General features: G+C 43.3%; 1 protein-coding gene, 1 non-coding gene and 1 pseudogene across 2 annotated transcripts; all 3 read left to right on the plus strand.

Annotated features, from left to right (window-relative positions):
* Positions 1-11,978: 11,978 nt before the first annotated feature.
* PREP (prolyl endopeptidase) lies at positions 11,979-120,292 on the plus strand. The gene is made up of 15 exons (XM_070418006.1): positions 11,979-12,167; positions 17,811-17,885; positions 34,771-34,904; positions 35,986-36,116; positions 39,187-39,396; positions 44,978-45,099; positions 61,521-61,626; positions 70,237-70,428; positions 75,299-75,496; positions 80,583-80,686; positions 107,683-107,819; positions 111,110-111,204; positions 112,051-112,182; positions 116,106-116,262; positions 119,532-120,292. Exons 1-15 carry the CDS (start codon positions 12,123-12,125, stop codon positions 119,824-119,826), a joined length of 2,133 nt encoding a protein of 710 aa, XP_070274107.1. The 5' UTR covers positions 11,979-12,122; the 3' UTR covers positions 119,827-120,292.
* Positions 43,445-43,633, plus strand: LOC139013417 (U2 spliceosomal RNA). Its single transcript, XR_011472053.1, has one exon. It is a non-coding gene; the product is annotated as a U2 spliceosomal RNA (small nuclear RNA).
* LOC139013100 (phosphatidylinositol N-acetylglucosaminyltransferase subunit Y-like) lies at positions 58,333-58,544 on the plus strand (annotated as a pseudogene).
* Positions 120,293-144,179: the final 23,887 nt, after the last annotated feature.

The following is a 144,179-nucleotide window of genomic DNA, read 5'->3' on the forward strand; positions in this document are numbered from 1 at the left end:
GAGTTGAGGTGAATAATCTAAGGAGACCTATACAGGAATTGAAAGAAGACAAGGACCGGAGGCAAGCAGACAAAGGGCTTTGAGGGGAAAGTGTAAACAGTCGTTCTGATTAACAGCCCACCAGCTCTTCCCTCCATTACTGTAGCTGAGACTGCAGCTCTTCCCCAGATCCTCTTCTTCCTGGCATAGAGTTGGGCTCCATTTTCCAGATGCCTTTCAGCGAATGTAGCCAGGAGACTCCATTCTGACTGATGAGCTGTGAGAGGAAGCACGGTATGCTACTTTCAGGCCTGGCCCATAAAAACCATCTACTCAAATCTGCTTTTCCCCTTCTGTGGTGGGGACATTGGAAGCCATGTGTTAAAGACAGCTCAGCTGCAGCCATCCTGGGTCTGTGCAAGGAGTAGAGTCCACCTTCTCCTTTCCTACCCCTGGTGACTGGCTTGAAACCACTCAGTCCTGTAAAGTGAGAAAGAAACTTCTTTTCTCAGGCACTGAATTTTTAAGATCTTTTTGTTACTGCAGCAAGGCCTACCCTGACTTGTATTGGTTTTTTTCACATCCATGACATTATCTGACACAAAGTATGAAATATATTTATTATAAACCCAGTGCACAATTCTCCTAGTTCCCTACCAACAATGATTATATGAGACCTGGATGATTTGAGCAGTTTTCTTCTCTGGCATGAGTCATCTCTCCTCATTCCCTCATTGCTCCGTGTGTTCCAAGAGAACAGAAGCAACATGATCCCTCAAATGCATCTCTCTCCCTCAGCTCTCAGTATTTCCATAGGATGCTCCATTAAACATTCTTCACCTCCTGCCTCACCCCCATCTCCTGGTCTGTACCTGGTTAATTCCTACTCGTTCTTCTGGTTGTGGCTTAGACATTATTACCGTGAGGAACCCATCTCTATCTCTCCAAGACTGCATTAGGTGACCTCTGTGCTCCCAGGGCACCCTATCCTACAGGTCCTACTACACTAGTCTCCCATCGGAATCTAGGCTCCATGAGAACATGAACTGTGTTTGTGATCTTCATAACTGAATCTCCACCTACTAACTTGGTACTCCCACTCAAAAGATATTAATTAAGTGAAAGACTTACTTCTGAAGTAGCTATCAAAATGCTAATTTAGCCCTAGCTGGTTTGGCTCAGTGGATAGAGCATCAGCCTGTGGACTGAAGGGTCCCAGGTTTGATTCTGGTCAAGGACACATGCCTGGGTTACGAGCTAGGCAATCGATCAATGACTCTCATCATTGATGTTTCTATCTCTCTCTCTCCCTCTCCCGTCCTCTCTGAAAGCAATAAATTTTTTTTAAATGCTAACTTAATAATCTGAGGCAATGTTTGAAAATAACACAATGATCTTATGCCTTTTTATGATTCCACAATTTAATTCAACCCCTTGTACATGGGTGTTACCTATACATATTTGTTAAGTGACAGCTTTCTTTGAGAAAGACTTATGTTTTATTATTTAAGGGAAAACTGGGTGAAGTTTTGATGCCATACCCAAAATGTGCATTTTATCTTAAAAATGATTATTTTATTCATTTTCCTAGTGCATAAGTAAAAATTTTCTTCAGTGATAATTGGGAAAATTCCAGAAAGACTAATGTAACAATTAAATATAGATGAGGAATAAATTTCCTGATAACTAACATAGATGCAAAAGAAATATTTTAGGTAAACAGAGCAACATCAGGTCAAGTTTTGAATTGAGGCTAAGATATTAATCTGAAAGTGCAGAAGATTTTAGTGGGTTGCTAAAACCTGTAGGCCAGGAAACAATAATCTGGTCAAGAGCTCTTAGACTTGTGAGAGCCTTTTGGAGAGAAGCAATTTCAACAATGGAAAGGTGTATATGTATACACACTCACATACACGCACACAAGAACTCTAAGGGAATGGATTCTGAAGAACTAAGTCTAACAAGGTCAAGAGGGGATAGGGAGGAAAGAAAATCTTATTCTTGTTAAGGTTTTGAATTATAATAGCAAATCTTGAATTTCCAGGTAAATTTTTAGTAACACACTTTGTATTGGTACTGTATTATGATGAGAGATTGACTTATAGTAGATCATTAAATTTGTATATTCTTCTGAGCATATTGGAAGCAGACAATCCTGAGCTGTACACACAGGATGAGTGCTCATCACAGTTGTGGGTTCTATACACCCGACTTTTCACAGGAATGGTCTTAATCAGAATAAACTGGAAGCAAATGCTATCACTGCAAACTTCCAGGATATGTGTAGTACCTCAGGGAAGAGATGTCTAATACCACTTTAAGGATTTAGGTAGAGGTTGGACAACATACTTGAGGACTAAGAGGGGATCAGTAGCTTAGAAAGTAGAGCAAGCTTCAGACCTTGGCCTTAGAAGAAAATTTCACTGAAGAGGTTAAGCCATGAGCAGGTGAGCAGCCTTAAGAAGGGAAGTCTTCCTTTCGGAGAGCCTCATACAACATTTGCAGTACCTGTATTGTAGCATAAACATTTGAAAGTTCTCTATGAATTAGAAACTTCACAAGGTAAGTAAAGGGACTCGGGGCAGTGGGAATTGGTCAAGCAGTTGGTGCAGGGTAAAGCTCTCATTAGGAGCCTAGTTCTTAACAACAGTAAGAGCCAGCCCAACTTGGAGTGAAAGCAAAGCTACCAAATCTGAGTCCGGCCAGCAGAGGGCAGACCATTAAACTTCGAAACCCTGATGACTGGGCATAGGAAAGTTTGGCAGGTGTTAGCATGCCCCAGAGCCTGTTAGTGAATAAAAGGTGATGGATTGCCTGTGAACGGTAAGGAAATCAACAGGAGCGAGCCCACACTTCTGATGAGCAGATTTTAGAAGTGTGACACTATGGCAGTGGTTCCCAAACTTATTTGGCCTACCGCCCCCTTTCCAGAAAAAATATTACTCAGCCCCTGGAAATTAATTTTTTTTAAAATTTTAATAGCAGTTACTCATCGCCCCCAAATGCACCTGTGGCCATCACCGCCCCCCCCCCCCGGATCGCTGCAGCGCCCACTGGGGGGCGGTAGCGCCCACTTTGGGAATCACTGCACTATGGTTTTAACTTGCATTTCCCTGATTGCTACTAAAGCCCCTTTCCATGTGTTAATTGGCCATTTGAACATCTTTCATGAACAACCTATTTAAACATTTTGCCCATTTTTAGTGGGCTGATAAATGTTTTCTTACTAATTTCTCAGAATATTTAAAATATTTTCTGCATACTAGATTTTAATATTTATATGTGCTATAGATATTCTCATTCTTAATGTAGACTTTTTACTCTTTCTTGTTAACATAAAATTTTTATTTAATTTTAGTGGCTTATTCATATATTCTAAATTTTCTAATATGTATGTGCAGTTCTTTTGTAATTAAGGGAAAAGTTTCAAAATATATCAAGCAGTTTTTTACCTTCAATGGTAGAAAAAATTCCACATACTAATAGATGCTATTTTATTACATTTGCATATCTCAAAAGATATTAAGTCTCATTCTTATCAGGGAACTAGCTTCAAGAAAACATATTCAGAATTTATCCAATTAAATTATTTGAATGAAGAATAGCTAACATTTTCTCAGACAAAGGTTATACAAATCAGGAACAGCATTTGCTTCTAAGAATATAGTATTTAGACATTTTAATAAATGATGCAATTGTTTTCACCATTTTAAGTCAGAAGCAATTTTTTATAATCAGAAATGTTAGTTTGAGTTAACTTGCTTGGTGCAGTTGTCGATATTTCCTTAGGCTCATTCCCCTTCATGTTCCTCTTATAGACATATTTCTCACTATCCAGGAATATTTAGAAGATTTCAGATTATGCCTTATGGAAATACTTTGAGAAATACTTGCACATTTAAGAAAACTTGGAAATTTAAAACACTTGCGACTATAATAGAAGTCAATCTAAATAAACAAAACCTACTGAGCACCACAAAAGTGCATGATACTATGGTAGTTGCCATTATATTGCATCATGACAAATGCCTTAGAAAATATTTTTCTGTATTCATAAGCTTTACATTCCACATATGTATCTTATATTGGGTTATTAAACTCTTAAAATGCACTCAAGAATCCCAAAGCTTTTTGCTTATGTTTGCTGGAGACAAAGACCAATAAGTAGTTAACATATAAATGTGAGAAGTCCGTCAGAAGGCTGATGGACTTTGATATTCAGCAAGAGCTGACAATCAGCATAGTATTACCCCACTGCTGACTGAAGGCAATCCCCTAACCTAATTATCCTTTTATTGTTTACCAAATCTTACCATTGAAATGACTGTTTGCTTTGCTAAAGGGCAAATGTGTATTCTAGTAAATAAAATGCTATGGGTCCGGAGATTCAGGGAGCCACTCCACTAGAGAGTAGGTCTCCGCCTGGCTCCCCCAATAATTTCTAAATTTATATTTCTTGTCTAGTATATCCGTTTGTGCATCAGCCCCTTCTCCAGGTCCTGAATCCTTGCTGCAAAAGTTTGTGGCATATGTTCCTTAAAAATCATTTTTTAAAATTATTTATTTATTTATTTTTCAATTACAGTTGACATTCAATATTATTTTATATTGGTTTCAGGTGTACAGCATAGTGGTTAGACATTTATATAATTTACAAAGTGATTCCCCCTGATAAGTCTAGTACCCACATGGCACCATACATAATTATTACAATATTATTTACTATATTCCCTATGCTATACTATATACATACTCATGACTATTTGTGACTACCAATCTGTACTTCTTAATCTCTTCACGACTCAGTCCCACAATGCCCCTCTCATCTGACAACCATCAGTTTGTTCTCTGTATGTATTAGTCTGTTTCTGATTTGTTTCTTCATTTGTTTTGTACTTTGGATTCCACATATAAGTTAAATCATACGGTATCTGTCTGACTTGTTTCAGTTAGCATAATACCCTCTAGGACGGTTATCCATGCTGACTCAAATGGTAACATTTCCTTTCTTATGGCTGAGTAATATTCCATTGTATATATGTACCACATCTTTTTTATCCAGTTTTCTACTGATATACACTTAGCTTGCTTCCATAACTTAGATAGTGTAAATTCTGCAGTGAACATAGAGGTGCATATATCTTTTCAAATTAGTGATTTGGATTTCTTTGGATAAATACCCAGAAGTGGAATTGCTGGGCCATAAGGTAGTTCTATTTTTAATTTTTTGATGTAATGCCATACTGTTTTCCATAATGACTGCACCTATCTACATTCCCAACAGTACACGAAGGTTCCTTTTTCTCCACATCCTTGCCAATACTTGTTTGTTGATTTATTGATGATAGCTATTTTGATAGGAGTGAGGTGATATCTCATTGTAGTTTTAATTTTAACTTCTCTGATAATTAGTAATGTTGAGCATCTTTTCATATGTGTATTGGTCATCTATATGTTCTCTTAGGAGAAATGCCTATTCAGGAACTCCGCCCATTTTTCTATTGGATTGTTTTTGGGGATGTTGAGTTGTGTGAATTCTTTATAAATTTTGGATATTAACTCCTAATTGGATGTATCATTGGCTAATATCTTTTGCTATTCAGTAGGTTGTCTTTTCATTCTGTTGACGCTTTCTCTTGCTGTGGAAAAGCTTTTTAGTTTGATGTAGTCCCACTTGTTTATTATTTATTTTGTTTCCCTTGCTTGAAGAGATATATCATAAAAATATTAAGAGCAATGTCAGAGTGATTACTGCCTATGTTTTTGTCTAGGAGTTTTATGACTTCTGGTCTTACATTTAAGTCTTTCATCCATTTTGAGTTTATTCTTGTATATGTTATAAGAAGGTGGTCTAGTTTCATTTTTTTGCATTTATCTGTCCACTTTTCCCAATACCATTTATTGAATAGACTGTCTTTACCCCATTGTATAGTCTTGCCTTTTCTTTTTTTGTCCATAGATTAATTTAATATATAGGTATGGGTTTATTTCTGGGTTCTATATTCTGTTCCATTGATCTATGTATCTGTTTTTATGCCAATACCATGCTTTTTTATTACTATAGGATTATTGTAGGTTAATTTGATATTGGGTAACATGATACCTTCAACTTTCTTCTTTATCAAGATTGCTGTGACTATTGTTTTGTGTGTGTGTGTGTGTGTGTGTGTGTGTGTGTGTTGTTTTGTTTTTTTGTGGTCCCATATAAATTTTAGGATTATTTGTTCTAGTTCTGTGAAAAAAGTCATTGGTATTTTGATAGGGATTGCATTGAATATATAGATTGCTTTGGGTAGTATGAACATCTTAATGATGTTAATTTTTCTTATCCATTAATATGGTATGTGCTTCCATTTATTTGTATCTTCTTCAATTTCTTTCTTCAATGAACTATAATTTTCAGAGTACAGGTCTTTTACTTCCTTGGTTAAATTTATTTCCAAGTATTTTATTTTTTTGGATGCAATCATAAATTTTTTTCTTAATTTCTCTTTCTGTTAGTTCATTATAGATTTATAAAACTGCAACCTATTTCTGAATATCAATTTTGTATCCACTGCTTTACTGAATTCATTTGTCAGTTCTAATAGTTTTTTTGGTAGAATCTTTAGGATTCTTTATACTCAGTGTCATGTCAGCTGCAAATAATGGCAGTTTTACTTCTTCCTTTCCAATTTGAATATCTTTTATTCTTTAGCTTGTCTAATTACTGTGGTTAGGACTTCCAATAGTATCCGATATAATAAAAGAGAAACATGCAAATTAACTGTTCCTCCACTATGCTCAAGCCACACCCACCAGCCACGCCCACCAGCCAATCAGGAGCGAGTAAGCAAATTAACCCAAATAAGATGGTGGCAACCATGGAGCTGGAGCAAGCAGGAGGCTTGGGTTGCCCCCGGCGATGGAGGAAGTCAAGCTTCCCGCCTGCCCTGGCTGGCCCCGGGCTCCACTCAAGGCTACAAAGTTTCAAGTATAGAAGATAAATAACCCAGACTCATATGGGAAGAAACTGGACTGCCTGGCAGTGGGCAGAACTCGGAACTCGAGGGCAGCTTTCTCTCAAAAGTGCTTGCAGCAATTACCAGGACATTGAGATGCGGGGCCCCTTAGGGCAGGGCTGAGGATCGCCATAGCTGCTTACTTCGCCCTGTTGATTCCCTGAGACCCCGCCCCACCCAAGCTGCGGCAGAGGCTTTTGCATATGAATACCCTGGCCATTTGCAATCTGAAAATTACCTAACAAACTGCAGCTGGGCCAGACAGACCCAGAACTTCCAAGAGAAGGCCCAAGGCCCCACAGCAGCTTGCATTGTTTCACAGCTGGGCCTCATTTGGGCACCTCCAAACCCCAAACAAGGAAGGGGAATCTGCAGATCTCCTCGTAGCTCCTGCTGGGTAGCCTCAGGCAGAGGCTAAATTAGCACCTCCTTAGATCCAAGAGCCAGTGTACCAAGTGGTCAGAGTGGGACCATCCAATTACAACTCCTCAGATTCATAAGGGAAACACTCAGGGGGAAGACTCAGTGAGCACCAAAGCTCCACTGAAGCAAGTCTTGCCTCATAAGGGTGTCTTCAGCACAGAAGTTCTCCCACTGCAGACACAGCTGATTCTCACAGCCAATTGGCCTGGAGGTCAATTCCTCCCAGTGATACCTACAAAAATCAAGGCTTAACTACAAGACTGTGCACAAAGCCCACAAAGGGGTGCACCAAGAGTGTCCACCTCAGGTAATTGGGGAGGCTGAGCCACTGGGCCCTATAGGACACCTAGCACACAAAGCCACTCTACCAACACAGGGAAGCATAAAAATGCGGAGACAAAGAAACAGGTCACAAATGACAGAAATGGAGGAAAGCAAATGACTGGATATAGAGTGCAAAACCACACTGTTAAGGTTTTTCAAGAACTTTTTAGAAACCACCGATAAATTTAGTAAGACCCTCAAAAAGACTGGTGAGACCGCCGATAAATGTAGTGAGACCCTCAAGAAATCTAGTGAGATCCTCGAGGTTATGAAAAAGGACCAACTAGAAATTAAGCATACACTGACTGAAATAAAGGATATTATGCAGAGTTCCAACAGCAGACTAGAGGATCGCAAGAATCAAGTCAAAGATTTGAAATACGAAGAAGCAAAAAACACCCAACCGGAAAAGCAAAATGAAAAAAGAATCCAAAAATGCGAAGATAGTGTAAGGAGCCTCTGGGACAGCTTCAAGTTTACCAACATCCAAATGATAGGGGTGCCTGAAGAAGAGAGAGAGCAAGATATTGAAAACCTATTTGAAGAAATAATGACAGAAAACTTCCCCTACCTGGTGAAAGAAATAGACTTCCAAGTCCAGGAAGTGCAGAGAACCCCAAACAAAAGGAATCCAAAGAGGACCACACCAAGACACATCATAATTAAAATGCCAAGAGCAAAAGACAAAGAGAGAATCCTAAAAGCAGCAAGAGAAAGACAGTCAGTTACCTACAAGGGAGTACCCATACGACTGTCAGCTGATTTCTCAACAGAAACTTTGCAGGCCAGAAGGGAGTGGCAAGAAATATTCAAAGTGGTGAATGCCAAGAACCTACAACCAAGATTACTTTATCCAGCAAAGCTATCATTCAGAATTGAAGGTCAGATAAAGAGCTTCACAGATAAGGAAAAGCTAAAGGAGTTCATCACCACCAAACCAGTATTATATGAAATGCTGAAAGGTATCCTTTAAGAAGAGGAAGAAGAAGAAAAAGGTAAAGATACAAATTATGAACAACAAATACACTTCTATCAACAAGTGAATCTAAAAATCAAGTGAATAAATAATCTGATGAACAGAATAAACTGGTGATTATAATAGAATCAGGGGCATAGAAAGGGAGTGGACTGACTATTCTTGGGGGGGAAAGGCGTCTGGGGTATGCGGGAAGAGACTGGACAAAAATCGTGCACCTATGGATGAGGACAGTGGATAGGGAGTGAGGAAGGAGGGTGGGGTGGGAACTGGGTGGAGGGGAGTTATGGGGGGGTGGGGAAGAGGAACAACTGTAATAATCTGAACAATAAAGATTTAATTTTTTAAAAAAAGATAAATAAATCCCAGAGGAAAAAAAAAGAAAAAAGGAGAGGCTGGGAGTTTGGGTCGCCTGGGGGTATGGCCAGCCTGAAAACAGCCATCAGCCCCTCATCCAGGCTGGCCAGGCACCCCAGTGGGACTCCCCCACCCTGAAGTGGCTGTGGGCAGCCTGAAAACGGCCCTCAGCCCCTCACCCAGGCTGGCCATACCCCCATGGGGTGAGGGTCCCTACTGGGGGGATTGACCAACCTGCAAACAGCCATCAGCCTCTCACCTAGGCTGGCCAGGCACCCCAGTGGGGACCCCCACCCTGAAGGGGGTGTGGCCAGCCTGAAAACGGCCCTCAGCCCCTCACCCAGGCTGGCCAGGTACCCAGCAGGACCCCCACCCTGACCCGGGACACCCTTCAGGGCAAATCAGCCAGCCCTCACCTGTGCACCAGCCCTCTATCCTATATAATGAAAGGTTAATTTGCAAATTGACCCTAATAGCAGAACGACTGGGAATGACTGGTCACTATGACACACACTGACCATCAGGGAGCAGTTGCTCAATGCAGGAGCTGCCCCCTGGTGGTCAGTGTGCTCCCACAGTGGGAGCTCTGCTCAGCCACAAGCCAGGCTGCCAGCTGCCAGCACAGCAGTGGTGGCGGGAGCCTCTCCCGCCTCCTCAGCAGTGCTAAGGATGTCTGACTGCAGCTTAGGCCTGCTCCCTGTTGGCAAGTGGACATCCCTCGAGGGCTCCCGGGCTGCCAGAGGGATTTCTGACTGCCAGCTTAGGCCCGATCCCCCAGGGAGCAGGCCTAAGCCAGCAGGTGGACATCCCCCGAGGGATCCCAGACTGTGAGAGGGCACAGGCTGGGCTGGGGGACCCCCTTCCTGAATAAAAGTGATAAAGTGGCCATCCTTATCGTGTTCCTGATCTGAAGGAAAACACTTTTAGCTTTCTGAAGGAGTAAGATGTTAGCATTTTGTCATATAAGGCCTTTATTATGTTAAGGTATGGTCCCTCTATTTTTACTTTGCTGAGATTTTTAAATCATAAATAGATGCTGAATTTTGTCAAATGTTTTTTCTGCACCTATTGATATTATTTATGATTTTTATCCTTCACTTTGTTTATATGGCATATTACTAATATTGAACTAACCTTGCATTCCAGAAATAAATCCCTCTTGATCCTGGTATATAATTTTTTTAAAAATGTATTGCTGAGCCCTAGCCAGTTTGGCTCAGTGGATAGAGGGTAGGCCTGTGGACCTAAGGGTCCCAGTTTTAATTCTGATCAAGGGCAGGTACTTCAGTTGCAGTCTCCTCCATGGCCCCGGCCTTGGTCAGGGCTCATGCAGGCGGCAACCAATCCTGTTTCTCTCACATTGATATTTCTCTCTCTCTCTAAAAAATCAATGGAAAAATATCCCCGGGTGAGGATTTAAAAAAGAAAGAAAAATGTATTACTAAATTCAGTATAGTAATATTTTGTTGAGGATTTTTGCATCTATGTTCATCTGGGATATTGGCCTACAAATTTTTTTTTTTTTTTGTAATGTCTGTCTGGTTTTGAAATCAGGGTAATGATGACCCCATAAAATGATCTTTGGAGCATTCCTTTTTTTAAAAAAAAATAGTTTGAGAAGGATAGCTGTTAATTCTTCTTTAAGTGTTTGGTAAAATTTATCTGTGAAGCCATTCAGTCCAGACCTTTTCCTTGTTGGGAGTGTTTTTATTCTATTTCATTGGTAGAATTTTCTTGATTCAGTGTTGATTCAGTTGTGAATAAGTTATATTAGCCATTATAATTTTCTTTCCTGTTTTCTGTATAGTCAGATTTTTATATCTAGGTTATGTGACCCTAATAAATGAATTGGGGGATAGTCCCCCTTTTTCTATACTCCTGACTACTTTGTATGATATTGTGATTACTTTCTCTTTGGATGTTTGATAGGCTGAAAATCATCTGGGTCTGGATTTTTTTTATTACTAATTCATTTACTAATTATAGGTCAATTTTTTTTCCTTTTTCTTTTTATGTAGTGTTCAAAAGATGCAGTTTTCCAAGAATTTGACCATTATACTAAAATTTTAAAATTTATTGGCATAAAATTGTTCGTATCATCTTTGCCTGCACCATCCATATAATTCTGTCTACTGTCCCATTCTGATTTTTCATCACGATCCATTATCCCTTCCCTTCCAAGGCCAGAGTCAGAACAGGCAATGGAAATTAGGTCACCTCAAGCCTCCTGCTCTCAAGGCTAGGGAGAGGCAGTGTCTCTATGGCCCCTAAGGAGTCCCAAACCAGGAAGATGAAGGAATGGGTTAATAAGCAACCCCTGCAGTTCATTCCCTTAGCGCCTCACCCCCGCCCTCCACCACCCCCCCTTCACGCCTCCCCCAGCACCAGAATGGGGCAAAGGTAGCTGGAAGCGGAGGGACTTCCGGGAGGGCGGGAGGAGGCGGGTTGGCCCCTGCAGGGGTAATCGGACGTGTACCGCTGCGCGGTGGTTAGGGCTGCTGGGTCGGGCGCGTCCCGGGGCGGCGTGTGCCCAACTCCAGCGTGTGCCCTGTGCAGTGCCCCGGGCTGCTGCGTGGGGCGCGTCCCCGGACGGAGTGTGCCCAACTCCAGCGTGTGCCCGGTGCAGTGCCCCGGGCCGCTGTATGGGGCGCGTGCCCGGACGGCGTGCGCTCCGCGCGGTGGCCCGAGGCAGCCGGCTGGTGTGGGCGCGGCACGTCCCCAGCTCCGCGGTCCCCGCGCTAACGCGCCCGGCGCTCCGGCAGAGGGAGCTGTGCGCCCGGCCCGGCGCACGCACGGCGCCGCCCGCTCCCTCTTGCCGCCGCCGCTGGGCCCGCCCGCCCGCCGGGGCGGGGCTCCCGGCCACGGCGACAGCTGCTTCCTGCTTTCCGCACGCCTTCGCCGCCGCGCTGCCGGTCCGGTCGTGCCCGCCGTGGCCGAGAGCTCCCCGCGTGTCGCCGCCCGCTCGGCTCCTGCCCGCGCCCCGGCCTCGCCCCGCAGCCGCCCAGCTCGCTCGCGTCCGCTCCCGGAGCCCGCGCCCCACGCTGCCCCTGCTCGCCCCGGCCATGCTGTCCTTCCAGTACCCCGACGTGTACCGCGACGAGACCGCCGTGAGTACCAACTGCCCGCGCCCACCGCTTCCCCGCCGGGCGTGCCGCGCCGGCCGCCTCCCGCCGCCCGCAGCTCCTGGCCCCGCAGCCCCTCGCCCCCCGCGTCCCTCCCCTCCCCCTCGGCCTTTGTTTGCGAGAAACGGGCCGGGGGCGCGGGCTCCTCCCGAGCCGCGGAGCCTCCGGGGGGGTGGGGGTGGGGGGTGGGCACTCCCAGCCTGCTGGCGGCGCCGCCCGGCATCGGCCGCTGCTGGGAGACTCCCCGAAATCAATGGGGTCAAGGGCAGATGCCCAGGTAGGAGGTGTCACTGCTTTTTGACTGGGGAAGCTCGTGCGTAAACATGGTGGCAGGAGAAAGAGTGTAAGTGTATAGATGATGTAGGATTTAAACACAAAGCAAACTTTCTAAACTTCCAAAGAAGAATTCTTAGAGTTGAAGTTCATTCATTCGGTCTTACAACGTGTACTGAGCGCTTACCCTGCCCCAGGCCGGCTGCTGGGCGTTGGGGATGCAGAGACAGGACTGAGTAACGCGAAGGCGGACAGGGACCCCGCGGTGTAGCCTTGCTGATCCAAGTTTTCCTAAACTCGAAAAGGAGTTGATAGGGGGTGAGAGGAGGACCTAGAAGCGAGAGGGGATGGCCTTTTGTCAGGATGAGTTTAAGTTTTGCTTCGTGGAGGGGTTAGCCACCATGAACCTCAGCTGTAGATGAACTCAGGGTGGCTGTTGAGATCCGGTGGGCGGAATTGGGGGGCAAACAGCTCTTTATGTGTGAGTAAAAATTAATTTGGCATCTTAAGAACTGTAGTGCACCCAAATGTTGTAGGCATGATTCTCTTAGGAGTAGCCAGATTTCTCAGATTACTTAAAATAGAATCAGATTAAAGCTATTTTTGTGCAATACAGTTCTATTTTCTTCTGCTCTCTTGGACCCAGTTTATGCCAGATTGTAGTTTAAAGCACATCTCACTTTAGGTTAAAGGTTACTGCGGCTTTAGCGTAAAGGACGTATTGTTTTAAATTAAGACTTCCAAGTGGCACTGATGCATTCATGGTTTCTTTGACCAGTGGCCATCTGGTAACCATGTTTTCTCAATCTGTTCAGCTGTTTGCTTATTAAATTTATTCTAACAACCCAAGAAGCCCTGTTCCAGTTCAAAAGGTTGTTTCCTTTGTGTTTGGGAGTAAAGTGATCCTGCTGGAATGGGAAGACGCCAGAGCGAGTGGGAAGACCTGAGTGCTAGCTCTGGTTTTGTCACTCACCAGCAGGATGCCCTGTGGCAGGTCATTTACCTGTTACAGGTCTTCTTATAAGTGGAATATTTAGGGCTGGCTTGTTTCTACAGTAAGAATATCATCTTTCATTCATTCACATGACAGTCTAGCCCTGCAGTGTGCTAGACTTTAGTAATGGGAAGACATGGGAATATCTCAGTTCGGGTCTTGAGGATCTTTGAATTTTCAGGATTGATAAAAATGTAAACAATTGCCCATTATGTGGTTTGATTAAGTGCCTTTCAGATCTGTACTGTTTTGTGTGGTGGGGTTTTTTTGGGGAGGGAGGGTTGTTTCTTATTTCATTTTTCCTTATTCATGTTACCAGAATCCTACGGTTTATTTATGTTTAATAGTTCTTGAAAGGGTTAAGTGAGGGTTTCATGAAGACACCAAATAGATTATGAATAATTAATTCAAAAGAGTATGTATACTGTAGCATGGATTTTAATACTCTCCAGTTCCTTCTCACCAAGAAACTCATAACCCTAAGCCTCATGGCCAAGGGAAAGTGGCTGTGGTCCAGCCTGGGCCCATCCCACCGGGTACTCAGCCCAGCCCTGATAGTCTACATGGGGTATCTTTTTCCTGTGACGAGTCCTGAGTACTAAGCTCTAGGCTGGACTTAGCATTTCCCCAAGTTATAGCCTTGACTTCTAGGATGGGTTTATTTCTGTCCGGCAGGTACTAGGGATTGCTGTAGCTCTCTGTCTCTCTCACTTGAGCATCTTTCAGCCACATGCTGGGCAGTGTCCTGCTGCCCTGTGGGTTGGAGTGTGCAGTCCTTTTTGGTGGATTCCTGCTCATGAGCAGAAATGTGGAAACCATGACACTTCCTGGGTAAAGCCATTGCCCAATGCGTGGTACAGGCTTGGTACAGGCGTTAGAGGGGTGTGCAGGGTGAGTGGGGAACACAGGAGGATGGGAGTAATTTCATTAGGAGCAGAAGATAATATGTGAGGTGAGCCTGGAAGTTGGCCAGTTGAATAAGGTAGAAAGGACATTCCTAGCTTTACGACTAAAATAAAGCCATAGTTGTGTGGGGCTGAATGGTCATGAAATGGCATGTTTGTAGGATGGCCGGAAGGCCACTGTGAACAGAGCATCCATGGATGGACGAGCTTGGGTGGGGGTTGAGAAGTAAGAGCGGGGCAGGTTTCATGGGCTCCGCCTGTTGTGTGTACAGGAGTCTACATTTTATCCTGAAGGCAACAGGCACGTTGTTGAACCGTAAGAGCAAAATATTGAATAGTAACAGTGGCCTGTCTGGGCTCTCTTTTTCGAGCTCTTGGGGAGGTGAGGGATGCTTTGCAAACTTAAATGAGGAATTCGATGCTGCATAACTTGAATTCAGGGGCTGTGGCTGTCCACACTATTTAGGATATTGTGTGGTGAAAGAAAAGGGGGGAGGGGGCGCTTGGCTGCTGGGATGGTCGCTGGGATTGTTTTGGGGAGTTCTCTTCCTGGTTGCTAATGTCTGCTCAATAACTGACCTCAGTCTGGTTTAGATGACAACACTGGTTCTGAGTAGATGAGGCTGCTTCCTGGTGGTAAACGCCGTTCAAGAGGCAGCATGCTGTAGGACACACTGGGTTCTGAGTCAAGGTCCAGCTGTCCACCTGCCAGTTTGCACCTGACCCAGCTCATTGGCAAGAGGTTAAGTACACAGGCTTTTGGGTTGGCTCGGAGTGGGTCACAGTCCTACCTGATTAGCCACCTGACCTTAATCAATTGCTGTTGCTCTCTCCAGCTTCCGTTTCCTCACCTGGGAAAATGAGGGGAAATGTGTCCTCACAGTGAGGACAAATGAGATAATGTGGTTGTCGTCTATGGCGCAGTGGTTAGCTCACAGCACATATGTGGCCTTTACTCTTACTAAGCTCTCGGAATTGCATCCCATAATCTGTAAAATAGGAATATTTAAAACATTGGGCACAACAGTGTGGATATCCAGTAAAGGTTTATTGCTTTGGGTTTAGCACGTGGCAGCACCTTCACTTAGTCATAAAACTATCACAGTTTTGAAAACTATCCTTTTGAAAAGTTAAGTCTCTGGATGTGCCAGAGTTTTAGGAACACATTTCACGTGTCTGGTCTGTCCCCTCCGAGGAGTATTTGGGGGAAAGCTGTTGGCAGATTGTTTTTAGTCCCAGCTCTGGTTCTGAACTCGGTATGGCCCTGGGCGTGTCGCCCAACCTTGTTCCTGCCATGCCTCACTCCTAAAAATGTTGAATTGGAAGATCCTCTACAGCAGCGGTCCTCAACCTGTGGGTCTCGACCCCTTTGGGGGTCAAACGACCCTTTCACAGGGGTCGCCTAAGACCATCGTAAAACATATTGTTTTTGTGATTAATCACTATGCTTTAATTATGTTCAATTTGTAACAATGAAATTAGGGGTCACCACAATATGAGGAACTATATTAAAGGGTCGCGGCATTAGGAAGGTTGAGAACCACTGCTCTACAGGCTTCTTTATCTGGTTTCTTATTGTCAGGGAAAGGAAGGTTATTGTTTTTTTTTTTTTTTAATATATTTTATTGATTTTTTACAGAGAGGAAGGGAGAGAGATAGAGAGCTGGAAACATCGATGAGAGAGCCATAGATCAGCTGCCTCCTGCACATCTCCCACCGGGGATGTGACCGCAACCAAGGTACATGCCCTTGACCGGAATCGAACCTGGGACCCCCCAGTCCGCAGGCTGACGCTCTATCCACTGAGCCAAACCGGTTTCGGCAAGGTTGTTGTTTTAAGCATAATTTATAACCACTTCAAGGTGTGTAAAATGTAAAAGACTTGAGGATGAGAAGATTAATAGCTTTCATTCAGTTGTGACAGCTAAAATGCTGAGGCCTTAGGTAAGGATTGAACATTGGTGTGTGTGTTTTCCCCCCGAAAATTGGCAATTTTATGAAGACTCATCAGGAGAGGTTTCAGTCTGGTTTTATGCCCCTCGCACTTGTCAGTCAAGGCTTGATGAGAGCAGGTCCCGGGTGTTCCACCTTACCTGCCCATCCTTCCAGGTGTCATTTCCCCAGGTGTGTTCCCCCTTCCCAGCGGAGGAGAGGTGCAGACTCTTTGCATCCTGGTGGCCTGGGCTTTTATGCTCTGGGATATTCTTCTCAATTGGCAGCAGCCGCACTAGAACTTTGACCAGAAGTAGAAACAGCAGGTTGTTGTCTTCCAGGAGGGTGTCTGCTTTCCTTAGGGCAGTGGTCGGCAAACTGCGGCTCGCGAGCTACATGCGGCTCTTTAGCCCCTTGAGTGTGGCCACGAAGTTTCAATCGCACTGTATGTGCGCGCCCGCACGTGGTATTTTGTGGAAGAGCCACACTCAAGGGGCCGCAGTTTGCCGACCACTGCCTTAGGGAATAGCCCCTACCGTCTGGTGTGATAGAAGGGAGCAAGAAGACCAGTTAAAAATTCATCTGAGATGGTGGGGGTCTTCCTTCTAGGAGAAGCCTTAACTGGAATGTTGGAGTTGTTCAGAGAGACTTAATTGGAAAGACGTTGTCAATGGCGATTCGGTTATCTAGATTAACCAGGATGGTCTGATGTGGGAGGTTTTGTAACGATTTTTACCTTTGCAAAATGTCTTTAGGCATGATCCCCTGAGGAGGGGTGACTCCAGATGGCTGCTCTAGACTCGGACAGTCTCTGAATCCAGGCCCAGAAATCCGGGCTTCGCAGACACCACCCTCAGCCAGGCCGGCTTACACTAAGCAGTTTTATTTCTATCAGGGTAGTTGTGCCTCCTTTTATGAACAGTGAAAGAAAGCATTTCATAACAATACACAAAAGGGAAGAAAGGCTTCAGTTTGGAAGTGCTCCTTCATTGCATTTAAGTCAGCCTTTTCAATGAGAATCAGCTGATGTCAATTAGAGTCATTATAGCTACACATTAGTAAGTTTCTTGTTGGCAGTTGAGACAGCAAAGCAAAACAGATCATATTACATATTGTAGGGGGATTTTCTAACTGTGAGCAGGCTTAGGGAGAACAGGAAAATAGGCACATGGCCGTGCCCTCTGTCATCCCTGCTGCATTGTGTAATTCTGTGCGGTGCCCCTGACAGCACGTTTCGGGTTTCTTTAGCACGGCAGCAGCCTTGGGTTGGTGTTGTACAGACAGAGCTGCTTCCTGTCCTGACCTTTCGTCTTTCTTCCCTCTCCAGTAAAACATTCCTTTCATGAAGGGTGGCTTGACGCCTTTGAGAACGTGCCAACTCTGATTCATGTGGCAATTTGGGCACAGGCAGTTGCCAGTGAGCCAATCAGGGTGTTTTTGTCTATCTCTCCATCACATTCAGAAAATACTAATTTAGTTGGGGATAGACACTAATTATCTACTAACACATTTTGTCTTTTGCAGGTGCAGGATTATCATGGGCATAAAATTTCTGACCCTTATGCTTGGCTTGAAGACCCAGACAGTGAGCAGACAAAGGTAATCGGGGCTTATAATTAAAGTTTCAACAGCCTTAGTGGCTAGCACCAAACTGTAGGCATTGGTAACCACGGCTGTTCCTTCCTGTACTTTCTGCCGTGGTATGGTGGATGGGTGACTATACTTGTAAGTACTACCACTTTGTGTCAAATGATTCATGAGAAAAGTTGAAAGCAATTTTAGCCCCAGAGAAGATCAAGTAACTGTTTTGCATAATGTTTATGGTTTATAGTGACACTGATGAACCAACTATTTGAAATAAAAATATTAGAAAGAAAACTGATTTTAAAAAAAGAAAAGAAAACCTAGAGATAAATAATGTGGAGAAAACAATTGCCTAACACATTTTTTCCCCTAAAGAAAGAAAATCTTATAATTGAACAAGTATCAGGTCTTGAAAACTAAATGCTGGTTTCAGATTATTTACTGATTTTAATGCAACAACAACAAAATGAATGAAATGATAAGTAAAATAGTAAATATCTTCTTATATTTTATAGAAGTAAGGGGTGAAGCAGAGAATTTTCTTCTCTGTCGGAAAACATAAGCTTTCCTATTATTTTGGAGAAACACGTAGTATTTTGAGTTGAAGTCTCATTTCATTAAAAAGCTACGTCTAAGTGCTACGTCCCTCAGGTACTGTTTCTTCCTTGAAGTGCCCAGGACTTGCCCCTTGGGACTCCTCATGTACATATGCCATTCGTGGTTAATTAAGTTCGCCTGGGTGAGGGAAGAGTGTTTCTCAGTCCACTTCAAGTTCTTTGACTCTTATTTATAACTGTATTTACCTATTATTTAATACATAAGAATGTATTTACAGTTTCTAATATGCTCACCACTCAGAAGTTTACTTGAGCTTCTTTAGAATCCCAGAATATTTACCGGTTTTTTCAACAACGACGAAAAATGTTCAGTGCACTCTGAAATTTTGCAGACCAGCTTCTGAAAAGCCTACATCTTCGTACCTCCTGTATTTGTGGTCCCTTGATGCCGTATACACCACTATTCTCTGGAGAACTGAACTCGGATTCCCAAGGCCGTTCAGATTTGCCAGGAAAATACTTTCTCCTGGTGTGGCTCTGGCAGTGGGATCGAGTTCCTCCCCTTGCACAGCTCCTGGCCGGGGAGTAAAAATTCCAGTGTGTCCTTGGAAAAGAGCTTGATGGGGAAAGGAGTGGGGTTAGCTGGGCGAGAGACTGTGGAAGAGGAAAAGTAGAGGCAGGAAGAGGTTGCTCCTACTCGAGTAAATCCCTCGCCATCTCTTTCTTCCTGCATTCCCACGTGCTCTCTCGCCCGCCTCCTTTTTCCCACCCTCACATATTCTTTCTGGCATTTCTTTTCTGGTACAAACGGTGGCAAGAGACCACCAGATACAGGAGGAGCTACCGGTAAGACAGGGCTGCAGAAACGACTACAGCTTCTTCCCTATCCCTTGTCCTTAAAAGTAAGCACTGCACCATTTTTGAGACTTTGCAATGGTTTTTACTTCTATCTATAATCCTCCTCCTCTCCCTTTCCTGGATGAGAATGGTATTTGGACTTTTCCTTTTTCTTTTCATGAAACACAGGGTTATAGAGGTGGGTGGATAGAGATTTCCAGATGAGAAACAGATGGCTATCTTAAAGAGCAGGCAAAGGCTCTACCTTGGCAGGGAAGGCTAGGAGGAGCAGGGAGCAGATGTAGGGCTGCCTCCCCACCTGGAACCTGCCACAGGCCACCTTGATGGTCCAGCATTGGGCCAAGCTGGGACAGGTTGAGCCTGGGAATGGAGAATCACAGGCAGCCGCATAACCGGTGATGGATGGAGGGCACCCGCAAAGGGAGCGGCGAACCTCTTGTGCATCCCCTGGAAAGCCTTCCCCAAGGACCGTCTCTAGGATGAGGTCTCAAGTACAACCTGGATTTCTTCAGTCTTTGATGGTGTGGAGTCATTCAGCAATGTCAGAATAGCCCAGTTTTGGTTTATGTGTTAATGAATGCACACTTTGCTATTCCTTAATTAATAATGGCTGGTCCTGTGGTTAACAAGCCACTCATTAGTAGATGAGACTTGGGTGATTAGCGATTTTACAGTCAACCTTTGATGGAACTAATGCCCATACACTGTTATTTTCGAGGTGTATATTTATCGGATGCTTACCGAGTGCCAGGCACTCCACTGGTAGCTTTGCCTGCTCTATCTCATTTCATTCTCAAACTCTAAAATATATTTTTTTATTTTCCCCATCTTACAAATGAAGAAATTGAGTTACTGAGTGATTATGTAATATGTCCAAGGTCATTCAGCTAGTAAGTGTAGAACTGGTATTGGAACCCAGGTAGCCCAGGTTGTTTTCAACTTTAGATGTAAGAAGAGGACTTGGGGTATAATAGCTTTGGGAATACAAGCGGCAGAAACATATTCATGCCCTGGGACGTGATAGGTCCTCCTGTGTGGGCTCACCTGCCCACACCCACCGGCCTGTTCGGCAGCGAACCTCAGGTGTCAGAGGGCCGTGCAAGCCCATCTTTCCCTCGGTATCCTCCATGCACACCTCTCTCACTTCTCTGTAAACAGGCTTGTTATTGACAGAAGCTGATATGTTATCTGGGATCTGATGAGTTGAGTTTGGGTCTTAGACTGAAAAGGTAGAGTACATTTTTCTAATGAGCAGATGAGCAGCACGAACATTTTCTACTCATAGTTATTTGCGTGTACAAAAAGGTGTGTTAGCCATATATCTTAGGGTAAAAAGGAGAAACTTCACATTGCTTCCAAAATAAAGAAAAAGCTACTTGTTGTATTTATATCATAGCCCTTTACACTAAGCCCTTTACACTAAGATCTGAAGTGCTATCAGTAGTTCTTTGATTTAATCCATCGTTAATATGGGTTATCTAATTCTGACAGTGCCTGGCATGTAAGGCTTTATCCTTTGAAAGGGAATATCAGAGCAGACTTGTACCTTAGAAAATTCTCTAAAGCGAGAGAGGGCGAGTTGAATCTGGATGAATCCTATCAAGCTTTCAAAGCCTATATAAGCATATTTTATAGCAAATGTTCCAGATTGTGGGGGATCCTACACAACTTAATTGATTCTTTGGAATAAATCCAACCTTGATATGAAAACTTATCAGAGATGCTTTGTGAAGAGGAATCAGTAGACCCATGCTGCTCAGTAGATATATAATGCCAGCCACATATAATTACAATTTTTCTTTCTTTCTTTTTTTTTTTTTTTTTATAATTTTATTGATTTCAGAGAGGAAGGGAGAGGGAGAGATAGATAGAAACATTAATGATGAGAGAGAATCATCGATTGGCTGCCTCCTGCACATACCACACTGGGGATTGAGCCCGCAACACGGGCATGTGCCCTTGACCGGAATCGAACCCGGGACCCTTCAGTCCCCAGGCCGATGCTCTATCCATGGAGCCAAACCAGCCAGGGCTATTACAATTTTTCTTATAGCCACATTTTAAAAAGTAACAAGAAACAGGTGCAAATAATTGTAATATATTTATTTAATCTAGTGCAGTTGGCCCTTGAACACTGCAGGAGTTAGTTGCGCCAACCCCTGAGCAGTTCAAAATCTATGAATAACTTTTGATCCTTGGTGGTTGGATCTAGGACCCCCTACCCTCCCAAACTGCAGATTCCAAACTATGCATTGAAAATACTGTTTTCTGTCCTCGGTTGTTTGAATCTGAGAATGCAAAACCCATGGTTCAGAGAGTGACAGTATATTTATTGAAAAAAATTCACATATAAATGGACCCATGCAGTTCAAATTTGTGTTGTCGAAGGGTCAACTGCATATGCAAAATATTAATATGTAGTTAGTAAAAAGTACTAAGCTATTATACATTCCTTTTTCAAACTAAATTTTGAAATCCAGTGTATGTTTTACACTCATACCACCTATCAGTTCAGACCAGCCACCGGTGCTCAGTAGCTACATGTGGCTAAAAAGAAATTTTAAAAAGAAATTAAAGAAAATCTAGCCGAAACCGGTTTGGCTCAGTGGATAGAGCGTCGGCCTGCGGACTGAAGGGTCCCGGGTTCGATTCCGGTCAAGGGCATGTACCTGGGTTGCGGGCACATCCCCAGTGGGAGATGTGCAGGAGGCAGCTGATCGATGTTTCTCTCTCATCGATGTTTCTAACTCTCTCTGTCTCTCTCCCTTCCTCTCTGTAAAAAATCAATAAAATATATTAAAAAAAAAAAAAAAGAAAATCTAAAACCCTAACTTGGAATAATAGTGCCTTAGCAAGATGACATCTCAATCAAAACAACAACCTAAACAGTTGGCTTAACTGTCTCTGTCACCACTATTTTTATGTTTGCAAAGCTCAGACCAGTGCAATAAAAACTGAACCAAAATATGGACAGCAAAAATAAAATGATCATTAATTGTAGATGATGTCATTGTGTATCTAGGCAACCTAAGATTTCCAACTTAAAATTTAGTAGAATTAATTAGTTCAATAGCGTAACTATGTACTAAGTAAATCTAACATCAGTAGCACTCATATATACGGTCAATAATGAAAAATTAGACCTGTCTGATAGCAACAGCAAAAAGCAAATACCAGGGAATGAAGAAGAGATTTCAAGTCTACTGGGAGAGTGCTGTCATGCGTGCTCTATGGCGGTCTAGAAAAGGGCCAGTTGGGGGCATATTTATAGTAGTGAAGCATTGGAAGTGATGTCCATTTCCAGCAATAGGGTAGTGTTTGAGCAGAATGTGGTGAATCTGCTTGGTGAAATCACATGTGCAGTTGTGAAAATGTTGGGTTATACAGGTTGCTAAGATGAAAAAGTGCTTCTGATAGAACAGTAAGTGGGAGGAGGATACAAGATTGCAGTGCTCCGAATGATTACAACTTTAAAAACGATCTTAGTAAAAATGATTCTAGGAGAATTTATGTGGAAATACAAACTAAAGAACAAAACTGAGATAAAGGGAACGCTCTGGTTTCAAAGCACTGTGGGTATCTACTCACTATTACCTATTCTAGAAGTGTCTGAACGTAGAGAGATTTCACTGGTGTGAAGTGGGAAGTTTCAGCGTGAGGGGCCAGTGAAGGAGGATTGCAGTCATTCCAGTGCCTTGAGGACTGGATAGGCAGATCCAACAGGCAGTTAACCCATACTTCTCATTCAACAGGCATTTCCAGCGTGTCCTTTGCAGATTGTCGGAGGAAGTTTGTAGTGTCTTGTTTTACCCCAATATTTTGCCATTGAGATAATTTGAGCCTCCATTCTACTAATAACAAGACTGCCCCATCCCCCATCCGTGATATTAATATGTGGGTGGTTGACTTCCTAGTCTTTAACTTCCTAAAATTCCCTCTAGTTTCCTGTCTCAAACAAGTGAGTGAACCCCAAAGCCCACACTCTGCCTTAGCTCTTTTTTCTTCCCTCAGTCGGTCTCCAGGCGCCTTCAGGTGTGCCCTGTTCAGATCTTATTTCAGATCTTTTCCCGGGCCATCTCCCTCTCTCCCTCTGCCTGTCCACAAGCCACTCTGCATGCCCCTCAGTGTACTCGTAGCTGGAGCCCCCCTCCTCTGTCACCGCTCCCAGTAACATCTCCCATCCATTTAAGTCGTTCTCTTCATGATCAGCAGTGGCCCAGTGGCTGAATGCAGAGACTTTAAAATCGTCCTGTGATCTTCCCAGCGTAGATGATCACAGGTCCAGGGCAACGTAGGGACTTTTGTCTCTGCCCACTCTCCTCTCAGGGCCTTTGGAGCTGCTTACGTTGCTTTCCTCACGGAGGCAGAGGCGGCAGTTCACTGACAGGTCGCAGAGCGTCCTAAACGAGTATGTGTTTTCCTGGCCCCTCTGCCCACTGCCATGTAGTCGGTCCACACTGTACCACCATTTGCTGTCCTTCTTGCCAGTGGTAAATTCTCTTGGCATCACTGGGCTTGTTTTGCAGCCCCAAGGTCCAGCTACCTCTTGTGGAGTCTCCCCATCTTACTATTTTTTTTGTAGTTTCAGTTTCATAGTTGAATCTTCCAGAATTTGTTACTGAGTTACTGAAGGGGAGGGAGATACACAGAGAAGAGAAGAATAATACTTTTCAGAGGATAACTGCCTTAATTGTAACTAATTGCTAAGTCTGATTTTCACAGAAACTGTCCTGGGGCTTTGATGCAGGAGGGAACCAACTGTAGAATATCAGCTGCATATATGGCAGTGGTTCTCAACCTCGGCTGCACATGATTCTCATGGGAATCTTTTAAAAATCCCGATTTCTGGGCCTCGTCCTCCGGAAATTCTGTTTCTTTGTTACTAATGTTGTGGCCTCACCCCATAACAAAGAAACAATTTCCGGAGGATGAGGCCCAGAAATCGGGATTTTAAAAAAAGTTCCCAGGTGATTCTCATGTGCAGCCAAGGTTGAGAACCACTGATATATGGAATGACTAATTGTTTTTTTCTCCCTGAGAACGGCCCTGGGAAGAGTGAGAGTAGCAACAGCTTCATTGCCTTTGTGGGTCATGAGAGAACTGATTTAGGGAATCAGCTAAAAACAAAACATTTGTTTTTGTTTATATTCATTTTTTCTAAAAATGTGAAATTACTATTTGTTTCAGAGAGGGCCAAGGAATACACAATATGGGTCTTCCTTCCTAGGACATTCTTTGCTCTCCCTTCCCAGATCCCATTTTGGCTGACTAGTTTGGGGTAGACCATGACACCTGCCGATAAGGGGCTAGGGCAGTGATGGCGAACCTATGGCGCGCGTGTCAGAGGTGACACACGAACTCATTTTTTTGGTTGATTTTTCTTTGTTAAATGGCATTTAAATATATAAAATAAATATCAAAAATATAAATCTTTGTTTTACTATGGTTGCAAATATCAAAAAATTTCTATATGTGACATGGCACCAGAGTTAAGTTAGGGTTTTTCAAAATGCTGACACGACGAGCTCGAACGGTTCGCCATCACTGGGCTAGGGAGAGGAGAAGTCCTTGTCTTGCAGGGTAGGAAACCTGGAAATTTTTCCTTTCTCTTCCCCTGCCCCCACGCTCTTTCCTTCCTTGGCAGGGAAGGTTTAAATCTTAAAGGACTTCTGATCATCTCTAGGATGTTTAGGTAGCCTCAGATTTCTGTGTAGGTATTTCATGTCACCGTTTAGGGAGGTCAGCAGCTGTTTTTCTGTGTCCTTCCTGACTATTATGAAATTTTGGTTTTTTGTTTGTTTCTTGCTTTTGTTTTCATTCTTTAAGGTCAGCTCTAAAAGTGAGTAGCGTGAGGAGTTTCCGCTCAGTTCTGGCACCAGTGTGGCCTAGCTCTCCCTGCACAGTGTCTTCCCTAAGGGGAACAGAGCCAGTGTGAGCAGAGCTAAGGGGAGTGAGGGGAGCAAGGATTTGTCTGTCCAGTTGCATTTACCCAGGGAGCCACTGTGCTGTCGTCTGTAGAACCAGCCGGAGAAAGCTTGTTCCCAGGACTTCCATTACCGTGAAGTTCTAGTTCAGTGTCTCTAAGCCAGAGACAGCAGATACAGCCTTGGGACTGAGGAATACATTCATTCAAAGTATAAATGGATGGTTCTGTGTATGATGTGCTCTGAAGACTTTCAGACAAGCTGTGAATATCCATTTTGTGAATAGTTCCTTCATCCTGTGAGCTCTGCAGGCATCTGGGATGGTATTTCTGTTGGGAGACAAGGTGAAGGAATAGAGGATTTGCCAGGTGGGACCAGAAGTCAAAACACACAGATCGTAGCCCTTGGTCCTTCATATTCTTGTTCAGTGAGCATAGTAAGCAACGATACCTGGATGCATTTTCTTCATCTATAAAACGCATATAATCATCTAGCTAAGGTGTTAAGGACACCCAGCTGAGTGAATGCATATAAAGATTCCTTTGCTGTACCCAGCGATGATCTGTACAAACAAATAGTGCCGCTTGCTTACATGTATTGGGATATAGACCTTCAGGTTCTAGTCCTCCAATTGCTTCGTGAGAATGTTGAACTTTAAAGACTTAATTTTCATCCATGAAACTAAGCAGGATTTTCCTTTTGAATTCAAGGGCTTTTTACAAAAAGACTTACATTCTGAGTACTGTTTTGTTGTGTGTGTTTTTTTAATGGACCTATGACTTCTGAGTGTCGTTTCATTGTTCCCAGGCATGATGACTAAACTAGGCCAGGAGTACCTTAAAGCTGTGTGGTAGTTACTTTTAATTGCTGCCTTCTGACCCCATTGGCAAGGCTGTGAAACGCCCATTAAGGTTTCATTAAGGACCTGGGTCATCATCCCTTCTCTAGTGGAAGCGGGAAATGCTTTAGGTAAATATGTTACCCTGTATTATTTCAATCTTTAAGATGTCTTGTCTGAGGTCTTAAATGTCTCACCAGCTCCACTGGAAATGTTTGGCCTTATTACGTTTGTAAACAGACATCTCATAAATCCACAGTTGAAATCTGTGTTTAGGGAACAACTTATCTTTTGATCTGTGGATGAGATAATTGTCAAAAGTGTGAGGGAGGGCGTTACTGGTAGTGGGCCAACTTTTTCTAAGCACTGCTTGCTGCTTCCTTTTTCTGTCTCCTTTGCTTGCCTTCTGCAACAAGGTTTTTGATGTAAGCAGTAGACACTGACTGTGGCCAGGTTAGGCTCACAGGGAATTTACGACAAGCAGAGGCCTTGGGACAGACTGACAGGGGCCAGGCATGGGACAGGCAGGGAGCAGGTAGTTTTAGGGCTGCAGGGCAGGAATTTCCACTTTTCACTCAGTACTGCGAATGGCATGAGTGATCTCCAGTCATTCAACCCTCTGCCACTTGTTCAAGTGACTGTGCCCCAGGGAGGGAGTTCCGATCGGCCGAGCTCCAGATGACTGCTCACTCCTTGGCTGTTCTGCTGGGAATAAGAAAAGATTTGGTAGAAGCCACAAGGACCCTCTTTGCGGAGTTACCATCCTGCTAAGAAGGGAGGACACCAGGGAAGGAGAGTGGATGCTGGCCACCCCACATGCCACAGTTCCACTGGTTCATTCTCTCTTCCTTCTCTGTGTGTGCTTGGTCCCTCCCTCTGTTCCCCTGCCCTAAGTTTACCTCTGTGCCCACTGAGAATTCAGATAAATGGGAGAGAGGGCAGAAAAGAAGGAATACACTGTCATAGGCAAGACAGATGTGGCCATTGCTGACATGGTGTTCAATACCAGCCTAGGAGGACCAGATGGGAGACAGGCAAGCCACTTAACCTTTGAGCTGCCAGAGGTCAGTGCCGCAAGGAGGCAGAGCCACATCTTAGCTAGAAGCTAGGTACCTGGCCTTGTTTGCTCACCATCATTTTAGGAAAGCAGACCCTAAACCACCGACTTAATGCTGAAATGCTGGTGTACATGTAGCATTGATATTTTCCCTGTAGGCAGCTTTGGTTTCAGTCACGTACCGTTTCTGAGAAATGCTGGTATCAGGTATGCATCTTTGGGAAGAGCTAACAATTAAAGAGCTGAGATAACTCTGACTTCTCCCAGGCTTTCTTTTCTGTTCTTCCTCTATACTTAGGTCCCTGCAATCCACTCACCACCCCATTCCACCATGTCCAGGGGAGAAAGCACTCGGGCCTAGAAATCACCTGGCTACTGTTAGCATTTCCCAGCTCTACTCCTAGAGCATTTAATTTCGGTGGGAATCTCTGTTTCCCAAGCACCTCACCAGGTGATTCTTAAGGTCCAGAAAGCTTGGGAAACCTGCTCTAGAGAATGCTTAGACATGATCAGGGCCAGATAATAACACCTTTGATTATTACGAGGCCCACTTTCAAGGAGCTGAAGTTTTAGTAGACGCCTCAGTGTTTACAGCATCTTTGTAAATTAGGGGGCAGTGTTTGTGGCTCTTAATTTTTCTTCTTGGGGGAAACCAAGGCTTATGCCATAATAAAGGCATCCTGGACTCTTCTGTTATAATATCGGTGCTCTGACCATTGGAATCGGATCTCTATCTAATCATACACAAGATTCTTTGGCGTGCCAGTTCTGACTGTAAAATCTACCTCTCTCTTTGGTTTTATCTCCTTTGACATTGTCCCTGTTTCGCATGCATTGCCACTGAGCTAGATGTTCAGTAGCTTCCTGAATTGTCTCCCTGCTTCCAGAATTTCCTTTCTACCCGTTCCCCCCAGCAACTAATGAGAACCCTTGGATATCGTGGAACCTGTTTATCATGGGAAGGCAATGGTGTATAGTTATTAGATGAGCAGCTTTTAGCTATAGAAAGACAGGTTTGAGTCTTAGCTCTAGAATTTACTAGATGTGTGACGTTGGTCATGGTGTTCAACCTCTCTAGGTTTCAGTTTTCTGATTTATAATTTGGAGAAAACTGTGTGATTGTGGTAAAAATTAAGTGATAGTGTTTTTGAACGATGCAGCTCAGTGGTAGATACAAGTAAGTGCTTGCCATTGCATTTATTATTGAACAGTTCAAATAGCATGGGCATTTTCTGTTGAATAATTGAGAGGCCTCATCTGTTGAGCTATCTGAGGAAAATTCTTTTATTGCAATTTTGGGCTCTTTTCCTCTACTCTCTTTCCTGGTTACTGCTCTATTCAGATCTTCTTTCTTTTTGGATCAGTTTAGTCATTTGTATTTCCTAGAAAATGGTCTGTGTCATTGGGATTTTAAAATTTACTAGCACCTGTTATGCGTGGTATTCTTTAATTATAGAAACTTGACTCTCTCCCTGTCTGTAGCTATAGTCTTTATTGTCTCTAATTTTGAGTTACCTGTCATGTCTATCCCCTTTTTTGATTAGTTTAGCCAGAGCTTTGGTAGAATGTGTGGAGTTTTTTCTTAAAAAAAGCAGCACTTATTTCTAGGACTTGTAAGTTATGCTCTTTTACTTTTCTCATTCATTATTTTTTTTCTTCTGTTGCTTTAAAATTGTTTTGTTTGAACGTTGACTTCATTGTCACTCTTTCTCATTTACGGACAAAGTGCCTTTTTCGGGATTCCCCAGCCAACTTCTGGTCGAGTCCACCTCTCCCCGCCTGCTCATACCCAGCCAGCCTCTCCTTGCTCAGCACGACTCCTGCCAGAGCTGTATTAGTCAGGACTCGGTGAGCGGTGCCTGAACTCCGACCCAGCTCACACCAGCTCATATAAAAGCACCGTGAAGTGGCTCACAAAATTGATGACCATGGTGTATGTGTCTTTGAGCACAGCCTGATCCAGGAGTGCACGTGATATTTCTGGACACCTGTCTCTCTTTGTTTCTTAGGTCGCCTGCTTTTCTCTGATGGTTTTATTTTCCAGCATCCTCCTGAGTGGTGGGGAAAGATCCAGTCCTGTGGCCTCAAACCTCATAAGGTGATATAACTTCCTATCTCCCAGTGTTTTATCTGTGGCCCCGCAAAGCATCCTGGTTGCTTTGCCTGGGTTCACAACTACTTCATTGACTGCTGCCTATCGGCAAGAATTGAGGAAAGACTCTCCTTATGAAAATGAACAGGGCTTGCTTATATAAAAGATGTAGAAAGAAGTTATCATAGTTAGCATACAGGTATCAGTAACATTATGACAGATGGTGGTCCAAGTTACCCGATCCAGAAATGATAAAATCTGATTGAGAGAGAGGGTAAACCCCAAACTGGTTAGGGAAACTAGCACTTCCTAGAGCCGGCCCCTTTTTTTAAGGATACTGAGCGCCTCACTGGGACCAGAGGAAACATCTCCATCACAGTGTGGTCACTGTCCGTCAGCACATGGCACACCCAGGCACCAACACCGTCTCCTGAGCCTGGCCCAGGGACACTCCTGGGTTCAGTGCTGTGGGACTCAGTCAGGTCAGCTACCCCATGAGTGTGGGAGTCACCATAACAAGCCTCTAAACTAGGGGTGGGAACGTCTGGCCCACGAAATCATTTGGTCTGGCAGGGCCAAGGCATTAGCGGTGAGTTAAACGTTTGACCAAATATAGCAGGCTGATTTTTAAGTGGGTAATTTTGAATGGCCCTCAAGCAATGTCATAAATATCCAAATAGCCCTTGACAGAAAAAAAGGTTCCCCACCCCTGTTCTAGACCAACCGCAAGCCTCATCCTGTCTGGGTGTCGAGGACCCTGGATCAGTCCCAGGTCTAGGGGAGGGGTGCACTGATGGCCAGCAGAGGTGACAGCCCCACTCTATCCGAGGGACTTCACAAACTTACCAAACAAAACCAGATGTCAACTCCGAATGTTTTTACCACACCCCATGAACTTCAATTCTTAGTGGTCTTTTTTGTTTTTCTATATATTCTCGTTCTAATTTGGATTCCCTCATTGATGCACAGAAATTATTTAAGAGAGGATGCGTATGTGTTTAACTTCTTCATGATTGGGTTTCTAGTTAGGTTTGGATTTGGGGTGCACCTCCCCTCCCTCCTGGCCGAGTTTCTGGTCAGTAGTATATACACTGAAGAACAGAGCTGGTGGGGCTCAAGTTCCAGCTTAGAATGAGCTCCCTGCTAGTGACGAGATTTGAGAACAAGGCTGAATCTCAGGTCAAAATGCAGGTTTCTGCTTCCTTCTGGTTGACAGAAGTAATTAGCCCCAGTGAGGGGACTGGTTTGCCCAGATGGGGACAGGCAAGAAGGTGGAAGACACCTGGTCTGCTAAGCATGTGCAGCTGGAAGTGCCGGGAGCTTCCCTTACCTGAGAGCGGGTGTTCTCAGAACGCAGACATGCTGGGGTTTTGAAGTTAAAAGACAAGCCCAACGAATTCCAGATTTCACAGATTAGATTTGGTATTTCTCCTCTTTGGAAATGAGTTGGGGGTTGGGGGGTGGCCAGGGAGAGAAAGGCACCTCACTTAGTTGAGGTTAATGGCATTGCGGTCACAGTACTGCTTGGGCTTTAAGGATTCCTTTGTCTGGTGGACTGCTGATTTTTTAAAATATTCAATGAGAACTGGAAAATAAGGGGCACTCTTTTCTCTTTGAAGTAATGAGTCCTCATATTAGTCTGATAACATGCATTATTCCATTTATAGTCTCAGTTTCTAGGCATGTTTCCTAAAGCTGCTGCCTCTGACGTTCTGTTGGGCATGACCGACCTCCAGTTTTCTGTGTGGCTGCTCGGCCCTCCTGGCCCCGGGTCCTGCAGTCTCAGGGGATGAGTTTTGCCACCTTTTGTCTTTTTTTATGGGGTTATCCCTGCCTTCCAGATCCTGCTAAACTTCCGGCAAAGGCAGGGGGTGGGGGTGGGGGGTGCAAGTGTGCTTCCCCTCTGGCCACCAGGACGTGTGGGATCCTGGTGTTCTGCCAGGCCATGTGTGACACCCACACTGCCTTTCTCAGGGCCCCCTGATAGTTGCTTAAACAGTCATCTCTCACACACACACACACACACACACACACACTTGTAGTTTGCAGCAGTTGATGTAGATAGCACTATCCTAGCTTTTATTGGTATTTGGAGGTGGATGCTGGTGCCCGAGTTGGTCTTCTGCCTGGAGCTCCCTCCTGGTTGTCCTGACATGGCCTCTACTCCAGCCCGCCCCGCCTTATCCTGGAAGTTGTGTCTCCTTCATTTGTTCTCCTGTAGCACTTATTCTTATCCTTAATTCATCTTTGTAATTCCATGTTATATAGTCATGCTGGTGTGTGTGTGTGTGATGAGTAACTATGCATCATTTTTATTACATATGTAAGAATTGTACTTGTCAGAGGACTCGGTATTTTGTGGATTGAAATACAGGACAGGTGAGGACATCTTGAAAAAATTCTTCCTGAAGGCAGTTGGGGTAAAGGAATCTCCAGCTCCCACACCTTGCGACCCTCTGCCGAGGCACTTTGCATTTTTTTCCTTTAATGGTAAGCATTAAATTACATGAGGTCCACCCTCTTAAAATTTTATATGTACAATACAGTATCGTTACCCATAGGCACAATATTGCACAGAGATCTCTGGAATTTATTCATCTTGCATAATGGAAACTTCCCTTTGCTTTGAAGTTTTCTAATGATATATGAACAGGATTTCTTTGTTTTGAGCAGCTTTTCTTGGGAAAATGTGTTCAGATTCATCCATAGCTATAGCATCTGAACTGTGATCCTTTTCAAAAGCCTCTAACATTTAGAGGCTTTGCTGCAGGCGTGGTTAATGGGCTCTCAGGTTTCGGTTCTTTTGATAACATCGTGAAGAGTGACTTCAGATGCTAAAACATCTGAGGAACGAAGAGCATTTTCGTTCTCCCCAGCCTGCTTCTTTATCATCATGTAATTCCTCCAGGTTCCTTCCTTTAACCTTTCCCCCAAATTTGTTCTAATTTTTAGACCAAGAAACCAGACTATTAAATCCATAAATGAGCAAGAAGGTATTTTCCTGGTTAAAATGCCAGTAATTTTATTGGCATTCTGTGGAACCCCAGCTTTCACAAAGCCCCTTTACAGAAAGTTTCCCACCACCTTCAGGACAAGGATTTGCCCGAGTTATAAAGCTGTTTACTGTGAAAGAACTTCAGACGTGGAGGAATTTGAACACTGTTTGGTTTTGCGTCTAGGTGTTTGACTTGGAAGGGTGCAGTCCTTAAACGCTGCTCTGTTTAAAGTCATTGCGTAACACTTGTGGGTGGGAGGTGACAGAATTAGGTGTAATAATCCTAGAGTTATGTGGGTATTTGGTGGCATTGTTATACCTGGCCTAACAGTTTTACGACCATTTTAAACGGGAAGAGCCATGTGTCTGCTTTAGCCTGCGATGGATTCTGTTGCAGCAGTTGTGATAGTGCCATGAGATGTGTAAGAGAAGCAGCGCAGAATTGAGACACGATCAGAGAACACAGTTCCACCTTTCCAAGGAAAACCCCCGGGCAATCTGTGACTCTTGGACTCACCATGTCCGCCTAGAGCCAGGCTGTCCTGCAGCCAGGAGAAGGCCTGGATGCAGCCTCATCCACACACAAACCAGAGGACGAGAAATGAAGTTTGTGGCGGCCTCCTCAGAGGGCGAGTTCAGGCCCTTCTGGGAAATAGCTATCAAAACTACACATTACCGTGCCCTGTGCCCATTTTCCCCATCTCACTCCCACTGTAATGGCCATTGCTGCTCCCCTTAGAGACCAGCCAGTCCATGTGGCTTCTGCTCTCATGGAAGCTGGTCTTAGACTTGTCCCCCCTCCTTTCACAATCCCGGATTAGTGCTGAGGCACCCTAGGTTCTTACTAAATCCTCATTGGTGGTCCAGCACCCCAAGGGGCCTGTCCTGCCCAGCCCACGCGGGAGAAAGTCAGAGGAGGCCCAGGCTGCCCCCCTTCTCCCCTGGGTGGGTCTGCTTCGTCTCCACATCCCACATCAGACATGGAGTCAGCTCCGGTCACTGTTCAGCTTCAGTCACAATGTCTGGAATAAAGTAATTCAGAGCTATTGCTAACTCACTGCATGACCTTGATCGGCGACTGACCACCTCCCTTGATTGCCATGTCTGCCAGGTAGGCGTGGCTTTCCTTCCCCCATGAAATCGGGTAATGCTCCTGCACGTGCTTAGTAATCTCCAAAATGCTGCCTCTTGAGTGGCTTTGCAACTATGTATCCATTTTGTAACAAAAATCAAAAGCTACTTTCTAACGGCTTAGTTATCAACAGGGTATGCTTGGCTACAACTCGTCTGTTGTTCCAAAAAACTACTCTGGCAGGGTCCGCTGCCTTCCTGCAGGCTCCCACTTGCTCTACGTATAAACCATGTATTATTGATATTCTTATTCAATGCCACTCATTTTCCAATTTTAAAAAATATTAGTGAAGTTGACAAGGTAGTAGGTCTTAGAAAGATAGTAAGTCAAAAACAAAATTGATAAAAATAGCGCCTAGGTATCTCTAACCTTATATCTTTAACTCTGATGTTTGGGACCCCAGCTGCTGACTAAGCAGCCAGAGCCTCAGCACAGTGTGAGTGTGGTTTACTGGCCGTGTGTGATCCGAGCGTGCTTGGTAAGAGCATGGATTCACAGGAGCCAGCTCTGCCATTGCCTCGCTGCATGACGCCGGGCAGCTTTTTAACTCTCTGAGACTCAGTTTCCCTATTCACAGAGGTGGGCTACTTAAAGAACTTCGATTATGAGTTCCAAATGAGTTAATACTTGCTTGGTACAAAGTTTGTGCCATGTAAATATTCATTATTGTTTATTGAGGGAAAATATGCTTTCACTGTTACATTTTTTTAGTCTACCCCCTCCTCTAGTTCTGTGTAAGATTAAGGTATACAGCATAATGACTTGACTTATGCATATATTGTGAAATGATTACCACATTAAATTTTGTTAACATCTATCATCTGATATTGATACAAAGAAAAAAAATGTGTGATGAGAACTCAGGATTAACTTTCTTAACTTTTTTATATATATCATACAGCAGTGTTAACTATAGTCATCATATTGGACATTGCATCCTTGATACTTCTTATTTTATAACAGAAGTTTGTAGCTTTGTCCACATTTATCCAATTCCCTCTTTCCCCCTCCCTCCCCACCTCCCTGCCTTTGGTAATCACAAATCTGATCTCTTTTCTATGAATGTTTGTGTGGGTGTTTCTTTTTTAGGTTTCACATATAAGTGAGACCATACAGTATTTGTCTTTCTCTGCTGACTCATTTCACTTAGCATAATGCACTCAAGGTCTATCCATGTTGTCACAAATGGCAGAATTTCCTCCCTTTTGTGGCTGAGTAATATTCCACTGTACACACGTATTTATCACATTTTCTTTATCCATTTGATCCATCAGTGGACACTTAGGTCATTTTTATATCTTGGCTATTGTAAGTAATATCTCTTCAACATCTTTGGATCTAGCCCCAGAAGTGGAATTGCTGCATCTCTCTGATACAAGTTAAAATATAACATGTCTCATGGTAAATTTTATATCTGACTTTCTCGGGCCTTTACCTTTTTCTGCAGGCTTTTGTGGAGGCCCAGAACAAGATCACTGTGCCGTTCCTTGAGCAGTGCCCCATCCGAGGTTTATACAAGGAGAGGATGACTGAGCTGTATGACTATCCCAAGTATAGTTGCCACTTCAAGAAAGGAAAGCGGTACGTGACGTTGCTTTCGCTTAATTTTATTTCACTTTTCTAATTGAATGCGTTCTTAAATGTTAAAACAGGTTCTGAATAACTTACCAGTTTATCAAATTAATTCATTATAAAATGGATTCATTTCTGTGCTTAAATATGAGAATATCTTTTGGTCTATTGTCCAAATTCTTAAAGTAAGGATTAAGAAATTTAGTAGATGTCCCTATAATTAAAAATAAATTTTAAAAAAACCAACAATGAACATCATCACACAAAAAAAAGAAAAACAAAGAAAGAAATTTAGTATAGATATGTTCTACGACGAAATCTAGAGTGTAAAAAACTATTGTTTTCTTATGGCTAGTAATTGGTGAGATGGCATGATTCATAAATAACAATGGAGATTTGTTTGCCTCTAAAATTCAATTATCTTTGGTTTATACTACTTGAAAAGATTTTATTATATGCACTTCTTCTATGCAAAAATGAAAATTGTCCAGGAAGTAGAACCTAATAATTTGCTTCCCTTGTTTTCTTACACTCACTCAAACATATTCTCTAGTTAGGTTTTTAAGCCTCATTGGAAGTATGTATCATCAATAATTTAGTATCCCCTTTCCCCCCAAGGATCAGCAAAGTGGATCTGCATGCCAAGCCCTGCCCACCACCTGCTTTTATAAATGAGGTTTAAATGGCACACAGCCATGTCCATTCATTTATATATTGTCCGTGGCTGCTTCTGTACAACTCACAGTTGTGTAGTAGCGGCGGAGATGTGTGGCCACAAAGCCTGAAATATTTTCAGTCTTGCCCGTTACAGAAAAGGTTTGCCAACCCCTACCCAACTGCCTTTTATTTAGCAAATAAAAGTCTTTGTCTCTGTTTAGTTAAGGTGCAGGATTTGAATATTTAAACCAATTCAGGTAAACTCTAGGTACGGGGAGATGGTGGGACCTACAACCTAGTCCCCATGTCCCATTTGCTGCAGTACCTGTGTGTGTGTGTGTGTGTGTGTGTGTGTGTTTTGCTTATATGCATTTGGTTTTACTCTGCAAATAGAAAACTCCACAGCTAAATAAAGACTGTCTCTGTCCCGCAGGTATTTCTATTTTTACAATACAGGTTTGCAGAACCAGCGAGTATTATATGTACAGGATTCCTTAGAGAGTGAAGCCAGAGTGTTTCTAGACCCCAACGTACTCTCCGATGATGGCACCGTGGCGCTTCGAGGTGAGTGCTCCACAGCCAGGCCCCGGGAGTCCCAGGCTCCCACACCAAGCTCAGTCACCTCACCTCGGAAATACCAGACAGAGTGTGGACCCTGTTGCAGAACAGATGCACACGCAATGTCAGGAGAGCTATTTTTGCACAGTATGTTTAGAACATGTGAGTAATCACGTGTCCTCATGGCATGAAGCACATCTGGAGAATACTTGTCACTGGCCTCAAATTAGGGCCTAGGGCTTCTGAGACGCTGAAGTATCTTCATCATTTCCCATAATATCCCTGAGAACTATCTGTGATTAGAAACACAGTCCTCTTCTATAAGAAATTTAAGCTATACAAAGAATGTTTCAACTATAAATATAAAATAGGAAGGAGTATTTACGAGATCCCTTTCCTTGGGGGAGGGGGGGGGGCAGGGGAACTGATTAAGAGTTTTAAAATTTAGATAATTGTCAGTATGTTAGAATTAAAAGTAAAAACATACAAGCTTGTAAAAATTGGACAACTTGGTACCCTGACCTGTAAAGATGCAAGTTTAAAAACTGAGTAAGTTTAGCCTACAGTTGCTATATGTCTCTAAATGATCCTGTCCCGAAGATAACCTCCCCCACAGGCCATAACGATTACCCCCGGTTTGTGCCATAAACACTAGTCCCAGGGTCAAGAAGTTTGTGGTTCTGTGGTTTAATAACTGTATCCTCTGAGAACCACATCTTGGTAGCATTATAGATGTTTTTAGTGCAGTTGGCTCTCATCTTCTGTGTTATTAAGAAAGCACAGGTGTAGGTTCAGTCCTACAGAATTGAGCAGTTGGAACACTGAAGTCCTATAATCAGTTAGGTGGGAATTAAACGGATCTGGGCAAGGACCCTTAGAATAAAATAAAAATGCCCTTGACCAAAATTGCCCTTACAATAAAAATAAAGGCATTCCGTCATTTAGTGGTTCCCTCTCCTCTCCAAATGGGCTGTGAATGTAAATGATGATTCTTTACTAACTGGTATTGAAAGTAATAAGATGCCAGCCAGCTTAATAAGAGTATTCTTCCATGAATTGGAACTTGGAGTTAAAAGAACTTATTAACATACTAGTTCTGTGCAATAATGTACCCTGTGTAGGATTCATTTAGTTTTAGCAAAGGTCTGTCTTGCAACTCATCCAGAAAGACTTCATTATAACAGAGTCTCACTTCTCACTTTGATAATTCATCCTAGTAACTTTTTTATGGAATTGTTGCCATCTTCGTGTCCGGATGGATGAAAAGGAAAATTCAACATGGGACCTGGATTGGGTGTTTGACAGTGGTATTATAGGGAAATTACAGTATGGGAGGTAAACATTCAGATTCTTTTGATAGTATATACATTTTTTTAAAAATGTACTTTGATTGATTTCAGAGAGGAAGGGAGAGGGAGAGATAGAAACATCAAAGATGAGAATCATTGATCGTCTGTCTCCTGCACACCCCCCACTGGGGATCAAGCCTGCAACCTGGGCATGTGCCCTTGACCAGAATCGAACCTGGGACCCTTCAGTCTGCAGGTAGATGCTCTGTGGATAAAGTGTCAGCCTGCTGACTGAAGGTTTATGGGTTCAATTTTGGTCAAGGGCATGCACCTCAGTTGCAGGCTCGTGTGGGAGGCAACAGTTGATGTGCCTCTCTCACATCGATGTTTCTCTCTGTCTCTCCCCTCTCCTCCACTCTCTCTAGAAATCAATGGAAAAACTACGTTGGGTGAGGATTAACAAAAATAAAATTAATATAATTTGAAATCAAAATTTTTATTTGGAATTTTTCTGAAAATTTTCTAATTCTATATAGCTAATTCAAACACTACAATGTTATATAGAGTGGAAAGTGAATATTTTCTCCCCATCATTTTCTAGATTCTTTTCTGCAGTTACATACTTATGAGCCTGGATATTTTATAGGAATTGTAAGTGATTAATAAGTAGGCTTTTTGAAGTTTTAGACATATTTCCCATTAATAGAGGTCTCATGTAAAAATAGTAGAAAACCTCTGAAAATAGTTGGGTTTCTTAGAATAATTTCCACAAACACCCCTCCACCCCCCCCAGGTAAAGTTCAGCAAACATCCTAAGAGGAAATTTCTGGTGTTGGTGTCTGGTACCAAATGCTGTACCATAATGATAATTCACAATGATGAAAGCTGCTATATTTGTCAGGAAACATTCCATGGTGATGACAATGATCTATCTCTCTTGTCCCTAAAGAATTGGACAGTAGAGTAGTCCATAGATGGTGTTGCTTTTCTTCCTTTTCCACGGTCACTTTTGGTATGTGGACCGCGTGAGATCCTTCATTGCAAACCCTCAGGCCTTATTTGCCTGGGTGGTGGTGTTCGGATGGTATGGGCGATAATCCTTGAGTGCCAGTAATGCTCAGAAAACGGGGCTGTAAAGAATGAACTCAGATAGTTTGGAATCCATCCCAAAAATTACCTAATGACTCCAATTTAGTTCTGTTTCATGGTGTGTGTCCTAATTCAGTCATTGCTCCAAAGGCAGTTTCCTTGTTCCTTACTTGTTCCCTTTGCAGTGGTTCTCAACCTTCTGGCCCTTTAAATACAGTTCCTCATGTTGTGACCCAACCATAAAATTATTTTCATTGCTACTTCATAACTGTAATGTTGCTACTGTTATGAGTGTAATGTGAATATCTAATATGCAGGATGGTCTTAGGCGACCCCTGTGAAAGGGTCGTTCGACCGCCAAAGGGGTTGCAACCCACAGGTTGAGAACCGCTGCTTTAGAGTGTAAATAAAATGTGCTGAAAATCCAAGATGAGCTCTGCTTTTAACTGATAGAAATTAAAAAATGGAAGCATCTTAGTGGGCATAGAATCCAACACTTCATGTTAGAGATGAAGAAATGAAGACTTGCTTAAGGTCATAAGGCAAATGCCTGTAAGACATGGGCTTGGCCCTCAGAGTTCCTCACTACCACAGTCTGCCTCCGTGTACGACAGAGAGCGTTGTGGGGCAGCGCAGGGCAGTGAGCAGGGCCAGGCACTGTGTCCCCATCACTGTTGGATTTCTCCTGTGTTCCATAGGCTATGCATTCAGTGAAGACGGTGAATATTTTGCCTACGGTCTGAGTGCCAGTGGCTCCGACTGGGTGACAATCAAGTTTATGAAAGTCGATGGTGCTAAAGAGCTTCCAGATGTGCTCGAAAGAGTCAAGTTCAGCTGTATGGCCTGGACCCATGATGGGAAGGGAATGTTCTACAACTCTTACCCCCAACAAGATGGAAAAAGTGATGGTACGTTAAGCCTTCAGGTGAAAGCACCTTTTTTTATGAAATAGAAGTATGACTCCCATAACTTTAAAAGAAAAACTAATCCCTAACAGTTTGGTCTAGAGCAAGCATGTCAAACTTGCGGCCCACAGCGAATATTTTTGGGGCCCAGCCAATATAACAGTAGGTAAGAAATGTTTTAATTAAATTTCCTTAATTTAGTTTTTACAATATCCTGTTATACATTATCTATATATATAAAAAGCTAAGTGACCAACCGTACGTCCGTCCCACCCACTGACTGACCAGCTGGTACATATGATGCGCACTGGAAATTTAAAAATAAACATTGACTCGCGCTTATGTGATTCATGTAAAGCTCTTGCTGGCACCAATCCCATGCGTGTTTCGATCTGTCATTGTCGATCGTGAATTTAGTTGTTTTAGTTGACATTCAAAGTGAACCACATCGTGATTTATTCATCAACCGTCCAACTGGCCAGTACATATGATGCGCAATGGCAATTTAAAAATAAATGTTGACTTGCACATGTGTGATACATATAAAGTTCTCGCTGGCACCAATCGCACGCATGTTTTAATTTTATAATGCTGTATTATATATACTATTGACATAATTTTTTGCAGTAACATAATTACTGTATGAATCTTTCTTCTAATTAATTTCCTTTCAATGTGCATGAATTCGTGCACCGGGCCTCTAGTCCTATCTAATAAAAGAGTAATATGTAAATTAACCATCACTCCATGACAAAGATGACGGCGCCCATAGTGGCTGGGACGGGACACTGGCAGTGTTGCCCTGGCATTGCGAGCCCAGCGTCTGTGCACTGGCAGTGTGGTGGGAGGGGAGGGGCCTCGGCGCGAGGGACGCTGGCGTCATTGCAGGCCAGGCTGAGGGACACCCACCTCCCCCCCCCCCCCCCCCCCCCGCACGAATTTCGTGCACTGGGCCTCTAGTATATATATAAAAGCCTAAGTGACCGAACAACCAGTCAACCGGTCGCTATAACACGCACTGACCACCAGAGGGCAGGCGCTCAACACAGGAGCTGCCTCCTGGTGGTCAGTGTGCTCCCACAGCCAACCTCTCATAGCCCCTCCCCACAGCCAGCCGGCCAACCTCCCACAACCCCGGCCCCTGCCCCAGCCAGCTGGCCTGATGGCCCCCATCAGGGTGGTCAACCTCCTAAAGCCCCTTCCCCTGGCTGATCAGCCCCAATGTCTGGCCAGGCTAAGGGACCCCACCCATGCACGAATTCATGCACTGGGCTTCTAGTTATTAATAATGAACTACAATGTTCGCTAATGACTGATTACTATAATCGTGTTGCATTCATTTACCTTATGCGCCTTATGTGCAGGCGCACCATTTGTCTCCACTAATACTAGCAGCAGATATTTTAGCAACCAATTGCCATGTCATTAGTCTTGGACTGACTTGTTTGGTGTGCACAACAGGAAATATTTTGCTTTCGGAGAACAAGAAAAATAGGTTTATTTGCATTACACTTATTAAGTTGCGTAGTTATTCAGTGCCTGGTAAGTTAATGATTATTCATTTATTTCAGCCCTTTGTGTTCAGCATGTCTATTGAAATAAACCTACATTTCTATGAAAATGGAAGTTTTTTTTTGCAGCCCACATAAACTTAAACTGTGTTTATTTGGCCCATGTTAGCCTTTGAGTTTGACATGCTTAGTCTAGAGCCAGGATTCCTCAAAGAACGTTGTACCATGTAACTTTGTTGTATAAGAGATCACCCCAAACCTCAGTGGTTTAGAATAATGACCATTTATTTCGCTTGAGTCTATGGGTTGTCCAGGCAGTTCTTCTGGGCTTAGCTGAGTTCATCGTGTGTCTGTCTGTGGTCAGCTGCAGGTCAGTTGGCTTGACTCTTTTACATGTCTGGGGCCTCAGCTCTGATCCATGTGGTCTCTCATCCTCTAGCAGGCTAATTTGCATCGAAGCTCAGCAGGATTCCAAGAGGGAGAGCTGAAAGGCACAACTTCGTAGATGCCTGGGCTTGCTACTGTCATACTGTCACTTCCCTGCATTCTGTTTACCATCCCCTCTTCAAGGGGATACTGGGAAATGTGAAATAGTGAGGCCACTATTCCAGTCAGTCTTTCACAGATGTGTTCTATGTCCCAGGGGGTTCATGGAGAAGATGGATTTTTTTCATAAAACTAACTTATTTAATGATGTTGAGTGATTATAAAGTTTTTCTGCTGCAATCATCATTGATCTTTTCCCCTGGTCAGAAGTTACAGTCCCCTGTTGGCTGCATTTATCTTGACACTTTTCTTCTTGTTAACTTCCCATGCACATCTATTCTTCTCCTCTTCAGTTTCACAAAGATCCTGTTGTGTTCAGTGGTCCCTCTTTCTTTCTCCCTTCACTCCTCATCTTCCCAGACAGGAAGGGTCCTGTACCTTATACCTTGCTGGTACAGGCTGTCAGCATCAGCGTCTTTATGCCACTGCATATTCCACTCGAGGTATAGCGTTCTCATGTTTCTTGGCTGGTCGTGATGGGTGGGTTTTACGGTCCCTTTGTTAGAGATGTGGGGCTGGGATGCAGAGTCTTGGGTACCTTTTTCAGAGCGTGGGCTCAGCAAGTGCTTTCTACCGCACATGTTGTCCCCTTATCATGACCTGCTGTATCTTTAGTTATACTCTCCTTTCTGTCTCCTGCCTCCCCCTCCCAGTTGAATTGGGAATAAGGCTGTAACACTTTTTATCTCTTTTGGCTATGTTTACCGTCTGCTGCCTTTGATTATACTACTCATTACCTTTCTTCGAATTCACCAGGGATCTATAGGAGGAGCTAAGAGGTTTTTAAATCAAGAATGTTGGCTAAAGAAAGACCTCTGTGTCTGTATTGAGAGTGCCAGTGGGTTAGAAATTGTTGGCTATTTCCAAGTTCTGGGAGATCAAAAAAGTACTTAACTGGCCATTTCTTGTTAGAGAATAATGTTATGAAGTTAACTTGTGAAAAACATGAAAATTTTCAGTTACTCTCCGCTTTCAGTGGCAACCATAGTAATTGCGATTGAACTAAGAAAGCCAGTACCTCCCAGCTGTCGGTTGCTGGGCTCTTGGCCAGAGAACCTCAGCAGCCACTTAGGGTGAGTGCTGGAGCCCGTGCAGAAAAGCTGAGTGGTTCTGACTGCGCACTTCTTACCAGTGTTCCCAGAAAGCCCTGGGAAAGTCACCAAGTGCTCTAAGGTGGTGGTGTTTTTTTCATTAAATTTGCTGGGGTGACATTGGGTAATAGGATCATAGAGCTTTCAAGTGTACATTTCTATGACATAAGATCTGAATATTGCACAGTGTGTCGTGGTATTATCTTGTTCTTCATTGTTCTGAAAGCTTGGTACATTTTCAGAATAAAATAAAAATAGTTCAATCTTAAAACAGCCTCAAAAAAATCAGCAGATATGTGTGAATTACTTCCAGATGATACTCAACTGATTCTTAACTTCTTTTTTTTTCAATAGTTCGCTTTTAGAGCCATTTTAAGTTTACAGCAAAATTGAGCACAAGGTACAGAGATTTCCCATACATCCCCTGCCCCCACACATGCATAGCCTCTCCCATTATCAGCATCTCCACCACAGTGGTACAGTTGATGAGCCTACATGGACACATCATAATCACCCCAAATCAATCATTTACATTAGACTTCAGGTTATGGTGTACATTCCAGGGGTTCACACAAATGTGTAACGATATGTATCCACCATTGTGGTATTATACCAGGGTAGTTTGACTTCCCTGGTAATCCTCTGTTCCACCTCTTTATCCTCCCTCCCTCCCTCCCTCCCAACCCCTGGCAACCACTGATCTTACCATCTCTGTAGTTTTGCCTTTTCCAGAATGCCTTTAGTTGACATCGACTATCTACCCTTTTCAGATTGGCTTCTTTCACTTAGTCATATGCATTTAAGATTGCTCCATGTCTTTTCATGGCTTGATAGTTTATTTCTTTTTAGTGCTTAATAATATTCTATTGTCTAGATGTAGCACGGTTTATTTATGCACTCACCATCGCTTCTCGGCCTTTTGGCTAAGATCAAGTGTAGTATTTATGCACTCACCTAAAACATCTTGGTTGCTTCCAAGTTTTGGCAGTTACGAATAAAGCAGTTATAAACATTTGTGTGCAGGTTTTTGCATCAACATAAATAAGTTTTCAACTCCTTTGGGTAAATACCAAGGAGTGTGATTATTGCATCATGTGGAAGAGGTGTGTTTAGGTTTGGAAGAAACTGCCGAACTGTCTTGCAAAGTGGCTGTGCCATCTTGCATTCCCACCAGCTGTGAATGAGAGTTTCTATTGCTCCACATCCTCATCAGCATTTGGTGTCATCCATGCTCTGGATTGTGGCCATTCTGATAATGGTATCGGTTTTATTTGCATTTTCTTGATGACCTATGATGTGGAACATCTTTGCATATGCTTATTTGCCATCTCTACTGTCTGTTAAGGTCGTTGGCCCATTTTTTTAATCAGGTGATTTTTTTCCCTCATTGTTGAGTTTTAGTAATTCTCTGTGTATTTGGGATGACAGTCCTTTATCAGATAGGTTTTTTGCAAATATTTTCTCCCACTTTGTGGCTTGTCTTTTCATTTCCTTGACAGTATCTTTCACAGAGCAGATGGCTCTAATTTGAATGAAGTTCAGCTTCTCAGTTCTCTCTTTCATGAATTGTGCCTTTGGTGTTGTATCCAAAAAGTCACCACCAAACCCACGGTCACCTAGGTTTCTCCTGTGTTGTTTCCTAGAATATTTGTAGTTTTGCATGTAGAGTCAGGGCTGTGGTCCATTTTGAGTCCATGTTTGTGAAGTGTGTCCGGTCTGTGTGTAGATTGTTTTACATGTGAATATCCACTGTTTGTTGAAAAAAATGATCTTTTCTCTATTGTATAACTGTTGCTCTTTTAGCAGAGATCAGTTGACTGTATTATGTGGGTCTGTTTCTGGGCTATCTACTCTTTTCCACTGATCTGTTTGTCTGTTTTTGCCAATGGCACCAATGTCTTGATTACTTACAGTAAGTCTTGAAGTCAGATAATGTTAGTCCTCCAATATTGTGTGGGCTGTTGTTTTGTTTTTGCTGCTCCACATAAACTTTAGAATCAGTTTGTCAATATCCACAAAATAACTTGCTGGGATTTTGACTGGGATTGGATCGGATCTAAAGGTCAAGTTGAGAAGAACTGACAATATTGAGTCTTCCTGACCACGGACATGAAGTATCTCCCCATTTATTTAGCTCTTCTTTGATTTCTTTCATCAGAGTTTTTATAGTTTTCCTCCTCTAGATCTCATACATATTTTGTTAGATTTATACCTAGGTATTCCTTTTGGGGCTACTAATGTAAGTGGTATTGTGTGTTTAGTTTGAAATTCCATTTGCTCATTGCTGGTATACAGAAAAACAATTAACTTTTATGTAATAACCTCATATCCTACAACCAGATACGTGACTTGGATTCTAGCATAGTACAGAGTGGGTGGAATAGGTTCTCTTAAAACTGCACACTGCGTTTCAGTCTACATTGTTAACTCTTCCAGGCACAGAGACGTCCAGCAACCTCCACCAGAAGCTCTGCTACCATGTCTTGGGGACTGATCAGTCAGAAGATATTTTGTGTGCTGAGTTTCCCGATGAGCCCAAGTGGATGGGTGGAGCTGAGGTATTGTACTGTTGTGAAATTTTACCCAAAAAGACCATGTCCCATGGATTGTATATGTAAATATCCTTGTTTCGTGATGACCTTTATGAGTGGTAGAAGTCCTTTGAGGGACTAGTCTTTTTGTTAAAAATATTGGCATTCAAAATTATTCTTAATAATGAAGTTGATGATAAACCTTTTAACAACATAAAAATCTTAATACTAAAAGTTATGCATGCTTATGGTAAAAAATGTATAAGTACAGAATAACGTAAAGTGAAACATGAACATTGTGAAACTCGGAATCCTCCTTAGAGGTGAGGAGAGTATCCTTCTAAACATTTTCCTTTCATATGCAAGTGAGAATGTAGAGAGTGTGTATTTTCCTGTTTGACACAGTTGTGCTCTTTGTGTAGAAGGTTTACTTGTTTTTACACTAAAATATGTACTCTTTAGATATCTTCCTGTTTTATTTTTTTAATGTGTTTTTATTGATTTCAGAGAGAGAGATAGAAACATCAATGATGAGAGAGAATCATTGATCGGCTGCCTCCTGCACACCCCCTACTGGGGATTGAGCCTGAAACCCGGGCATGTGCCCTGACCAGGAATCAAACCGGTACCTCCTTGTGCGTGGTGTCCGCGCTCAACCTCTGAGCCACGCCACCTGGGCGATACCTTCCCATCTTATAGATAGATCGCTCATATGTTCCTTGGGGATCTTGATAATAACCAGCCTCTATTGAAGTGATACATATTTGAAGTTACTGGCCTAGATTTTATTCTGTATCTTGATAATCAATTGAAAAAGCTTAGAGTTGCTTAGAGTAAGAATTTACTGTTGTGAGTTGACTCCTGGGGACTAAGAAATATTTTTTTAAAGAAAGAAAAACAGGCCTGGCTAGGATGGCTCATTTGGTTGGGGTATCGTCCCGTATACCAAAAGGTTTTGGTTCAATTTCTGGTCAGGGCATATACCCAGGTTGCAGGTTCAGTGCCCTTGTAGGGCACATATGAGAGGCAATTGATTGATGTTTCTCTTTCACATTGACGTTTCTCTGTCTCTTTCTCTAAAATCAATAAACATATCCTCAGGTAAGGATTTTTAAAAAAAGAAAGAAAAACATTCTGAATGTTTTAATACAAGTAGACTGTCATTCCATTTTTAAGTAGGAATGAGGAATCCACTAGAAACATTTTAGCTCATTGAGCCATTTAGCTCTTCTCTGAGAGATGATTAAAAATTTGGTAAGAAAAGGACATTTTAAATTTGAACTTTGCTCATGGGTCTGATTCATTGGGGTCAAGAGTGGGAACCCATGGTATTTTGGTTCATGTGCGTTGATATACCTTATTCCAAATTTTCCCTTTATTTCTTTATTTTGTTTCTCTAGACTAAGGCTTGTCACACTTTTGCCCTTAGGCCAAATCTGACCTGCTAGTTTTTGTAAATAAACTTTTATTGGAACAGCACACCCCTTTGTTTACGTAGTGTCTGTGACTACAGTCAACCTCCAACACCAGAGTTCAGTAGTTGCCACAGAAGGCCACAAGGCTCACAAAGGTTTACAGGAAAACTTTGCCAGACTTTAATACACTGTGTTAAAAATGAATCCATAGGACTTACATTTTATTACCTGAAACTGTGCCCTTTTTTCATGCTTTTTCTTTTCTACCTAATTCCCCACCCTACAAGCTTTGCTTGTATAGTTACTATTGCCATATTTCTCACATATTTGTTTTTAATGGCTCTTCTGACTCTATTTGTATGTTTTTACTAAATTTTCTTCTTATAACAGCTTTTCCTCATACCTAAGGCTTCTGCTTACTATGGATATGTATTTATTTAAAAAATAGTATAGATTTTAACTTTTGTCTGAGTGACACAATTAGGGAGACAAAATATGCTACCAAAACAACCTAAAAACATTAGGTCATGTGTTTCTCTTTACCTTTATTTGGGGGGAAACCTAAAAATAACATATTTTCGTAATCAAATTTTATTCCTCTGGGCTCATCATAAATTCAAAAACATGCTGTTGTGGAGAAATTTTTTCCTTCCAGGCTAATAATTTCATTGAACCAGGCCTGTTTTAATCAAAGTAAAATTATTTGGTTGATAAAATAACAGGAACACTAAAAATAAATGCCTGAATAGCAGTATATTTTAGCAAATTGGTGTAAAAGAAAACAGTTTAACTGGAATACATGCAACTCTGGTTGCTCAGATCTCTTTGTTAGCACTTGGTTGAAGCAACTAGTTTTTGTTCAATACTTTTTTAAAATCATGATAAGTACAGTGGAGCCTTGACTTACGAGTGTCCCAAACTAACGAGTTTTTTGAGATACGAGCTGTCTCTCGGCCGGTTTTTTGCTTTGAGTTTCGAGCTAAAATTCGGGTTACGAGCCAGCTTCAGATACCCCACCGCTAGTTGGCGCAGCGAACGTCACAGTGAACGCTACAACATCAGCCCAGCATCATGTGTCTCACTCGTTCACTGTTGATTTGACATACGAGTAATTTGAGTTACGAGCTCCATCACGGAACGAATTAAACTCGTAAGTCAAGGCCCCACTGTATACATAAAATAAAGTTTACTAATTTATTCATTTTATGTATAGTGTGGCAATAAGTATGTTAGCACTGTGTGCAACCATCAGCACTATTCACCTCCAGGTCTTTCTTCATCTTGCAAAATTGAAACTGTTCCCATTAAGCAATAAATCCCCACCCTCCTCCTCTCCCATCCCTGGTAACCACCTGCTTCTTTCTGTCTCTGTGTATTTGACTACTCTAAGTGCCTCATATAAATGTCGTCATAGAGTCTTTGTCCTTTTGTGTCTGGCTATGTCACTTAGCATGATATTAAGGCTTGTCCATGTCATAGCATATGTCAGAATTCCCTCCTTTTTAAAGTTGGATAATATTTCATCAGTGTATGTACCACATTTTGTGGATGCTTTCATTTGTCGATGGACATGTGAATTGTTCCAGTAGCATTGTTATAAATAATGCTGCTATGAGCAGCAGTTTCTAAAGATAACAGGGGCGATACATCATTTAAACATTTAACATCTGTATATTCCATTCTACTAGCTAGGCAACTGAAAAGAAAACCAGATTTAAGTAGTTCAGTGATCCTTCTAGCATTCATTCAATAGATGTTCACTCTACATAACTTCACTAATGAAATCTTTGCCACAACCTTGAGAAGCAGTGATCAATCCCATTGCATGGACAAAATAGGATACCTGCCGGGGCGGTTACCATGCAAGTCCATGGCTGGAACTGCCTGCTGGGTATGTCCAGCCTCTGTATCTTCTTAATACCCATGTGCTCTGTGTCTCTGCTCAGAGGAAGAGGTCACACAAAACAACAGCAATGACTGTTTAAAGAATGGCAGTAAGTGAGGAGATGCATCTTTACTGAACAAAAATAATAAATGAAGTTGTTTTTTTTAAAAAAAAAAAATGCTACAGGGACAAAGTGGGGCCTGAGGGACTTGATATTGGATCAGGGCCCTAATCAGTGAATGGTGCGAAGAAAGTCTGTAAGACGTAGGCAGGTCAGGCTGACGTAGGTGAGTGTCCCCATCCTCCCTCACCCTGCTGTGTGTGACCATTCTGAGCTGAGAGGACCTTCTTGCTGCATAGAGGATCTCTCTGTCATTTCAACATGAACACTGTAGTTCTGTAGGTATAAGCCTTCAGAAGCCTGAGGCCCCTCCTAAATTGATGAACCAGTTCCAGGTCGGAAAAATCTAAATCAAGGGGAAAAAAATATTGATGTGGGAGTTTCTTATACCTGGCAAAGGAGTGTGATAAAGCCAGGGGGATCCAAGAGGCTGTTGTGCTGTTGACTGTCTAGACCAGCGTCACCCTTGATTGGTGTACCGATGAGCAATCAGGACATGGGTTGGAAATGAAGCAAACAGTTTCTTAACAGCCTTTATTTAGTGACCCACATCCTAGAGAAAAGCAGTAGTCCTTCACATCACCATGCACCAAATACGTGTGTCGCAATTGCTGCTTCTATTTTTCAGGCAGTTGCTTTTAGGATCATCATTTTGAACCTGGTATTTCATGAACACATTTAACAGTATATCTGAGTGGAGAGCCCGTGTTACAGTGATGGTGGTGTACTGCAGCAGGAATCAGGAGAATTTTATTCTAGTCCAAGTCACCTCATCCCGGCAAGCCTTGTTTCCTCTGGGGCTTTTCAGCTCTGAAAGTCTGTGATGGGAGGCTATATCACAGCGTCTCATAGACCCTGCAGCAGGCTTCTGGGGTGAGAACGTAGCTGCTGGATTTGAGATCACTGGGATGTGAAGTGCCGGTCTTGTGGGTGCAGTGTGAGGCGCTCATGGGCGGGGGCCGAGTGTGTGGGTGTATGTGATTCTCTGGCTTGCTGCCGCCCTCCTCCCTTTGGTTGTTGCAATCAGGCTCACCGGGGACTTCCCTTGGTGTCCTAGTTGCTGTCTCCTCATGACTCAGCTCCTCTTTCACAGATGTCTCCTGCTTTCCTGCATTGGACAGGTCTTTGTGACCTTGGGCAAGTCTCTAAGCTACGTTGTCAGGAGGCAGCCTTATTCTTCCCATTGATGCTGATGACCCATCTCTCCCCAGGACGACCACCTTCCACCTGGCAGAACCCATGGCCTTCAGGCCATTTTTGGCTAAAGTTCCGTTGCAGTCCAAAACCAGATATCAACTCCAGTTTACATGCTGCTGCCCTCTCCCCAGCTCAGGTTTGAGGAGCACATGGGATAGGGACTATTTAATTCTTCCCCTTGTTTGTTTATCTGTTTGGTTGTTTTGCCATACAAAGATGTGGATATGAATAGTCATAGCAACCAAACTGGATATAACCCAGATGTCCACTGAAAGGTACATGAGTGAACAAATTGTGGTATATCTCTGCAATGGAATACTACTCAGCAATAAAAGGGAATGGCCTGTTAACATACCTAACAACATGTGGATAAATCTCAAAATAATTATTAATTCGCAGTGGAAGAAGCCGGGAGAGAAAGACTACACTGTCAGATTCCATTTCTATAAAACTCTAGAAAATGCAAACTAGTATATAGGACGTGGACAGATCAGGGGTTGCTTGGGGACTGGCAGGGAGGGAAGATGAAGGGACAGATCAGGGGTTGCTTGGGGACTGGCAGGCAGGGAAGATGAAGGGACAGGCAGAAACTCGGGGGTGATGAGACTGGAACTTGGAAATGACGTTTTACAGGTGGGGCCATCCTGAGCAGTGGCCGGACCCCCATGCCTCCCTCCCCTCTGGAGTTCGCCCTGGCTTTTGGTCTTCAGTGTCCATGCAGGGAGGAGGCGGCAGAGAAGGGGGACAGGATTTTTGCTCATCGGGAGCTGTTTGTTGATTGATTCTGGCTGCTCAGCAGTCCACCAGCTCTTAGGCATCCTTCAGTAGTGAGATTCCCTCAATTCTGGGAACCTCTGCGCTTTGCCGTTCCCTGATGCGGGTTATAAACTCTCTGGTGGACCTTTCTGTGCTTGTGCATTTGTCCGTCTGAGCTTCTGCTCCCAGTCGGGCTCCCCTGAGAGTTGTGCCTCCCGGGCCCCTCCTGCCCCTGCCCCCTCCCTTTTCAGCAGGGATCTTTCAGGTGACTGGAGGCCAGCTACCTTGTCGGTGCCTCTTGGTCCAGGGGAAGCCACATCCGTGGGTTCTCCATGGAAATGCAGGCAGTGTTCACCACTGCCCTCCTCCCACCAGCCACGCCTCTCAGGCCCTCCCAGCAGCACCCTCATGACCCTGGGGTAACACGCAACAGATATCTAGCACTCGGCTTGGAAGAACAGTGGCATCAGTTGTTATTTAATAGTGACCGTGAGGCTTTCGTTGCAGGGCAGTGATTGTGGAAAGATAGAAATTGTCATTTTAGAAGGTTCTCTTGGACAGAAAAGAAAAGAAAAACTCTTTATTTAAAATGATTTGTAGAGCATTGTGGGGCACGCGCGCACGCGCACACTCACACACACACACACACACACACACATATGTACGCACAGAAATCAAGCATTTTGAGGCACTTTCCCAGCAGAGGGTGCTCTAGAATGAAGATTCTGAAAATGTATTATTCAGTCCCTTTAGAAAAGACCAGGGAGAAAAATAGCCTGCCTCTCTCTCTGATGATCTAGCTGAATCTTATTTTGTGAACTTAATTCCATTATACTTAATTCTGTTATACCAATTTTTTGGTACAGAGGTAATCCTAATTCTTAATATTCATTAAATGTCTATAAGCCATTTTAATGTGTTCACTTGTGACCCTTAGAGTTAATATGTACATGTTTGTTCACATTTATATATATTAACATATATTAACACGTAAAAGTGTTGCCTATGCTTGCCTCCCCATAGGCACTCGTGAATGTTAATTTTTTTACTCTCCCCTGCTGAGGTTCATGCACAGAAGACCTTCTGGGCCTGGGGTGCACCCAGCTTCACCTACAGAACATACTTGCTGAGTAAAGTGCAGATATTCCTTGGGGAACTTTGCCTCACCTGCCCTCCCTCATTGGATGGTTTTCACTTGGAATAGTAATTGCTCAGCAGCCTTCTCCATGGTCAGGACAGTTCATGCATTTATTCCCCAAATATCTAGTAAGTCCTTGCTTTGTGTCCACTACTGTGCGGGGACCTGGTGATACTCAGGAGCAAAGAGCAGAGCACTGGCCCTTATGGAAGAAGTTTTTGTCATGGTAACCCATTCTATTTCAGTATTTTTATATAATACAGAGTCGGGGGGGGGGGCGGTTAATGGCAGAATTTCCCCCATATTTGGTTTGTGTGTCATTTTAAACACACCATTGTCCTCTTGGCTTAACTTCAGTAATTGAGCCTGAGACTGCCAGCAGGAAAATCTCAGCAGCACACCTGGGAAGGCAGAACAGTCAGGAAGCTAGACTGAAGAGCTGGGTGTGGGTAAAGCTAGAGGCGTGCTGCTCTGTATCTATATACTAATATGTAACAGGCTAATATGCTAAGTGTCTGTCCACCGGTTGCTATGACGCGCACTGACCACCAGGGAGCAGACATTCAACACAGGAGCTACCACGATGCACACTGGCCATTTACAGAGAAACAGCACCGCGAACCTGGAGCTCACAAAGCAACACTCAGCTTCCCCCAAAGTGGGACACAGGCCCCGCCACCACCCCGGACCTACAGCCCACCAAATTGCAGCTGATGCTGCTGAGACTCCATGGCGCAAAATGAGGCCCACAGCCCAGCCCAGAAATGGTCCCTGTAGGTGCTGGGTAATGACATCACATAGCAACGCCCGGCTTCCTCTCCTTAGCAATGACTAGCCTTCTTGCAGTTTCTTCAGCCCAGGAACATGACTTGCTTTATAGCCAGGTGCAAACATTTCACACTTTAACCAAATGTCTGAAGTATTTTTACGTGCCTCTTCTCATTTGATCCTCACAGAAGTCCTGAAGTAGGTAGATGGGAGACTCAGTGGAATTCTATTTTCTTTTCATTAGCCAGAAAACGGAGATTTAGAAACCTTTGAAACGACCTGACTGAAAAGAAGTAAGAAATGGTGGACCTTGAAAATAACTTCAGGTTTTCTCACTGCGCAGAATATAGTCAAACACTGCTGTAGTTAAATATTTTACCCTTTGTTCTCCCTGCATGATCTGCAATAATAATCTGCTTCATGTTGATATTTACTGCTGTGTTGCTGAAAGTTTCCAGAAAGAGAAGTTGGGGTGCTTCACTGGGCTGGAAAAAGTTTAGCTAAATCAGAAAGCAGGTCTAATTAAGCAAGTTTATATATATATCTCGCGCCAATCGCACGCATGTGTTTCCATCTGTTACTGTCGATTGTGAATTTGGTTGACACTTCTATTATAGAGAACGGCCGAATAGCGATATTAAAGTATTTCTTCTAATTAATTTTCTTTCAATGTGCACGTACTTGTGCACCAGGCCACTAGTGTATACATAAAACAGCTCCTAATTGGGGTGGGGGGGGGGGGAGGCGGGTGCGAAGGGGTGTAATAGTCAGGTAGTATTTGCCAATCAACCACTTGTCTCACCTGACCCCTCTATTGCTCAGTAAGGGAGGAAAGAAAGCAAACAGTAGATTCTTCAATAACCAAGCTTACCTGCCAGAATATCTACCATGTAGATTGGAAAGAGTAGTGGCTATGTCATGTCGAGACCTACATTATTTACTTTACTTTGAATGAGTTACCTTTTCCTAGAATGTTCTGTTATATCTATTTCTGGCATACAAGCTGCACATCAGACAGTGTTGGGGTTGATGTCTCTTTCCCCATTGCTGTAGTGTCTCTGTATTGGGAAGGCTGGGTAATTTGAGTTAATGACTACCTATTAGAAATGTTGTTAATGCACATCCCATGTGTTTATGACTACCCTTTACTTCTGTTACTGACATTCTCTCTCATTTTTATTACAAGCCCGTAATGAGTCCCATAGAAGAAAAGCCATCATTGTCGGTGATTAGTTTGACATTTAAAAGTTTTTCTAAGTTAAGTTTTGCAGACACACTTAATATTAAAGGGATTTTATGATTAACAGCTATTACAAAAGAAATTCAAAAGCGTCTCTGAAATAAAATTGATAAACTTTCCTGCTCTGAGAGGAACATGATTAACTCTCGAAGCTATTAAAATCCATTTTCACTCCCTTTGTTAATTTCCTGGACAATTTTAAGTCTCACTGCTTTTCAGTATACTTATTTTATACACACAATTAATTCTCTTATCATAATATATAAAAGAAAATACTTTTCCTCAGTCTAAAAAAGTGCATGTAGATTCAAATTATGAAAAACTTTTTCCACCCTCTTGTTGGATTCTAAGTTTAAAGTATGTATATCAAAGAAACTTCATGCCCATGAAGATTCGGTCATTAACACAAGCCCAGGTGCATGTGTAGTTCACCAGCTCTAGCACAAAATCCCTCACGAGTTTTTCTTTGAAAATGATAATATGTTTGATGGAAGTCCACATATTCTGTGTATATATACTGGTACTTTATGCTTTACCTGTTGATAAATGCAAATGAGGATGGTAGCTGTTATTATGGGATACCCCCTTCAAACACAATATTGCATGGACTGAAATGTACACTGTCCCATGAGGCATGGTTGGGCCCATAACTTTCCTGTTTTTCTCTTTTGTCTGGATTTCAGGAAAGTCACCTTACTTTAATTTTGTTCATTCCTAATTCTTTTAATTCTCTAATGATATTTAGGTGTCTTTCCTCATCAACATGATTTTTATCTTCTCCTCCCAGTGATTTCCAAACTCATTTTTTTTTAATTGCCTTGAAATGTAGTCTAAATGTGAGGCCATGGTTCACTATGTATTGTTATTGATTAAATTATAGTCCAAGCACGTATAGTTCTAATCTGCATATTTTGGGGTAACAGTGACTTACAAATTATTTTGAAATTTGAGACCTTGCGCGTCTGAAAGTTCAGAGTTGTGTCCAGTTTAGCAGATCTGTTCAGTGGCTGTGAACATCTCTGGGTTGTGACGAAGGTCGTTGTAGTACAAAAGGCTGACTTAAACACCGTTCGGCAACAGTGCATCCGGAGACTTCCTGCTTTAGATGAAATATAAACTGCTATTTACTGCAGCCAGAAATGGTGAGAAAAACTTGTTAGATGTGCTTAAAACAGTTGTCATCGAGTGTTTGGTGTGGTCTTCGCAGTGAGTTTTGCTGCCTTATCTTTCTGTTGGATGAATAACTACAACCAAATTAACTCTCATTTATGATTGATGTAGCAGGACTTTTAGCGCTTAGCTCTAAAGATTCTGTCTTTAAAGGACAGAAGTATGAAGTGTTATTAATGAGGCTGCATTTCATTATGTTTAGTAGTTATAATTGTGAGATTGCTGATGACAGATGGTTTGAAAATAAGGTGGAACTAAAATTTTAGAGGTTGGTTTATTAGCTATGTATATGAAAAGCTTAAGGAAACTGTATAAAGGCCTAGAGATAGAATATATAACTCCTAAAGTAGTTAAACTCCTAAAGAGTTTACAAAGAAATGTATACGGTACAAAGAAGAAAGGTGAAAGGAAAAGCAAGGTGAATAGAATATTCAGAATTAATAATATGGAAGCCAGCACACCAATACTAACAGTTAATGAAAGCAGAGTAGTACAGATTCTTAGATTAAAGTTTTAAAAGTTAGTTAAGTCATATGTTCATTTGCAAGAGACCCACTTAAAACATAGTGACAGGTAATTTGGAAATACAATGAGGATGAGAATGGAGAGAAAAAATTAATGTAAATAAAATTTATGTGAGGTTTTCCAGAAACTCTGATAATCTTTGAAATACTATAATGAGTGTAGAAAAAGGTGAAGAGAATGCATCTGAGTCATTTGATATCATGTGCAATTTGTGACAAAAACTCATAAAACAAAATATGATTCGTTTTTTGGTATAGGAGTCTGCTTCAGAACTCAGGGGGAAAAGGGCTCTAAGGAAGAGCAGCCAAAGTAAACAGGACTTTCTAGAATCTTTTATAAAACTATAACCTGGAATCCCACTTTTATTTCACAAGTACACACTACTGCTGTGCTCTAAAGTAATTTTTTCTGAGAAAGAGCTGTTTAGCTTATAACATCAATGTGTTGCCCAGTGTTAATGAACACACTGGTTGCTGCTAGCAAGTAAAACCCTAAGTAGTCCATGCTTAGTCCTGTTTAGACAACATTAAGCTCGATATGATCACCTTGCACTGATACCAAGAATCAGTGTATGTGAGCTTGATAAGAGCAGCGCAACAAGTCAAAGTGAATGTTACATTTGAAAATTTTACCTCCACATAAAAGAAGCATGTCCCAAAGACTGCAGTTCATAGAACTATTATTGGAATAGGAAACAGAAATAGTGTAACTATCCTACTATGTAATGAGACAGAAGCAAATATATCATTGTTACGTATTTTTTATTAATCATGGGTATTATCTTTTTAATTAGTCCTATATTAATTGTATGATTAACTCTTACAATTATATGCAATAGTGTACCCCCAAAATGTAATTATCCAATAACAAATTAAAATGATCTAAAAACATAATGACAGATTTTTTGCTTCTGGCCATGGCAGTGTAACTGGTACTGGACTAACCCTCTTGCCATAAACAGAAAACTGTATGAAATAGACAAAGCAACTGTTTGCAGATATTGGTCAGCAGGCATCACAGGACTTTCATCTGTGAAAGTTACCAGTCCTGTGCTTGTCCAGCTCTCTGCCTGGAAGTATTTTCTGGACTCAAAGAGGAGGAGCCCTGAAGTACAGCAGTCTCGCTGAACTTAGGGTCCAGGAAAGCGGGAGCCACTGAATTTGCAGGCAGGGAACCAAAAGAAGGAAACTGCCCACTAAGAAATCTGCCTTGGTATCCCCTTGCGTCTTTAGCTGACGGTCAAGGGGTGCATGCACAGGAGGAGATTCCATGATTCGAGCCAAGGACAACTATCCAGAAGCTGTGAAGCCAGCCACTACCAGAGGTCTAACACAGCTGGGAGACTCGCATTCTGACAAAGTGGGAAGACCTTGTGAGCACCCAGGGTATTCAGCGGAGACACCGGAGAGGCCATGCCTCAGCAGTAGGGCTGTAGACCTTACCAGCGAAGCTTGAAAACAAGCCTTGAATGGAACAAGCTGATTTACCAACAAATTATCTGCCTCAGAACTTTTAAAGGAAGAATACAAAATCCAGACAACATTCAAAATATTCAAAACCCATAAAAAATATTACTATGTGTAAAGAAGCAGAAAAATGTGACATAACCAGGAGAACAATTAGTCAATATAATAGATCCAGAAATGACAAGTAGTAGAATTAGCAGATGAGGACTTTTTAAAAGCTATTATAAAAAAATGATTTTAAAAGGATTGTAGAAAACATTATTATAACGAACAAAGAAAAATAAAATATAAAAACAACCCAACTGTTCTTCTAAAGGTGAAAAATAAACTCTCTGAATTTTTAAGTTCCCTACATGGGCTTAAAGTAGTTTAGATACTACTAAAGAAAATAGCAGGGAATTTGGAGATGGAACAATTGAAACTAAACCACAAAGAGAAAATAAATTGAAACAAAAATGAATACAGTCTCATTGACCTATCAGATAGCTGATTCAACGGTATGTAGTTGGCATTTTAGGGATAAGGGGACACAAAAATATAAAGGGTGGGGGAAAGTAGATTTATGGTTGTGCATATGGAAAATAACACATTAATAAATAATAATACAATGATAAGCTCTGTGTTCTGTGTACTCACAAGTGTAAAACTACTTGTTCCTCACCCGTATGAGGGAAAAGTGGTAAAAAATGTTATGAATTTGATAGACATACCCACAGATTCAAGACACTCAACAAATCTCAAGCAGGCTACTCTCGCAAAGCCCATTATAATCAATCTTCAGAAAACCAACTATGATAAGAAAATCTTAAAAGCAGCCAGAGAAGAGAATACATTACCTACAGGGGGAAAAAGATAAGAAATGCAAGTCAGAAGACAATGGAAAGATACTTTTTTTTTAAATCTCCCTTCCACCTGCCCTCCACTGCTGCCTGTTTCGTGGAGATCTTCTAGAAATGTTCCATGTACAAACGTAGCAAATGCATTTTAAATTATTTTTAACATAGAATTTAGAAAGGTTAGCAGGAATGTATCCTGCTTACAGAGTCGTAAAAGGTGTGTTATGTTTATAGAGAGATGATGATCTTTCCTAAGTAAAATAATCCCTAGAGCAGAGAGGGGCAATTTATTACTTCAGCCCTAATCCTGTGCTGATTAAACAGCCCTTAGTTTTATACTCTGGTCTTCTGACTTAAAAACCCACAAAAGGGACTGGGACTGGTGTTAATTCTTTTGCTGAGGATAGGTGCCCTTAGAAATATGCAAATTGGCTTAGAAGGCAGCTGGACAAAGAATAAAGGAGACAAAATTTGGAATTAGATCCAATCTGGGCTTTTCAGCTTACGTAGTTGTGTTTAAAGATAGAGAAATGGGGCCCCGGTTGGGAATAGCCTATCCAATTATTGATGGGGTCCCTAATATGATACTACAGGCAGCTAGGATGATGACACATCAAAATAAGAAGCAAGAAGATATGGAGCAGCACTAGATCATAATTAAAAACAACAGATACAACCAAACTTTCTTAATACCATCTACCTTTTAAAAAGTCAGGGTGGCAGGTAATAAGTGGGAGAGGAGAATGTTTCTGTCTCTTCCTCCGTTGACCATCATTCCATTGATCTCCTTAGCAGGACTGTTCTACTCGTCCTCCGTGGAAGAGGACTCCCCACAGGGCTGCACCAGCATAGCCAGCCTGTGCTTTTACATCTGCTCTTGCCCATCACCATACCAGTGTATGTGTTCTCCCACCTGCGGATGTGGCTGGGTATTAAGCTCTTCAGGCATAACTAATGCACCCAGAGTCAAGATGGAATATACATTAATGATAAAGTCTTGAGTGTCTAGTCAACTGCATGAAAATACTGGAAACCCACTTAATTTTCAGGGAAGATGCTGTACCTTGCTTCTGTCAGAGCTTGGGACTACGGGAGGCTTACCCTGCAGAAGCTTCTTTTATTATACTTTGGTTCTGCCCTTGTTTTTTGAAGGTTCTAGTTTGTAACTGCTGTATCAGAAGAAACACTTCAACACAGTGTCTTATTGGAAATTAACAACCCCAACCATCACCTAATGACTTTTATTTCTTGCTCCTTTCATCTAAAAATTAATATTTTGAAATTTTATGTTTGAGATTCAAAGTCTTTGATAAAGTCACATGTTATGAAATAATTCCGAAGGAGCTATGCTGGAGTAGTTGTAGAGAAATGTATTTGAACAAATGTGATATAAAATTATTTTATGGAAAATTAATTTAAAAAAAAAGAAAGAAAGAAATGGGGCCTTGGCCAGGTGGCGCAGTTGGTTAGAGCATTATCCTGTACACCAAAAGGTTGCGGGTTTGATCCCTGGCCAGGACAAGACACCTTCTAAATAGGCCTACCTTGACGGCCACATTCTGCCTCCCTTACCGAGATTGTTCATGTTCTCCATGCCGTCTCTCATTGTATAATATGCTACATAATTCTGTATGTATGTGTTTGTCTCCTCCCCTAGACTGGAACATTTTTTTAAAAATATATTTTATTGATTTTTTTACAGAGAGGAAGGGAGAGGGATAGAGAGTTAGAAACATCGATCAGCTGCCTCCTGCACACTCCCCACTGGGGATGTGCCCGCAACCAAGGTACATGCCCTTGACCGGAATCGAACCTGGGACCCTTGAGTCCGCAGGCCGACGCTCTATCCACTGAGCCAAACCGTTTAGGGCAAGACTGGAACATTTTTTGCTTCTTGGTTTGTTCACCGATATATCTTTGCCCCCTAGAAAATGACTTGAACATAATAGCTGCTTAGGAAATTTTTATTGAATGAACAAATGACAGTTGTAAGTGTGGTAGGTTTCTCTAGAGAAACAGAACCAACAGGACCTGCGTATATGTATAGAGAGAAATACTTACTTTTTTAGAAATTGGCTAATGTGATTAGGGTGGCTTGACTGGTCCAAAGTCTGCAGGGAAGGCTGGCAGGCTGGAAACCCAGGGAAGATTGTCCGTCAGAGACAATTTACTGGCAGGATTCCTTCCTACCTTTGCAGGGCAGTCTTTCTATTAAGGCCTTGGACTGGTTGGATAGATTCACTCACATTACGGAGGGTAATCACCTTTACTCGAAGTCCATCCCTTTAAATGTAAATCTCATCCAAAAAATACCTTCACAGAAACATGCAGAATAATGTTAGACCAAATATCTAGGTGCTCTGTCCTAGTCAAGTTGACACATTAAATTAACTATCACAATAGGATGTGGAGAAATAAGAACTGTTACACACTGATAACATGTAAGAGAGTGAGTTGGTAATCACTTAATTTGGCAATATCTAATAAAGTGGAGTTTGTGCATGTCCTTCCACTGAGCAGTTTTACTCCTAGTTATATAGAAACACTTATAAAAGGCCATACTTATATAAGGGAAACACTTACATAAGGCCACGAATAAACATGTTCAAGAATTTTTTTTTTAATATATTTTATTGATTTTTTTATAGAGAGGAAAGGAGAGGGATATAGAGTCAGAAACATCGATGAGAAACATCGATCAGCTGCCTCCTGCACAACCCCTGCTGGGTATGTTTCCGCAACCAAGGTACATGCCCTTGACCGGAATCGAACCTGGGACCCTTCAGTCCGCAGGCTGATGCTCTATTCACTGAGCCAAACCGGTCAGGGCTGTTCAAGAATTTTTGTAAAGTGTTGCTTGTAATAGGAAGAAAATGGAAATAATCTAAATGTTTATTGGTGGAGAAAATGGATCAATTTTAGCTGTGGTATATTCTTAAATTGGAATACTATACAACAGTTAAATGAAGTAAATGTACATATATCAACATGCATTATTTTTTTAATTATGTTGAATTTTAAAAAGTAGTTACAGCCCTAACCGGTTTGGCTCAGTGGATAGAGCGTCGGCCTGTGGACTGAAAGGTCCCAGGTTTGATTCCGGTCAAGGGCATGTACCTTGGTTGCGGAAACATACCCAGTAGGAGATGTGCAGGAGGCAGCTGATCGATATTTCTCTCTCATCGATGTTTCTGACTCTCTATCCCTCTCCCTTCCTCTCTGTAAAAAATCAATAAAATATATTTTTAAAAAAAGTAGTTACAAAAGGATATATATAGTTTGATACCACTTATGTTTTAACAACTCAAAACCATAATGTTGGTTGCATTAGTTTTTTACCAAGATTATTTTTGTTATTTAAGATTCTCCTGTTTAATTATAAAAGAAACCCTCAGAAGCATGGGCCTTTGTTCTCTGACATCTTGTGTGGAGGGGGCTAAAGATATGCATGAAGAGTTGGTCAACAGAAATTGTTAATGTGACCAATATGAACCACACATGAACTTCTTTATATCCATGCCCATCTTGGTAACTTCTACTCATTTAGAATAACTTTTAAAATACGTAACCTGTGACAAAACTTCAGAGTCAGGGATATTAATATTCAAAATGACAGATTGCATACATTTTCAGTTAAAGAATAGATTGAATTTAAATAAAAATCACATTAAGTTATTATGACATTCAGTTACATCTGTTGATATTTTCTACTTAAATATTTCACTATGTTTTGTTAAACATTGATTAGGAGTGAAATAAGTTAAAATGGACGTTCATCTTTTTTTTCTGTTAACTTTCTTATCCATTCATAAGTTTGGGATAAATTTATTGCATTTGAGTTTAACCTTTAGTTTTTGCTTAATATTTAATAGTACTCTCACAGAAAATACATTCTAATCAGCCTCCTGCATTGCTTTTATTGTCTTCCCAGTTGTCTGACGATGGTCGCTATGTCTTGTTATCAATAAGGGAGGGGTGTGACCCAGTGAACCGGCTCTGGTACTGTGACCTGCAGGAGGAATCCAATGGCATCACTGGTAAGTTATCTTTCTCGCACAGGTACTAGTAATTACTCCAGAATGCCTTTTAAAAGCAGTTATTTTGTCTTCTAATTGATTTTCTAAGAAACCATCTTCCATTTAATCACATTGTCTTAGTTCATCTGTTCCCCCCTCCCCCATATTATCCCATAAAATGAAGAAAAACTGAATGAACGTATTTGTTGGCTTCAGCATTTTCTCGGTAGATTGAGGTTAACCGTATTTTTTGCATATGAGTGTGAAAATATCCTGCAAATACTGCAGATGAAGAGGATTAAGGAGAAGCTGGCCCTTTGGTCTGTAAAACAGTATAACTGTCTAGACGTAATGCGGCAAACCGACATAGGCAAGAGAGAGGGGACCAGTGAGAATTAACCAGGGTAACATAATCATAGGACAGCTCCTCCGTACTGAGCCACATGCACAATCACAGCCTCATTTTCCTGCCTGAAGCTTCATGTGTCATGATGGTAAGCATGAAACCAGCCAGTCACAAATTCTGGAGATGGCTCATTTTAAATATTCTCTTCCGACATCTAAATCATACCAATACCACTGTCAAGCATTAAAGCTTTCCAATTGCATGACGTACTGTGCTGAAAGTTCCCAGACCCAGAAATTGTATCAGGTATGCTGGCACACAGGTAAGACCCCATACTAATTATACCATGTTCTGGTTAATGTAAAATAAGTATATTTTAGAGATGGTGACCTAGATTTTCAAACTGTACAATATGTTGAGTGCACTTTTAGTTATTTGATTACCTCATTATTGGTCTATATTGTGTGTTACATTATAGTAAGATAATATAAATTCTTTATTATTGATTGGTCATTGCATCATTTTTAAACTTCTAAAGTAAGATTCGCATCCTAAGATTCTTAGATACCACAGATGCCATTCACACATACAGCAGGATGAAGTCAACAACTTTTATGCTAGTGTAAAATATACTTCCATTTAATAAAACTACGGGTTTGTGGGTTTTTTTAAAAAAAAAAGATATATCCATTTTGATGTCAAGAAAATTGGCTCAACCACAGCAGTTACACATTCTCTGACAGGAGCAGGCCAACACCCAAGAATTGTTCATTTGAGTTGCAAGTGCAGGTGTACATAGAACTGTGCAAACCTCTGAATATAGACTCTGAAAGAAACAATAACAGCTGTTAAACTGTCTGTTGTCCTGTACAATATTCCCATGTAACTGTAAAATAGTGCATAGGACCTTGCTTTCTCCAGTTCTGTATGAATGCCAATTACCGTGTTCTTTCTCCATAGAATTCTGGTTTCATTTTCTATTTATTACTTCATTTTTATTTATGTAAATTATTAGGTGGGCTTATTGTTAAACCATATAAGTTAACTAATTAAAAAACGAATTGGCCCTGGCCAGGTGGCTCAGTTGGTTGGAGCATTGTCCCATACACCGAAAGGTTATAGGTTCAATCCCTGGTTGGGGCACATACGGGAGGCAACCTATCGATGTTTTTCTCTCTCTCCCTTCCTCTCTCTAAAATCAATTTCTTAAAAAAAGCAAGCCTGAGTGGTCTTCGTGTCACAGCATTTTTGAAGTGTTTGGTGGAAAAGCTGGATGGTGCTAACATATTTGATTTTTGTAAGCGAAGATCTGCTTACTGTGTACTTTGTCTAGACTTTCATTAACTTGTCTCTCTCCTTTGTCCTTTTATGCTGAAGGTTTGATCATTTTAGGTTGATGAAATTTTCAGTGCTCCCCATGTCTTTATTTTAAAGCTTTCATGTCACTAATGAAAATTGTCTTCTCCCGCATAAGAAATTAATCTACCCATGAAGATAAAAGGAAGCTCAGTATTTGTCAGACACCTGCATTGTACATCCAGCCATCTCTGGCTAGTGCAAAGCACATGATCTCTTGTTTTTAGAAAACTGAGACAACATTGACCCATGGGTCAGGCCTGGTAGGACTGGGCATCTTTGGGGGTTACAGTGGAAATGGAGAGAAAAACATTCAAGAAACTTTAAATGATTTATCCAAAGTTTAACCAAGTCATCTGAGCATTAAAAGCCAGACCAACAGAGGAAGAGGACTCCTGTGATGGGCAGGGGTTATTAGAAAACTGTGTGTGTGTGTGTGTGTGTGTGTGTGTGTGTGTGTGTGTCAGAGTGGGTATGCCAAAGGAAAAAAAAGAATAGGAACATCAAGAGGTAGTATAAAAATATGAACAAAGAAGTAAAATAAATAATAATGATAAAGTCAGTATTTTTGCTAATTTTAAAATTAGGGATTAGAAGGGCTTTTTCTAGGAAAATAGCTGTGTGCCATGAGAGATGGAAATTAAACTTTAAAAGTTCACTATTAGCAAATCATGCTGTTCAGTAGCCACATTTAGCTTATTTTTGTCATTTGAAGAACACAGATTATTTGGCATAGTAGTAAGTGTTGTTTATTTAGCATTTATCTGTGCCAGATTCTGAGCTACAAATGTAGTTATTTCTTTGTCTTCTCAGCAACCTCTGAGGAGCACGTGGTGTTATCCTAGGAAACAGGTTGGTGAAGGCAGTTCGCTTTCCTGATGCCATTTAAAGATTCAGACCTATGTCAGTTGAACTCCCAGCCCATGTTCTAACCATAGTTATGTGGCAGGTGAGGTGGAAGGAAGGCATCAGACCAGGAGAGCCGCAGCCTTCTGGTCCCCTCCATTCAGAGAAGGACCCACAGTTGGCACGGTTTATCATTGTTACATGTCAAGTGCTTTGTAAAGCATAAAAACACTTCTTAGCTCCTGTTCTTAGAGAGCCTGCAAAACATTTTTTTTTGAAACGTAGTTAATACCATTGATTTTCAGAGAAAGCAATAAAAGTAATGAGTTCGCTCTCAGGAAAGCATGGAGATGGCTTACTTTAAGCTAATCTTCATTCAGTCAACAAATCATTCCCCCACCCAGAAGCAGGTTTATAAAAAGTGATTTAACTTGGATGTAGAGAAGTTTAGGAATTGAATTCTGTTGGCTTCAGAGTGAAGAATGCCACTCACAGGCAGAGGAGCCTCAGAAAAGGTGAGCAGACAGTGAGATGGTCAGCCAGTCTATTTTTAAAGGTAATTTTTCTGTTTTTCATTTAAATCAGTAATGCTCTAAGTTATGCATAGCAAAACTGAATGAGCCCCATTCTTCATCCAAAATGCCATTTCTTTAGAATTGTGTCAGGTCCAAAGCCCTTGAGGAGCAAAGGTTTCAGAAAAGCAAAAGGATTTAGTGAGCTCCCGTCTTAAACATGCTGCCCTGTGAGGCCTGTACTTTCCACTGCTTTTCAAATTTACAGCTGGATTTGTATCAATCCAGCCCCTTTCCCTAATCTGAATAAATTTATGACTTATAGTATCTATTTATGACTAAGGTTAATGCTTCAGAACTTTGGGGGCAGATAAGACCACAGACTTTGATTTTGTGTGTGTGTTCAGTGGAGCTTGATTATTTAAAGCGTGTGCAGCATTTTCAGGCTCAGCTGATTAAACAGGTCCTGGGGGAGGTTGCTACTGTGTTTCGCTTTGGGTGGATATTTCAGTGACTTTTTGCAGAGGTGGGTAGGGTCATAAGAAATACCACTGCAGTGGCTACAAGACCTTTTCAAGCAGAAATCCTAAGATGGTTACTTTGAGGACTAAAGGTTTTACATTACAAAGTGTTTTATTGTCAGGGGAACACTTAAGGAATCTGACATTTCCCTGAATCAAGATTCTGTCTCTGTAAAAGTCATAGTCCAGAAAATTACGTTTTAAGATTCTTCTTATAAACTAGAGGCCCGATGCACGAAATTTGTGCAAGAGTAGGTCTTCCTTCCCCGCCGGCTGCCTGCACCGGCTTCCCTCCGGCCGCTGGCAGGCACCTGGGACCCGGGCTTCCCTTGCAGTCCCGGCTTCATCGGAAGGTCTAATTAGCATATTACACTTTTATTATTATAGATAAATATACCTTTCTGTTTATCTACAAATTTTGCATTGGCAGCTAATTTTTTTACTTATTCTTCTAAGGAATAGTTTTTAGGGTTGTTGTTTGTTTTTTTTAAAAAACAAACAAACATTTTATGTAAACTAAGATACAAGTTGGTTACCATTGAGTGGTCACCTGTTTTTGAGGCTAGCAGTTTGAAAATAAAATTCTAACTTGAATTGCAGAGCTTAACCTTTTATGAAAATTAATTGTATGGACTTCTGTTTGAGGGAGTTTGTCAGATTATATATTCTGAATAGCTGCTTAATTGAAGCAACTAAGATGCTGTAACTTTATAAAGCACTCTTCTCACTATTGCTGAGTTGGCACAGAAGAAGAGAACCCACAGAACCAAAGGCAAAGTGAAAGCAGGAATCCTGGATTGCTCCTGAACGTGTCTGCTGGGCCCTGAGGCTGAGCTTCCCTCTGCTGGCCACCTGGGCCAGGGGGATGGGTGACAAAGCTCTGGGTCTCCACGGTAGAGAGCGTAATGAGAGATACCCTCAGTGTCAGGATGATTGAGAAATAAACCTAGCAGAGGTAGGGTTGGGGGGTGAGGCGGAGGGAGGGCGTAAGAAGGAAACCTGCCCATCTTTTTACCTTGTCACTGCTGAAGGGGAGGGCTAGGCAGGATGTCAATTCTCCTAAAACTTGAGAAAGGCTGACCTTCACCTGTGTGCAGGTTGTCTTGATTGGCCCTATGAGGTCCAGAAATCCTCATACCAAGCGTTTAATTTAAAGTGCTCCCAGTTTGGTTGCCTCCCAAGAGGCAAACAGAAGGCAAATGCAAATCTTCTCTGGAAGAGTGCCACTTCTACTGAGGCTTGTAAGAATTCCCACAGATAATGTTTCAAGGGGAGTCAGTTCACAGTCAGAAATCACAAAGGCAATGAAGAAATTTACCAGCATGAGAAGTAGAGCCAGCAGAAACACCCGTATGGAATTAATCAGATTCCTAATGTAAAACTAGTACATACACTTTTAAAATAAACAATGTTTTGCTTTTACAAAAAATAAACGAGAAGCTTGGTGGCAAAGCAAGAAACAAGATACTGTAAAAAAAATAAATAAATAAAAAATGACCAAACAGGACTTCTGCAAATAAAGCTATGGTTATTACCATTAAAAAAATTCAGTTATTACATTAAAGGCAAGATTAGACACAGCTGAAGAGAGAACTAACAAAGTAGAATATAAGTATAAAGAAGTCAACTAGAATATAGCCCACCAGGAGGTGGAAAGCATGTGAGTGGTTAAGAGATATGGAAAAGAGCAAATCTTTTTAGAAATGATAAGCTACGTAATTGGGACCAGCCATTCTGCAGAGGATAACTGGCCCAAGTTGTTATCATGAAAATGATATGGCTGTCTTAGTATCAAAATAGGCTTTAAAGTAAGAAAGCATTACAAACGAAATAAAACTTCATAATCATAAAAGATTCAATTCAGTTTTATTTAAATATCTATGTGTATATATAAAATCATGATTTCAAAATACAGAGAGCAAAAATTAATACAAATCCAGGTAAAAATAGATAAATCTACAATCATAGAGAAGCATTTTAATAGCTCTTTTCTGGAGCTGATAGAAAAAAGATGGCCCCTTAAATCAGTAGATATATAGATTTGAACAATGATTAACAAATGACTTAATAGACATTTAACATATCACACCCAAAGGCTGCAAAATACACATTCTTTTTAGTCACATACAGGAGCAGTTAAATGTCATTTAAGAAAAAAAAAATAGGCCATAAAGCTTTTCTGAACTAATTTTAAATGATTAAAACCAGACAGAGCATGTTTTTTGAGCACAATTGGATTTAGCTAAACGTCAATAACAATGACCAGAGGGTGAAAAATCTCATAAACATGATGTCAAGTGAAAGAAGTCAGATACAAAAGAATACATGTTGTATGTTTCATTATATATGAAGTTAAAAAATAAGTAAGATTGTGTTTAAGGATACATATTAAGGCAGAAAAAGAACAAAGAAAAATAGGATTACCATAGCATTCAGGATGGCAATTGCCTTCAGGAGGGCCGGGGGCTTGTTCAGAGCATTGTAGCACAAGAAGTTCCTCCTCATTCTGTTATCAAAAGCATATTTATTATCCTTCTGTGCCGATTCTTCTAGCTGGACTTTAGAATGATATTGTCAGGTTCATTAAAAATCTCATTGGGATTTTCATTGGAACTGTGTTAAATTGGCAAATTTTCTCTAGGATTATTTGCACCTTTGAAATAGTGAGTCTTCCCATCTAGGGATATGGTGTGTGTTTTCAGTTATTTAGAATTTGTATGTTCTATTGTTATTTTTAAGATTCCTTAGAAAAAGTTTAGAGCTTTCTTCATATAGATTCCACATTTCATGTTAAGTGCATTCCTAAGCATTTTATTAATTGTGCTTCTATTGTAAATGAGCTCTTCTCCCAGTCCTCCCATTTTTTTCTAACTGGTTATTGCTAGCGTGTAGGAAAGTGATAGGTTTTTAAAAACTGCTTATCTTATTATTAGTTTTCATTTCAATTATTGATTTAAAAATATTTGTTGAGGTTTTGTTGTGGAGTAGGTTGGTATTAGTAGTCACTTTAATATTTTTTTATTAATTTAAATTCTTTATTGTTTAAAGTATTACATATAGCTCCTTTTTCCCCCATTGACCACTCCCCTCGCCCCCCCCCCCCCCCCCCCCCGTGCCCTCACCACCACCCCTCATCTGTGTCCATTGGTTTTGCTCATATGCATGCATACAAGTCCTTTGGTTGATCTCTTACCCCTTCGCCCCCCACCTTCCCTCATAGGTTGGACAGTCTGTTCTGTGCTTTTATGACTGGTTCTATTTTAGTTCCTCATATTCCACAAATGAGTGAGATCATGTGATATTTATCTTTCTCTGACTGGCTTATTTCACTTAGCATAATGCTCTCCAGTTCCACCTATGCTATTGCAAATGGTAAGAATTCCTTCTTTTTTATAGCAGCGTAGTATTCCATCGTATAGATGTATCATAGTTTTCTAAGTCACTTTAATATTTTAAAAATCTTTTTGCTAGTGCTAGTTTACAGTTGAGAAAACTAGGCTTATCAAGGGATAAAGAGATTGCTCAAGGTCACACAACTAAATATTGTTGAGCTGCAGTTTTAATCCAGTTTTGTCTGACCAAAAAACTCACTCTGTTTTTATCATGGGATATTTTTCTTGATGAGTTTAATTTGACAACCAATTATATAAAGTTACTATGCTCTAAAGATGAATGAGATAATAAATGTAAAACTGCCTTGAAAAATTCAGGGACTATAAATGAACTATCCAAATTAATGTAGTAATTTCACTGTGAAATTGAAGCCAGGAGATTAATTGGAGAATAGCTGAGATCTGGCATTGCCTTCCAGAAGTTTAGAAGTCATAGAACTCTTCGTTTATAAAACCTGTGAGATGTACTCTGAACATCCCTGACTGATACATTGTGAAGCAGGTATTTAACATTAAAAGTGGCATCTAGTGAGCCATTCAAATGATAATAGTGAGCCACATTTAAGATTTTTTTAGTGATGTCCATCTCTAGATGAATTCTTAGCACTGAGGGACTGGGAAGTGTTCCTTCTTTCATTCAGGACCAATTTTATTTTGCATCTTTGAAGTACCTGCCACTTCCTTTAGGTGCTAAGTATTAACTTCTAAACAGAAAAGACAAATTATAAACAAGCAGAGAGGTACATATCTTGAGAGAAGTGCCGTGAAGAAATGGTCTGGGTACCGATAAGAGGGGCCTGGCCATTGGAGAGTGAGCCAGGCCGAGGAAATGCCTTGAGGCATGTGTGAAGGAGCCTAGCAAAGGCTCGAAGGACAGAGGTGCAGCGAAAGTTGGAACCCGCTGAGGTTGGCTAAGTGGGCCAGGACCGTGACATGCGAGACCAGGGAGACCATAAATAGGAATTCGATTTTATTCAAAGAGTAATGGGGACGTTTTTAAGAAGGGCACCAACATGGACCAGTTCAGGATATCCCAACATTGTGGTAATATTACAGCCGCTAATATTGAGAAGGTCTGGAGTGGCTGTGGGAAGGCCAGGCGGGAAGCTAATCTGCAGACCTGAGCAGCCTAATTCTTTGTCGTAGGGGCTGTCCTGTGAGCCAAGCGCCTTTAGTGGTATCTCTGGCCTTCTCTCACTGGACTCGAATAGGAGCCCTCCTCTCCCCTTCCAAGTTGTGACAACCACGCCTGCACACATTTCTGCATGCCCCGCATGGTGGTGGAATGACCCCGGTGGAGAGCCCCTGACGTAGACCCAGTGGGAATTGGTGAAGACTTGGCTGGTGTGAGGGCAGTAGAAGTAGAGAGAAGTGCTCCAGTTTGGGAACAGGCTCAGGTGGAGGAGGATCCCCCAGTTTCCGTGGGGCAACGTTCACATCTACCAGGCTTTTCGGAGGGGGTGGGGGGATGGAATTCCTTCACATGTTTTAAAACCTTAAAATGTGCCCATTGTCCTCACTCTTTCTCAGACCTTAGATCTTCCAAATATTGTGTCTACTTTTTCTCTAGACAGATAAGATCTGCCCTCTCTTCCCCATGCACAAACCACACCCTGTTAAGCACTGGAGAGTTGACAGGATGCTTGGTCTCTCACCAGGAATCCTGAAGTGGGTGAAACTGATCGACAACTTTGAAGGAGAATATGACTACGTGACGAACGAGGGGACAGTGTTCACGTTCAAGACCAATCGCCATTCTCCCAACTATCGCCTCATCAACATCGACTTCACGGATCCCGAGGAGTCGAAGTGGAAGGTGCTGGTTCCTGAGCACGAGAAGGATGTCTTGGGTAAGACTGCATGCTGCTTGAGAGCGGTGCTTCCTGTTGGGTGAGCACGTCAGCAGATTGGTCCGCCTCTCGTCCTCTGGTGGCTCACGACAAGGTAAAGATCCTTCAGCCTCTGAGCTCTGGGCATGAAGTGTCTGAACGGTGCCACCAGGTTTGCACTGCAGGAAGTCTTTGTGGTGACTACAATATTATGCAGGGCCATCCTAATCATTGTGAAGATATGAATCCAGACTTTCTAGGTGGTGCTTTTTAAAAAAATATTAGTTGTCTTTTTGTAATAATTCTGTATAATGAAAGCGTAATATGCTGTGTCCAGCCAGTCGCTATGACTGCACTGACGACCAGGGGGCAGACGTCTGACTGGTAGTTTAGCTTGCTGCTGGGGTCCAGCGAATCGGGACTGGGTGAGAGGGCTGGCCACGCCCCGGAGCCCTCCCACGCCCTCTCCAGCCGGCCGACCCCCACCAGCCCCGATCGGTATCGGGACTGGGTGAGACGGCCCAAGGCCCCTATCACTTGCCAGGCCGAGGGACCCCACCCATGCACGAATTTGTGCACCAGGCCTCTAGTATAATAATCACTTACGTTTAATTTTTAAACCATTTGGATTCAAAAGCCGTAGCTTTTCGCTTTTGAATAACCGTTGGCTGTTTGTAATCTCTAATATGTAGGGTGGGTTTTCAGTCCTCTCATTAGAAAAGGAGTAAACTATTTTCAGATTGAATTGAAATCCAGTGCAGTTGCTGCTGTGTGCCCTGAGCTCCATTAGCCTTTCAGGAATCTCACCTCTGTTTCCATTCTGTTTCAGGGTGCCCTTAAGTTCCCTCGTTCATTTTCTCTGTGATGTTCCCAAAATGGTAGGCTGCGTTATAAATGGTTTATTGCCTGAAAGCTGGATTTGATTAGAATGAGACTCACTAATTTTGCTATAAGTTTTTTTTACACAAAAGAAGAGTCCAGTTATCTTCAAGTTAATGAAGAATTTACTGGTTGGAGGTGAACTTCTGCTAATGGGTTCAGTGGGGATAAAAGCGAGGGCCACCCCAAAATGGGAAGGTGTAAGGTATATAATTAGGAAAATAAATCCTTTCGATATCTGCATAGTGTCCCTGTCTCAGCTGAACAGTCCTGGAAAAGTGAGGGACTCTCCCTCCTGGCTCAAGGCCGTGCGCTCTGCGCCTGGCAGGCACTTAAACCTGGCCTTGCGTCGTGGGGAGAGGAAAAGGTGGTCAGAGGGTTATGCTGACTGTCTCAGGGATTGCGGCCCAGGGGCACTCCCTTTGGGCCCTTCTTCTGCATGTACCTTGGCCCAGGAGGAAGCACTGCTCTAGGTCTTTCCTCGAGATTCTGCCCAGCCCCTGGGCATCTGGCTGCACCCCTCACTCTCTTCAGTACTGAGGTCTCCACAGCCCTGCAGGCAGGTGTGTTGGCCAGGACTCGAGAGGACCTCATGCTTGCTCTTCCTTACAAAACCCACATCTGCACCTCCAAGGCAGCAGCCCATCCGAGCTCTCCCTGAAGTACTCAGTCCCCCTTCTCCTGCCTTCCAGCTGTCCCAGTCCCGATCCCTTTAGCCTCTCGTATTGGATTGGACACCAGTGCTGTCTCCCCAATGGGGAGGGGGGCTTACAGCATGACTGGGCTTTCTCCAAGGAAATCCCTTCGCTTGTCTCTCCAGAACCTTCCATTCACTCCGTGCCCTCATTTATATTTGGATGAGGGGTCAAGAAACAGGTTTTTGGCCATTTCCTTCAACAACTTCCTGTGAGGAACTGGGTGCGTAGTGATTCTGGTCGCCTGGTGGCTTCTGTGCAAATTGAGACAGAATGTCCCCCCTAAGGGTGGTAAGAGCCGGGCATTTAGTGCCTCTTAAGTGCCATGTGAACTGGCCTCATGTTGGCAGGTCCAAGTGAGACTTCGGTAGCACCAGCCTTCCTACAGGGTGTCCGGGTGGTTTTCAGACGCAGGGCAGGTTGGATCCGTGATTCTTCAATGGGGAGCTCTCAGAGACCTAACTGTTTCCCAAAGCATGTGACTTTTCTGCCTTTTAAAGCCCCCCTAAAAGTGGCTTGGCTGTGCCTTAAGGTGACATCCTAATTCACTTGTGGACCTAATGAAATGCAAATCGCTGCTTCAAGACTTGGGGGTGATATATTTTTATAACCTTCCTTCTGGAAGATTAGAAGTTCCTTGGACTGGAAAGGGGAAACCTTCAATATTCCCTAGAACTCATCAATCCGAGGGAAGCGCAGTTGAATTTGCTATCTATCATTAGCACAGAATGCCCAGTTGGGAATAAAAACTAGAGATGAGTCATAAAGCACAGCCATAAAGTCAGAGCTGTTATTGATGGCGCCTGCAAATCTCCTTGTCCTTTCTTCTTCGCTTTGTCTGTTGTATAATTCTGATGTGCTTGCAGTTAACAGCAAGGATTCCTTGACAAGTAATTTACTTCTGTTTTTCCTCTATACTTTCTGTAAAACATTAAGGCTGTATGAAATAGATTACTTGATTGAGGCACTTTTGTAAAAAAAAAACAAAACAAAAAAAAACGCATTGGAGGAGCACCTGGCTTGTGGCTGGGAAAGTTCTTTGTGTCTTCCCTGAAGGGAGGGTTTGCTGTGGTAACAGCCAACCGGATGGGAGCTCTGGTGGTCCTCGGAGCTCCCTCTGACGACCCCTGGCTCATGCTGATAGCTGGTAATGTTACAGGCGTGAACTGCTAGTTCCGTGGGTTTTAAAAAATGAGCATGTGGCCCTAGCCGGTTTGGCTCAGTGGATAGAGCATCAGACGCTGGTGGACTGAAGGGTCCAGGTTCAACTCTGGACAAGGGCAACCAATCTATGAATCTCTCTTCACATCGATGTTTCGCTCTCTCTGTCTCTCCCTTTCCCTTCCACTCTCTCTAAAAGTCAATGGAAAAATACCCTCGGGTGAAGATGAAAAGTATTAATAATAAAAATAAATTTAAAATTCACTTCCCCATGAAACCCAAGAAAGGCTTGTCCCCGTGTCGGAGCTGTTACCTGCAGCCCTGTCCTTGCATCTGTCCATTCATAACAGCATCTCTCCCTCTGGACAGCCTGGCCTTCCCTTAGGCCAGTGGTCGGCAAACTCATTCGTCAACAGAGCCAAATATCAACAGTACGACGATTGAAATTTCTTTTGAGAGCCAAATTTTTTAAACTTAAACTATATAGGTAGGTACATTGTTATTAACTTAATTAGGGTACTCCTAAACTGGCCTTTGCTAAAAACGTCCTCAATCTGATTGAGGTACGTTTGCTGTGGTCGACCCCTTCCAACTCTCCCATCCTCAACTCGTGCATGAATCGCGCGCCTCCCCGGAACTGTGTATTCCGCGGCCCGGCCTGCACCGTGTCTCCCCTGGCCCGACCGATCGACACCCCCCACTTCTTCTAACACCACTTCTTCAAAATAGACTCGCCAAGGGCGAAAACCAACTTCTGCGCATGGGCCACGAAGTTTCGATCGCACTGTACGTGTGCGCCCGCATGAGGTATTTTGTGGAAGAGCCACACTCAAGGGGCCAAAGAGCCACATGTGGCTCACGAGCCACGGTTTGCCGACCACTGCCTTAGGTTCATCATGTCCAGAACGAAACAGATTGTGCTCTGTGCCCGCCCTTCTGTTTTTTCGCCCCCCTGCACTCTCCCAGCGCTGCCGCAGGACCACACCGATACTGACGTTGCAATCCTGGGAGTGAGGAGGACTCATCTCTTCTGACTTCCCATTTCCCCACGATCACCAAGCCCTGGGATTTTGGGGGGGAACTTGCCTTTCATTTATCTTTATGTTTTGTTTTTTGCCTTTCATTTATTTTCTTACATCTCCAGACTTGATCCACACTGGTGTGATTTCACTGGCTTTCTGCAGGTGTGTTCTGCCTGGTCTCCCCTCCATCCCTGTGCACCCCTTTGTTCTGTATCCTTCGTGGATGTCATCTCTATTTGTATCCCCTTTATCCAAACAGTAGCTCCTCAGTAGCTGCCAAGTCTGACCTACACTCCGCTCCTCCTCAGCTCACGGAAGCCCCTTCAGACCACCATCGCCCCTCACCCCCAGACTGGACAACCTTGTTCTTCTTAAAAACAGACCTTTCACCTGTTTTATTAGCTCCTTCCTCCCTCCCTCCCTTCCTGCTGTGCATTCGTTGGCTCATTCTCATTCCTTTTCTCTCTCCTCATTCCTAGCTCTGGCCTGTTCCTTGGGTCGCCTGTCTTCTTGCCACCTCATCCCACTGTCACTCCCAGGCACTTCCATCCCCACCCCTGTGCTCGAGACTCAATTCAGCACTTGCTGAAAGGCTCTCACTTTTTTGGGTCTGCAGCCAGCCGGTGACTCACCTTTGCTTGCACATTACTAGCTGTGTTTTTACATGGTTGTATCTTAAGGGCAGAGGTGCCGTCATCTTCCTGCTGTTCTCCCGGCACCTTGCAGAGGACCTGGAATGTTCCAAAGGCTTGATACATTTTTGTCGAATACACAACCCCGACGGAAATGGATTGTGATTTGGTTTTTGTTGTTCCTTTCTTATATTTCCTGTAGCATGATATTGAACACAGAGTAGGTACGCTGGTTATGTATAGTACACACATTATCTGGGTAATCACAGCCCCTGGCCCAAGGTGGAGAGTATTTGGTTTCCTCTAGACACCACAGTGACAGTCACTATTAAGAGAATATGCTGGACACTAGGTGAGTGATGAAAAGCAGTTGTACAGTCACCTTGCCAGGCGCACTGCTGCATAGCACCCTGGAGCTCCAGAACTACTGTCCAGCGACATCGGTGTGCCGTCCTCGCCTTTGCAAAACCACCTGAGGCTTTGTCTGTTCTTGTCTTTTCAGAATGGGTAGCCTGCGTCAGGGCTAACTTCCTGGTGTTGTGCTACCTCCACGACGTGAAGAACACGCTGCAGCTCCACGACCTGGCCACGGGCGCCCTCCTGAAGACCTTCCCGCTCGAGGTGGGCAGCATCGTGGGCTACAGCGGGCAGAAGAAGGACACCGAGATCTTTTACCAGTTCACTTCCTTCCTGTCTCCAGGTGAGTCTCCCCACCAGTGCGGCTCAGTTCCAAAACCAGACCCATGTTTGGGTGTCTTTGGGGAAATGGGAATATAATGCTATGAAGTTGAAAATCACATATGCTGTATTACAGCCACATCACTTAATGGGAGTAAAACAGAAAAACAGATGCTCAGAGCCAAGGGAAATGCAGCCGCCGAAACTGCACCGTCATTAATCTTGTGTCCTGAGTCCTGAGTCTCTGTTCTGGGGACAGGACCAACTGTTGTTCTAGGTTGATGAAAAAAATTCGCAGGAGCACATATAATCTTAGATTCAGCCTTGGTCTGTATGGACCAGGGCAGTCACAGTGCACGTAACCAGAAGCTTAAAATAAAAATCTATACTCACATCTGACATTACAATTGTTTTCGAGAATAAACTGAGAATAAATCCTGCAGTTGTTAAACTGAATAAAGATAAGTCTAAAAATATAGTCTTGCATCATATAGAAAAAAACTTATTTGGTCTAATACAAAGAAAAAAATGCTCATCGATTGTCGTTTTACTTTTCATGTAAATTTCATGTAGTTAATTTTACCCAAAGTCAACATAGCTATCTTTTTTACTTTTTAAAAAGTCGGTCACACTCTTTTGCTTTGTTTTGGTTTTGTTTGCTTCTCCACTTGGCTGTTTTTGCAATTGCCGAAGCCATGCACGTACTCCGACTTGTCCCAGGAGCCTGGTTCAGTTGGCAGCTTGCCTTGGACCGAGCAGGCCCTATCCTGAGATCAGTCTGGCTGAAAAAGTCTGTGCACGTTTCCGTGTTCGTTTTCAAGTTCCTCCATAGCCCTTTTGGTCCTACCCAGTTTTGTTGCAATAGTTTTATCCTTGGCAAATACAGCAGATCGGGGAGAGCTGGGCAGGTACTGACTTGGCTCTGGGGTTTGGCCAGATGACGGTGATGCCTCATTCTTTTTTTTTTTTCACCTCAGAGTCACAGAGCAAGCCATTCATAGGAACCTTATCATCTGGCAGGTTGCTCTCAGGGTTATTAAAATACAAAGAGTGATGTTCTGTAAGTAGGTCTGATGGCATACCTGGCACACATAGTAAGCTTTACTTTCCCACGTGCCTTTTGGAAGATCTAGGGGGCCCAGGAAAAGTGCCCACAAGGATGTGGAAACCAGGGCCAGGAGTCAGGGACGGACGGGTGTCTGCACCTCGCCCCTCTCCACTGGGTACTGAGGTACAGTGGCAGCCAATGGACAGGAACCAAGAACAGCCAGTTTCCTCCAGATAGCCATTCTCAACCCACTGCTGCAGGGTCCGCAGTTCACTCGCTCAGGTTACAGCGGTTCTAGAAGTTTAACATTGGCAAATCGCGTAGTTGAAACAAATGGATAAAGGGCTGAGAAGAACAGGGTAGAGGGTGACTCACCTACACTTAATAAAAGCCAGAGTCAGCAGAGGCCCGTAAACCTCCTTCCATGGCCCCACGTGGCCATTTATTACAGGAACAAGCTCGTCGTTACTGGGGAAGAAAGGACTCATTGTCCCAGTGTAGAATGGTGGGTTCTGTGCCAAGCAGTGAAATGTTATCCGTGACCGTGGCTGTGAAGGTTGAAAAGAGAAGTGTGTTCTTAGTTCTGCAGTGCCAGGCAGCTTCTGAACAAGCTTTCATTTGCTGCTGTAATGCTTTGTTCCTCTCCTTTTTCTCTTCTTCTTCATTTTGCCTCCAGCTTTGTTTTTTTCTCTCCTTAATGCAATTTGATATCTAAAACCAAAGAACAGGACTTCCAGACTCAGGCCTATTGGTCCAGATGTAAAAGTGGCCATGTAATTAATTGTCAGCATGTGTATATCACCTTAAAGGCCGTCTCACTCTGGCCTCTGAAGGTTAGCTGTCCATTACAGCTGACTAAATTAGAAGCAAAGCCCCGGGGCCCAAAGTCGCTGCAGCTCCAGCTGCTGTGGACGTGTGAGCCACCTGGCAGGTGCAGGCCACAGCTGTCTGTGGTCCCCAAGGAGGTGCCTAGTGCAGACGTGCCTTATGCCCAAGCCATTTAGGAGTTTGGTATCCTGAGTCACACCTGGGAGAAAACAGGCGCCTGGGCAGCATGACGCACGAGGCTCTTATTCCCTGTGGCTCGAACCACTTAGCTGTCGAGCCGATTAATTCTGTACTCATGAAACCTCGGAGGGTTGTCTAAGGTGAGCTCCAGACAGACTTGCACATTGTAAAAATCCTATACAGCAGTGCATGACTCTGGGAACCAGAAATTAAAGAACCTTCTCAAACCGTTTGGGAAAGGCAAATTATATATATTTATAAAGAGTTTTAGAGCAAATTTAGGCTCACAGCAAAATAAAGGGCAAGGTACAGAGATTTACCATATAATCCCTGCCCCTGCACATGCATAATCTCTCCCACCATCAACACCCCTCCAAGTGTATTACATTTGTTATACAGCTGATAAACCTACACTGACACATCGTGATCACCCTAAGTCTATAACTTACCTTAGGATTCACTCTTAGAGTTGTGCTTTCTGTGGGTTAGGATAAGTGTATAATGACATGTATCCATCATTATGCTACCCTACAAAATGCTTTCACTCCCCTAAAAATCCTCTGTGCTCTGCTTTTTCAACCCACCCCATGTCCCAACCCTTGGCAACCACTGTTTATTTTATTGTCCCTATAGTTGTGCCTTTTCCAGAATGTCATGTAGTTGGAATCACACAGTAGTGCCTTCTTATCAGATTGGCTTCTTTCATTTAGTAATATGCATTTCAGGACACTCCGTGTCTTTATTACTTTTTAGCACTGAATAATATTCCATTTTCTGGATGTAGCATCGTCCATTTACACATTCACCTACTGTAGGACCTCTTGGTTGCTTCTAAGTTTTGGCAATCGTGAATAAAGCTGCTATAAACATCCATGAGCAAGTTTTTGTGGGGACATAAATACATTTTCAACTCTGTTAAGAAAATACCAAGGAGCACAAAATTTTTAAAGAGACTTGTTTTAGTTTTTATTTATTTTTTTCTTTTAAAAACCTTAAAACCCAACCTCAATCAGACAAAGCAGTCTCTACGTGGGTCATCTTTTGCAAAGTTCTTTTGCCTTTTCTTTACATACCCAGTCTTTCTTATCCTTCTGATTCTTCTTTCACAGTTTCTCATAGAGTTACCCCTTTTCCTAACTCCCATTTCTTTTACCTCCTTACATTTATTTCGAATTATAGCAGGAATATCCCAGCTGACCAGCCCTGCCTTGTTTTCATCAGTGACCCATCTCCTCAAGTCCAGACACCTTAAGGGACTCCCATATACCAAATCTCTCTTTCACCCTTAAATTTTGGAATTGATTTCCTAGAGATCACCTGACCAATCCTTTCTGGTTTATGAATCTAGGATTTCTCCAAACCCCACCTTCACTTGTACTTGGACACCAATCATCGTTACATTATAAGGATTTACATTACCGTGTGAATGTGCGAATATGTAAATAGAAAGCATTGCTCAACTAACTATATTAAGTAGTGGTACCTTCAGGGTTAACACAGCCTCTTCCCAGAAGACAGAAGAATAGGGATCAGGCAGTAGCTAGCCCCTGTGGTATACTTACTTCACTCCACTGTTAGAGGGTTCAGTGTCTGAATTTCTTTTTTCTGGATAAACAGGCGTTTAGAGTGTATTTTCTATTCATTTCTTTCACTAGGGAATGTGCATTCTAGTCCTTTGGTGGCTATCTAAGCTCACTGGCCCAGAAACTGCCAGCACTGGGAATCCTGGCTCCCGGGTCCCTGTCAGTCACTGCACAAGAGGTAGCGGTGATGCCAGGGCGAGTCAGGTGCTCACGGGGTACGTGCTTGGTCTGCCATCTCTGTTTGTAGTTGTTTGGTGGTTTGGTGTGCTTTTTTCTTCAAAGATCCAGATGGTTTGTGTATTTTGGGAAAGAGGGAAGCAGGTACTGAACAAGAAGCTTTTCCACAATTCACATAAATCTAAAGGTAGCCATTGCCCTCAAGATGACATTCACCTAGGAAAATTCAGCATATGCCCTGAGTGCAGCGTGGAAGTATTTAAGTTATACTTCATACTGAAGAAAGCCAATACTTGAATCATGTTACATATCTCCCCACTGTTGATGTTAATCATACACCCTATGATCATGCCTTAGCACACTGTGTCTGTAAGCGTGATGATTGGGGTAACATTCATCGGGATTAGCAGTCATGCTGTTAAGGAATCTAAATGTACTTCTCTTTGCCAGTGGGGGGCAGAGTATGTTTCTCAACTGTTAGTGGAGAACACACACAGAGGAGTTGAAAAGAACGCCAGCCACGGTTTTACTCCAAATCAGTCATTTAGAATGTGTCCTGTGGGAGCACCGTTTGGTTTCTGGTTTTCCAGCAAGCATGGGGATCGCTGAGCAGATTTTTCATATATTTGACAGTATATGTGTAAAGTATTTCATGGGAGGGCTGTTTCCACACCAGCCATTCTGGATGACTAATTCTGTTTCATAAACCACAGCAGTGTTGTTTTTCTCAAACAGTGGGACTTGTCCTATTTATTGTTCCTCCGATTTAGTTGTTAAATGTCAGCATTAAATTCAGGAAATAGAATTTTAATTAGTGGTTAAATAAGCTGGAAATCTTGTTGCATATTTTTCAATTTGTGTTATGCACAATTACTGGGATAATCAAAATAGTAAAGCAATTTGAGAATGGCTCCCCGATCATCTCTGGTCCCTGATTGCTGTCCACCTGTGTGTCCGTGAATGAGTGGGTGGCGGGTAGGTAGCAAGAGCCCCAGATTGCCATCAAGAGACCCCTGACTGGCTCTTGACTTTGGGCCACTCATTGGTCTTTTCCGTCGTAATCGGCTCTCAGACATAACGGCCCTGTGTGAAATTTCCCATGTTACTTTGCCTGAGCTCCTAAGTGACTTGGCGTGGAGCAGACCTGTTACATTTCCACAGTTAGCTCTTCCCTCTTCTCATGCTCCCTGATGCTCCTCCGCTCCTCATGGCATCTGATTATGCTTTGTGATCCTTGTCCCCCTGTGTCTGGTGTGTTCATGGACTAAACGTAGACTTCCGCTTCCTTTTAGGCATCATTTATCACTGTGATCTCACCAAAGAGGAGCTGGAGCCAAGAGTCTTCCGAGAGGTGACTGTGAAAGGAATCGATGCTTCCGATTACCAGACCGTCCAGGTATGGAGGAGTGTTTGCTCTTGATAATGTGAGTTAGAAAATCTGACTTCTAAGCTGGGCCTTCCCAGCCCAGCTCGTCAGGAGCTGTGGAGGTGATCCACAGTAATACGGATGACAGATCCTTTCAGAGTTCCCGGGTCTGGCACTGAGCCAGGATGGCCTCTGTCCTCCCAGATCTTACAAGTTCTCCCATAGTTGCAGCTCTTGACAAGAAGCCAGAATCCCTTGTCTGGGGATCTCACTTCGGTAGCTATCAAAGCAACACAGTTTGTCTGTGTTAGTCTGTTTGCTTGCAGTGGTTTGCGTTCTGGCTCAAGTCTTATGGTGTCATAAATAGCAACATAGATTTGCACTATGTGAAGTATTTACTCAAGCGCTATAAGTCTTTTCAGTCTGAATTTCATATGTGTTTCTGCCTGGCACAGAGTGGGCACACCATAAAATATTAGAATGCCCTAGCTGGTTTGGCTCAGTGGATAAAGTGTCAGACTGCAGACTGAAGGGCCCAGGTTCAATTCCAGTCAAGGGCACGTATCTCAGTTGCAGGCTCCATCCCCACACGGCTCCATCCCCCAGTCGAGCCACTGTGGGAGGCAGCCAATTGATGTTTCTCTCTCACATTGATGTTTCTCTCTGTCTCTCCTCCTCCCTTTCACTTTCTCTTAAAACAAACAAACAAACAAAAACAATGGAAAAATATTCTCAGGTGAGGATTAACATAAAATATTAGAATGGGTGAATTAACTAATTCATTGTCATGGCACCACAAACTCAATCTGTGGTCACCATCTTTTTAGGTTAAGAATCTCCGTTTTTATCCATTCAGCTGCCTGAGATCCTGTGCCTCCCAGAAACTGAATCACTTATCGGTCGATGGCGCAGAATGGCCCTGTTCCTTCCCAGTGAGAGGTGACCTCGGACACCAGGTGTTTATCAGGGCTCTCCCACCTGGAGGGCTGGACCCCACTGACCACAGATTAGGAAGTTAGGAATGAAGGAAGGTTAGAACAAAGAGCACTGATGCTCCTGAGAGTGTTTCTGTGAAACGAGGGCGTTATTTGAGCTAGGTCCATTACTCTTCACTGTCTAGAAATAGTCTAGATCAGTGGTTCTCAACCTTCTGGCCCTTTAAATACAGTTCCTCATGTTGTGACCCAACCATAAAATTATTTTCGTTGCTACTTCATAACTGTAATGTTGCTACTGTTATGAATCATAATGTAAATATCTGATATGCAGGATGGTCTTAGGCGACCCCTGCTAAAGGGTCATTTGACTGCCAAAGGGGTTGCGACCCACAGGTTGAGAACCGCTGGTCTAGATGATGGGCTAGATCTTGATGATAAAAGAAATAAAGCTTTGTTTACAAAAACCAACGGTGGGCCAGATCTGGCCCAGATCTACGCTTGCCAACCCCTGAGCTGTATTTGGAGCTGGCAGACTGGCCTCCAGTTACTGGAGAACGTCCATGCCCATTTGTTAACCTAGTCTCTGTGGCTGCTTTCCCGCTTTACCTGGGTGGGTGCAACAGAGACTGTACGGCACACAAAGCCTAAAACACTTAACACTTAGCCCTCAAAGAAAAAGTGTGCTGCTCTCTGGTCTATGTAAATAGGATTCATAAGATCAGAATGTTCTCGGGAGACGCATAGGGCCTTTGTCATGAAGCCACGGCAGGCCTAACATCTGCACCTCCTGGTCGAGTGACATTGGGCAAGTCACTTAACTTTTCCGCCACCATTTTTTCAGCTGTAAAATACAGATAGTATCTACTTTGCAGGATTCCTGTAGGATTATATGAGAAGATGTATAATAAGTGTCTGGCACGTAGAATAAAATGAATTTTTTTTCAGTCAGTATTGGCAATAAATATAACAGACTTTCAGTCTTCCATATCCATTTTGGCTTATTTCTTCTTTCATTTTTAAGGCGAGCCATTGCCTGGAGAGAGACCCTGTAGGGGCCACTAGCCCCTGTCTGGTGCTTACATCTTCGTTAATTCAGCCTAGTCCTGTATTTTAGGCTGTCATTCTTTGCTGTTTTTCCTTTTCTCCACGTGTAGACCGTGTGTGCCTGTCACCTGTAACATTTGGCCATCTCAGGGCCTACCTCTAGTCCTCGCCTGGTCCCCAGGGCGTGGATGTGTGTGCGTGCACCTCATTGCCTCGGAGATCAGCAGTGGCAGGGATGCCCAGGACAGTGGCATCTACTGCCCTAGAACTGGGCAGAGCTGCCTACAAGAGACCCCCTGTCTCCTGCTCATATCTGCTACCCAGCCCCTCAGGTCTAGATTAAAAAACAAACCAATTCTCTTCTCCATCTTCCCACACCAAACTGCCCCCCTGTGCAGTTCCCTTTGGCGTTCGGGGAGGGGAGGGGACTTGGAATGGTGACAGCTGTCAGGGAGGCAGCTTCTTACCAGGATGAAACTCTTCTCAGTGCGGGTGGTTGGGATCATCCCTCCTGTCAAGTACTAGTCGCTGTTGTTTCCTGTTGTGATAACACTGGTGATCCTCACAGGTGCTGCACAAAGAGACCCGTCACCTAATGTGTATTGTTTCCAGTTACAAAGGGAAAGATAAAACTTGGCAGCCGAGCAAGCGCTTGTGTGGAGTAGAAATCTCTCTGCCCCGCGGACATAGGTAGCAGCCTGCAGTCTCCAGGGGAAACTGGAGAGGAAAGGCGCTTGGGTGATGCCAGTTTCCCGCGTCATAGGAAAACTCCCTGAATTCCTCTGTGTCCGACTCCTTACTTCACAGTGAGAACTTCCCTGGCTGCACAGACACTTACGACCTTTTATTTGTACTGCTGCACTCGGGGAGAAAGTTCATGGTAAATATTCAGAGAGATGGGACCTGGACAGAACACGTTGGTTTACAGTCTTAATGCGCTGCTCCTCATTTCCGTGTTTTAGAAAACAGAGCTGTGCCCATGGGCAGAGTGGAGCCTCCGTGTATAATACCCACAGGAGACTTTTATATCTATCGATTGTACACATCACACATACTGCACTGAGTCGTTAAAATAGAATCTGCTCATGTGTAAAGGTGCCTTTGGAATGCACAGCACCACAGACTAGTTTCACTGAACATCTGCATCGCCGTGGTTGAGATCTGAGTGTGCAGCGGAGCTCGGACGTCAGACGTGAGTGTGACAGATGCCCTCGGATTTTGATTAGGCTCTCGGTGGTGTTGGCCGACAGTGACCGACCACTGTAAAAGCTGCCCTCCAGAGGGACCTGTGTACGAATGGGAAGCATGCTGACGGCGTGTGAAAGGAGCCACCGCATTTTGAGAAACAGATACTCTGTTTTTGTTTTCACTCACGTTAGGGTGATGCCACTTTCGATTCCACACGACCCTGGTGTTTACATTTATTCCGTACGTAATTTAAAAAGACTCTCCCCGGGCTGTTCATTCCCTTTTACAGTCCGTGAGGCACCGTGGCCGTGCTGTAGCACCTACTGCAGCACCGATGACCCTGCCCGGCTGGGCAGTGCAGTTGGTGGTGAAGACGCTGGGCGTCTGCCTGGTGGTGTAGCTGGTAGCAGACCATGCCCGAGAGAGAGAGAGGGAGGAGCGGAGAAACAGGCAGCTCCAGCAGCCACAGAGGGGGCGCTTGGTGTGACCTACATGCAGGCAGGGCCCAGAGCACCTTGAGTGGAGCAAGGGTGGGGCAGGGGTGAAGGATATGGTATCGTATTTTGCTGACAGCAGAGAAAGCTGCGCTCTACATAGCCTTTATCCATTCCTGACGGCAGCTGTGGGTAGAAAATTGATCTGTATCAGAAATAGAATTTTGAGGCAGTTTTCTCCAGCTCTGGGTGGTGGCCGCTCCTGGGCTTCGGCTTCCCGTTGGAGGACGAGGCGGCATGGACAGTGGGCCTCGCACCCCACGCCCCGCCGCCTGCAGCCATGAGCCCCCCACCGCGCCCCGAGCCCACCACTTCCCTTTTCAGCCCCTGGAGCCACCTCCGTGACCCCCCCCTCCCCCTGGCACAGCAGCCCAGATGCAGGCCATCAAGTGTATGGTGGTGGGAGACGGAGCTGTAGGTAAAACTTGCCTACTGATCAGTGATACTACCAGTGTATTTCCCGGAAAATATAGCCCCACTGCGATGGAGTCTTCGCACTCAGTGCCAAGTTTTTGTTACAAATTAGCTTTTCCATAAAAGCGTTTAGAACCAATCAGTCATTTCTAGGTTTTATTTAAACAAGTAAGTGTAAGGATTCAAACTTCCACATTCTATTAAAATTTAGCTCTGAAATGACAAGCTTTCTTAAAGCCTTATTTTTCAAAAGCCCCTCCCTATTCTTGCTCAGATAGAGTTGTCAAAATTCCTTGTGAACTAAGTTGCATTGTTGTGCTAAGAACACTAAGCACTAAACTGTGTAAAGGCTTTTGTCTCGGAGAAGATCAGCTTCTAAAGTTAGGGAAGGCAGACACTTGCTCACGAATTTCACACGCAGCCTCCTTTACGAAATGTTGCCATTCATAATTTATCAACCCATGTTCGTTACCTAACATTGTTCTGTATATCAACTCAACTCTTTGGATTGGTCTTTTTTATTAGTAGTGAGATTTTTATTTTTTATTTTATTTTTTTTTGCTTCAGCTGCTGTTTATTGACATACAGGTAGGCTCTATAGCAACAGGCCTAGAGGCGGCTGCAGCAGTGGGGATAATGAAGGTGGAGGATGGAGTTTGTCTGCAGCGACAGCTGAGTGGAGTGCAGGAACAGAGGTGCACAGTGCACAAGATGGGAGTGGGGGAGGCTGAGGGGATTGGAGAAGCAAGTGAAGGCCAGGGCCAGACAGAGTCAGCTGACACTGGAACCACTGCCCTCTCTAGCCGGCTATCTTCTGAGCCAGGCCAGGCTTGGGAGTTCTCTGAGTGTCCATTTCTACAAGAACTGAATGGAGTGCACAGAGGAGAAGCAGGAGCAACTGCCCTCTATGTTCAGCTTCAGAGCCTCCAGTCCTGCACCCCTGCCTCTCTTGCTTGGGTAGGGCTGTAAGATGGACAGCCTGGCTCTGGACTATACCTCACCTGAGCAGGGTCTTAAAAATCGCCATGCTTTACAGAGGCCTTAATCTTCTTCCCTGGAGCCCCAGCCCATCGGTGCCACACTACAGCCCCAAGTGAGCACTGCAAGCATCGCTGGCCTAAGGGATGGGTTGGGGAAGGGGAGGGGACAGGGGTTGGAGGAGGGGCTCTGGGGCCCATCACGGCACAGGCACTACACGCATGGTGTTGGTGAAGCCAGAGCCAGGACACCACCCGGTCAGCACGATGACCACATCTCCCTTCTTGAAGAAGCCTCGGGCCTTGCCAACATTCATGGCCAAGTTCACCCGGAGGTCCACATCCTCAGCCCAGGCGTCCTGCAAGTAGTGAGATTTTTAAAAAATCAGTATATTAGCTTTTGCTGAGATCGTGAACAGAACCCTTCCTCGCGTGTTCCTCTGATGAAGTATTCTGCTCTCACGGGCACACTGGGGTGGAGTGTGGGGAACACTGGATGTGATCCAAGGATGAAGACAGTATTTTGACCAAATGTAAAGTGGAGATTAAGTTACACCACATTGTACGCGTAAGAAACTGAATAAAAGTGTCCTGGGTAAGATTTGAAAAAGGTTAGTTTCTGTCAAATGCAGTCGATGGTGAAAGTTGGTATTAATTAGTGTTTTCTTAAGATTTTCCTTTTTCTTAAACCTGTAATCCCTCCCACAATTGGGCATTTAATTCATCTTGGAACTGGTCATTCCCATCGTTGCTAACTTAGTGCTTTTCTTATAGACCCCCCCTTCTCAATGTGCAATATGCTTCCTGGTATAAAATCTTTCTTGGTAGCCCTAGCCGGTTTGGCTCGGTGGATAGAGCGTCAGCCTGCGGACTGAAGGGACCCAGGTTCGATTCCGGTGAAGGGCACATGCCCGGGTTGCGGGCTCGATCCCCAGTGGGGGGCGGGCAGGAGGCAGCCGATCAATGATTCTCTCTCATCATTGATGTTTCTATCTCTTTCTCCCTCTTCCTTCCTCTCTGAAATCAGTAAAAAAAATATATTTAAAAAAATCTTTCTTGGTAATGCATTAGTTTTTTTTGTAGATTAGTAAAAGTGCATTCCTGTTTTCATGTTCTTTTATTCAAAGCTAGTGAGTGCTTTCCTTAGCTTTCTAGTAACTAGATGTAAAAATCACGTGTTGCATCTTTACAGTTTAAGTATTTTAGATATTCTTAAACTATGAACCTTCTTACCACCCTGTCTTGCCAGATCCCCAGCACTGTACCTTGACGGTTGCTGGCCCCCTCCGCCTCCCTGTGTGGACACAGTTCCTCTTGCTCTGCCTAACCATGTTCCTTTGGGTGGCAGATTGTAACTTTGTGCTTTGTGCTTGTGCTAAGATGTTCTGTACAGCTTACCCACTGGCAAGAATACAAAATTGGACCTTTCAACCAATAGAACAACATTTTTTAAAGTGACATTTGCAGAATTATGGAGTGTTTTTACATTGATCTTTTGCTAATGCAGTTAGCAGTAAGTTTTGCATTAAAAAGAAAGAAATAGAATTTTGAAATCAGATCCTGGAAAACTGTTCATTTTTCTTCCAGTCTGGGGTACATTAGGAATTTAGTTTTAGATAGTTTATCAAATCTACAATCAACTAGTCTTTTTATTGTGAATGACATGACCACATAATTTTGATTACAACCTTTGTGCCCGTGTCCTTAAAAAGAAGAAGTAGTAGCCCTAACTGGTTTGGCTCAGTGGATAGAACTTCGGCCAGTGGACTGAAGGGTCCCGGGTTTGATTCCGGTCAAGGGCACATACCTCTGTTGCAGGCTCGATCCCTGATGCTGGTCAGGGCTCATGTGGGAGGCAACCAATCAATGTGTCTCTCTCAAATCGATGTTTCTCTGTCTCTACCTCTTCCTTTCACTCTCTAAAAATTAATGGGAAAATATTCTCTGGTGAGGATTAACAACAATACAAAAAAGAAGTCGAAGTACTGAACATTAGAAATGACACTTATTAAACAGGTTTGGTAATAAAGATTTACCAGACAAATCTGGCTACATCTATCATTAGTTATGTGTTTCCTTTTAAACAAAAGTGAAATAATTGGGAAATGTTAGCTAAATTTAGTCTTCAGCAGATATTTATGGCACGACATCCAATGCCAGGTGATGCTGTGGAATATAGAGAGATTTCACGCACAGGCAATTAATATTAATTTATATAAATTAATTTTGGAAATTTATAGTCAAACTGAAAAGTAGAGACATAGAGATCTGAAAGGTGAAACACCCCAAGTATGTTACCACAGTGATGGAGGGGGCGGTGCAGGCTTCAGTCCCAGCTGCAAGGTAGGGACCCTCCTGGTGGGGTTGAGGAGGGAGCCTTCACTGCAGAGGTGGAAGCTGGTCATGGCCCTGGGGTGCTTTCAAAGCTCCTCTCTCCCTACTGATACTCATGAACGATTTTCCCACTACCCTTCGTCACATACTGCCTCTGCCCTTCCGTAGCTGTGCGATTTCCCAATTTCCCAGAAAATTCAAGAAAGAAAGGACTCATGCCGTCAGTGTCCTGTGCAGAGGTTGCTCCTCCTGTGAATGGAGTGGTGTTTGTGCTGCATTGAGTGTGGCACAGCGGAGGAGTGTAGTGGGGCAACAGTGCACTTTTTTGGTTTCTCAGTATCTCCTTTTTGTTCAGCCAGCTGAGAAATTGGCTGTTCTCCTTTCAAAATGAAACAAATTTTATAAATGTGAAAAAGAACAGTGAACTGAGTATACTATGAAGAAACTTCATTAACAGTTTCCACATTTTATAAAAGACAATTTTTCAGAAGGAAGAGCCAGTGTTATGGGGCAAGAACAAATGTAAATCAATATAGTACAAAAAATAGTAAGAATTATAAATACATAACATACATTTTTATCCTGATTCCTGTTCTCTTATGCTTTGTAGGGATTTTACTTTTTAAAAAATGTATCTTTATTGAATTCAGAAAAGAAGGGAAAAAGAGAGAGAGAAACATCAATGATGCAAGAGAATCATCGATCTGCTGCCTCCTGCACAACATCTACTGGGGGTTAAGCCCACAACCCGGGCATGTGCCCTGACCGGTAATCGAACCGTGACCTGGTCAGTGGCCAACCACTGAGCCACACCACTGGGCAGGAATTTTACTTTTGATGTTTACCCACAGTAATACCCTTGAGACATCAAGAACATCCCAAAGGTGGTTTGCTGTGTAGTTGAACAGAAATGTTAAAATTAGATGATTCTTTGAGTTTACCAAGATGCCTTGGGGTAAAGAAATTTTTTCCCTTTAGTCTACTCTAGATGTTTCTAGTGGTGATAACTAGTTTGGTTGCTAGCATGCAGGCTTTCCGATTCGGAGAACATGTTCTCAGAACATTAATTCGTGTTTTGATACTAACTTCTGCGCTGAGCACGCAGCACATACAGTTTTTGAATATTGACTCATCCACATCCTCAGTGAGCTGAGAGCTGAATTAGTGACAGTGTTTTCTATAACACCATGTTCTCAGAAATCTTCAGGACATGTCCGTGAAGAGTGAGTGAGGAAACATTTCCAGAACTTTGTGAGGGTCGCCATGCTTGCAATCAGAAAACTGCTTTGCATTTAGTCAGTTGTTCTTGACAGTTTATTGCCTAAGTAGTTGTGTTATTTTTTTATATTACGCTTCGCTGTGACATAAGTACCATTGCATGAAGAGATTCCTCCTCTTCTTTAGAATTCTCTTTGTCATGCAGGCGTTCTCCATAGAGGGCACATGTGTGAGTCTTCCCCCTGAAGATGGCAGCTGTTACAATAGTGTGACTGTGAGTGATAAGAGAGTCTCTGCTTTCTTGCTGACTGATAATAGAGAAATGAGCTGTGGGGTCCACATCTGTAGTTGCTGCGGTCTCTGTATCACTGCACAGAAATCCTTCTCGGAGGTTAAAAAGTACATTACTTTGCAGCAACCTGAGAATATGTAACCCACTTTCAGTAAAAATCAGAAGGTGGCCTTGAGGTTTGAGCCCCCAAACCCCAAGACAGGCCTGGAAGGTTTCTTGCGCCTCCTGTGGGCCTTCCCTGTGGTAGGTGGACGAGCGCTCAAGGCGAACCCAGGCCTGTGCTGACCTTCATCTGATGTCTCTGAACTTTGCTCTGAGGGACGGGTCCTGTTTACATGATGAACGATGAACGGGGACGGCAGCGAGGTGAGGCCGGGAACGCAGCCGGTGACTTAGAGCAGGGGATTCGCCATAGAAAGAAGCCCCATCGCCGGCTCTCCTGGGGGATGTGCGGGGACTCCGCATCTCAGGAATTTGCTCAGCCTGCTTCGCCAGGGTGTTAGATTGGAATAGGTGTCGATTTAATTTGAATGTTTAGATGGACTTCTGGAAGGCAGTCTAGGTTTATTGTTCTTTACATATTGTATTGGAGGCCATCACTGTCAGATATCAGGCTCTGTGTCAACTCGGTTCCATAGGTGACAACTCTACTCATAGGTGTATATACAGAGATTTTAGTATTTAGACATCTGTAGATGATACCGAGTTTAGAGGCTTCAATTTTGCTTTCCTTGGTCTTAGAATTGTATGAAAGTTACAGGTTGGGGAGCTTTGCTGATGTTGAGGTGGGTAGATTTCAGGTTACTCACACCTACATCCAGCTCCTTGCTAGAAAACTATGTTTTGGGGGAAATGTTATAGTTCATTATCTTATTTTTTTTTTTAAGTAGAAAGTCACTTCCTGCTTATTAGAACTGAATCAGTAGCATAGTATCATCTGTGAATAGTATGTGTGCTGATGGTACTTATCTTTTGCTATTTAATAATATTTGTTTTTAAAACCGAATTGGAAATCTCAAGGTATGTGACTCAGATTACATTCAGCTGTGAGCAGTGGGAAAGCGTGAGAATAGCCACGGCTTTAAAGGAGACAGACATGTGTGTCCCTCGCACATAAAAGAAGCAGAGAGTGAATCAGTCAGGGGCCGACTTGATGTCCAAGGATTTGAGGAATCAAAGCTGCTTCTCTCTTGTGGCTTCATCACCATGGCTTCTGCTCCCAGCATTACCTCATGGCCCTAGAAGGCTGCTGGGGTTCCAGCCTTGTTACATCCACTCCCCAGACAGCAGGAAGGCAGCTGTGGAAAAGAGGGAAGGGGGACAGGGAAGGTGCATGCCAGCTGTTTAATAAGGATGTTTGTGAGAAGGGCACATATATTTTGTCTGATTTCATTTTTATTTTTAGCAAGAACACATGGCCACACCTAGAGCAAAGAGGAGGTTTAGAGATGTATGCCAGAAAAAAAGCACCCAGCTAAAAATCGGGGCCTTTTCATCACGGGAATGGAGGGAATGGATGTTGGGGGACAACTAACAATCTGCCACAGAAGGCAGAACAGGCCTTCAGTTAAAACTTTTTGTTGTGGACCCTGAGTCGAAGAAACTGAAACGCCACCTGGTGGCCAGGTACCTAAATTTCAGGATCCGGGATGGAAAAACAGACTCCAAAAAAGTTGAATTTTCAAATATTTTAATTGTGACCAGCAGAAATCATATGCTCCTGAGAGAGAAGCACCTTTTGAAAAGGCTCTCCTCCCGCAAAGACAGACATTTAGCGTTGCTTCCAGAACACGAGTGTGCGCCGTCCCTAAACTCTTGTCTTGACGTTAGCAGAAGTGTTGATACAAGTGTGTAGTGTTGTTCTGAGCATTAAAAGCCAGACACACTCCGAGGGGTTATCTCTGGCAGGATGAGGAGGTGAGGTAAGCCAGGGTCCGGATGGCTGTTCAGGGGTTTCGTTCGGGCAGGAGAATTCTTGCCTGGGATAGCCCACTCCGAGCCACCCTCCTGTACTCACCTGCAAGGGCGCCTGCTGGGTGGAATGGAAGCGTGCCGTGTGCCAGCCTTCCGGGAGGTGGGCAGGTCCCTAGTTTCATAGCTGCTCTCTTGCTTTTTCCTCGGTGTATATTTTTCTGCCAATACGGTTCGGGGCTCTGGACAAAGTCATATGCCTTCCAATTGCATATACATTAGGGTTCAACTAGCAGAGCTCTCTCGTTTTACAGAGAGGAAATTAAAACTCATTCGATGTGTTTTAACAAAGGTCACACCGTTAATAATTGACAGAACCAAGACAAAAAGGTAGAACTCCAGAGCTGTGCAAATCCCGCACATGTGTTAGCAGGGTAAGTTATTTGCGCTCTCTATATGGCTCAGTTGTGTTTTGGTCTGCGAGTGTGTTTGCTTTGTTGTTGTTGTTTTTTCACCTCTAAAACAAATCCTTAAGATTCCTTACCTCTAAAAGAATGTTTCCCTATCATGTATCTAGTGAGTACTTTGTAAGCTCTTAGGGGACCTGTTAAACAATAACAATACCCTCTGTATGAAAGGGGAGACAATCAGACCCATAGATTCATTTTTAATGATTTGTAAATATTGTTTTAGAGTTCACTTCTAGTCTCCTTATTGCATGTTAATGGAGATTCTCATTACCGTTTCCATTTATATCATATATATTACACACATACATATGCATACATAACATTTATATTTTAATATAAGGAGCTTTAAGTCTTAAATGTTGGTCATACTTGAAATTCCATTTAAAGTATGCTCAGAAGTGAAATAAAACTTACATATTTATGTTTTTGCTCTTTTCATTTCATTTCTGCTGGACCTCAAGGTCTCTCTTACTGGGGTTGGCATTGATGCCCCTACTGGCACCAGGTGGCTTCTAACTCAAATTCAGGAGAATATTCACAGGTTTAATTTGGAAGCGCTGACCCAAGACCTTTGCTTCTTGTGCTGTGAACTTGCAAAGCAACGGCTGTGCCCAAAGCAGGCGCCCTTCTTATCTGCTGTCCCTTAGAGGAGCCGTCGATTCCAGCGTCTGTTCACTTTGCCTTGTTCATAGGTGAAGCTAGACAGAGAACTAACAGCACCAGGAGGGCGTCTACAAATGGGAATCTGGTCATTGCTTAGGTTTTCTCTCCCCTTTACCCACCTGTCTTTTTGTCTTACCCCTCAGGACACAGCCCTCTCCTTCCCAACCCTGGGGAGTAGAGCCCTCCCTGGAGGGCTGGGATCCTCTGCAACTCCTCTCCTCCTCAGCACAGGGCTGGCGCAGCCGCCGCCGCCGCCTCCTCCTCCTCCTCCTCCTCCTCCTCCTCAGCACAGGGCTGGCCCCAGGCCTGGGGGCCACTGCAGGGGTGTGTGGTGGGGGTGAAATTGGCTCTCTCTGCTAGAGTATCTCTCTCTGCTGCGTTTTCCTCGGTGGTAAAATGTGTGTGATCCAGCCACCCTCTCCTTGGGGTGATGGTGAATTTCAGTCTCTTGTACTGAGAGTTGGTGCTGGTGTCACTTTGGGGAATGATTTATGTTCTTCTTGATACATTAGCCGGCAGACTTCCTGGCTGGGGTCAGTATTAGCAGGCAGGGCAGCCAGTTCTGAGATCAGCAGTCAGAAGGAAATGACTATTGGCTATTGTTTCATAGGATAAAGTAGCTTCTTACTAAATAGTATACCCCTTATGATCATGTGTGTCTGGTAGTGTGACCAGCTTGGAGTAATGCCTGTGCGCCCCACAGTCAGGCCCCTGCCCTTCTCCCCTCGTCCACTCAGCTGCAGGCCGACAGGCTTCCTTGCTTTGCAAGTGAGCACGCACTCCCCACACCCCAGCATGTTCACCTTCGCTTCCTTTTACTGCGCCGATCAGCACCCCTTCCCTCTCTGTGCTGCAAAGATAGCAGTCCTCCCCAGCCCTTCCTCCCACGCCCAGCGATACTGGTTCCCCATTGCACACATCACCAGCTGGCATTATCTTTTTGTTGGTTTGTGTTCTTTGGAAAGTGGTTTTGCCCACTGCTGTGTCCCCAGAGCACAGAGTAGATGCATGTTATACTCAGTGAGAGAGGCGGTGATAGATGATGCATTCTGAAATTATCTACTGTGATTGCGAAAAACCTATAAATATGGGACATTTCCTTTCTGTAGAATTTCTATGTTGGACACCTGCCTGTTCTTTCCTATGATAACTGGTCCTGCCCTTTCAAAACCAATAAATATTGTCAGAAAATGAATGTTACTACCATCTGTACTTCTGTGGAGTTTTTTGCATGAGCTAATCTTTAAGAGTATTTTGGGTTATAGCCTGTGACCAAAGCAGGAAATGATACTACTGCCCCTCCCCCTTAGAGCATCAAAGTAATTTTTTAAAATATTTTCCTAGCACATATTTATTGCAAGGCTGCCTGCTCACAAATGTGTGAGAACCTTTTGGACAAGCTGACCTGTAAAAAAAAAAAGTAATTCTACTAACATGTAAATTCAGTTAACCTATTTCTTATGTTTCATGAAAGTTTATGATCATGACTTTGGATTTTTTTTTTATTACTTTCTAAAGACCTTTAATTTTTCTAATGTTTTTCAAAGCAGCTTATTTCATGCATTTAATTTTCCTTTCCTTTTTCATTGTTTGTGTTCCTTGTAATGCCCCCCATGCTGTTAGTCTTTGAGGTTCTGGGGTCCTTGTGCTCCATGGTGCTTAAGATAATGGTAGTTATACTTACTACTCCTAATTCAGATAACATGGAACTTTCAAATGAGAAGATTGCTTAAGTAAATAAATAGGTGTAATTATTTACAAACACTTACTAAGCTAATACCTTGTGATCTGGCAGTGCTGGGAATATAAGGAAGAGTGGCACTTACTAGGGGAAATGATATAATCAAACTTTTTTGGCAATTTGATGGTGGGGGCGGGGGGGGGGGGGTGTGGTGGCATATGAAAGTTGATCACAGGTTCTGTGGGAACCCAGAGGAGGAGGAGCGGCTAGGACTGCTCTTGGGAACAAGGCTGCCTGGAGAAGAGCTTTGGGCGGCCAGGAGGAGGGCGTTGGAGGAGGAGGATTGGTACAAAAGCAGAGGAATCCTCAGCACCAGGACTGGAACCCAGCAGCAGGAAACGAGCCTGGAAAAGGAGCTGGTCCAAACCCAGAGGGTCTGATGTGCACCCAGATGGGGTGAGAATTGATCTCCTCTACGATGGGGACTCCCCTGAAAGGGCTTGTGCCAGATGCATTGGTATCTACCAGGAGCTCAGAGAATTAGGGTCAGGAGTCAGGGAGCATCTTGAGGCTGCCAGGGTCGGGACGGATGAACCAATGGGCTTGGCTTGAAAACCCCAACGGTGTGTACCGTCTCAAGGAGGCACTAACAGTTAGTTGGGGGAGGGGGCGTTGAGAGATTGCATCGTGGGAGTCGGGAGAGGTTTCAAGGAGAATGGCATGGAATAGAGAAGTCACAGGGACACAGTTTGCAGTGTTGGGATGGGCCATGAGCATTTGAGAACAGTCAGCGAACGTCAGGTAGCAATGGACCGAGGAGGCTGCAGGAAGCCAGGGAGCCCAGCTGCCGCCAGGAGTGAGGGGTCTCCTTCCAGCCCTGGGCCTTGTATGTCGGTTACTGCGTAGTAGATATTGTTCAGTCTGATCACATGATCAAATCAATACCCCCTCCCCTGGGAAACTGACCTTTCAGATCATTTCGCAACTGACATGCCCTTTCGCTTCGACCACATTCCATTTGCTAAGACCAGTAACTCTCCCCTCCGCACTTGCCCAGGATCAGGACCGCCCGGAGAATCCCCTGCCCATAAAGCCCCCTACAGTCCTGTACAGTCTGACTCCCCTGCCCTGGGGCTGTTGCCATTTTGGGGCTCAACCCAACTGGTTTCCAGATGACCTAATAAATTCATAATTCTTTACCCCTTTCGGCCATGTGCGTACCTCCTTTGGTGACCCTAACAGATATTACGCGAAATTCACTGAGTGAAAGCTTTTGTACTTGGTGTGCTGGCTTTTAGCCAGCTTTTCTGCACACAGATCCTGACACTTCATAATTGTCGAGCGCTCACGGATGCCATCCGTCATCAGCACAGCATGGCGTTCTTTCCTAGATCTTCCATGGACCATCATTCATTGATTCATCTGAAACTTGCATTTTTCTTAGACTTTGATTTTTTTATTATCTTAATGCCACCCTGATTACTGGTGATAATAAAAAGGGGTGTGTGTGTGATTAAAAATACATTATTTCTGCATTTTAAAATGAATAGCCGAGATCTTTCTATCATGGTAGTGCTGGGGTGAATGCGGGGGTGGGGGGGGGGGGGGTGATTCATAGCCATCAAAAGAGAAGAAACTATATATGGTTTCATGATGAGATTTTTGCTGCTGTTACTCTACTGCACAAATGTAAACCATTTCACACAGCCAAGTTGGGATCCTCAATCACAGAAGAATTTGTGCTCGGACCTTCACAGCAGGATTTGTGAACTTCGTGATTTGCCTTCCATTTTTCCGCCTTCCTCTTCTCCGCCCCCTGGCGAGTGGCCTCCCACCAGCTACTTGTGATGCTCCTCTGAGCCTCTGGCTCCATCTCCTCTAATTGGCCACCTCTTTGCACCTGCCTTTGCCAGCCAGCGTGAGTCCGCTCCTGGCTCCGGGCTCCCAGTGGGGGCAGTGACCTGCGAGGTGGTGCTCATGAGCCGGCTTCTTATGATTACTGTTTAGGTGACTCAGAGGCTTTTGTGATGGGCTTCTTTCTTGCCTGTAACTCACCCGAAGGCTTTATTTGGGTGATTTGCATTTGTGTTGTCTGGGAGACTCTAGGTAGAAGGGGCTCGGAGTGTAATAGCAGCATTAGATGTGTCCAACAGAAACTGGCCTCAGTGTCTTTGTGCCTGAGAATTTTACTTCCAAATGCACCTTTTCAGTATTCCGATCATCTTTCTGCAATGAAACTGTGCGCCTTTGCTTCTCACCGTGTTTTGCTGCATCTGTTTCCCCTGAATGTGCAAACGGCAAATGGTACCTGGCCAGTTGTGCCAGCTTCCTGGGCTTCTGTTATTGCTGTCCTCAGTTCAGGACCAGCTCTGTGTTATGCAGTTCACCCGTCCCCCCACCCGGCCTGGATGGCTTGATTGCACACTGCTCTCCCTTCACCTCACTAGCATCTGGCTCCCTGTAGTGCCTGCCTTCTTTTAAGGATCGCTTAACTCCCAGCCACACATTTTTAAAGCTGTGCCCTGAGTTTGTCTTTTCAACATTTTGGTTATTGATTTTATTTTTTCAAATACAATAAAATAAATAAGTGGTCTGCTATAGTTTTGATTTAATGAGGATTTGAAGTAGATTTCAGGTATTCTTGTCTGGCTTTATGATGCAGGTACTGTCTCGTGCGGTAAATTACCGTAACTGAACAATTCAGGAGCCACAGAGCTCCCCTGCGTGTAAAATAGATTAACAGCTGTGTGTAAGATATTAAATATTTTTCAGTAATAATAAGTTGGAAATGTGTAACCTTATCCATGCTTATGTAGCCTCTTAAGTCTCTCAGCCAGAATTAATTTGTATTTTATTACTCAGCTTACAGGCATTTTGATGCCAGACTCTAGGCTGCTCTGTTTGTATGGATTTATTTCTTATAACGAACTGCCATTTAAAATACGCTTATGTTGTTTGATATAAAGCATAGGTCTAGTTTGAGCATTCATTCATGCATTTATCTAGCTTTTGTTTTCAAGTGCCTGCTGTTTTTCAGGTGCAATTCAAGGTACAGAACTAAATAGATGCACAGCTCTCGAAGGGAGACACATGGCGGGGGGGGCGGTAATCCCTGGAGGAAGGGCCAGGGGATTTGCTGATCCCTCGTTTATGGTGACTAAGTGCATGGAGTCTGGCGTCAGATGGCCCAGGTTCAAATCCTGACTTCATCACTTAGGAAATATATGACTTGGACTAATTACTTCTGTGGGGCAGAGTGATCCCCTCTAAAAGATGGGGGCATTCGTGGTACAGACCTCATCTGTTAACGTGAGGGGCTATTTATTTTTTTATTTTTTAAATATATTTTATTGATTTTTTACAGAGAGGAAGGGAGAGAGATAGAGAGTTAGAAACATCGATCATCTGCCTCCTGCACATCTCCCACTGGGGATGTGCCCGCAACCCAGGTACATGCCCCTGACCGGAATCGAACCCGGGACCCCCCAGTCCGCAGGCTAACGCTCTATCCACTGAGCCAAACCGGTCTTGGCAACGTGAGGGGCTATTTATAAAGCCCTTAAATGATGCTTGGTACCTGGTGAGAACTATGTAACTGTTTTAAGCAGATCAAGTAAAATAAATAACATGTATTTTGACCGAAATAAGGAATAAGGAAAACTCTGTTGTGAAAAATATAGAAACTAACTGGCAGTACTTTACTATTTGTTTTTAAATGTATGGAAAATTTAGTTGACAGCTTATATAGGCATTTACTATCAGTAGGTTCTGTCTCCAGCGCCTTGGCTAATTTTTGTTTTCTATACTTTCTGTTATTTTGACGTTTTCAGGGAAGAAAGAACTTTCTAACAGTTAGGCCCCCAAAGGAAATGAGCTCCGTTTGTGCTGTTGTAAAGTCCTTTCTCATAGAGGTTGAACCTGCCTGAGATGCATTGGGTAGGAGCTAAGGGTGTCAAACAAGTGAATGCCTAAAAGCCAATTAATTTTTTTTTTGTGGGGGGAAGCTCATACTTTAGTCTGTAAACATTGGGAGCAGGGGGTCTGGAGGTGTGAAGTGGCCGTTTCAGTGCAGAGGACAGAGGAGGTTGAGAAGGACTCACAAAGGTTGAAGGCCAAGAGTGGAGAGCTTTCATTGCTGGTCTAAATGTGGGACCCATTCTGTAGAGAATGGGGAGATATTGCGTGTTTTCCATAGGGGAGTGGCCTACATTAAAAGGAAGATCTCAGGCCCTTACTGGTTTGGCTCAGTGGATAGAGCGTCGGCCTGCGGATTGAAGGGTCCCAGGTTCGATTCCGGTCAAGGGCATGTACCTTGGTTGCAGCTACATTCCAGTAGCGAGTGTGCAGGAGGCAGCTGATCGATGTTTCTCTCTCATCAATGTTTCTAACTGTCTATCCCTCTCCCTTCCTCTCTGTAAAAAATCAATAAAATAGTTTTGTTTTTTTTTTAAAAAAAGGAAGGTCACAGGTGCCAGATCGGAAGCAGGAGGCCTGTGGGATGGTAGGGCTGCCATGTAGACAGGCGGGAGAAGAGGGTGTGTGAGAGGCATTCAAGATGAAGTTGAGCCTCAGGAACTGAGGCACCTGGGTTAGAAAGCGTGTTTCACATGCAATGCTAACTCATTTATTCATTCAGCAAATGTTTATTGAATGCAAACAGTGCAGAGCTCATAACCTCGATGATGGATTTATCCTGCTGTTTTCATTAAGAGCAAAGCCAGCAAACGTGCATTCCACATTCAGTTTAAATCCCATTGTAGTGAGCCTTATTACCGGACAATGGATGCATCCTGCAAGCGCCTGAGAGACAGTGCCTGTTGCAAAAACAGTGCTGTTTTCTCTGGACCTCTGCCTATAGTAGGTGCTTTACTTTAGTGAAAATGTCTGATTAAGTGTTTGCATTGAACGCAAATCCAAGCAGTGGCACTGAAGACAGCTTTTATATTCTACAGTCAAGTCATATTGATTCATCATAGCCCTGAATGCCTGTGTACCTTAAAACACTTGAATACCTCTAAAATAAACTCATCAAAGTGCCAGTAGTCCAAGATCTATTTGTGCCTCTACCACTGTCTTTCTTTCTTGGTTCCAGAACCTTCCACCCTCTGGTTCACTTCTGGCTCCACAGTTTGAGACTGGGAATAGGTTTTTTTATTCAGAAGAACAGATGGCCGAACCTTGGAGAGCTGAAGCATTTCTGCAGACTCTCAGTAGAGCACTTAGCACATAGTTAGTGCTCAAGAAATGTACCAAAAATTAAAACAGATTTCTAGTAGGCTGACTTTATTGTTGTTGAGGTGTCCCGTGAGTAATTTTTAAATCTTCATCCATCCTTCGAAAGGTAAACCAAAACAGAATGGAAATTTTCCTTTTGGCCTAAAGGTGACTCTTAAGCAACTCCCCATCCCTCTGAAATCAAATGCCTACAAAATAGACAGGATTATAACTATCTAATGCCAGACTCGCGTTTTTAACCCAAGCACAATACAGAAATCTGCAGTGCCTGCTTGAAGACCCAGGAAGTTCTTTGTATGCGACTTGTTTTACAAAGATGGGAGCATGAGGTTGCCTTCTGCTCGGTTCTTCGGCGATGGACCTTCTCAGTCCCTGCTCGTGTTGACCGCAGGAATCCTGAGCCAGCCCTGCTCCTTGTCAGATGTCTTCGCCACACCTGGCACGGGCCACACAAGTGGCCTCTGTCAACCCGGATAAGAGGGGAGCCCAGCACCCTTTTATGAACGTTCTCCCGTAAACCTGTCAGGCTCTACAATTAGGCAGGAGTTGCTTTCACCAGACGTTCTTCTCTCGGAAGGGCTCGCCTTTGCCTCTCCCTTCCCCTTGCGTGGAGGAGCAGGTCCCCGTTGCTGGTGATTATGCGAGTCCTGAACCTGCCTCAGCACCAAATATAAACTGGATCAAATGCGGAGGTGAAGACTGTTTTCAGGAGCTTAAATGCTTGCACACCTTTGAGTGTCTTAATAAGATTGATTTTGTTGCTAAATGTGTTCCTCTCTAGAAAAGTAATCGTTTCGGTAGAGACAAGCTGATTTTTTCATAACTGATGTCATTCTCTTGAAGAACAGGAACGTTCCCTGGATTTATGTTTCCTTGCTCCTCTTTTTTTCCTTAAAGGCAGATGTTTTGATTTCATCTATTTGAAACCATATTCAGATGTTAAGTCAGCTGGACACACATTCAGTGACTTGCGGTCTCACAGTAAAACACTCTTCCAGGGTAAAACCCTGTCTGTTTGGTGATGTCTCTGGAAAGTCATGCTTGATCATAAGGATGGGTCACTTCTGACATTTTCGGCTACGCACTTTTCATGCAAACCTTTTCTCTCTCTCTTCCTTAATCATTTCTGTAAAGGATTTCATCTCAAAGATCTCTGAGCTCTTACCTGTTAAGCAGTCATTCATTAGAATATGGTTGTAAGTGTACAAAATTAGAAGCTCCTCTAAATTTAATTACTTAGAAATTTGGGGATGCTTTCTTTATGGTTCTCTCAGGCATTTTTTGTTTCATTTGTGAAATGAATTATGTCAGTTAAGCCTTTTAAAAATACTATTGAAACTCAATTTTTTTTAGTAGAACAGCATGACAGGATATGGTGGGGTTTTTATTATGTCAATATTATTTTCAAAACGGCGACAGTGAATACTGTGTGGAGAAGGATCATCTTTCCAGCAGGCCCATTAGCTTGAAAATAAATAAATAATAACCCCTTTATCTGGAAAATGGCTTTTGATATGCTTGAGTGAGTCGCCTTTTCAAGAAGTTAACAAAAACAGAAAAGCAAAGAAAGCATAATATTCCCAGGAGAATATTTGTTTTCTGCATTCCCTAGAGATGTGATTAATCACTGAGGGTTGGGGGGCAGGGGGGACCGTAAAATAGGTTTTAACGGTTTCAAAAATTTGCAAAATTACTCCCAATGAAGATATTTACAAGGAAGTCATAATTTGAAGTGAATTGCTTTGTGATACAGTAGAGAAATTCTGGACTTGGGAGACCTGAGTGGCAATTTTCCATAAGCTGCAGGGTTACCTTAGCAGGTTTCTTACTCTTGTGGTTTTTATGTTTGTCATGTATAAAAATGAGAGATGACTGGCTGGATAAAGTCCTGGAGTGACCACCTCTCCTCATATCTGAATCATTTGAAATCCCCAGAGTTTGGAACTGTCATCTCAATTTCTTGGGGCTGAGAAATAACTGACACCAACTTGCTTTCCCAGGGGGCACAGCCTTGCAGCTGCTCAGAAAATACCTGTCGCTGTCCTCTTGCTGGAACCAGCCCACCCTGCACAGAGGCCGCGGCTCCTTATGCCTCGTTGTGCCTAATGTTCTTGGTTTTCTATGTGGAGTGACGTTGTTATGCTGCAGTGAGAGGCTCCAAAATGAAGTGTTTTTTTTAAGCAGAGGAAAACAAAATTTAAGGAAAGAAGCTTTCTTAATTCAAAGTTAAAGCAACCTTTGGCTGGCTCACTCATGTTTAGAAAGAACTGTTTCTTTGACTCACTGTTGTGATGGTTATTTTTTACTAGTGGCCCAGTGCATGAATTCGTGCACATTGAAAGGAAATTAATTAGAAGAAAGATTCGTGCGGTAATTACGTTACTGCAAAAAATTACATGTCAAAATAGTATATGTAATATACTATTTACATGTATCATGCATGTGCGAGTCAGTGTTTTAAACTAGAGGCCCAGTGCACAAATTTTTGCACGGGTGGGGTCCCTCGGGGTGGCCTGTGAGAATCGGACCCCAGCTCACACCCCCAACCTCACAGGCCCACAGCCCCGCCTGGCACCCCGCCTTGGCCTGGCACCACCCCATCACCTGCTCCACCATCCCGCCTGCAGGACGATTCATCAGTGCTGGGCGGCAGCCCCGCCCCCCACTGCCACCTCTGGTCACCATCTGCAGGGTGATCAGCAGGGCAGTTGGGCCCCACTTGCACTCGCCTTGGCCTGGCGCCGCCCGCTCACCTGCTCCACCATCCCGCTGCGGTCCCACTTTCGTCGGGGTCCATCGGTGCTGGCAGCACCTCCATTGCTGCCAGCTGCTGGCACCCGCCATGTTTTGTGCCGCCCCCTGGTGGTCAGCACACGTCATAGTGAGTGGTCGAACTCCCGGTTAAGGGGACAATTTGCATGGCTTTTATTATATAGGATTGCCAGTGTGCATCATATGTACTGGCCGGTCGGTCAGGCAGATTGTCAGTCACTTAGCCTTTTATATATATAGATTTATGGTGTCACTGATGAAAGTTTCATATCAAAACACGCTAGTAGTCTCTCTTAGGAGATCTCATGGGTGTTTGCAAAGACAGTCTGCTGTGGGTACTTTGGTGGCATTTGTCGTCTTTTAGGGTGAGAGGTATGCTGGGGGGAGGGGGCAGACTGGTTGCTAGTGCTGGTTCCGTGGCTCCTTGCTTACCTGGATCTGTTGCACACCCATTCCCTCTGCTGTGATGCGCCTGTGTGATGGACAGACTTTTTCTGTTACTCAAGTGGGTGCCTGTTAGATCTCATGTGAGCACTTTATTTCCCTGTCCATTAAGGGTCCCGTAAAAGCTTCGTCATCCAGTTAAAGGGCGGTGCCTACAGTGGACACTCAAGAAGAATGCATGTGTAATGTCAGCTGTCTCATTTGGTTACAAGAGAAAAAAAAAGGTGTTTTTGCTTTTTAACTTGAACCTGAGTATTGTGGTAGCAGTGAGCTATTGCAAATGGAAAAATAACACATAGATTTAAGCTTTGGCAATTGTCTAATTTTGTCTACTTATCCAGCACTGATGGCTCCTGTATTATATACACAGATGCTCTTTGACTTACAGTGGGGTTACATCCCGATAAACCAACCCATTGGTAAGTTGAAAATATCGAAAGTTGAAGATGCACTCGATACTACACTGTCGAGTCCCAGTTGTTGGCCCTTGTGATTGTGGCAGACCGGGAGCTGGCTCGCTGCTGCTGCCTGACATCACAAGAGAATAGATACCACACATAGCCAGCCCGGGAAAAGAGCAGAATTCAAAGTACAGTGCCGACTGAATGTGGATCACTTTTGCACCATCGTATAGTCAAGAAACTAAGTAAAATCATCATAAGTCAGGAATCGTCTATATCTATAAATTACATTATAATTTTTTATGCTACTAAAAATAGAGGTTCTATTCCATCACTTTAGCAAATAGGAGGAGTCAGGGAGACCAGCTGGTTTGAGGCTAATGAATTAGGATTCTGAGCAGGTCTGCCAAGTGAGAGAGAAGTGGTCTCTGGTTGTGAGAACTGAAATGACTGAATGAGGGCCTGGGGAACCCTTGGCATAAATATGATTTGGGAGCTGGCAGTTGGGTGGCTGAGGAGAGAGTGAAATAAAAGCATGTGGAAGAGGAGCACGTACCAGGGGGAGGTCACAGCCCCTCGCAGGGGCCCGCAAATGTGGACAGGAAGGTCCATAGCACAGTAGTTGATTGGAGCTCTGAGACATGGCAGCAGGGGATTTACAGAGATAAAAGAGAAGACCAGCTAGAGAAAATGGCCAAACAGCAGCATTTGGCAAGAGGAAGAAAAGCTAGTAATGCATTGATTGGGAAGGTTGAAAGAAGGTACCACAAAGAAAGTTAAAAGGCAGGTTATAGACTGAAAAGAAATACAAACAAAACATGACAGGAAAAAAGGTTATTACTTTTAATGTAGGAAGAGTTTCTATAAACTAAGTGGGCAGTAACACAATTTAAAGGATAGGCATACTTTATTCTGAGTATAAGACATACAATAACTGATAGATGAAAATGCTTGCTAATTTAAAAACTGAATCTTAAGGCAATAATGAGGTGATACTGCCTACTAAACTAGCAAAAATTAAAATCCATTTTAACATCCACTGCTGATGAGAAATGGACACTTGGATAATCATTGTCACTAGGAGCTTAAGTTGATACACCATTATATTTGTCAGAATCTATTCAATTTTCAAATGCACATATACTTTGATCTAGAAATTTCATGTCTAAAGAATATATCCTTCATGAAATCTTAGCATGAGTGCATAGCATTTATCTTAAAAGGATGTGTTTCATCGTTGATAACAGAAAAAAAGAATAGTCTTGTCAGTGAACAAATGTTTGAATAAATTCGTGTACATTTATACAATGAAATACTCGGCAGCGATTTTTTTTTAAATGGGATAAATCTGGGTGCTTTAAACTGGAAAGAAGTCCATGATGTCTTATAAGTGAGGAGTGGGAGGAGTAAGTTGTAGCTCAATATTAGCCTGATTCTGTGTTGTCATATAATAACAAATGATATAATAATCTATAATAATAAAAGCATAAAATGCTAATTAGACCGGACAGCCGAATGACCTTCCGGACATCCTTCTGGACAAAGCCACCATGGCAGGGGCAGAGGCAGTTAGGGGTGATGAGACAGGTAGGCAGAGGCGGTTAGGTGGTGATCAGGCAGGCAGGCAAGTGGTTAGGAGTGATCAGGCAGGCAGACAGAGTGGTTAGGGGTGATCAGGCAGGTGAGCAGTTAGGAACCAGCAGTCCTGGATTGTGAGAGGGATATCCCCCAAGGGGTCCCAGGTTTATGAGAGGGCTCTTCAGGCCGGGCTGAGGGACACCCCCCTCCCCCCCCCCCCCCCCGCAGGAATTTCGTGCACCAGGCCTCTAGTTCATATATAATTGTGTGTGAATAATTATACATAGATGTGTCTCTATAAACTTATGAAAAGGTGGGGAAGGGTATACACCACTGGGTAGAGGTAGGGATGGAGGGACAAGAAGAGAGACAAAAACATTTCATTCATGCCCTTTGAAAGAGCAGTGGTAGGGACAAAGGGATGAACAGGGTAACCCAGTATGAGTTGTGGGTGTAGGTTATTGCGGGTATGTTTGATCAGGAAGGAAAAGGAAGATGGAAATTTAGCTTGAGGGGTAGACAGGGCAATACAAAAGGTTTGGGGTCTTTTTGTTATATAGGATAGGAGAAATTTTCGTTTGCTTGTATGCCAAGGAAAGGAAGAGAATACAAAAAAGGAAGTTGTGGTAATTGGAAGAGTGAGGTAGTGGTGGAATTGGTAAGGAATGGAATCGAGGCCAAGTGATCCTTTTTTCTCTGAGGTTGTAGACAATGAGTGAAGATGGCAGAAAGGAGGTTTTGTAAGAACTCCTAGCAGGTGGCCAGATACAGAGTAGGGGGATACAAATAGTGGTGTTGGGAATGGAAGAAAATGGGAAATATTGGAAACAACTACTCTGGAATTGATTGAGGAATAACAACAACAACAACAAAAAGTATAAGGAAGACATTTTTAAAAGACATAGGAAGCAAAACATAAGGAATTCATTTGGGGGATAGGGGAGACATAAGGCATAAGTTCAAAGCCATAAGTTCAAGTATTATCAATTTTCAATGAAGCGAGTTGGCGGTTCCTGAGTGCCCAGCAGCCCAGAGGAGAAGGAACCCAGTGGGTTAGGTTAGAATTAGAGGTTTTTCGGCATTAGTAACACTTAGAGGTCTGGCCAAGGATCCCATGCTGCCCAAGAAAGCCCAGGGAAGCTGACAGCCAGATAGAGTAGGAGGAACTGAATGTCATAGTAAGAGTTTGAAAAAAAAAAACACACACACACACACACACACAAAAAAACAGATGCCCCAGAAATAAGGAAGGGAAGGAGGTGGTGAAAGAACAAATTGGAGTCTTGGGGAGTGGTGTGATGCCAGAGTTCCTTGCAGAAGAGTTTGAAGTCCTAAGGGCAAAGGTCAAGCTAAGGCGATGGGTGTTTGTAGTGCGAGCTTGTTGCTGTAGGCTTTAAGTTCATCTTTGTCTCCAGTGTTTAGTGCCGTGCCTGGCAAATAATGGACTGAGCAAATATTTGAATGAGTGGGATGGAAGTAAAGGTCTTGACATTGAGGGATTTAAGCCCATGGAAGGTCAGCATGCCAGACAGGTCATCAATTTCATTGATGAAAGTCACTGGATAAAGTCGTGATGCTGTGGTTAGAGTGCTTCAAATTCTCCGCCAGTCTGAGTGGAAGGCCCTCAATTTTAGCTCCTCAGCCCCTGCGAATCACTCTTACTCCGCATTACTTGTACCACCCACAGAGTTACACTTTATCAGAGGCTGCGAATTGCCACTACATTAACTTTAAATGAAACCGTGCTCCTCTGATAGTTTTGAACTCTGCGGAGTATTCTTCTCCATGATTCCTAAACTGTCAAATTTATCTGTTTCTTAGTATTTTTATCCAAGTCAGAAACAAATGCTTCTTATACTACTATTGGCAGGTTTCAAAAACCTGCCAGACTTGTAGGCACATATTGTGGCCTGTGATGCCTTTCTCCAAATCTGCATTCCCGCCCCCGCCCCCCCCCCCCCCCCTCCTTTATTTCCAAGCATTTTGTAGCATCTTTCTACAATAGGACTGCTACCTAAAAAAGCTTTGGATAAAATATGGTTGCAAGTAACACTAAGTGTAAAGGCTTCTGTCCTTGAACTGTAACTTGTGAGGTCAGCAAGACATTTCTAAGCTGGGCACGTTCTAGATGTCATTTTGGGGTAAAGAAACCATGTTTACCCAAAGAGAAGGCTATCTATAGATTTTCTGTCCAAAAGGGGCCTTATCAGCTTTTGATGGCTTATCGCTATTCTGTGGCTTATCGTTTACATAGCATTTAATATTCTCTTTCTTATCCTTTTACTCCTCTTATCAAAAAAGAGAAGAATATAGAAATCTTAACTGAACTTGCCTGAGGTTACTTAGATTCAGGAAGGTTTTATGACCCTTAATTAAAAATACTGGAGAAAAATGTCTTTGTTTGACCTGAAGTAATAGGATTTCTATGTTTCTCCATCTACTTTCTAAGCTAATATGTTTTGTTGTTGCTAACATTAATTTCTGTTGTACATAGAAAAATGAAGGCAAGTGGAGTTATATTAATATTTAGAAAGGTGGTTGAATGTGAAATTTGTTTTCTAGAAAATAAATCTCCCTAAACTGAATTGTTTGGCAGGGTGGCCAAGTCTGACTTCTTGCAATGCTGGGAACGGAAAACAAATGTGTGTTTTCTGTGCACCTTGTGAAGGCCACATTTTAGGGATGAAGAACTGAGGCTGAGGGAGGATGAACAGTATGTCCAAGGTCCCCTAGCTAGACAGCTGTGAAGAATTCAAATTCAAGTCTCCCTACTTTCAGACACCTGTGCTTTCCACTGCTCCACACTATCTACTGCCACACAAGCCGAGAGCTGCTCCACTGTCAGAGACCCTGCTGATTTCCACTGTGCTGCTCCACATCTGGAAGAGAGAACTATTGCCTGTGTGTGGAAAAGCATGCAGGTGTTGACAAGCTGGTGCTAACTCTCACCATTCTGCTCTCTTGTGTTCTAGATTTTCTACCCTAGCAAGGATGGTACCAAGATTCCAATGTTCATCGTGCATAAAAAAGGCATAAAATTGGACGGCTCTCATCCTGCCTTCTTATATGGCTACGGCGGCTTCAACATCTCGATCACACCCAACTACAGGTAAGCATGGACCATGATCCCCTCCATCCAGTGGAAGGAAACCAGAGCCTCGTCTGTTAAATCACGCTTTTTTCTCATATAGTTAACCATACATTTCTTGGCTTGTCATTTTCATGGAGGGATAGGATTGCGTTAACTACATGCATTTTTGGTCAGGAATTCCAGGATCATTACAAGCTGATCTTGTGTCTTTAGTGGAACAGGTTGTTTGGAAACTAAATGCTGAAAACTATAGATGCCAGAGTACGGAAGGTTAGTATCCATGGAGTTTTGAACAAAGGAAGCGCCTACCTTTCGTGTTTAGCATTTGCCCTCAGTATTCTCTTCATAAGGAAGGATTTTGCAGCTTCTGATGATATTTTTTCAGCAGCCAAGTCTTAAAATTGACTATCTTAACATTCAGCCATAAATATATTTTCTGTGTACTCTATTATTTGATCCATTTTAAACTATCCTACACAGTTTCTGTGATTATGTCTCAGTAATTACGTTCAGGGAGAAAAAAAATCTAAATTTAAGCATTTGCTATTGTTTATATAAATGTCTCCTGCCAGTTCTTTGCAAACCTGATTTTACTATCCCATTCACAGTATAAAATGGAATTTGTTGTGAGCATCTCTCTATATAAAAGCCTAAGCTACCGAACTACCAGAACAACTGAATGACCCGGTCAATCGGTCGCTGTGACACGCACTGACCACCAGAGGGCAGACGCTCAACGCAGGAGCTGCCCCTTGGTGGTCAATGCGCTCCCACAGCGGGAGTGCCGCTCAGCTGACCAACCCAGCCCGGCAGCAGCCACTCACTCCCTCATTAGTCCTGTAGGTCCAATCTCCGGAGGACGGGCCAGGCACCGATGGCTCGGCGCTGCTGGCACGATTCCAACAGCGCTGCCCGCCTTTTGGAAGTCAGTCAGCCTTAGGCACTGCGACTGCTTCCCCTCCCTAGATGCTCCGCAAGGAAGAAACAATATAAAAGCAGCCGCCATGTGGCTCCTGACAAGTCAGCGGGGATGGATCCTGGACCAGCAAGGGCATCCCACCGTTCACCTGGAGGGCTGATCACATCCCAGCCCCCCATCCTAACCCCCCTTGGGACGGGCACCAGACACAGGGCTCATGGCTGGCGAGCGCCACTGTAGCGGCACAAGCCTCTCCCTATCAGGACTGACTGGGCACGAGCCCACAGCAGGCACAGTGGGGCCAGGATGAGCGGGAGCAGCAGGTGGTGTTGGACTGCCGGTTTCAGCCCAATCCCCGCAGGCCACAGCAAGGGACCCGACCCGTGCACGAATTCGTGCACCGTGCCTCTAGTTTTTAATAAAAGCAAGGTGACTCCTACCAGCAAGATCAGTTTTAAGCCAACTTCTAAATAGTGCCCACCATGAAATCTGATTCTCAGATTCATCTTTCTTATTTGGAAAGAAATGAGGGTGACTATTAGGACATGAATTCAGATAGATTCCAAATTTAAATGTTACTTTATTTCAAGTACTTGGTATCAGTAGTGCATTCTGCTAATTACTTAGGATTTAATGAAGTGGTTTATAGCCAAATTGTGAACTGTCTTGAACATCTGGCTAAAGAATTTGGTTTTGTTAGTGAGTAGCTGAAAAGGTGTGAAATCATTGTGTGGAACAATATTTTCAGAAGATTAGTGAGGCATTATTGTATGAGTTGCTCTTCATTCATTGCACAATGACATCACCATTCTATATTCTAGGTTGCTTTCTCTATACCAGGCATCATGCTAGGCAAGGCCTGAGCCCACAGACAGGCTTCCTATCTCTTAGCAGAGTTTCCCAGGCAGTGAGGTTTGCTGTTTCATTAGTATCCATGTCTGTGGTAAAACCAGAAGCCATATTTAGTCCCTGTGTCCATTAGTCTAAGGATGCAGAGCAATAGCTGTTCACCTAATCCTTACAACAGAATATACAGTATGTCATTGTTTGCCCCTCTCCCCACCCAGAGTGATGAAATGCAAGCTTCCGTTTCCAGTTGCAGTGAGACCTGAGTGTAGGCCAGTGAACATGTGCTTCATCTAATGGACAGGGCAGATGCTCGTACCTTGAGCCCCATATCCTTGGCCTCCACAGGGTGGCAAGGAGCCAGACAACACTGGTCCCAGAGCAGATCTGAAGTTACCATCATTTGTCTTTGGTCATTTGTGCAACAAGTATTTAGGAAGCCTGCTGTGTTGAGTATCAGGAGATGAATAAAGAAGAGCTCCTAGCCACTTTCAGCCCAGAACCCGGTGGATGTGCTGATGGTTTCAGTAGAGACCATCAGAGGTGCATGAACAATATCGAAGAAAAAGACCAAGCAATTGAAGATCCATTTGGACAGTCTAGCATGATGGCATGCTCTCATCACCTACCCCGACTGTCCTTTCCTCTTCATCCCCGGGATCCAAGAAATGAGCTGCAGGTTGCAGAAGCCCATGGTTTCCCCAGTTACTGTAAGGAAGAAGGATAAACTTCTCAAAATAGTTCCCAAATAGTTAAAATTTAATTTAAACTAACTGCAGCTAGAAAAAGAAATGTCACTCAGCATTTTTAGGACCAGAGTGGAAAGAGGAGAAAAACATGAAATCCAAATTTTCCAAAGGACTTAATTCTTTTCCCTAGAAACTTGGTGCTGTAGTTTCTTCTGTTTATTTCTAGAACACATTCTCCTGCCATGAGCTCTCCATTCTTACGTTCTGGTCTGTGTCCTTTACCTCCACCACCTCTCTTAATGTATGTTGTCTAGTTATCTGAGCTTCTGTAAAACCCATTTAAAATCCATGCTTCAGAAAGAGCTCCCTTTTTTCCAATTTGAACAATGTGGAGAGAGAGACTGGAAAAAAATAAAGGTAGCAGAGCAGGGGCCGTTACTGGGTTCCTACGAGCTCAGCACCGTTCACACCAGGCCTGTGTCACCTGGCTGGCAGTATCTTGTTTGCCAAGATAGATGTTAAAAGATGTTCATTATGAAATGAGGGCCTCTGTTTTTCTCTGTCCGCATTATGAATTTTGTATTCCCACCTTGTATGGTGAAATATTTGCCAGTATAGTACAATGAGGTCTTCTGAACGCTCATGAGCATGTATGAACTTTGCAGTTAAACATTAACCAGAAGTTATATGTCTTGCTTTAATCAGGTAATATAAAAATGTTGGGCTCCGATTTAGAGGACATCACACATGGAGTGTTTTGGGGGATACATTTTCTTTTTTTTTGAAATGGAGGGAAATAATGTGGTCCTCACTTGGCGGTTCATGGAAGGTTCACTATTTTTATTGTTTCTCAGTGTGTCCAGGCTTATCTTTGTGAGACACATGGGTGGCATCCTCGCAGTGGCCAACATCCGAGGAGGCGGTGAATACGGAGAGACGTGGCATAAAGGTGAGGTCTTTTCTCCACAGAAATGCAAATAGGGCATAGTCAGAGCTATGTTTGAATGAGCAGAAGGAGCATTTCACTAAACAAATGAAAAGTAAGGATATTTTCAAACATATTGCAGGTACCACTCCCCCTTTAACCCTTTGCGGTCCAATTTTATTTTTGGAATTCAAACAGTCTGGTCCAAATTAATTGACGGGATTGAATGTTGAACCGGCAGTGTCGACCTCAGCCTCGACGTTGGACCTGCTCCTAGCACCTGGTCTGTCGAGTCAGCCTCCACATTGGACCAAAAAGCGTTAAAAATAACTTCGTGTTGTTGGGTTTTTTTTTACCTTTTTAATTGGTTAATAAAATTATATAGGTTTAAGGGGTACAGTTCTACAATACATTATCTGTATGTTGTGTTGTATTCACCACCCCAAGTCAAGTCTCCTTCCATCACCACATATCCCTCTATACCAGTGGTTCTCAACCTGTGGGTCGCGACCCCTTTGGGGGTCGAACAACCCTTTCACAAGGGGTCGCCTAAGACCATCGAAAAACACATATATAATTACATATTGTTTTTGTGATTAATCACTATGCTTTAATTATATTCAAATTTGTAACAATGAAAATACATCCTGCATATCAGATATTTACATTATGATTCATAACAGTAGCAAAATTACACTTATGAAGTAGCAACGAAAATAATTTTATGGTTGGGGGTCACCACAACATGAGGAACTGTATTAAAGGGTCGCGGCATTAGGAAGGTTGAGAACCACTGCCTTAGGTTAACCTGCCGTGTTTTTTAATGTTTTGTGCCGTTAATTAACTATCTTGCACTTTGGCTCATTGTAGGTGGTATCTTGGCCAACAAACAAAACTGCTTCGATGACTTTCAGTGTGCTGCTGAGTATCTTATAAAGGAAGGTTACACGTCTCCCAAGAGGCTGACAATTAATGGAGGTTCAAATGGAGGCCTCCTAGTGGGTAAGGACTGAATTTTATTCATTGTACTTACTAGTTACCACTCTTGGGATTTTCGTGTGCACTGTTGACAGTTCTTGATTTACTTATCTCATGGATGGCAGCAGTGGTGCAAAGAAAACAGAACCCATTTGTATTTGGGCCTAAAGACCCAGCTGATGCTACATTCCCTAAACTTGACTTACGACAGCCTACAAAACCTGTCTGGCCTCCCTGCTCTGAGCTCTTCTGGGCTGGACTGCAATTCTCTCTCCAATTGGTTGGACCCCTTTTCCCACACACTAGAGCCACAGGTTTCTAGAGTCCAGGCACAACAGTCCTGAGCCTGATAGCCCCTCTGATTGTGTTAGTCAGGACTTGTACGATGTGATTATCACTAAACATTTGTTGAATAACAACACCCGGTGATGCTAAATGCTGTGAGTACAGAGAAAAGTCGTGAGGGAAATGAGGTACATATAAAGATGGATCTACAGCATAAGGGTAATGAAATAGTCACAGAAGTTTTCCCCAAAGGAGTGAGTACCTCGTGTGCCAGGCCCAGTCTAAGACCTTGATGTACACGCAGCCTGGGAGATGGGGACTGGCAATTCCCCATCTTACGTGGGACACACCGGGGCACCGAGAGGTTGAGTAGCTTGCCCAGCGTGTCACGGTTGGAAGTGGTGAGGCTGGGGCTAGCACTGGTTTTAGATCCTGCTCTTTTAAATCATTTTGTGGCACTGCTTCTAAGTACCTAATTTTTGGTAGTTAATGAAATTTGAGTTTGCATTTTTCTCAGTAGCACTGAAAGTTGTAATGAAAATCTGTAGTGGACCTGAACTTTGCTGGCTGGGTTTTCTTACACCCAATGTCATTAGCACATGAAGGGCCATTATACAAATGTAGAGTAGCATATATAAGCTCAACTTAAAACACACATGACAATTTTCCGGGTTTTCCATCCACGGCTGTGGAGGAGGGCGGCAAGTAGCAGCTCATACACTCAATTTCCTTGTTTTGTGAATATACTGAGTCATGTCAGAATCTGAGTTCCTGTTCTGACTCTTTACCTCAATAGAATATAGTGTTGGGGGGGAAAATAATTCCTTTAGAGGTAATATCTCTTATGTCCAAAATGATGTTCCATTTTAAGTTTAGAAAGTGTATTGATAACAATCTCAGGAACAACACAGACAGCACCTCTGCCTTCCTGGAGCTTTCATTCTCGTCCTAGGAGCAGGCAGTGCACCTGAGGCCCTGAGCCCAGCACGGGCTGGGAGGGGTCTAGTAGCCGGGAGGAGACCCACGTCTGTGGCTGGGCACGGTGAGCAAGGGGGGAGTAAGCCGTGGCAGGACCTCAGAGCCAGGCTAGAGGACCTGGTTTACTGTGAAATAAGCCTTTGTGGGAGTTTTGAGAGAAGTATCATAATTTGACTTATTTTTTTCCGTAGGATCATGCATTGATCCTATTACAGTGTTAGTACAGATGGAAGGAGAGTCAAGGGAAAAAAAGCAGGCCAGGTGGGAGACTTCTGTCCAGGAAGGAACAGGGTGGCCTGGCCCTGGGGTGTAGTGATGGAAGGCCTTCAGTCCACAGGCCAGCACTCTGTCCACTAAGCCAAACCAGCGAGGGTGTGATGGAAGGCCTGGGAAGTGTTCAGGTTCTGGGACTATTTTGAATTGGAGACAACTGAATTTGTATGTGGATTACAGGTCAGGTGTAAGAGAGAGAAGAATTAAGGGCAAATTTAAGATTTAATAGGAGAAGCTATGAAAATGCCATCTGCTTCCAGTCGTGGGAGAATTGCTTTGTAATTTATTGGTTCGCCCAGTAACCCCTTTATATTTAGGCATTAGTTTGTGTCTGTTGACACTCCTGGTCCCTTAAGGAACCTGCAGAGATGGAGTCCCCCCTCTGGATGCTAAGTGCTATTTAGAGGACAGTTTCCTGTCCCTCCTGCCTCTGAGGGGGAGGACAGGGATCTCTAAGGGTAGGACTCAGGATTCAGTATGAGGAATAAGCCCTGAAATCAGAATTGGGGTGGGCACGATGTTTTTGCCAGCTGTGATGTGACTTCCTTCCTTACACCTGGTTAGCTACCTCTGCATGCCACCTGAATTTTTTTAACACTGTCGTTGCTTCCTCGGTTTTTTATCTTTCCCACCTATCCCTAGGCCTAGTGCCAGGCACATGGCAGATGTTCAATAAATACAAAGAAGAATCTTTTTAAAACAGGACAGAGCCCTGAGCTGGGTTTTAGGCCTATTCTGCCTTGGGCTGTACAAACTGTTTCTACTCACAACACTTTTCCGCACCAACCAGGTATCCTCCAAATCACTTCCGTTCTGACACTACTCGAGTTAGCACGGACCCCACAAAGTAAGGGCTCAGACCCACAAGACTGCTCCCAAGATGTCAGTCACCAGTCCTGGGCCTCCCAGGACCCCCTCCTCAGGTTCAAACTCTTCTTACATTTACCAGTTTGTTCTAAAGGACGGAACCCAGGAACAGTCAGATGGAAGAGCCAATTGGAGTAAGGTATAAGGAGGCATGGGTGTGGCACTTCCATGCCCTCTCTGAGCACGCCACCCTTCCAGCTCCTGAGTATATTCCCTAACCTAAAAGCTGTCTGAACTCTTGTTTCAGGGGTTTTATGGAGGTTCTAGTATATAGGCACAAGTGATTAGATGATTAGCCATCAGTGATTGAGTCAAGCTCTAGCCCCCCTCCCTCCTCAGAAGCCAGAAGTTTTGAGGGAGAGATGACAGTTCCGACCTTCCCAGCACATGATTGATTCCTCTAGCAGCTGGTCCCAATCCTGAAGCCATTTAGAGCTCACTAAGAGCCACCCATTAGCATAAACTCAGGTGCTGTTGAAAGGGGCTGGATTTGAATGACGAGACACTCTGAGTTCTGTGCCAGGAACAAGAACTAAAATGTATATTATTACACTAGAGGCCTGGTGCATGGATTCGTGCACCAGTGGGGTCCCTCAACCTGGCCTGTGGACATCCCCTGAGGGGTCCTGGATTGTGAGAGGCGCAGGCCAGGCCGAGGGACCCCACCGGTGCATGGTGGAGGCCGGGGAAGGACCATCCGCAGGAGGGCTCTAGAGTATGTCCCACCCGTCTCACCCAGTCCCGATCAGCCGGACCCCAGCAGCAAGCTAACCTACCTGTCAGAGCGTCTGCGCCCTGGTGGTCAGTGTGCGTCATAGCAACCGGTCAAATGAACAGTTGAACATTTAGCAAATTAGGCTTTTATTATACCTGAGGCCCAGTGCACAAAATTCGTGCAGGAAGTGGGGGAGGTCCCTTAGCCCAGCCTGTATCCTCTCCAATCTGGGACTCCTCGGGGGATATCCGACTGCCGGTTTAGGCCTGATCCCTCCTAAACCGGCAGTCGGACATCTCTCGTAATCCAGGACCGCTTGCTCCTAACTGCTCACCTGCCTGATTGCCCCCTAACTGCCTGCCCCAGCTGGCCTGATCATCCTTAACCACCTCTGCCTTCGCTCCTGCCACCATGGCTTTGTCCAAAAGATGTCTGGTCTAATTAGCATATTACCCTTTTATTAGTATAGATAGGATTGCAATATCACAGGCTTGTTTTGAGACCCCTCCCCAACAGGTTTCTTAACCTCCTTCACCTGTGAAAGCAAGTAGGGAGGAGAGGACACAGGTTTTTCAAATAACCCTCCCCCCCTTGAAATTTACTTTGGTGAGTAAATCTCTATTGCTGATGAGACTATACCACCTCGGATATACTGGAAGGAAGGGGAAAGCTTGTGGGCCATTAGGCAGGTGATTTATGATGGTTTCTTTCTGTGCTCTAAGAAAAAAGGCAGCCAAGGTTCTGAAAGCACCTACGTGTTCTTTTGCTCTGGTTTATTTAGCTGTTTAATAATAGACTGCCTCGCTTTTCTTTCTGTCTTGGTTTTTAGCTGCTTGTGCAAATCAGCGGCCTGACCTCTTTGGTTGTGTTATCGCCCAAGTTGGAGTAATGGACATGCTGAAATTCCATAAATACACCATCGGCCATGCCTGGACCACTGATTATGGGTGCTCAGACAGCAAACACCACTTTGAATGGCTTATCAAGTAAGGTTTTAATTCATATTGACGTATATGTTGCTAGCGATTTGATATCCTTTTGACTGACTGTTCAGACTTAATAGTATGGTCTTTAACTCTCCTCCATGTCTCATATTTGCATATAATTTACTGCAAAAGTAAGGGAAGTGATGGGAATACCTGTCTTCCTTATTTTGATCTTGTCTTTAACAAAAACAAACTACAGAGACGTGAAAGGCAGAATCTAAATGTGTTCCCCAGCCACCCCCCCCCAAAATATCCGTCTCCTTCTCTTACACACTAATCCAGGCACTGCTGTGAAGGGACTTTGCAGATTAAATTAAGGCTACTAATCATCTGACATTAAACTAAGATTATCCTGGATTGTCCAAATGGGCCCAGTCTACAGGGACGTACCCTTAAAGGCAGAGCACTCTCCACTGGAGTCAGGGATGCAGGGGAAAGGGAGGCCACAGAGATCGGAGCATGAGGAGGACTTGACCCTCCAGGGCTGGCTTTGAAGATGAGAGTAGGGGCCTCTAGAACCTCAGTCCTCTAGCCTCATGGAACTGGGTTCTGCCAGCAACCTACATGAGTCTGGAAATAGAATTTTTTCCAGAATTTCAGCCCAGCCAGCTGACGCCTTGATTTTAGTCTGGAGAGATCTAAAGCAGAGAACCCAGTTGAGCCAATCCGGACTTCTGACGTACAGAATTGTGAGATAAAAAATCAAGGTTGTTTTAAAAAGCTACTAAATTCGTGGTACATCCCTCAAAAACCACTTTTTTTAAAAGGTGTCATTATACCTTACATTAATGTATATGGGATTCCTTTTTTAAATTAAGAAATAAGAAAATAGAGAGGAATATGTGCAAATACAGTTAAACTTACCTTGTGCTCTCAGTATAACCATGAGTGTTTGAAACTACAGGCTGTGTATGGAAGTACTGTGCAGCTTCCCTTTCATGTCCCTCCACCACTTTGGTGGTAGCGAGACAATGGCAGATAGATTCTCAGGACTGAGAACTACATTCTTTTTTGCCTCTTCACTCTCTTTACTTCCCACATGTCGGGGTTCAGGGATTATCAACAGTATTTAGGAATTGCCCTTGGAATAATAAGAAGCCTGTGTCCCAGTCTTCTCGGTCAATTATAAAGTTATCAAGTTTTTTTTCATTTTATAGGCTTTTTATGGCTAGGTCTCTCCAGTTAGAAATTCAGCTAAAATGACTTGAATTACTAAATTTAGTTCTTTGGCAAGAGAGTTGGGGGGACTTTACTTTGTAAAGTTATTAAATGTACAAATAGCCTCATTGGCACATACTGGTAAAAGCTGAATATTTGAAGAAGCCATCGCTCAAATTAACTTAGAAAAAATAGCATTTGGGGGGGATAAGTCCCATTTTAAACTCAACTGAAAATACTGAGTTAATTGGACAACGAAGACAACAAAATATTTGATGGAACCTGATATTTCTAAAATGGATTTGAAAGCAAAAAAAGAGGAAAAAGTTCTAAATATTGTTGCTCTTAAGATGTCTGTGATATACGGGGTGGGCAAAAGTAGGTTAATGGTTGTAGTGCAAAACAGTTTACTCTTGTATTATTATTTGTTGATTTTTGTATTATGGCTGTACACCTACTTTTGCCCACACCTATATATTCTCTCTGGATTTGAATTTTCCAGCCTAGCACTCATCGGCCTGCATTTACCTCTTTATCGGCTGCTCCCATTGAGTAGAGAGCTCAGCCTCACACACTAGAGCCAGAAGAGGCCCCATAAGGACATGCTCAAGCCCTGCACCCCTGGCCTGGAGTGTGTCCCAGGAAGCACCATGGGGCCCCCCAAAAGAGAGCTGGATAAATAAAGCTTAACAGATTAGAACTTCTTAGAATCTTTAACATATAAATGTGGCATGTGAATCTTGAGTGGGGGAGGTTTGTAATGTTAATAGGCAGAGTTTCCCCATAGAATTAACTATTATCTGGGGGGCTGGGGCTAATCCAGAAACACTCTGAAATGAGGTCAGAAAACAGTCCATTGCCCCCATTGCATCTACTGGGAGCAATGAAACTCGACTAAAATAGTTGATTATGTTCATTAATGCTGAACCCTTTGAAAAACATGACACCGCCCTGGCCGGTTTGGCTCAGTGGATGGAGCGTCGGCCTGCGGACTGAAAGGTCCCAGGTTCGATTCCGGTCAAGGGCATGTACCTTGGTTGCAGGCACATCCCCAGTGCGGGGTGTGCAGGAGGCAGCTGATCGATGTTTCTCTCTCATCGATGTTTCTAACTTTCTATCCCTCTCCCTTTCTCTCTGTAAAAAGTCAATAAGATATATTTTTAAAAAAAAAGAAAAACATGACACCCATATTGAATAAAATATAAAGAAAAAATATCCAGAGATTTCCCTCACTTAACTAGTATGAATCACTGCATAACTCAACTGTGCTTTCCTTCTAAAACTCTTTTCGTTAACATGACTGGCAACTTACCTTATACTTCAGAAGGTGCCTTCTCTGCTCTTTCACGGACGTTCTCGCCATTGGCCAAAGGCGGTTTCTCTGCTGGAGCCAGCAGCCTGGCCCAGGTGCACGGGCAGGAAAGTAGGCCTTGTGATCCTCCCAAGACTGCCAAGCCCAGCCTGTAATAAAGGTTTTACAGACATTAAAGGGCAGAAAGCGGATTTCAAGTTCTTCAACAAAAGAAAGGCTTGCACCTGTTACATCCACAGTCAGTGATTTAAAAAGACAGTTGGTCCCTGGCTGGGTGGCTCAGTGGTTGAGCATCGTCCAGTACACCAGAGGTTGCAGGGTCAGTAATTCCCGGTCAGGGCGCGTACAGGAGGCAACTGGTCAATATTTCTCTCTCTCTAAAAATCAAGAAAAACATATCCTCGGGAGGGTTTTAAAGAAAAACAAAGACAATCGGTCCACTCAGTACTAATGAAAAAAAATAAGAATCTGAAAATACTCAGTTCCTGACGATCAGTGTGCACATGGGTGTGATTATTTCAACAGCCCCGTGAGTTTCGTTTCTTATTCAGTCCTCCAAAGTAGGAGCCAAATAAACGACAGAGCTTTTCCCAATCTCCAGTGGCCCTGGCCAGTGAAGGCCGAAATCGTGGTGCAAGCAGTCTGCAGTCATTGCCATTGCCGTAGAGTGGCTGCGGGACTGTGGCTAATGGTGTTAGGCTGGTAAACCACGTATGTCACCCTGCCCTCCTTGATTGTCCTAGTGAACAAACAGCTCCGCTTTTGCTATTTAGATCATGAAAGTGCCTTTGCCTTTCAGGTATTCTCCGTTACATAACGTGAAGTTACCAGAGGCTGACGGAATCCAGTACCCGTCCATGCTTCTCCTCACCGCCGACCACGATGACCGTGTGGTCCCGCTTCACTCCCTCAAGTTCATTGCCACCCTCCAGTACATCGTGGGCCGCAGCCGGAAGCAAAGCAACCCCCTGCTTATCCACGTGGACACGAAGGCGGGCCACGGGGCCGGGAAGCCCACAGCCAAAGTGATAGAAGAAGTCTCAGATATGTTTGCATTTATCGCGCGGTGCCTGAACATCGACTGGATTCCGTAACGGAACTGCCCGCGCCCTCCTGACAGCCACACAAAACCTCAAGGGCTTTCCCACCGTTAAACCCGAGAAACCACTGGGCGTGCTGCTTCCCCACGTGAACACGGTTCCTGCACTCACAGACTGCCGTTGAGCAGAACTGCTGCGGGAATCATTTTATCTTTTCTAGCCTCCTTCTTTTTAGCAAGCCCTTGGCGTTTTTTGTGTTTGTTTTCTCTCCTCTACCCTGTGCAGGCACATGTTTAAAAAAACAAAAAAACAGGCATGTTTGGGTAAATAAGGAAATGGCAGTCCACACATTGTGAATATTAGATTGCTGAGTTAAGAGTCATAGTTGGGCATCCTTCGTATATAGCACCTCATGGAATTTGCTTCTATAATCATAACCAGTATATCTCTACATAAATGTGAGACCTGTTCTCATGAAAGACTTCTTTGCAACAACAATAAATGTTATTTAAGAATGGGAGGCGTGGTTTCTGGTTCCTTTGTGTTGAGGGGCAGCTCCAGATGTGCAGTCATTCCGGATCCTGTCGCTTTTCTATGGAAATAAGCAGTTCGCCTTTCCACACAGATTAATTTCTAAACAAGAAGTCATGGGATGTTAGCGCTAGAAACAAGTTGAGTTGCGCCCATTCCAGCTCCCTTGTTTGTGCGTGATGAAGCTATTAGAGCTGGCTCACCTTCTTAGAGATTTACACTCAGCTCAGAATCTGGGCCTCTATAGGTTTGGATGCCTCCTCTGAAACATGAGTGGGCCAGAAAGTAAAGATTATGCACCTTTTTGTCTATCAATTTGGTTACAAAGTATCACTGGACATCAGAGTACAGTACTAGGATATAAAACTAAGAGACCACATGAGTGAACTATCCAAACAGATACATTTATCCAAACTTATAGTTAGAAATTTCAGCATTTCCCAAGCTGTTTTTTCCCCCATAGACTACTTTCTGGAAATAGAAAAGTTCATATTTATTTTTTAAAAAAGGGGGGGGGGGCGGTGGTTTGCCCTGGCTGGTGTTGCTCAGTTGGCCTCACACCAAAGGGTCTTGGGCGTGATACCTGGGTTGCAGGTTTGAGCCCTGGCCCCCAGTCGGGGCCCATGTGGAAGCACATGTTTCTCTTAAATTGATGTGTGTGTCTCCCCCTGTCTCCCTCCCACTCTTTTAAAGTCAATGGAAAGAATATCCTCAGCCCTAGCCAGTTCGGCTCAGTGGGTAGAGCATCGGCCAGTGGACCGAAGGATCCCGGATTCAATTCCAGTCAAGGGCATGTACCTCAGTTGCAGGCTCCTCCCAGGCCCTGGTCAGGGTGCATGCGGGAGGCAACCAATCGATGTGTTTCTCTTATATCGAAGTTTCTCTCTGTCTTTCACTCTCTAAAAATATCAATGAAAAAATGTGAGGATTAAAAAATATATATTAAAAATTTAAAAAAGAATATTCTCAGGTGAGGATTTAAAAGAACGACAAATGGGTTTGGATCCCCTACCACCACCCTGAGTTCTTAGGAGGATGTATATCATTCCTCAAACTATTATCTATAAAAAAATTCAAGTCATTTGTTTTATCTCATGAAACATTGTTCCTTTGGGCATCAGTTTGGGAATTGCTGATTTAATTTAGAAAAGAAAACTGTTTCTTTGTCTTGCTTCATTAGACAGGACAAAAATTACTATCTATTTTGTATGAAGTATCTTAACCATTAAAAAAAAAAAAAAGCTTACAAGGCCCTGGACAGGTAGCTCAATTGGTTAGAGCATCGTCCCAATACGCCGAGGTTGTGGGTTCAGTCCCTGGTCCGGGCACATACAGAAATCAACCAATGAATGCATCAATAAGTGGAACAACAAATCAATGTTTCTCCAAAATCAAACTTTTAAAGAAGCTTAAAAGATTACTTCATCATTCCAATAACGTGCTTTTCCAAGTAAGTTTTTCCAAATCATCCATATTTGTGCTTTTCTTTGAGTTAGTTCTCTCTGCCTCTCAAATTGTGGTCTAAAATCAAACACATTTTTCTCTCACTGCCTACCAAGCACAGCTGAAAGGTAGCCACCTGGTTTGACTTTTCTCTTCTAAAATCGTGCTTTCTGTTGCTGTTTGTGTAAATAAGCACTGTATATAGTGCAGTTGTCAGTGAGCATAGGATTCACTATAATCCTCTAGAGAAAATCTGTCACTAGATAGCAGTGCATGCAGAGGCTGGCATCACCGGCTACCCAGAGAGATGCTAATACTAGCGAAATGCCATGTAACTGCTGACCAGCATGGCAGCCTTTCTTCTGGACCAGTTGGGTCATTTGCGGTACAGACAACGGCGTTGTACCCACTCGGTCCAGAGCAGTTTCTTTTCCCTTTTAATTGAATGTTTTGGGGTGACGCTGGATAACACAATTAGATTTCAGGTGTACAATTCTATTATACACCCTCTGTATTTTGTACTGTGTGTCCACCACCCCAAGAGTCCAGAGCATTTTCAAGCTTGCACAGACCCCAGCCATCCTCCCCACTGAGGTCTCCTCCTCGACAGCAGAAAGTGGGAATACAGTGTGCAGAGTCTCAGCTCCAGAAGTCAGACAGGCCCAGGTTCAAGCCCCAGGTTGGTCATTTAGTAACTGGTGATCATGAGGAATGAACAAAATAATACACTTCTAAGTACCTAGCATATCATTGGCTGTCGATTATGAGTTCTCTTTCCCAAGCTACTTTTCATTTCTAGATTTTACCTGGACAACTGGACCCCAAAGCGGAAGGTAGCTTTTTAAAGCCTTAAACATTGGAATTAAGACTTGGGGGTGGGCTCCTTCCCAGATCTCAGGGTATCTTCCCTGTTCGATTCCACCTTCCTCTGTGTCCTGTGCTCTGCCTCCCTGCTCTGTCTTACATTGGTCTACGGCAGTGGTTCTCAACCTTGGCTGCACATTAGAATCACCTGGGAATTTTTATTTTAATCCTGATTTCTGGGCCTCATCCTCCAGAAATTCTGTTTCTTTGTTACTAATGTTGTGGCCCCAACCCATAACAAAGAAACAGAATTTCCGGAGGATGGGGCCCAGAAATCAGGATTTTAAAAAGATCCCCAGGTGATTCTAATGTGCAGCCAAGGTTGAGAACCACTGGTCTACGGGGTTTTGAAAAAGAGCTGCGTACGTTACACAGGTGGTCTAGCTGCCTTGTCATGGGCCTTGCTGAACATGCTGCAGAGCACTGGCACCTCAGTAAGATAAAGTCACATTTATGACAATGGACACACCTGGGATACTGTAAAATGTTGCAATGAATCTTGTTTCCTAATACTCCCACAAACTTTGGCAATTACACACGTATGGTGCTGCTAGTTTGAAAGTTTAAATTTCAACTAAGAAAGCCTGTCACCAAGGTCTCCATATTTACCAGACAATTTTACCAGCCTAGGGGAGTTCCCCAGGGTAGACTATATATAACCAATTCCCAGAAGGGTTACAAAGACTCAAAGATGAGTTAAGGAGAGGTGGGAAAACTGTAAAGGGCAGGGGGGGGGGGGGATGTAAAAGAGCAAAGGTCAGACTATAAGGGGGTGGCAGGCCAATGGGGTGAATAAGGAACGTTTTGATATATTCCACATCCATTCATATGCTCAGGGCTGGTGGTGCAAAGAAAAAAAACTCTGCCTTCCTGAAGCTGGCACTGCAGAGGGAGGAGAAGATGGTAAATTATGTGGCTGAGTCCCTGTGCCGCCTGCGCGGAGCCCTCTGAGTGTACTAGTAAGGATGTGTCTATCCTCCAGCCACCTCATAAACCATGTCCTACTCCTACCCCCACTTGGCAAGGGGCCAAGTTCCCCAGGAGGAAGTGGGCAGGCAGGGCAGTCACCTTGGCAGCTGGACCCTAAAGAGCACTCTTTCCCACTAGTCTGCTAACAAATAAGAGGGTTCTGGTTCCAGACGATGACGTAGGAGGGTTTTGAACTCACCTCCTCCTAAGGTCACATCCAATCTATAGCTACATACAGAACAATGTCCTCTGAAAGAAACTCAAAAACTAGATGAGCAACACACCTACACTGGGCAGATGAGAAAACCACATCGAAACAGGAGAGGCTGAGACACAGGCACCATGACCCCCACAGTCACCCACAGTCAGGAGGGAACGCACAACTCGGGGCTGCTTCCTGAGAACCCCACATCTGGCACCCCCAACTTTAAAAACCTGCACCTGAGAGACAAGCCCCCAAGTCTTCCAGCTTTAAAAGCCAACAGGGCTTGTGTCCATGAGACCCACTGGCTAGAGCAAACTGAGAAACAGTTTTTATTTTTGTTTTTCAGTCTGACCACATTTTTAATTTGAAAGATAAAAAACCGTAAGACTATAGAAAATTAATAGTTTTTAAAGATCTCTCTTAACTTTCAAATACACAATATAGTATTACTAACGATATAGTCACCATGCTGCACTTATAACTGGATTTTTGTATATTTTGGCCACCGTCACCCATTTGGTTCACCTAAGAAGCAGTTCTTAAAGGGCTCACAGACTCACCTGGCTACCTACCAGCAGAGAGGCAGCCAACTGAAAAGCTTCCAGTCTTTCTGCGAAAGACGCCTATTGGCTTATCTTAACGCTTTGGCATGAGGGGCAGGCTTCTAACTTAACAACCTCTACTGAAATGCTCTCCAAAGCCCACAGAGCCCAGTGGGAGGCCTCTTCACACTCTGCCCTGATCCAGTTGAGTGTTTCCCAGAAAGGACCCTGTGTACACGTCTGGTGCCCAGTGTTTGTGGCTGTGCCAGACCCCTTGGTAGCCTGGCCCTAGTGGCTAGCAGGGCTTGTGTTCACAGAGCTTCTGTTCTTATGTTAACTGGACAGTAGCAAACAAAGAAACAGCTCTTAACTGGCTATTACGCCAGGGTTCAGAGCAGAGGGAGCAGACAGACATGCCCACCTCCCAGGCTTCCCCTGAAAAAGGAATATTCACATGCTTTAAAAAAAAATTCTTTATTGTTGAAAGTATTACATACGTGGTGCCTCTTTTCTCCCATTAACCGCTCACATACTTTAAAAGCTGCTGCCTAAGGGTCTGGTTTTCAGTCAGCTTGCATCTAGGTGCTGACTGAAATCCTCCCCTGTGGGACACTGACAGGTCCAGTACACCCTCAACTACTGGGAGCCACTAAGAGTAAAGTAGGCTGCTTGGGCAATCACGAAGGTTTGAGAAACAACCAAGACATAAGGAGGGGTTGAACAGTAAGGCTCAACTCCTATAGGAGGCAATCCTGCACAACTGTGAGATGTGGCTGTTTTATCTAATGCGTGGAGACCAACACAGAGAGTCAGAAAGAAAAGAGAAGAAAAAAGAAAAGAAAAGAATAGAAAAGAAAAGAAAGAGAGGGAGAGAAGGAGAGAGGGAGAGAGGGAGAGAGGGAGAGAAGGAGAGAGGGAGAGAAGGAGAGAAGGAGAGAGGGAGAGAGGGAGAGAGGGAGGGAGAGGGAGAGAGAGAGAGAAAGAGAGAGAAAAGAAAGGAAGAAAGAAAGAAAGAAAGAAAGAAAGAAAGAAAGAAAGAAAGAAAGAAAGAAAGGGAGGGAGGGGAAGAGAGGAGAAGAGAGGAGGAGGAGGAGGAGGAGGAGGAGGAGAAACAGGATTATTTTCTAAATGAAAAAAAAAAAAAAGATAAAAGCCCTTACTAAAATGGAAATAAGTGATTTACCTAATAAAGAGTTCAAAGTAACAATCATAAGGAAACTCACAAGCTTGGGGGACAAATGGATGAACAAAGTGAGAACTTCAACAAAGAGGAGTGTCTGGCGGGCAGGAGGGATGGTGATCAAGATGGTGGAGTAGGCTGACCCTGAGCTCACCTCCTCTCATGACACCAAAACTACAATTATATATAGAGAGAGAAAGCAACTATCTCTGAGAACGACCTGAATGCTCACAGAACAGATTCTCTCCAGTGGAGAATATAAACAAAAAGCCACATTGAGAGGGTATGAGGGGCAGGAGGGATACCGTCACATACCTCAGCAGCCCCCACCACACACACACCCACACCCACACCCACACACACACACACACTAAGATGTCTGAGATCCACATCCAACTCCTCAGCCCAAGACACCTGCACAAGGAAGGTGTTCCATCCAAAAAATGGCAGAATACACATTCTTTGCAAGTACACATGGAATATTCTTTAGAATAGATTACATGTTAGGCCACAAAACAAGTTGCAATAAATATTATGATTGAAATCATATCAAGCATCTTTTCTGACCACAAAGGTATGAAACTAGAAATTACCTACAAAAAGAAAACTGGGAAAAACACAAACATGTGAGGGCTAAACAACATGCTACTGAACAATGAATGGGTCATTGAAGAATTTAAAGAGGAAATAAAAAATATCTTGAGACAAATGAAAAGGGAAACATGATGTTCCAAAATCTATGAAACAACAAAACCAAAGCAGTTGTAAGAGAGATCATAGTGATACAGGCCCACCTCAAGAAACAAGAAAAACCTCAAATAAACAATCGAACTTACTTGGCACTTAAAGGAACAAGAATGCCCAAAGTGAGTAGAAGGAGGGAAATAAAGGTCAGCATGAAAATAAATGAAATAGAGACTAAAACAAGCAAAAATGATCAATAAAACTAAGAGCTGTTCTTTGAGAAAAGATAAACAAAATTGTTAAATCCGTAGCCACTCTTCAGGAATAAAAGGAGGAAGAACTAAAAATCAGAAGTGAAAGAGAAGTTACAACCAACTCCACAGAAATACAAAGCATCATGACAGAATGCTACAATTGTATGCCAACAAATTGGACAACCTTAGAAGAAATGGATAAATTTCTAGAAACACAATATCCAAGATTGATTCTGGAAAAGACAATAAATCTGAAGAATGGTTATCAGTAATAAAATTAAATCAGTAATAAAAAAAACGTCAACAAACAAAAATCTAAGATGAGACAGCTTATAGGTGAATTCTACCAAACATTCAGAGAAAATTTAACACCTAACGTCTCAAAATACCAAAAAATAGAGGAGAAGGGAACACTTCCAAATTTATTCTATGAGACTAGCATTACTTTGAAACCAAAACCAAAGACACTAAAAAAAAAAAGAAGAAAATTACAGGTGATTATCTCTGATAAACATAGACACAAAAATCCTCAACAAAATTTTAGCAAACTGAATTCAACAATAGATTAAAAGAATCACACACCATGATCAAGTGAAATTTATTCAATGATAATTCCATATCTTTAGATCAACATGATACACCACATCAACAAAAGGATAAAAATCATATACTCATCTCAATAGATGTGGAGAAAGCATTTGACAAGATTCAACACTCCCTTTTGATAAAAGCTCTCACCAAAATGGGTATAGAGGGAGCATACTTCAACATAATAAAAGTCATATATTATGGCAGGCCCCAGCTAAGATCATACTCAAATATGAAAAGCTGAATGCTTTTCCTCTAAGACAGCGGTTCTCAACCTGTGGGTCGCCAACCTGTGGGTCGCGACCCCTTTGGGGGTTGAACGACCCTTTCACAGGGGTCGCCTAAGACCATCGGAAAATACATATATAATTACATATTGTTTTTGTGATTAATCACTATGCTTTAATTATGTTCAATTTGTAACAATGAAAATACATCCTGCATATCAGATATTTACATTACGATTCATAACAGTAGCAAAATTACAGTTATAATTTTATGATTGGGGGTCACCACAACATGAGGAACTGTATTAAAGGGTTGCAGCATTAGGAAGGTTGAGAACCACTGCTCTAAGGAGCAGAAACAAGACAAGGATGCCCATTAACATCACTTCTATTCAACATTAGAATTCCTAGTCACAGTAAAGAAAAGAAATAAAAGGCATCCAAATTGGAAAGGAAAAAGTAAAACTCGTATTATTTGCAGATGACATGATACTATATATTACTACATATATTTTTAAAAATTCTAAAGATCCCACCAAAAAGCTATTAGAACTAGTAAACATGAATTCAGTAAAGTTTCAAAATACAGAATCAATATACAGAAATCTGTTGTGTTTCTATACACCAATAATGGATGGTCAGAAGAAGAAATTAAGAAAAGAATCACATTTTCAATTGCATCAAAAAATAAAATATCTAGGAATAAATTTAACTTAAGAGGTGAACGACCTGATATACTCTGAAAACTGTAAGACATTGACAAAAGAAATTTAAGAAGATACAAGTAAATGGAAGGATATACCCTGTTCATGAATTAGAAGTATTAATATTGTGAAAATATCCTTACAACCTAAAGCAATATACAGATTCAACGAAATCCCTATTAAAATACCAATGAAGCCTGGCCAGTGTAGCTCAGTTGAATGTCGACCCATGCACCAAGAGATTGTCTGTTTGATTCCTGGTCAGGGCACATGCTCATGGTGCAGACTCTAGACAACCGATCTATGATTTTCTCTCATTGATGTTTCTTTTCTTTTCTTTTTAAAACTATATTATTATTGATTTCAGAGAGGAAGGGAGAGGGAGAGAGAGATGGAAATATCAATGATGAGAGGACCATTGATCGGCTGCCTCCTGCACGCCCCCCATTGGGGATTGAGTCCACAACCCTGGCATGTGCCCTTGACCAGAATCGAACCCAGGACTCTTCAATCCGAAGGCTGACACCATATCCACTAAGCCAAATCAGCTAGGGCTCTAGTTGATGTTTCTATCTCTCTTTCCCTCACTGTTACGGCCAATGGGGCCTGCTCGGGCGCCACTTGTTACGGCCAAAGGTGATCCTTAGTGGGGGGTGAAAGGATTGAGAAAAGACAGACAAGAGAATGAAAGCTGGGTCTCGGTGGGACACTGCTCCCTGATGAGGAGACAGCGCCAGCGCCTAGATGCCATGTCTTTATTTTATAGCAGATGCCACGAGGCAAAGTAGGGGCGTGATCAAGTTGTTTATAGCATTCTCGTGAGTTCCAACCTCACTCAATTACATGCACCTGAACTCTATCACAAGGCACGTGGGGCTACGTGTTTGGACCATAGGTTCAAGCTTACAACCACAGCCATTGGCTATGATTGTGCTGGGAGGGCCCTGCCCTCCAGCTGGGACTTGCACGTGGCAATGAGAGGACCCTGTCCTTTCATTAGTCCGAGGCTTGAACCTGGCCAAAACACTGTAGCCGCGCCCCACACCTCACCCTTCCTCTCTCTCTAAAAATCAATAAAAACATTTTTAAAAATACCAATGGCATTCTCAGAATTAGAACTAATATCAAAATATATATGGAACCACAAAGACCCCACATAGCCCAAGAAATGTTGAAAAAGAACAAAATGGGAGGTATCATGTTCCCTGATATCAAACTATACTATAAAGATATAATAATCAAAATTATTATAATATATATAATAATAATATGTAATAATCAAAACAGTATGGTACTGGCATGTTTCTATGCCTGTGCATTGAGCATCTGCCCCCTGGTGGTCATTGCACATCATAGCTAGTCATAGCTACAGGACAGCCGGCTGGTCGCTTAGGCTTTTAAATATATAGATGTCCAGAAAAGGCAAATCTATAAAGACATAACATAGATAAGAGGTTGCCTGGAGTGGGGAATAGGAATGGGGCTGAACTCAGTGGGGATCTGACTAGGGTGATGAAATGTCCTGAAACTGGATTATAGTAATGGTTGCACAACCCAGTAAATTGACAAGAGAGGAACTGCACACTTGATATGGGTGAGTTTTATGGTATGGAAATTATACTTCAATAAAATTGCCAAAATAAACTCTGGTAGTGAAAAAAAGAAAAAAAGAAAAAGGAGCAAATGAATCTCTGGGTGGGCACCATCCAAGAATAGCCACCTGGAGAATTGCAATGTCAAGTAAAAAAGGCGGACAGAGAGCAATTGAGATTAAAGTTTTTGTGTGTGTTTTTCATCAGGTCCAGGCAAAGAAGTAGAGGACTATCTTGAGCAGCGGTTCTTATGTCAGAGTTTACCTCTGGGGGCACAGCTGTCCCTCTACTGAGTCTGCTCCTGTACATCAGACGGCTGAGACCATGTCCTGTGAAGAACGCCCTGATCCCACCTGGCAGGCTTCTCCCTGCTCAGGAGCTTGGAGCCAGGCCAAGGCCTACGGAGCAGCGGAGGGCAGCCAGGGGTCACACAGGCAGGTAGCCTCCTTTAATGCTGTACCGGCTGAGAAAGCTATCATGTTCTCTCTGTTCGTGAGGGAATTCCTCGGTGGCCATTCATGAGAGCCATTAATGCCAAATAACCTTAGGAATTGTACACAAACGACCTTCGTGGTGATATGACTTAGAAAGTGATTTACATTTAGTTGGCAATGAAAATATTACACTGTTCTCTGGTTCCCAAGTATATGAAAGGCTTTGGTGAGTATCAAAGGCAAGAGCTTCCAGCCATTTTAAAGTGGGAGTCAGACTGAGGTTAAGCTGAAAACAAGGTCGGCCTCAAGGTGTCACAACCCTAAATTCATGGGGGAAAGGACGGACATTAGCACAGACACTGCCGCATTGCTTCCCCCCAGGACATTCAGACACTGACCCGCGATTGGCCTTTTCCAGAAGGCCCGGTTCCCTGCAGGCTCAATGCCCAGAAGTTGCACCTACCTGACTCCAGGAACAACGGGAACACGCCAGCTCTGCCACTGCTCTTCTGAGAGTAAATTCGCTCTGATTCATCCAGGATAGTTGGTACATGCAAGTGCGTTTCCAGAAGGAAGATGACTGGGAGGGGCTTCAGCGTTTGTTCACACCTGAACTTCTGGGTTGAGTTTGCTATTTCCTGGTGAGCAGCAAGGCTACGTGAGTGAAAGGGTTTCAGGTTTACTTGGTGAGGGAGAGAACGGTCAGTGTAGGGAGGGAGTTCAGGGAAGGGATGATTCCAGAAGGGAAACTGGGGAACAGATACTGCAGATGGAGTTTGCCTACCTCTCCCTCTTACTCCCGGTGTCTCCACCCAGGAGAGCCGTCACGTGGCCTCTCTCGGCACACAGTTCCCCCCGCAGCAATCCCACAACGTCAAGAGCTTCAGCTGACAGCAATGGTCCAGGTGGTAGAAACACAGCGATTTTGAAGCCCGAATCAGCCCAAACAGGCAAAGAAGCAAGACAAACAGCAACCAGGAGGAATTGGCATAGATATTGGCCACATTGTTTCAAGCACCAGGGATTTTTTTTTTAATCCCAGAAGTTATATACCTTTTAGGAAAAGTGTCTTTTACTATTATTTATAAAAATCGTTGTAAAAATTAATGTTACCTGTCTGACCGCCTTGACTAAAATAGCACCCTGGTCATGCACTAGTCGCGTGCCCTGCTCCATGTTTCTTCACAGTTTATTCATTCCTGAAGTTATATTTTCTGTTGATTATCTTTAAAATGTTTTTTTGTAGTTTAGATGAACATAAAAGTTGCTAAAATTGTAGAGAGAATGCTCATGCCCTTCACCCAGATTTCCCTAACATTTTACATAATCATAGTACAATGATCAGAACCTGAAACCGTCGCTGATATACTGCTATTACCTAACCTGCAGCTTACTTACATTTAGTCAGTTTTCTCACTAAATGTCTTTTCTGGCCCAGGTCCCACATTGTATTTAGTTGTCATGCCTCCTTCATGCCGTCAGCCCCTGACAGTGCCTCAGCCTTCCTTGCCCTTCAATAACCTTCACACCTTGGAAGGGGACTGGCCAGTTACTTTGTAGAGTGTCCCTCAGTTATAGTTTTTTTTTTTGATGTTCTCTCAAAACTAGAATGAGCTTATGCATTTCTGGCAAGAACATGCTCCCCCGCCCCCCGCAATGCTGTGTCCTTCTCAGTGCATCTCAGGGGGTACATAGTATGTCTTACTCCTGGCGACACTGATTTGGAGCACTTGGCTAAGGTGGGGTCTGCCTGATTTTTCCACTTCTGCCAAGTTGCTGCTTTCCCTCTTGAAGATTACCTTATGACTTAATGGTAGCTAGATTTTGCCTAGGTCAAAATACATATTTAAATGCCATCTTTTGGAAAAAAAGTATTTGAGGCAAATTACAATAAAAGATGTATACAAACAAGGTTCTGTGTGTCCTCTCTCCACAAACAGTCCTTCCCCGTTTCCGAAGCCTCGAAGAGGTCTTGCAGTTTTCTTCTTAAACCCAGTCATCACCAGGTTCTACCAATTCCACCTTCTACATAGGTCCCAGCTGTGTCCCTTCTCCCCAGCCCCAGCACGTTGCACAATTTGTCTCTTTGACTCCAAGACTTGCTCCTCTCAAACTCGATCTACTCACTAACTGGAATCCAGGGTGAGCTTCAAAAAGCACAAAAGACGAGGTCGCCTCTCAATTTGAGTCTTGAGTGGCTCCCCACTGTCCTCAGGCAGAGATGATCTATGCACAAAGCCTGGAAGGGGGCGTCCAGACGAACTGGTGATAAAATGATCCCTGGGTAGCTGAACAAGTTAATCTCTCAGCTGCAAGTCAAAATCAGCTGGGGATCTTGTTAAAAATGTAAGCCCCTAGGCTGCTACAGGGAGACTCTGACTCCGAGCTAGAGCCTGGGATTTCACTAGAACAAGCTTCCCAGGTGACTCCGATATGGGGTCAGCCGAGGAACCACTGATTAGACACCAAAATGACATTAGTTCTTAGAGGAGCTTTGAGAAATTGTTCTCTAGTTTCCACACTTCTGTAATGATGTTGCAGTCCTGTCAGAATTATTAAATGCACCTAAACTTATTGAAAATTACATTAAGTTAGAAAATCAGCTAAATGAGAAGTCCTGGCATATTCTAACTTCTGTTGAATTTGCACATATTATAAGAATGTTGTCATTTTTCTTAAGAAAGGTGATCCTTCCCTTTCCTAAGACTCATTACATGTAACTCCCTAGTGGTAAGGATAGAATCCTTTTAGAATCATGCGATGCAGTGTTATTATCCTATTTTAAAGATCCCAACCCCGGCAGTGTCCAGCACAGCCACTGACCAAGCTCTGGTCCCCGTACTTTTAACACTCAGGTGGGGCAGTGTTTTAAACTCCTGGCTGTGGAGTACAGGAAACCCTGCCACCCCTATCGGCACCCAAGGTTTCAAAGACAAACACAGTCAGTCCCAGCACTAAGCAATTTCAAAAACTCAAGCAAGCAATTACTTATGTTAAGTTTATTATACTATTAGAGGGGTCAAGACGTCCCAAAACCCCTGTGTCCAACTTATGTAAGCCTCAGTGTAATTCCCAACAGTGACTCAGCCTGGGGTTTATAAACAAAAGACATATTACACCAATGAGATGTAAGTATGTAATGTGAACACAGTTCATATCCCAACAAAATAAGAGGAGTGGCATTTAATTTTTTCTACACGCACCTCCGTCCACTCTGATTGTGCAGTTGAACTTACCTGGGAAATGCTGGCAGAGAGAGAAAGTAGGGAGCCTCGTGTCAGTATGTAATGGCCTGTAATGGGCTGTAGCTACCTGGTTCCCAAGCTCCTCTGCTCTTTGTCAGAACCACCTGCAATGTAGTGCCCCCTTCTCAGGCCGAGTCCTAACGCCTTCACCACCTCATCCTGTGTTAGTTTTTCTCTCGTGACAAATGTATATCCTTGTCAACTCTCAAGAAAAACTTGGGGACATAAATTATGACACAACCTTGACTAAGGAATGCAGTTTCTTTGGGTAGTAGTTTCTGTTTTGGTTAATTAATGAGGAAAATATAGGCACTGAGACAGATCTTTATCACAGACTCTGACCACATGCAAAACAAAGAAAATTGGGCAGTGGGATGCATTTGAGAATCGGTGTTCTGTTGTGCTCAACTATTTCCTGCTGAGTTTGGAGCCCAGAATGTAAATCCAATCAGCTCCAAATGAGTGAGTCATAAAATCACCTGGGAGAACTAGGCACAGGTTGCTCCACCAGCCACTTTTATCCCGTGTGGAGCTTTTCATTTGGGATTGCTTCAGCGTTTTTATTAAAAGGTAATTGATTGAGTCATTACCACAGTGCCATTTTATTTGTTTGGAGTATGTATCTTGGAAGAATCCCGGCACCTTTCAAAATTGAACAAGGCATCTAAAAGTAGAAACTAGAAAATATAAAAGGCTTCAAAGGAGCAGGAATAGTGATGCTGAGCCCCTGGATGAACAGCCGAGCTGAATGCTGGCTTTAGCCTGAGTCTGCCCAACCCCTGGTGAACTTGGGTAAATTACCCTCCTCTTTAGGAGCTGCAGCTTCTTTAGGGAAAAAAAATTAAAATACCATTTAACTCAAAGGGCTCTTACATAACTCATGGATTCAATAAACAAGTGTCTTCCCGGACTAAAGACAGTCTCTCCTCTAGCTGGTCTCCCTCTCCACCTTCCTTCTAGGGTCCAGGCCTTTCACAAAATAAAGATCTGCTCTGTGACCTGCCCTGGGGACTGTGGATGCTTAGGAGGCCCGGGTACCTGCCCACTTTATTCTCTTACCCACCACTTGGCTCCAGCGTGCTGACCACGTTCCCTTACTCCCCCATTTCTCCATCCTGACCTCGAGCTCTAGGTAGTCCTCCGTCCTGCCAGACCCCCTGAATGCCTCCAGTGGGCCACTTAAGGACCTCTGGCTTCCCGCACACCTCCTGCAGGCTGTGGAGAGCTGGGAGCTGCCTCAAGCCTGTCAAGCCAACCTGTCTTTCAAGGATGCCCCATGGCAGATGTGCCAACCAGTGGATATTGTCTATCTCCTAGGGATCTGGAAGGGTGCAGGGCATAAATCTCTGTGCTTTTGTCTCCACCTATTTACCATGACTCCTAGACATCAGCCCAAAGAGGGGTGGTTAGGACACACTTGGTTTCCTGCAGCTTCCCCCATTTGCCCTCTTGTTTCGCACACACCATCTATCCTATGTCACATGCCGATTTCTCTCTAGCCCTGCCTTTTACTGTGGTCCATAGGATGGCATATACGTATATAATTGATTTCAGAGAAGAAGGAAGAGAGAGAAAGAGATAAAAACATCAATGATGAGAGGGAATCATTGGTCAGATGCCTCCTGCACGCCCCCTACTGGGAAACTGTGACCTCTTGGTTCATAGGTCGATGCTCAACCACTGAGCAACACTGGCCGGGCCACAGGACAGCTCTTGGTATGTGCTAAAGAAATTCTCTCTCCACAAAGCTTGGCTTTTAAAACAAATGCTTCTCTGAAGACCCAGAAGTCCTACTCTAGATGTCAAAGGCTGGATATCGAATCTTTTTCTTTGTATTCTTGCGATGGTTCTCCTAATCCTACCTCAAGGCAAACCAGCTATTTCTGGTCAGAAAATGCAGATCCATCCATACTTTAATATGTTTCAAAGAAAAACCTCTTCCGGTAACAATTTCTCTCTCCGCCTCACATTTCCTCTCTCCTGTCTGAACAGGGATAAAAAGTTGCCCTAAAAAGATTAGCTTAAACTGGGAACTTGGGGAAAACATGGAGAGAAAGGGGGTAGTTGAGGATGAGGCAAGCCATGCGACTTTTTCTTTACCACACCAACTCCTGCCTTTCGTCATGTGTCTATCCAAAGATGACTGAGTCAAGCACGCAGTCTCCTTTCCTTTGCATATTATTTCAACGACAATACACCAAGTGCTGCTAGAACTTCAGATTCTCAACCCTCTCCCAGCCACAAAATGGCCCTTGCTACCTCATGGCTCATCACCACCGATAACAGAGTCTCTGCATTCTCAACCACAGTTCTATAGAATATTTTGTGAAATTCCTTATTGCAGACATTGCATTCGGCTCCGTCTAGGACACAAAGCTGTAGGTAAGGTAGAGGTGAGTAAGTCAGGGTCTGCAAGCCTGGAATTTACAATCTAGTGAGAGAGCAGGCAGGGGAGACGAGTAACTACATCATAGCCACCTCACACGTGATCCTCTATAGGCTGCCCTGAACCATGTGCTAGCAGATGCCCTGACAGTCGTTTTACAGCCAGTGCGGAAGTGGCCTCTGGGAGGCCGAGTTCTCCTAATGACCACCTTGAACCAAACCACCATGGTTCAAAGTCTATTGGTTCCTAACCAAGTAGAGGAGGTCGAAGTGGCAGCGAGGCTCTCAGACAGAATGGCATGTCTCTGTGCCAACCTTTGTTCGAAGTGGGGGGGAAGGGGGGCGTGGACGAGAGCCAGGAACAGACTACCACAAGGGCTGGCACAGAAATCTGCAGCCCTTCTACATGGCGTTCTATGCTGCTGACTGAACATGGACCTGGGCTTTGGAAACCACAGGAGTGGAGGCTAAGTTTGCTATTGTGCCTATGAAACTTGAGACCCACACTCTTTATCCCCAGAAATGTCATCCAGATGGAAGGCAGAGGGGGGAATACCGAGAGCAAAGGATCGCGTGATGAACAAGAAGAGCTGGCCGGGGTTCGCTGTAAAAGCAATTAGGAAGCACACTCAGAACTGGAGGCCACTGACATTATTAAATATTGCATCCAGAAGTTGTTGTGTAGTTTGATAAATCCTTTAAGGAAGAAGATGAGGAAAAAGAATCAGAAAAGACACCTTTGGAGGGAAGCTAATAAATTTAGTGGGAGAAATCAAGCAAAATTTAGACTAAGCAACCCAGACTCCATTAGGAAACTGTTGATAGAAACATGGAAATTAAAATAGATCCACTTAAATAAATGCCTAAGGGCCTCTTATTTGCCATCATGTGCCGGGGCTGGCAAAGCCCTATCACAGTGACCAGGGTACAACTCTGGGCCTGGAATGTGGCCAGGGAACTCCACTCCACTGTACCATCACCTGACAGCAAGGCAGAGTATGTTTAGGAAACTATTGTCCAGTCCAAAGTCTAGAAAGAGGTGAGTCAAGGAGCCAGGAATGAGGGTGTTGGCCAGCTCTGTCCAGGGAAAGGGACGCTGGCTCCAGGTACTTTATGTCTCCATGCAAATGAATGGATTGGTGTTCTGGCGTGCGTGCCCCTGGGATCTGACAACCCAGAGAATCCGAAGAGTCTAGAAAGCAACAATTCTCACTGGCCCTATATATATGTCTCCAATGCATAGGAACTGGACCAGTGAAAATTCTTGCCACATTCTTTAAATATAAATAGAATATTTTTTTTAAATCTGTAACACAAAAATTAAGCAGAAAGGATAGAATCTAAATGGCGTATTTGGACATTAATCAAAGGAAGCGGAACACTACTTAAACTAAGCACTTTCTTGGTATCAGCATTCTCTGTTATAGGTGGCTCATAGGAACAAGTGCAGATCTGATGAGCAGAAAACTCTGTGGCCAGCCTATGATGTGAGGACACAGACTCAGAGAGCGTTACTTGACGCTACCATCAGAGGAAGTGGTACTGCATATGCACAATGTGTTCTCGGTTTAATAAATGTGTCTAAGGAAGAAGATGACAAGATATGGCTGTCAAGGGTCAACACCCCTCTCCCTACAGAAAGTGATGGAGCTGGAGAGATACCATGAAGGGGAAGAAAGAGATGTACAACCCAGAAAGGCATGCGGATAGTCATGGTAAGTGGAGCACCATAAAGGCTAAGGATCAGAGGACAAACAGGAAAATAAATATTTTAAGATTTTTAAATTAGTTTTTAGAGATAGAGAAAGGGAGAGGGGGAGAGAAACATCGATGTGAGAGCAAAATATAGATCGGCTGCCTACTGGACACCCCCTACCATGGATGGAGTCAACAACCAGGGCATGTGCCCTGACTGGGAATCAGACAGGCAACCTTTCGGTGCATGGGATGATGCCCAACCTACTGAACCACATCAGCCAGGGCAAATAGGAAAATCTTATCTCAGGGGATAGAAATTTGAGAAAATTGAGGACTTGAAACAATCCTAAGGAAATGCATTTCAACGGTCTAGACTCAGATTCACATCTATAAAATAAGAAAGTTGGATTAGACAATTACCAAGATCAGAGTCAGCTTGAAAATTTCATTACTAAATGATATTTAAGAATCTGCAGAAAGCAGGAGAATTAGGCCAAGGCAGAGAAATGTCTTCTGTGACAAACTATATTAAAAGCAACAAAAAGCCCCTACCCCAGAATTTGAGCCACAAATGGAGCAGCATGCGATTTATGCACAGAGATTGTCTGAAAGCTGGTTCTATGGGATCAAGAAGAAGCAGCCACAATGCAAGAAAAGGATGATGAAAGGGAGAGAAAGTGAAAGGAAAACAAAATAATTTGAGACCTTATAGTTAAAATGAATCATACTTAGTATCTCAACTTTTCATTGGTTTTAAGGGAAGAAAAAGAAATTCAGTTGTCTCAATTTAAAAAAAAGTTGTGAGCACAATTTTAAAGCACTGCACAAATATACAGTAGTTACTATATTTGTTATCATTTAATTAGTTCAATGGGAACATAGATTCTTGGAATTCCTAGTGCACTCAGCACTTACTTGGGGACATTTGAATATATGTGTGCTACAAAAGCAGTAGTTGACAACCTAAATCATAGATGTTCTCTTGAAACAACTAATGTGACAAAATAATAATCTTGAAATAATGATGGTAACAATTAGGAGGGCCAAACAGCCCCAAATGCAAAAGAACAAGATGAAGGTACCAGAAGAGCTTACATTTTTAGTGTCTTTAAGGTCATCATTAGTATGAACATTAGTGCAAATTTATGAAAGGTTTTACTAAGCTCTTGGAAATCGCCCATGCTTTCATCAAGACTACAGAGCAGGAGAGAATGCATTTCAAGACTGAAATAAATGGTAATCATGCAATTGTCAAACATCTGAGGTATTAGATAGCTCTAGCACTCGTTTCTAAAGAACATGTGCCAATTTTCTGGGAATTAGAGTACTTAGTTATCTTCTTGATGCTTCCATCCCTGCTCCTGTCATCTTTGCACAGATCAGCAATGAGATATGATGAAAGTTTTCCTGCATTACAGAGTGTCTACCCTGCTGCACTCTATCTGCTGTCGCGATGACAGGCAGCTGCACCTCGCCAAGAAGTAGCCTAAATATTTAATGAGCCAGGAAAGTCATTCCTCAGTTGTAATGCAGACCCACTAGACGGTCAGAAAAGATCACCTCTGTTTGTTTTAAACTGGGGATAGATTGCTAAATATTTAATGAGGGCAACAGTATTCAGCTCTGTGAGAGGCCAAGCAAGGGTCAGGCTATGGCTGCCTGCTGTTCCCTGCAATTTCAGACTCCCTCTGGTTTACTAAAGGTGGAAGATAGCAGGGGCAAACCAAGACAGTCTCCAGCAGCACCCTTTGTAGCACGGTGTATGTGGAAAGAAAAATGGGAGGACATGCCTGTCCGGCTGAAGCGATGTTAGAATTAGGAGCGATCTTTCGGGGAAAATGAGTAGACCTAGCATTTATTCACAGTTCATCACCCTTAATCACAAAGGTGGGGAGAACAATAGTGTTAGGAAAGAGGTGCAATAAAAAAAAATCCCAATTGTGATTATGCTGGGAAAGAGATTTTTTACATCAGTTGATTCCATTATTTATTTCCGGTATTAGGTTCCTTCTATATTTGAACAATCCTAGTCCAAGAAAAGAATACCTTTGTGAACAATTTCATCATAGCCAGATTCCATCTTTAACTGATTTAACATCTGTTGCACTAATATGGGTGAGAGTCAATAGTGGCTTGGACAAGGACGGTAGCAGTAGAAGTGGAACCAAGAGGCACTTTCTGATTGATGGAATGTGGAAAATAAATTTTTAAACAAGCATCAGGGATGAATCAAAGATATTTCCAAACCATTTTGGCCAGACCATTTACTGAGATGGAAAGGGAATGAGAAAACACAGTTTTCGCCCTAACTGGTTTGGCTCAGTGGATAGAGCATCGGCCTGCGGACTCAAGGGTCCCAGGTTCGATTCTGGTCAAGGGCATGTACCTTGGTTGCAGGCACATCCCCAGTGGGGAGTGTGCAGGAGGCAGCTGATCGATGTTTCTCTATCATCGATGTTTCTAACTCTCTATCCCTCTCCCTTCCTCTCTGTAAAAAATCAATAAAATATATATATACAAAAAAAAGAAAACACAGTTTTAAACGATGTTAAATTTGAAATGCTTTTTTAAAAATATATGTATTTTTATAGATTTCAGAGAAGAAGGGATAGGGAGAGAGAGAAAAAAAAACACATCAAAGATGAGAGAGAATCATTAATTGGGTGCCTCTTGCATGCCCCCTTCTGGGATCCATGCCTGCAACCTCGGGCATGTGCCCTGACCAGGAATCGAACAGTGACCTCCTGGTTCATAGGTCGAACACTCAACCACTGAGCCACACCAGCTGGGCTGAAATGCCCTTTAGACAACTAGACCTAGAGTCTCCTGCACAGTTGGGTACACTGAGTGCTGTCTGCATAAATTTGAGAATCACCATTATAGGTGTGGAATAAAATGAAATCAAATTGCCTGGGGAATAGTTCTGAAGACCGAGCCCTGAGGCACTTCAATATCTAGTGGGTCAGGCGGTGGAAAAAACCCTCAAAGAAGACTGAGGACTAGTCCTTCAGTTTGTCTCTGTGATTGCAAGGTGGCTGCTGCCAACACAGCAGTGTCTGACTGAAGAAGAGTGGCACAGGGGAGAAATGCCAACATCCCTTCTCACATGTCCTTGTTTCCAGGTGGAAAGCGTTCCCATCCAGCAGACTTCCTCTCAGTCCCATGGGCGAGGGTTCTATCACATGCGTATGTCCTTGAGGGAAGATTAGCTGGCAAAGTGAGCACCTGGCACTTTCAACACCTATGTGGGAGGCAAACTCTATGATAATGAAGACGGAAAGATTAGCCTTTGGGTTGGCTCTCAACAGTGCCAGTCCCAAAGGTAGAGATACTGATTAATTGTAGACAAAGTTAACAAGTAGGAATTTAAAATTTTAAAGATGACTACTTAAAATAGAATACGTGCCTAGCTTCCTTACTTTGGATGGACAGGAAGGACAATTTAGGAAACTGAGATTCAGAGAGGATAAGTGACTTGTCCAAGGTCAGGCAGTTATGGCAGAGAGAGAACTAGCATTTGAGATCTGGATGCCTCAGCCAGCACTGTCCACAAAACAGCCAGCCCTTTGATTTATTGCTCTTAGAGTTATACCCCATGGTTTATTACTACCATCAATGAATAGTCTTTCATGAATAGTCCTTCTATGTTACACACACACACACACACACACACACCAATCTGCTGATTCATTGTCATAAGGCAGTGATGGCAAACCTATGACACCTCTGACACGCGAACTCATTTTTTTTGGTTGATTTTTCTTTGTTAAATGGCATTTAAATATATAAAATAAATATCAAAAATATAAATCTTTGTTTTACTATAGTTGCAAATATCAAAAAATTTCTATATGTGACATGGCACCAGAGTTAAGTTAGGGTTTTTCAAAATGCTGACACGCGGAGCTCAAAAGGTTCACCATCACTGTCATAAGGCATTTATTTTATTTTTCAGGAGCATTGATAAAGTTACCTTGTTCTATCAGTTCTCCCACCCATCTTCCGTGGACCCAAGCCATGCATTCAAACAGTACTCGAGGAACAGTCTGTGACCAGGAACTAGAAAAAGCTGGTAAGTCCATATGAATATAAAGTCTATGACTGTGGTATCAGCTTTACCAACCATCAAATTCTCACATCTCTCAGAGTTACCAACACCCATCTTGTTCTCCATTCTTATCTCAGAATCACTGTTAACTGCATCCAATATTTTCCCCCTTCAATTGTGGCTCTTCTCTTTTTTATTAAAGATATATATATATATATATATATATATATATATATATATATATATTAACATAACATTTACCATTTTAACCATTTTAAGGGTATAATTCAGTGTCATTAAGTACATTCACATTATTGTGCGACCATCACCATTGTTTATCACCAGAACTTTTTAATCATCCCAAACAAAAACTCTGTACCTATTCAAAAGAATTTCCCATTCCCTCCGGCCCACCAGCTCTGTGGTAACTACTATTCCACTTTCTTTCCCAATGAGTTTGCCTATTCTAGATACCTCATATAAACAGCATTACATAGCATTTGTCATTTTGTGTCGGGCTTACTTCACTTAGCACAATATTTATCCATGTGGCAGTATGCATCAAAATTTCATTCCTTTTTTATGGCTGAATAATATTCCATTGAATGTACATACCACATTTGTTTACCAATTCATTTGCTGATTGACACTGGGTTGTTTTTACCTTTCTTTCATCCAGTCTTCACATTGTTAAGACTGGAGGATTTGTCTTCCCTTTATTTATTCTTATTCACCCTGCCCTTGTTTGTTCCTGGCTTCTTTACCTTACTATCTGCAAATTACCAATCATCTCCATGAATTATTCTCATTCCCTCATTTTTAGATACAAGTCTTCTCTTTCTCATATATGATTTTGAACACTTCATCTTCCAATTCAGAAGGTAACTCCTAGTTGCTTCTCAATTCACACATATAGGAACAACCAGTGACAAACTTCACCCCCCCCCCCCCCCCCCCCCCCGCCGCCCCCACCACCACCACCACCTTTGTCCTAATTCAACTGGATTTATTTCAGTCTGTACTCTGGTTCATGTAAACCAAATATTTAACCAATATTTACATATGATCAACCCACTCTCATAAAATAGATCTTTCCCCCCAGTTGGAATCCCTTTGTCTTTTTCCAACCATTTTCTCAAATGCACCTAAAACATTTCCTTAAATGTTTAAAAATCATTTTCTTTAAGAGTCTGCGATAAGTCCCAGTTGTCACTAATTGTACCAACAATGTCCTTGGTGTTTCAAAGAGGAACTGCCTACTTGTGGAGATGGATGGAGCTAACTGTAGAAGGCTACATGGTTATTGTGCAAGTAGGAACCTGGATTAAGAGTGTAGTAATCATGTTTTTTTATTTTAGAATGTTCTGACATTTTGGGGGCCTTGCTGGTAGGGAAAGAAGTCCCTGATAGGGCTAGCTAATTCCTAGAGATAGTAAACAACTCACCTGCAAATATTTTCATGTACAAACCAACCAATTCCAAGTCCATATCCCCGACCACCTCCTTTATCTAACTCTCACACACCAAGCCCTAAATATTCCCCCTGCCCTAAATCAACCCAGGGCCAAGTACCAGAAAACCAGAGACCACCCCGACAGCCCAGAGCCCACTGACATTAGTCAAACTAGCTAATCTTTCCTGCCTTGCCTTTCCTGCAGGAAACACAATGAAGGCTCTGGGCCATGCTTTCTTTGTGATCCTTCTGCTTCCCCATGTGGCCCTGAGTGGCCTCCTTCCCCCACCCCAACCCTTCTCTTGGGAAATATCAGTAACAAATTCCTCTTTCAATGGCATTTGCCTCTTGTGTCGCTGTTTGTCACCTCCATAAATTAAAAATCCTGTGGGTACAACTGAGAAACAAAAGGCCAGTCAAAACCACTAATGGTATCCAAACATTCTGAAGGGGACTGAGGAGAGTGCAAAGGTTCTTCTATCAACTGGCCCTCCCTAAACAGAACCCCAAAACACGCTGTGCAGGAAAGAGTTACCATTAGCAGACCAGGTGCTATCTTTAGAAAGTCCTGCTTAGAAAGCTGGCCCTTGGCTGGTGTCTGGGAACTTAGATTTTGGGAGGGTTCCTATCATTAACTGCTAAGAGTGGCTCACTGTCTCTAAACTATTTGTACAAACAACGTGGTTTATGATAAACATACTTTCCTTCTGGGAGTTAGGAATTTGGGTATCTGCCAGGCAGAAGGTGACCCCAATAAAAACCCTGGACACTGGGTCTCTAATGAACTTCTCTGGTTTGTAACATCTCACATGTGCTGTCACATCCCATTGTGGGGAGAATTAAACACCCCTACGTGGCTGCACTGGGAGAGGACCTTTGGAGGCTTGCACCTGGTCTCCCTGGGTCTGCCGCATGCATTTTTTCTCTTTGCTGTTTGGGCTTTTGCTGTAGTAAATCATCACCAGGAGTACAACTATGTGCTGAGTCCTATGAGTCACGACAGCCATTCTTCCAGTTCAGATGCTGTAATTTTCCCTTGCTTTTCTAATCAAAGCAAGTCTGCTCCACATCCATCATCCCCGAAGGCTGATAGATGCTGTTGTCATTTTATAGGTCTTTGCGCTCCTTAAACTTGTGGAAGAGCCCTGCAGAAAGTTCTCGGTCTGTGGCTGCTGCTATTTCGCTACTGATGCTTTCCCTAAGGCCCAGGCTCTCTGCAGTGGTTCCCTCTCAGCGTCCTTCCTGCTGTCCACAAGCTGGCACGTGGACATTCTCCTCCACCCTCTCCACCCCTGTACCAAAGTCCAGACAACTCCAGGGTAATGGAGGCTTAGAGGTTCCACCTCAGCCCCTTCCTTTCC

The sequence above is a fragment of the Myotis yumanensis genome, unplaced genomic scaffold (genome assembly GCF_028538775.1).
Source record: "Myotis yumanensis isolate MYYU_CA2020_CCGP unplaced genomic scaffold, mMyoYum1.0.hap1 SCAF_6, whole genome shotgun sequence".
Classification (NCBI taxonomy): Eukaryota; Metazoa; Chordata; class Mammalia; order Chiroptera; family Vespertilionidae; genus Myotis; species Myotis yumanensis.

Bases quoted from the DNA above. Each gene is read 5' to 3' on its own strand.
- PREP (XM_070418006.1), top strand. From the start codon at position 12,123: ATGCTGTCCTTCCAGTACCCCGACGTGTACCGCGACGAGACCGCC. The intron at 111,205-112,050 runs GTGAGGTCTTTT...GGCTCATTGTAG, and splicing joins CGGAGAGACGTGGCATAAAG to GTGGTATCTTGGCCAACAAA. The intron at 116,263-119,531 runs GTAAGGTTTTAA...TTTGCCTTTCAG, and splicing joins CACTTTGAATGGCTTATCAA to GTATTCTCCGTTACATAACG.